At 38.7% G+C, this 144,179-nt stretch overlaps 4 protein-coding genes across 6 annotated transcripts in view; 2 read left to right on the top strand and 2 right to left on the bottom strand.

Annotated features, from left to right (window-relative positions):
• Positions 1 to 969, top strand: part of LOC139713058 (receptor-type tyrosine-protein phosphatase delta-like) — a gene marked incomplete at its 5' end in the record, with an annotated part of 17,746 nt that extends 16,777 nt beyond the window's left edge. The window contains one exon of the mRNA XM_071624819.1: positions 1 to 969. This exon is cut by the window's left edge and continues 1,310 nt beyond it.
• A 15,923-nt stretch (positions 970 to 16,892) lies between these two features.
• On the top strand, positions 16,893 to 46,161 carry LOC139713055 (lysine-specific demethylase 4C-like). 3 transcript variants are annotated; one of them, XM_071624815.1, is made up of 19 exons: positions 16,893 to 16,976; positions 18,762 to 18,914; positions 19,672 to 19,844; positions 20,467 to 20,645; positions 21,535 to 21,664; positions 23,604 to 23,653; positions 24,181 to 24,284; positions 26,195 to 26,332; positions 32,397 to 32,569; positions 32,873 to 33,699; positions 36,571 to 36,693; positions 39,623 to 39,786; positions 40,328 to 40,532; positions 41,340 to 41,416; positions 42,357 to 42,521; positions 43,019 to 43,213; positions 43,881 to 44,054; positions 44,787 to 44,999; positions 45,595 to 46,161. In XM_071624815.1, the coding sequence occupies exons 2-19, from the start codon at positions 18,780 to 18,782 to the stop codon at positions 46,126 to 46,128; spliced, it is 3,759 nt and encodes a 1,252-aa protein (XP_071480916.1). In that variant the 5' UTR covers positions 16,893 to 16,976; positions 18,762 to 18,779; the 3' UTR covers positions 46,129 to 46,161. The 3 variants fall into 3 exon arrangements, with proteins under 3 accessions (XP_071480916.1, XP_071480917.1, XP_071480918.1); XM_071624816.1 differs by lacking the exon at positions 23,604 to 23,653 and adding an exon at positions 22,492 to 22,541; XM_071624817.1 differs by lacking the exon at positions 36,571 to 36,693.
• A 10,245-nt stretch (positions 46,162 to 56,406) lies between these two features.
• On the bottom strand, positions 56,407 to 82,507 carry LOC139713054 (uncharacterized). The gene is made up of 4 exons (XM_071624814.1): positions 82,183 to 82,507; positions 64,630 to 64,965; positions 59,930 to 59,998; positions 56,407 to 59,057 (listed from the first exon to the last, which is right to left on the bottom strand). The coding sequence occupies exons 1-4, from the start codon at positions 82,505 to 82,507 to the stop codon at positions 56,407 to 56,409; spliced, it is 3,381 nt and encodes a 1,126-aa protein (XP_071480915.1).
• A 19,594-nt stretch (positions 82,508 to 102,101) lies between these two features.
• Positions 102,102 to 117,413, bottom strand: LOC139713057 (phospholipase A-2-activating protein-like). The gene is made up of 11 exons (XM_071624818.1): positions 117,191 to 117,413; positions 113,807 to 114,003; positions 112,565 to 112,786; positions 111,365 to 111,668; positions 110,636 to 110,805; positions 108,643 to 108,803; positions 108,188 to 108,413; positions 106,626 to 106,706; positions 105,622 to 105,756; positions 105,044 to 105,208; positions 102,102 to 104,376 (listed from the first exon to the last, which is right to left on the bottom strand). The coding sequence occupies exons 1-11, from the start codon at positions 117,328 to 117,330 to the stop codon at positions 103,808 to 103,810; spliced, it is 2,370 nt and encodes a 789-aa protein (XP_071480919.1). The 5' UTR covers positions 117,331 to 117,413; the 3' UTR covers positions 102,102 to 103,807.
• Positions 117,414 to 144,179: the final 26,766 nt, after the last annotated feature.

Raw genomic sequence — 144,179 nt, 5'->3', positions numbered from 1 at the left:
ACCCGTCTCTGCTCTCTCTCGTCATCGTATTCTATGTTTGTAACAGGCAAGAACAATATTTTGAGACGTGCGCTGCCGATCGCTGATCTTCTACAGACCTATGGGGAAACGGTTCCCCAAGCTGCAGTGAGAATGTTAAGTGTGTATAGTGCTAGAAGCTTGCAACTGTGCATGAAGCTTGACTATAGTACCATCTAAGCCTATGTTAGCCACTAACTGTTTTACATTTTCGTATCACCATTGCTCTAAAATGGACTTCACCATCAATCTTCCCAGGAGCAGTAGAGGGCTGTGTTGCACTTTGTACAAAACGCTCGCCATTTTTTCATTTACTTCGTGTAGAGTTCGGTTATGGAAAGAATTAGGGAATTGGTCGGTTGACGCATTTCGGTTTTGTGTGTGCGTGGTTTGCAATGCATGTTTTGCCGTCTGTTATAGTGGCAGAGACGTGAAAGTAGTATGGACCTCGACAATCAGACAGGGCACTTTTAGTATAGCAGAGTTCACCTAGAGCAAAAATGCTAATACTGATATGTTCTGTGAGGTGGAAAGGGAATAATGCCACCTATACAGAGATTATGTTTATCTTCAAAACTGTCCAGCAAGTTAAAACAAGAAAAGGAAAAAACAACAGTGTATAACTCATGTCTTCTCGCACCCTCTGGGACTAATCGAGTCGTTGATTACTTTGATGTGTTACTCAAGTACTCATACCTGCACATGACAAACAGTACTGCTGACAAAAAGGAGAAGAAATAAAAAGTCTCATCAGTCTCGTATATATGGATGGCTCACGCAGCATTCATGCGAATTCCAGTACTTTTTGAATTTTGTAGGGAGTGGCGCAAATTGTCACAGTACTACAGTCTTAACAGTACATCCTGTGTTTCGAGTACAAGCTACAATGCTCCAGTACCATATTTCTAAATAAAAAAATGTGCACGTTTGCGCACAGATACCAAACCAAATGTACATCACTGACAGTTGAAGTTTGATTTCTTTAGTACACCCAAAGTTCTATCGATTTGTAGTATATGTGTAAATGACTTGAGTTGGTGGCCAAAAACTGCCCCTTATATTTTGTGAATCAAATTTTTTGCTCTTACATCTTGATTTTTATTACACTCTGAAGAGAGTTTCATGTTAATTGTACTGAATTAAGACTGCTAGCAACCCATTTTCAGAGCCTGCTAGTAACTTTGTGAGAAAGGGAGAACGAGAGGGAGAGACGTGAAGAATGTAAATGTTTCGTCTGAGTTTAAGATACTGTGAAGAAGTTGTGCAAGACTTTGCAAAATTGATCTGCAAGAAATATATGTGTTCATTTTAAATGATTGTATTCATGTATAGAATGTGTATTGTATTTGTAATTCGCTATTATGATTTTCGAAATATATATATTATGTTACGTACTCCTGTATTTACCTACACAGTAAGTTGATAGGATGGTATCATGTAGGCATCTTATGCGGAATTCTCTTCCTTTCCTTAATGCTGGAACAACCAAGCGGCAGTATTATGTACGTGCGTGTTGGTGGTTTGTTGTTTTTCTGTGTTCTCCTCCCATAGTTGTTGTTGCCAGATGTGTTTTAATCCCGTCATATGTATTCTGTACTTCAGGTTATTAAGCCAAGCACATTACCTCCCACCATTTTTTTGTTTTGTTTTGTATTTTTACTTACTGCCTGTTCTTTTTTCCGTAAAGATAGAGAGATACCTATGCGTTTGACTTCCAGGACGTTTAGTATTAAACTCCATTTGAGCGTAGAATTCTGTTATGAATTTGCATCATGATAGGTTTCTGCTGGAGTTAACAGTATTTTTAGAACACTCATGTAATTCCTGAAGATTTTTATTTGTTGATTTTACTGATGTTTTCAAGATAAAATTTCAGCTGTCCCACTCACAATCTTTTATCTTCCTCTCTTGGGATGTTCCCATGCTTTCTTCCACCCTGTTCGAGCCGACGATGGCGTCGGCTTTCCTCTGCTTGGTCTTCGCCATCCATTGAAGTTGTTCCATACACGTAGTGTCTGTGTGTGTCTGTCTGTGTGTCTGTCTGTGTGTTTGTGAGTACCGGTATGCATTTTCCCTGAGAAATTTGACTCCATTCAGTTGTCTTGACGTGAGAGGGCAATTTTTAGATCATTACTTCCGCTCGGTCTTTTATCAACTGACGTGCCGTTCACAGATACATCATCAACTTCTTGCGGGGACGTCATAAATGTCTAGCTGCAGCATTCATTAAAAAAAAAATAAATTCTTTGTGTACATACAAATATTTATATATATATGATATTAAAACAAAGTAGGCTTATTGGCGTTAAGTTTTATTAAACTTGTGTGTTGTCTGTATGCCGCATATCTCCCATTTTTCTCTCTCTCTCTTTCTTTCTCTATATTTCTAATCTGTCCATTTTAAATGGAACCTGAGTTTTTGATGTTTGGTGACAAAAGGCAAGGGCTGCAAAATCAGTGTGCTTTCGTAGCACGGCAGTTGCATTTAATGAAAAGAAAAGGAGATAAAGGGTAAGATGGTACCAAAAAAAACAAAAAACACTCAGATGGGTCTGGCATGACTGGAGTCTGATATTCTGAAATCTGCAAAAAATAACCACAAATCTGAAGTTACTGTAGGCTAGCATATAGATTGTGTGTATGTGTGTGTGTTTGTTTGTTTGTTTGTTTGTTTGTTTGTTTGTTTGTTTGTTTGTTTGTCTTTGTGTGTTATTTGTCCTTTGTGTGTGTATTATCCATTGTCCCCATTTCTCATGTATCAAAGCATGCAGTTTCATGCATCAGTGGAGATCGTGTGGCACAAATGCATGTAAGAGCAGTCCGTGTACATCCTCATTGCTCATCACGACGGGTTACATAAAATGTGACGGAAACTGCATGGGACTCTTTATTATGATGCATCCAATAATGGTTCCAGTAATTAAGAAATACATCTAAACAAGTTGCCTTCATTCATATTGAATGGTTGAGGATACAAATTCCAATCTCGCCAAGATCATGCCGATCAACCAAATTCAAAGAAAATGAAAGTGACACACTGTTAGATGTGATGATGTAACTTTTCTTTATTTATTTATTATCCCTAAGAAGAGACTACCAAGAGACCTAAATATTGTAATGACTTGGTAGCAAGTATGACACAGTTGCTCATGATTATGATAACAGTGATATGCCATCAGTTTTGGATGTAATTATCTATGCAAAATGATGTAATGTTCGATCTAAATTTTGCAAAGATTCATAGGTTTAGTTGTGATTTGTTATCAATTGCAGCTTTCATAGTCGGAGAGAGGGAGAGGTTCAAGTGCAGTTGACTTCATTGACAGTGTATTCACAATGAAGCTTGCAGCAGTAGACAAAGTCGGACATGTTCTGTCAAATCGGGCACTGTAACTGGATTGCATTCTCCATGCTACATTCGTGCAAATAAATGACTATGTTGGACACTTCGTCTTGTTGTACACTCAAGCAGTTGACTGCCATTTCACATGTGTCTGAATCTGTTAATAGCTGTCAAGACGGCAGACTTGATTCTTAGCATCCTTCCTTTTTCTTACTGCCAGTTGAGTAGCAGAATAATCACAGTGTGGAATATCATTTCTAAAAAGAAGCTAAAACAAATGATGCTTGTTCTGGTTGGTGGGGTTATTCCCACGTCCTTATGAAATGTCAACAAAAATGGTGCTCTTTTTATTTTTTCGTTTTTAATTTTGAGGAGAGTAATTATGAGCTGCAGCGTGCGATTCACATCCCTTTGTGTGGGTTCTTACTTATAGTGAAAACCAGCGTTATCATTGTATTCACGTTCCTTTTTATCATGTTGATAATGTTCGTTGTGACGACTCGACGCGGTAGTGTACATAGATGTAGAGAGATGTTACAGCGAGATTCCTGTAACTCAATGACAAGAAAATCAGTTTTGCTTTGCGTGTTTTTAATTCTCTCTTTTGAGTCTTGTACAGTTAGCTACCTTGGCTTTGTTTGCTTGCATTGACTGAAGATACAAATCTGTTTTGGGGGTGGGTTGTTTGTTTGTTTTTTCAAATTCTCCCCCCCCCCCCCCCTCCCCCAGGCACTAATGGCTCTTTTAGAGAATGTGTTGTCAGACCCTGATGTAATTTGAAGAGACTTTTAAGAAGAATGAAAGTGTGCCCAGCATGCTGTATTTATACATGTAACATAGTTGTGACGGAGTCGTTGAGACAAACAGAAACGCGATATTGATGCGTTCCTGTAGATTTGAAGGAAACTGCCAAGTTTGTGTAGCTCTCGCAAGGAGCATGTAGACATTGTTACAGTCAATTTTGTTTGATGATTTGATTGAAAGACAAAGAAAGTCGTTCAAAAAAAGGTATGAAGAACTCAAAATCTTGTGCCTGCCACCAAAAAAGAAAAAAGAAAAAAAAAGCCTGCAATCTGCTCTCGCCGTTGTTCCTGACTAAGGAGAATGCGAGAGCGTGTGTTTTGGTTTAAACCGCCCTTGGCTGATAATTTGATTGTTTTAGAGGTCTAGTTTTTCAAGACTAGCACCCTGTGGTGTACAACCTGTGTATGCACTCGTATGTGAATTTGGCTTCATGCATGAAGGCTAGGCGATGCCTTTATAGTCTCGGACTCAGACCTTATCAGGAAAACTCTGTTACATGTAGACACGTACTAGTAAGCTCGAGTCGTGCATTTTGTTGTATGACTGTCAAATACAATGTCAGATGAGAGATGGAGCTACCATTTCTTACCACCAAGACTAACTCAATAGTGTAATTCACATATGAAAAGAATCGCTCTGTAGATACAACAAGAAAAAGAAACATATGTAGTATTCTGTCTACCAACATATAAATTCATATACGTGTAGACAGTAACAAACACTTGTGCAGAAACCATATATTTTGATGATTGTAAATGTGTGTATGTGAAACGCATCCAGCTTGTTCAGACTCAATTTTGAACACGCGTTACTCCACATTGTTTTCATCATTTGGTGTATAGACTTTGCCTGGCACTCCCCTTTTCAAGCAATAATGGTACAATCTTTCCATACGCAATATTTGCATATAATCGGCATAAAATGTAAATTTGTTTTATTTCAGGCTCTCTCTATATATCCCTATCTCTCTCTCTCTCTCTTCATCTCCCTCTCATATCTCTTTTCAACTATCTAAATTTTCATTATTTCTTCATATTTTCTATCTATGATCTATCTTCATTCTTCTATGGATACTTTTCTATTTCTCCCTCTAATACTGTTGCCCCTTTTTTCTTGACGCTTATTTCCTTCTGCGAATACTTAAGACGCCAGCCAAAAAGGATAAAATCTGCCTCATCTAGTAAAAGTTGTGCTTCGGCATTCGTGTTTCACAACTCATTATGCCCTTCTTTTCCTTCCATCCTACTGTGTGAGACCTGCGGAGACTCACGACGTGCGTACGGAGATATATGAAAAAGCTGGAGTGAAGTTACTGTATACGCAGTGTGTATATTGCACTTCAACTGATAATCATGAGTTTGACAACTCGGAAGGACGTTGCCTCCCGTGACACGAAAGCGCGAAATATATGGCGTACGCAGTATTTTATCATTCACAGTATCTGTGATATGGTGGCCAGAGAATGTAGAGTTAACATTTGTTTGTCAACAGTTTATGTTGGAACATACATGTCTTATCCCTGTAATGTAAAGCCCATTCATTCTGGTCTGATTGCTTGTATGAAAGTTGAATGAATGTTTTTAAACAATATGTTTTGAACTCTATTTTCAGTTTCTTTCTGTGTACATTGTCTAAATGACAAGGTGGTGTTGTTTTGTTACCATTCACCTTGTTTCATTAGATGTCTGTATCCCATATGTATCCCAAGAGTTTGAATTCTTTTGACTTTAGCCAACCTCACAATGAACATAAACTGTAATAAGAGATGTAAATTTTGGTACAGTTGTTTTTTGACATGAATCACAACATAACTTGTAAGTTTTTAAGTCTATATCTGAGAAGAAAAAAGTACATATTTTGCTGGTGTTCCTTTTGTCATATTTTTCTGATGACTCGTGCATAGCATATTTTGCTGTCTAGAAGATGAAAACATAATAGTTTATGTTATTTCTCGATATATAAGAGAAGTTACATGTATATATGCTTAAAATTTCATTTGTACACAATACTTATTTGTTCCTCTCTAAAAGCAGTTGTGTCTCTCCTGTTCATGTAAAGTAACCCTTGTTAAGCATTAATAAAATTTCATACTTACATCAATGTTTGAACTTGTCTTCTTTTCTCTGGGTCTCTACCCTGGCTTCATGTGTGTGTCTCTCTCTGGCTTTTGATTGACAAACTTGTTTGTTGTTGATAAATAGATGATTAAATGACTACTACATACCAGATGCTTGTTGTAGGACTTGTATAGGCAGGGGCGGATCCAGGAATTCCGTAAAGAGGGGGCACGTTTCCAAAATTAAAGGGGGGCACACGCACCCCTCCCCCATTTTTTTCTTTTTATTTCTTTTGTTTCAACGAAAAATAAAGGGGTATAATCTGAACAATCTATAATAATCATGGAACACTGTCAGAATGGCACATACTAGATATAACTGATGAATATTCACCAGATTCTGTGATTTTTTTTTTATATTTCATTCCATTATATTCATTATATGAATATATATATATATATATATATATATATATATATATATATATATATATATATATATATATATATATATATATATATTGTCATAGTCCTTTCTTTCTGTTTGTTTCACCTGAAATCATGATATCAAAATTTTCATTCCTTGATAGATCTTGAGATGCCCTCATCTCCTAGAGTAATTCACAAAATTTACAAGCTATACTTCTCTTGTGAATTCCTCCTTTCCATATAGAGTTACAAAATAGAATTGTATTGCTTACTATATATGGTATATATATATATATATATATATATATATATATATATATATGTATGTATATATATATATATTCATTCATTCATTCATTTATCTTTCATTTCCAACAAAAACATAAATATATCACAAAAATTGAATACACCTCTGCAGTGCATAAATTTCATTATACAAAGTAAAGGATAAATTTACAGAAAACTTGTAGATATAGGAAAATGTTGGAAATGGGGAGGAATGCTAAGAAGCTGAGCTTGTAGGCTGCATTCCCCCCACACGTAATACAAGAAATTATATGATCGATTGACTGATAAACATTGAAAATGGATGAAACAAAGAAACTAAGACAAAAAGACTTATAACCTAACTTATCCGAAACAAAAACCCTGAACAAATCCCTACACTAAGTCGCTGTCATGCCGGAAGAGAGAGGAGAGAAACAAAGAAGTATGTGTGTGTGTGTGTGTGTGTGTGTGTGTGTGTATGTATGAAAGAGAGAGAGAGAGGGGGGGGGAAGAAAGCAGCTTATTGCGTGGAGTGAAGATAAAAGATAAAAAAAAATAGAAGGACACGAGAGGTAGTGGATGGATGGAGCCGCTTAGCTGTAATTTCAACAGAATATAAGGTTGGATTATACACTTCTTTGCAACCAATAAAGAGTCAACACAATTTTTCAATTTCATAAAATTAATATACAATTAATTTTCATAATGATATTTAGATAAATTCTTATAACTATTAAAAATATTTTTCTTCAGAATACTCTTAAAAGAACTTAAACTTGGAGATGTCCTTAAACTGTTAGAAAGGTTGTTCCAATATTTAGGTCCAGCAAATGTAAATATAGATTGTGTAAACATAGTTCTAGTTAAAGGCAGATGGAATTCATCTGAGTGACGAGTCGGATATGGATCGAGCGGTTTCTCGCAAACATACTTGTGAAAACTGACGGCAACAAATTATTAGAAAGTTTATACATAAATTGGCCAAGACAATAATAATAAATATCGGTTATCTTTAAAATTTTGTTTTCAGAAAATAAAATGTTGGTGTGGGCTCTCCAAGATACATGACAAATTATTCGAAGAGCTTTTTTCTGGAGACGGGACAGTCTGTCGAGATATGTTGGATGTGTGTTCCCCCAAGCTATGATGCCATAATTCAGATAAGGTAAAATCAAGCTGAATATAACATTAAAAGGGTGGGAATAGGAAAATAATATTTAACTCTATTAATAACATATATGTGAATAACAGCAATAGGTTTCTGCTCGAAGTCCAAGAAAGTATTGCTTCACAACAGTAGTTCAGCAGATATCTGCTTCAAAATAAAATCTGCCATTGACTTGACAAAGCCCTATGGGCGAAAATTCTTCAAAACTACGTCTTTCACGGAGTTTTCATATGAACTACTGTTGTGGAAAAAAAAAATATATATTTATTTGTATTTATATACATTATATATATATATATATATATATATATATATATATATATATATATATATATCATGGCTCGACACTAACTTTTTTGTTTGGTGGCCCGATGGGGCCACCAAATTCCTAAATTTCAAATTTTTGGTGGCCCGAGAGAAAAATTTGGTGTCCCGAAAAAAAAACAATAAAAAACATTAAAAGTCCTTTTATTTAATGAGTCAAATATTTAAGATTTATGATAGTAAGAATTAGAGGTTGGACATATCTTCTCATAAATAAACTTCAACAAACTTGCAACACTCACTCTCAGGCACTCATTCAGTCCTTTTCATCCATCCTTTGAACAAATTTAACTGCTAATTTCCGGCGCAAAAAGTTACGAATGTACTGACATACTTTTCAAAATATTTTGGTGGCCCGAGGCGGGCCACCAAATTTGCCCTTTTTTGAAATTTGGTGGCCCGACTTTCATTTTTGGTGGCCCCGGGCCACCGGGCCACCGTTAGTGTCGAGCCCTGTATATATGTATATATATATATATATTATTGGAAAAGAATTAAAAATAATCACAGTATCTGATCTGATATACACGTGCACACAACAAGAAAGTAACACTCCCATTAATCAAACTGGCATAACTTTTGATCATGTTTTGAGCAAAATAATTTGGCATGTATATTCCTCCACTTACTGACTTGACTTTTGTGAGCAAGTAAGCGCGATCTGTTGAGTCCTGCATGAGTAGGCACACGCTAAATATAAAATCGCACTTTTCATAAGTCATAGAAGTCAGTTTTGGGGGTCTGTGAAGCATTCTACCGTTTGTGGTGAATGTTTAATCCGTTGAGGACAAGTCCCGAGTATACTCGGGAAAGTCATTAAAAAAAAACAATAATAATAATAAATGAAAAGTGTAAGGACAGGTGTGAGGGGGTCAAAGGATATATAATAACAGCACTTATACACCAGAAACAGAATGTTTCAGAGACTCCCCCCCCCCCCCCAAAAAAAAAAAGCCTATGAAAACTTGCTTATTTATGCCTAAACAGATCATTCTCATTTTTGCATGTAAGTTACTCATAATTCATTTGCTAAAAAGTTAACTATTTTGACAGATTAAAAAGAGCAGGTAAAGCTACGTACGTCACTTCCTATCACTACTAGTATTTTGTTTTGCTCCGCTCACTGCAAGATTATCTCCCTCTAATTCATTCACGCACGATTTTCACATACCATACAATACTGCCAAAACGTCGCGACAGAGGTAGCCAGAATGTTTTCCACATCAAGTATAAAGTGCAGCAATCCAGGGTGGAGTGATGCATACACGTAATGATGTTTTGAAAGCGCCCAGAAACACCAAAACACAGTGGACACTCTTGAGGAGTAGATATAAAACAAATAATTATGCTTTTAAAAAATATCATTAAATAAGGAGAAGTATGGAAAAGGAGAAAATGGAGAAGAGAGAACGGAATGACGAAGTGAATTCGACAGGCGTTGATAAGAGGGATAAAACGTGCGTCGGTGTCATTGTTGATAATAATTATACTCTCCCCTTAATCGCCTTCATCTACGGCCACTCGCATAGAAGTTCGATTTGAGCCGATGTATGAGGGCGCCCTATCAATCTGCCTCACGCCAGAGTTGCTCGGGGAGTGTATTTTGCGACACAGACTTTGAGGTGTGAGCTCACACCTCCTTGTACCATCAATGCTCACCATGCATCTGAAGTTGTTCCATACAGTATATAGGTATAATTTCAACATTCTCGTGCCTCACTATCCCGACATTTGACGTGAGCTGGTTAAACTAATATGGAATTTTCAATTTCGTGCGAAGTAGGTCCCGAAGTTATAGTCAAAAGCCAATCAACAGCCAAAGCAAGTACATGTATATTGTAGGATAGAGATTTTACCACCACTTATGGAAAGCTGCTGTTGGAGCCTAAGAAATTCCACCGGTGGTCATACGATGGCTTAATTAAAGGGACTGTACAGTACTGGTTGAGATAGTTATTCATGTTTTGAACATTCCTAAGTGAGATAATGAAAAGCCTCTTATGAAATGTGAAAGAGCATGTAATTTTAAGAAGGATTCAACGTTTATTTGATGAAAATTGGTTTTCAAATGGCTGAGATATCCAAAAAAGTGCTAATAATAAAAGGCGACATGCCCCAACTTTATTAGGATCTCTTTGTTTCACCTTGTTTTTCGATATCTCAGCCATTTTAAAACCGATTTTCATCGAATAAACTTGTGATACCCCTTAGAACTGCATGCTCTTTGACATCTCATATAGTGGTTTCTGAATATCTCGCAAAATGTTAAAAGCTAAATCTACACCTCGACCAGAACTGTACACACCCTTTAAGATGCCCTCACGAATGATCCGATGTACGATCAAAGAAGAATTTGAACATTTATTTTCCTTTGTCATGCATGGGTCCATCTTTGCTCAATTTCGGGACAGTGTGAGGCCCGCACAGTATAAACTTTGAACCGTTAGGACGGCACATTGACATGATTGGTCAATAACACTGATAGGCGTAGAGACCAATGGTCAACAGAAGATTTGGGACCAGTTATTAATATGATCTTAAGAATATAACTATTAGGCCTAGAAGCTAGGTAACTACGATAACGAAGACCACCACGCTGGATTTAAAATGATTAAAAGTTATGTGCTCTCACTGAATCAACTTTCTATGGTTTTTGTTGGTTAATGCCAAAACAGCAGCAATAACAACATCACATATTAGTCCTAGTAACAGCACGAATTTGAGAATGGCAGCCAACAGATCGTCATAGTCAAGGTCACAACTATTGTCATCATCATCATTATCTCACACATGGTTCCGATACCTAAGCGCTTTTTGCTTTGGGTGTCGACTAAATATGCAGTGAAAGCTACCAATTATAGGGTATCTTGGGTGATACCCGGGTGACAAATTAGACCATAACATACTCGTGGACTTTATCAGGTCAAAATAGCTGTATAGAGTCAGCGCAACAACTTACAATTTCAAAAATAGGCTCGATCATTGTGGTTATGGTGGCTATGGGCTGTGGCCATGTTGTCATGCCACGCACACATTGTCTACCGTCTATTCATTTCTGCGATGCAGAGAAGAGGCAAATGGTAACCACGATTGTTCCTGACTGAAAATCTATAAAAGTTACAATCCTCTGTCAATGTCATCAAGGTCGCGAATGGCGAACAAAAAGCAATTTGATAAAACAACAGCGTAAGGGCACTAATGTTTATTACATTAAATAACAAGCAGTATCATCAGCCCCATCATTTATCGTCACCAGTGGAAGGAGCAATATCATTATCTTTCTGTTAGTACTGCAAAGGTATAACTGCTGGGTTTATCTGTATACTTAAAGTTTCCTCATGATGTTTTCCCCTTCCAGTTGTATGTTGTCTTGACAACCATTGGATACACGCCTCCACTCCTCCGCTGTATGTGCACATATTAATGCTTAGATTAATCCATTATATCAAATTAAGGGATGGTATGCTTTGGTTGAGATGGGGTTTCATGTTTCCAACTTTTTTGTGTGTGAGATAAGCCTAATGAGAAATCTATTATAAAATATGAAAGAGCATTCAATTGTAAAAAGAATTCAAAGTAAAATTGATGAAAATTGATTTTGAAACGCCTGAAATATCTAAAAACAGAGACTTTCTAACAAAAGGTGAGACCCACCTTTTATTATGTAGGACCGCTTTGTTTTACTTTGTTTTTGGATCTGTCAGCCATTTCATCAAATAAACATTGAATTCCTCTTAGAATTGTATGCTCTTTCATATTTCAAAAGTGGTTTCTAATTATTTCGTAATATGTTAAAATCTGAATCCCACATCTCAACCAAAACTATACCATCCCTTCAACCCGTCTAGGTAAAATTAGATACAGTGCTGAAAAACGAAAAAGAGAATCAAGAGAAAGTTTAAACAAAGGATTTACCTCAACAAAATTATCTTTGTGGATTCAGTAAATACAGAAATATCATAGTACACATTAAATTAGTGAACTGTGAGGAAAATCGCACAATTTGTTCAAAAGTTATCTTTTTTTTTAAGTTTGGGTTAAATCCATAAGTAATCATCTCTTGATAAGAAGGCTACAATTCGTGATGTCATCACATAGGTACCGGTAGAAAGAAATATTAAAGAGCATGCAATTCTTAAAGGAAATAAAAATTTATTTGATGAAAATCGGTTTTGAAATGGCTGAGTTATACTCAATAACAAAGTAAAACAAAGGTTCTTATAAAAGGTGGGTCCCACCTTTTAAGCGAAGGCGTGTATAATGATTATTATGAAGTTAATTTAAATGATAATAGCTGATGAGAAAATAATGATGAGTTGGAGAGAGTTCAGAAGACGGGTATAGTGATGGTTGCTTGGTAACTAGATTAAAGGGATTATTGTTACACAACACTATAAAGATTGTATGAGAGCAGGATAGTGATAGGGGGTGGGGTTAGGGAAATTTGTTGTGCAATATAACTGACTGATAGTGTGTAATTGTAACCTCTTTGATTATGATACTCAGCTAAAAAAGAAAGTGAGCACTGTTACAATAATATTTCAATGCTTGGCTAAAAATTAATGTATTATATACCACATTGAAGGTAATTCAATTAGTTATCAGATTGGTAGGTCAATTAAAAGGAAACTTTACTCATGAGTGAACACTTTCGTTTTTCTTTTTCAAGGCACAAAAGTGAAAATTGCAAAACAAGTTGAATTGTCATTCATGAGTTAGTGCTCTTCCATGTAACAATGAAACCAAAGACAAATTTAATACAAGAAACATTAATTTGCAAAAATAAAACTAGATATGATCTCTATAATGTCTTTGTAGCCCGAGAGATAAAGAAAGGCTACATATTTATTAATTATGAAGGAAAATTAAGAGTCTTCTGTCAAATCGAAATTAAAATGACATTGTATAGAGAAGAAGCAATATAACAAAAATGGTAGAAATCTATTGTTATTTCAAACTATAGGAAAATTGGAAACAATATTTGGTTCCTGAATTTGTCTCATGAATTCTTCAATTCCTAGATTAAAAGAATAAAAAAAAAGGGAAATTCTGTCCATTCAATCACTTCTGTGGCTTTACTCACTATGTCACTTGAAGTTGGGGTTGCCAGAAAATTCTTATTTTCCCCTTTAGTTTTCCATATTGTTTTTCTTTCAGGCTATAAAGAGACTCCAAAAGTTTTTACTTTATTATTCATGTCTCTCATTGTGTTAAATTTGCCTCTTGTTGTCACTATTATCTTGAAGGGTATATTTATGCAAATGAATGAGAATATGTCAATTTCTGCAACATACTTTTGTGCATTGGAGGACGAAAATAAATGTGTTCACTCAAACGTAAAGTTTCCCTTTGTATTGACCTACCAGGTTAATAGCCAATCAAATTACCCTTTATCATGATACATTGATTTTATCAAAATCATCTATAAAAAAAGAATATAAACCGGAAAAGCGTTCACGCTTTCTTTTTTCTTTCTTTCTTTTTTTTTATGCATGTTTTTCTTGTAATGATATTTACTTATTTATTTTTGTTGGGAATATTTTAGAAATATCAGTCAGCTCATTTTGATTCTTGGCAATATCATGCTTTATTTTCAGGAATCATAATCAATTTTATTTATAAACTATTAATCATTCTGATTATGATTTTTCTGGTAATGTTTGTGAATCTTTTAATTATCAGTAATATTACATGTATCATTTTGAATCTTGTATCTATGTGGAGTTTTTATGGCACGGACTCGCTGAAAAGCAGCCTCTGGCTGATGTATAGTTTCATGAAAGAATAAAAGAATTGATTGATTGATTGATTGATTGATTGATTAATGTAATCTTTGCTTAAGGTAATATCCTAAACCCCTCTTTCTGAAAGAGGTCATTCAAGTGCTCTTTTATTATGCCAAAAATGAAAATTTATTATTCTCTTTATAAGTTATTTTTTATGTCGTTGCCCTATAAACTGTGACATCGCTAATTGTTTTGACCTTCTTATCTAAAGTTGTCGGGACAAAAAACTACACATATATATGCATATATATATATAATATATTATATATATATATATATATATATATATATATATATATATATATATATATATATATATATTATATACATACCTACAAATACAATTTTGATCGGAATATCTTATTTTCCTCAAACTTCATGGATGCATATATAAGCATACTTAGATAGATTTCTCTTATGACTAAAATCACATGAAATTTGGGATTAATTACCTTTATAATGAGGGGGTTTTAACCAGATAGTTTATAGAAATCCAAAGAAGTGTTTAAATAGGAAATGATAATCATCTTAATGTTAGGATTTTGTCATGTAAATTACAATGTACTTGGCACTCCGAATCATAGCCGTAAGCAGGGGGAGGGGGAAAGAAATGTTCAAAGGCCTCTTTTTCTTGGACACGAATATAAGACTTTCAATAAATCACCCAATAATTAAAATGTTAATTATTTTTATTTCTTGTGTTTGTTAGTTATACATTTCTCTCATCTCGTTATCCTATAAAAGTGTGACACATAGCATTATCGTGACAATTTCACACCACTCCACTCACCGCCGTTTTTTCTCTTTTTTTCTTTTTCGTCATCAACTTTATACTTATGGATGAGCGCTACACACCTCCATAAAGACTTGACTCGCAAACAGTATAGACACACACGCGGGACAAGACGTGTATACGTGACAGATAATCAAATCACGACTTATAGCCATTCAAATTTTCCCTCAATATAATGTATATTTCTTACTCTTTTTTTTTTTTTTGCTCGAATATTTTCTTAAGCTTCCACATAGTGTGCATCAGATCGTTCTTCTAATCTAACAGTGCAAATGCTCCCTTGTATGGGAGGGGACCCCCCCCCCCCCTTACCCTCCCCCGCTGCTAACAAACTTTAGTAAACGGTGGCAGACGTACACGCGGATTATACCTCCTTGGATATTACCACGATTTCGCCATTTACATTGTCCTGAATATTTAGATCTCTCATATTTTTGACTGAAAATTTTCTTAAAGGTACTGTTTATCATCGGGAGCAGTGATTTAAATATGTTCGAGCTATTACAATAACTGTGTAGGTCAGTTTTATCACAAAACATCCTACCAAATAAAAATTTCGCAATAAAGCCTAAAATATAAGGAGACATCACTATTAATTTTCTCACTAAACCATAACTGTAGACGGTTTAGTCTAGGAATAATTGTAGATTTAACTATATTAGCATTGATTATGATGATTAAAATTTTTACATTGGTTGTTTCTATACCTAACTCACATTTCAGAACTATTTTGCAGCATTAAGGGTGGGGGGGGGGGGGTGTTTCAGCTGCAAATGGTAGATAATGCCTTTAATAATCCCTTGAAAAAATGTGCAGCATGTCGCTGAATTTCTCATCTAAAAATGCAAAAGCTTCCTTGTGTGGAAGGGGAACCCCCTCCCATGCACACCCCCCCCCCCCCCCCCCGCTTCCCGGCTCGATCCGTCTCCATTATAGACTGAGTGCACAGTAAAGACGCCAATGCACACGGGAAGTAAAGGGACGATCTATATAGATACTACAATTTGTTTATAGCCATGCATTATCCTTGAATATTGATTTTTCCCCCTTTTTTATTGAACATTTTCCAAATATTACACACAAAAAAGTGAGTACCAATTCGAAAAATTCACAATATTCCACCACACCCTCCCCCGTTAAGTTGGCTGCGCTCCCTCGAATGGATGTCCCCCCCCCCCCCCCCCCCCCCCCCCAGTTGAATAAATCTTGCCCTCGATCGCGATAGAAAAATATTCCTGCGTACGTATTTTTTGTAGAAGACTTTTAAACGAAATGAATATCCTGTTGATGACTGATTCATACGGATGGGTGGGTATAGCTACATAGAGGCACAATATGCCCGGCCACTCCCACCCCGGTCCGTTTACGTTTCTCATTCGGGCTAGGCCTACTTGTGTATCATCGAACAAATGTCGAATAAGATATTACTAGCTAACCAGGTAACTTGCAGATAGGCCATCTTCCTATGAACCCAACTTCTGCCTACCGTAGGCCTATATCCTATAGCCTACCCGCTATCACACTGGGAATCCCAATTTTCGATATAACTTCATAACCCCGTAGAGTCGGCACGCTTGCATTGGTACCCGACATCGGTATGACTGGCAGGGCAAAATCATGCAGCGACGTTTTTGTTGTTGTGTTTTATTAAATGGAAATTGATCCCGTCTTGAAAACGCTAAATAAGATAATGAAATAGAAACCCTAGATGAGTCTTCGTGATATCACCACTCCTCAACATGGAGTGACTCCACAAAAGAAGAGTGGAAATCGATTTTGGAAAAAGAAAAAAAGAAAAAAAAGGGAGCTTGATTTGCTTTTGGTATAGACAAATCCGAACTATATTTTATAACGGTGTAGGTATATTATTGCACATGGTTGTAATACGGTTTGTAAATGAGCGAGTCGATTGCTTCCCGACTTCGCGTCCTCTGGCGAAGGCCCTGATGTTTTTGCATTTTTAATGGTAAATCGTCCATTTGATAAAGGTAAGACTTCATTTTATGGTAGATTTTGTGACTGATGACGAGTTTTGATAAAATATTGTTGTTGTTTTATCGATTTCTACTCATTTTGAGCTGGTGAAATGACATGTTTTTCCATTGAGAACACTGAGACTCGATGACAGGGAATTTGCACGTAGACCCGTTGTCGGCTCTCCAACAAGGTCTCGTTCGGTTCATCTGTTTTGTTCGCTAGCAAACAGCTGATTATTGCCAAAATTTGCACTAATGAAATATTATATACGAATCATTCTCAATATAGTGCCCATGAGGACTCGTGATTATCGTATCAAGTGTCCAATGATTGTGATATTAATGTTACAGTGGGAGTTATATGCCCAGTTGTCATTTCGTCTGGTCAGTAGACTTGTTACTGTGAAGCACACGGCTAAATACAAATAGTGACTGGCTGGTCGGCAGTCGTAGGGGGACGCGTCCCCGTGCACACAGCGTAAATCGCGTCCCCTTCTTTTTCGTTGAGACTCGAGTGTGTGTGTGTTTGTGTGTGGGGAACCTTGTGTGTGTGTGTGTATTCCATACGCTGTCATGATGCAATGGGAATGTACGCTCAGCTTCGTTTCGATAGTTCATATTGTCGCCAAGTTATGACATTTTGTGGGTGCTAAATACAGTCGTTTTTGAAAGATATCCGTGAAGGGAGGTTTTATTTTGAATATAGAGCAAGCAATAAATGTTAACGATTCATGTAAGAATAATTAATTTAATCTTAAATGCAGGTTGTGGAATTATCGTCACAGTACCAACGTTAGAAAATTAGCAGTGAAGTGTTGTGGATGTTCAACACCATGCAGGCGCTCTTGGAAGACATGAATGTGTCGCTGCAGAATTCGATTTTACTCATTAAGTGATTTTATAACGTACTCATAGTACTCATCTTGATGACTGCAAGATGTAGAGTGATAATTTGGTCCATTTAAGTGTTAAATTCTATGATGCATGATGTGGCGAACTATTGCTACTGGTACTGCACTGGTACCATTATCTCCCTTCACCTAAAATGAAGAACTATTTGTGCGGATGAATACGTCAGAGAGTGATAAGTCCCAGTCACTACCAGTGAGTTTACAAATTGCTGTATGCAGTGTACAACCTTTTATTCAACATGGGCTGTTATGTACATCATGTTTTTATGTGGAAAACCCCACAATGTCTCTTTTATTTTGATAATAATTAATGTTATTATCATTGAATGTTCCTGAAAGTAGAATTTTAATGTAAATTTAGTATCTTGGCCTTTGATATTTTTTTTTTTCTGAACGAAATTTTAAGGTGTAGAAACCGCAGCAATGCCAATAGTAGAAGTTAGTACTTGGGTTTTAGTAGGCCTACTTTTTGCCACTGGGAGAGATAAATGCAAGTAAAGTGCAATAATTAATTTTTCTTTAAGTATGAAGAAATTAATTCTCTTGAATGGGGATGGGGTAGGGAGCTAATTGGAATTATTATTGAGTATATTGTTGGACTTCATTGAACATGCACACAGCAAAAGATAGTTTATGTGTGTTTGCTTGTTTGTTTGTTTGTGTGTACTACTATTGCTGCAATGTCGTCCAAATAATTCCTGACTTCACATTACTTGTATAGCAATTTCAGCACCCCTCAAAGTGGCATCGTGAAATTCCTGGATTGTATTAATTTCCATCAAATATAGCATGAAATTCAAACTTTCAGTTTATTCCTTATCAATGTCAGCCAACAAATTAAAGTTTGTAGTAACCGGCAACCCCTCTTGTTTGTTTCCGTGCAAAGCCATATGTAGCAGCCAAGATGAGTCTGACGGCTTCGTCCCAGAACATCCCCAAGATTATGGTCTTCCGACCGACCTTGGAGGAGATGAAGGACTTCAGTGGCTACATTGCGTACATGGAATCGCAGGGAGCCCACAAGGCAGGCATAGCCAAGGTAAATTCATTGTTTGTAAATGAGTAAATAGACACTCACTTGTGAGGCCTGGGCTAGTAGTTTTAAAGGGATCGTATAGTTTTGGTCGAGTTAGGGATTCAGATTTCAAGTTTTTGCAAGATAATACGAAACCTCATATGAAATATAAAAGAACCTACAATTTTTAAAGGAATTCAAAGTTTATTTAATGAAAATTATTAGTGAAATGGCTGATATATCTACAAACAAAGTGCTCCTAATAAAAGGTGGGATCCACCTTACATTACGAGCACTTTGTTTTACTTCATTTTTTGATATTTCAGCCATTTCAAGACCAACTTTCATCAAATAAGCTTTTAATCCCTCTTCAAATTGTATGCTCTTTCATATTTCATAATAGGTTTTTAATTATCATGCAAAAAGTTAAAATCTGAATCCCCCAACTCAACCAAAACTATACCATCCCCATAACCATAAGAAAATTGCAATCTTGTAGTATTTGGGACTACCTGCTTGCACAAGTCATGTGACACAGAGTAGGACAAGAGGTTGTGTGTGGAGATTTTCCATATTCCCGAAATATATGTCCCTTTGTATGAATTGTACTTTGAAAGTGGAACATCTAATGTGGATTGGTTGGTATACCACAAGGCAGATGATGGATATGATGGCGCACCATTCTCTTTCATCCAGTAAGTTGATTTAAGAAAAAAAAAAATCTTGAATGAAATAAGAAATATGTAAATGCAGTAAATATTTCTGTGTTTGTTCCTGTCAGGTGATTCCCCCCAAGGAATTTGTGCCGAGGAAGAACTATGATGACTTGAACCTGGTGATTCCAGCCCCGATCCAGCAGGAGGTGATGGGTCATCAGGGACTCTACACCCAGTACAACATTCAGAAGAAGGCCATGACCGTCAAGGAGTATGCCAAGCTTGCCAACAGTGCCAGGTACTCTTTCTTCTTCTTCTTCTTTTCCTTTTTTTTTTTTTGGTTTTTTTTTTGTGTGGATAATCTTCAAAGGGCTGTGTAGCCTGTCACAAAGATGAATTCAACTTGTGTGCTTGTTTTGAGTTTGAATGTGGTCCTACCCAGAGGCTGATCATGGTCTATTATGGAGATCTTGGGATTTCTTTGACCGAGTTTTAATTAATCACAGAGCTTGGTAGATCATTCCACTCGGGTATTGATCATCAAGGAAAGGCAGACTTGTTGATATTTCTCCTTGGACGGTATGTTTGGCAAGTCATGTTGTACCAAAGGTAATTGTTAAATTGTCTTGGTAGTACTTTAGTCACTGCAAACTCAAGACTCTACGGAGCTAAGCAGTTTTAAAGTTTAGCATCTTACTGTGACTGTGAATTGACACATGTCAGTGCATGTATGGATAATTATTAATATTCTTAATATCCCGCAGTTAAAAGTTTGTTACAGGATAGAAATATATTAACTTTTCTCAGGTTGGTAATTTCATAACTAGGGGATTATCAGAACATCTGTGATTCGGCTCATTAGGGTAATCATGTTCTGAGATTGTTTCATCCTCTTATACTTTTAATATGTAATTCTCCAGGTACCAAACACCACCCCACTTTGGCTTCGAAGACCTCGAGAGAAAGTACTGGAAGAACATCACCTACAATTCACCCATCTATGGAGCGGACATCTCGGGATCTGTGTACGACAAAGGGGTGGACATCTGGAACATCAACCGCCTCAACACAGTGCTGGACATCATTGAAGAGGAGCAAGGTATGATAGCAGTGAGAGTTGGTGACTTTCATCGTCAATGACCCGACAATGATATATATACATCAAAAAGATTAAGTTTCAGAAAGCACTTGAAGATTTCACTAAATCTGCTGTCTGTTTGATTTGTTTTTTTAACTGCTAAAAAAACACACAACTTTATGTGACTTATGTATGGATAAAAATTTTGCAGGAATTGAATGACTGGTATATTACTTTGATTTAAAGATGTTGCCTTGAGTTTCATCCTTGTCATTCAGCGTAAGTGATTTTCAGCATGAATTTTATTTTCATGTCGTTAATGTTTATGATCAGAAATATGTGGGCATTTGTGCAATCCATTATTGTTGAACCAGCCACAGTTGTTGTCTTATAAAAAAAAAAGTTTCTAACCAACCTGGACTTCAAACGCACATGCTTGAAATCACATAAGGATGGAAAAGACAGTAGATTACGTGATGTGTTGATGTATTCTGGATTAAAGTGAATGTGCCCAGCTTGGCTGATAGGTGTTGATAGATTCACCATGAGTTGCAGTGACTCTCTGTATACTTTGTAACAATTGTTTGGGATGTGTTTGCTACCAGGTAAAGCTATTCTGTGCATTTGTGCTGATGAGACACTATTCCAGAATGTGCTTGTATAAATCATATTTCTATCAGATCCTGCAGTGTAAACTATTGTTGTAAATACTGCAGGACTACTGTTCTCATACTTTCTATGTTTACCTGTTCAAGATTGTGTACTTATTACTTTGCGAATTAATCCATGGATGAAACATCTATGAGTTTTATGCATCTTGGTAACTTTGTTGAAGTACAATGATCTTAAGCATTCAATTGCGGGTAGTATGTCTGAAATTGCGATTTTCTCTTTGTCACATTTTGCACAGGAGTAAAGATTGAGGGTGTAAACACAGCCTATCTCTACTTTGGGATGTGGAAGACAACGTTTGCATGGCACACAGAGGACCTTGACCTCTACAGCATCAACTACCTCCACTACGGTGCTCCCAAGTCATGGTAGGAAAGGGGTTAAACGGGCATGTCAGTTCATTAGACCAGAAAAGAAAATACTGCCATGACAACCCAAACATGTGTAAAGAAAAACATGAAAGAAAGTGTTCATGTGGAATTAAAAATGTGAGGACAACGAGACAAAAAACTTATGTTTGTGAGTGTATGGTCTGATGGATAAATTTGTTTAATGACAAAATATTAATGTATTGGTTTCAGTGCATGCTAGATATTTTTTGAATGAAGTCAAGGTGTTGTAGATTAGTTTCTTTAAATTGCTCAACTTCTGACATATAAAGGAAGTTGATAATTTGTATTTATCACTAGACTGTTTTCAGTACAATTCTGTTTTCTTTGAAATGTTAAAACTCAGAAGGACTCCAAACAGGCCTACTTCATATCAGGTAGGAATGATACGACAGTAGATTACTGGACATGTTCAGAAACTTGGGAAGTTGTGTAAATCTTTTGAAGATCTGACAACTTTTTATTTGATATGTATCTCATTTCAGTAAGATTGTCATGGTCTGTGTTTGTTGCCCTATTTACACTCAAAGTGACTTTCTCCCTGGGGAAATTCCCCTAAACAAATACACTGTCATTCATTGCAGTTGTAGTTATCGTGAATAAAACCCACAAATTTTGTGGCATCATTCTTATACTGTCCAAGGTCGAAGACGTGTGTATAAAGCTGTGGAAATTCATTGATAACAGGCATCTTTTGTTTGGCAGTAGTGACAACCAATAATCCAGCAGTTACCACCTTCTAGCGTGCCACAGGAATGAATTGATTCTATTGTCTTGTCCTCCCTTTAAATGCCTCTGTGACATAGGTATGCCATTCCTCCAGAGCATGGTAAACGCCTGGAGAGGCTGGCTGCTGGTAAGTGGTCCTGTGTCCCCAAGAGTGACAAGCGTTCCTGCCGAAAGGTCAGTGCAGTGCACAAGTCTATCAGAGCTACCATCCTCAACATGCACATTTGAAGGGAAATCAGAGATTCTTCGGGCAAACTGCTTTCATTTCCTTCCCTTAGGGAAGAGGAGAGGCTCTCACTTGGCCTTTCTGTGAAGCGAGTGAAATGTACATTTCCATTCCTCTGCCTTTAAAGGCCTTTAATGCAGTGTTACCATTCTTTGAGGAATGGGTTTTGCAAGGCTTTAGTCCAGTAGGAAACGTAAGATTGACTCATTATTTACTACTGGGTCAATTAATTTACTCAATTTTGCGCATTGCTTCAAGTAATATAGTGAAGCACTGGTAGAGGGGAAATGAAAGTACATTTCTAGATCAAGAACAGGGGACCAATTCAGTACCTGTCAATGATCTCGAAGTTTCACAACCTTGTGACTTTCCTCAGCATTGGTCTTCACCTATTTACCATCAGTTTGTGGTGCTTTTGGCAAGAAGATAGGCTGATGGCTTATATTGAGCATATTTCCCAGTACCTGTTTAATAACACTTTAACAGTATTTTTCCCCCATGAAAATCAGAGTGACTGAACTAGAAACTCAAATTCTTTAGCTTACAGAGCATTACACTCATACCTGAAAATCGAGGCATCCTGATTTCCCTTTGGACTGTGTAAATGGAAGATGGTGGCGAGGCGAACACGTCTCTTGGTGAAAGACTTGTGCCTGCTCTGACCACCCCGTGTGTTTGAGTGCCCTGCAGTGCTAACCGTTGAGACCAGAATATCCTGACCCAAGCTAACAGAATAATTGTGTCTTAAAATACACAGTCATGATGTTCTTGCCAAATTTCATGCAATACCGTGAGTTGAAAAAACAAAAAACAGAAACAAAATCCCCAAACAATAAGAACTGTAAAAAGCTGTGTCAGGTCACCGGTCTCAGCCACATCACTGGTGCTTTTTGCTCTTCTTCTCTCTCATCTTTCACCCTCTTGTGACCTGAGTTAACCCCTTGTGTCCCTTCGTCTGTCTAGGTATGCTATCCCACCTGAACATGGTAAACGTTTGGAGAGACTTGCAGAGGGTAGGCGCTTCTGTCTCTTGATCATTTTTTTAAATTTCATACTGATTTCACCAGCTAACTTGTATCATTTTCTGTAATTCACCTCTACACCAGTATGCATGCTGTGATCATTTATGTGTTTGTACTTATAAATACATGTATATATATATATTTTTTTCTCTCTATATTTGCTGCTTTGGCTACTCAATTATGAAAGAAAAAATATGCAGATACCCGTTCTAAACAATCGTATGTCTTGGCTTCATAGCTATGTGATAATTGCCATATTTGCATTTTGTAGCAAATGATATATATATATATATATCAACTTTTCAGCTTAATTACATTTCATGTACATGTAATTTGCAGTGTAAGACCTACATGATGATTATTCCTCATTTTCACATGATTGCCCAACTACGGCACGTGCACTAAACTTCAAGGAAGTCTAGAATGATGCTGCATATGATGTATGAAACAAAAACTACCAAATGACAGTGTATGACCTCATGATAATTTGTTGATTGTTTATTTCTTTCAATCTGTAGGATTCTTCCCTGGAAACTTCCAGATATGTTCAAATTTTCTCAGGCACAAAATGACGATCATCGCTCCGCACATCTTGAAGAAGTACTCAATTCCTTTCAACAAGGTAAATTTCAGAGATCCATGAATCCTTTTTTTTTATACAGTGCACTCTCGTCATGACAAACAGGGTTAAAACAGAATTCTCGTTAGAACAAAGTAAACATTCAGATCTTCAAATTATCATCTGTATATCTTTATATACCTTACTGTTAGGCTATAACAAAAAATTTCACTATGACGAAAGGTAACCATCGTTCCCAATGACTCTGTTAAACAGATCAGTTCAAACTTCTTCATGCTCAAAATAACAATAATTGCTCTACAAATCTTGAAGAGATACTCCAGTAAAATTTTTAAATTAGAAAAGAAGTTAGTTCCTGACAGATTTGAGACCTTTTGGGGCAACACCCCTTTTTTTTATTGATTGATTTTTTCATTAAGAATGAGTCTTTAGAAAATGTGCAAATCACAAGTTAAGAAGAAGAAGAAGAAAGAAAGCAATAGATTATTAAGCAGAGGGGTGAAGATATGAGGTACTGTAAAAGTGGTTTCTTTCGCGGTGGTTTTATTTTCGAGCTTTTCACGCTTGAGGTTGAACCGCGAATTTAACATCATGCGAAAATGTTTTGAACTCGCCACTTATTACAATGCTATTGCGCACATGCACACACGAAGATTCTTCGCACTGAGTGTATTGATGGTCAACATAGACACAACGATACCGCGCAATGTAAGTACAAGCATGTTATGAAGTACTCGAGAGATGGAATTTCAGATAAGCCCGCATTTAATTTTGATTTCTATTGAATAAATACAAGAATAATTGGATTATAGTTTGGGTTTTCATGTGCAAAATAAAGCAGTTTTTGCCGACTGTGAATTCACAGATTTTGCTGACCGCGAATTTAAACACACGCGAAAAAGTCGGCACTGATGGAAACCGCGAAAGTATCTGTACGCGAAAGAAACCACATTTACAGCATGAGTTTTCTTCAATTTGTCTGCTTTCTGTACAAATGAAATGAAATACAAATGAAATCGCAACTGCTGATCTACATTTTAGGAAACGACAGAAAAAAGTAACCAGTCAGAATCAAAATCATGGACTGCTTAACTACATAGCAATGTCAGAATTTCGGAGCTTGGGTATTGGTTCCAAGTCTATCTTGTCACTTTCGGCAACCAGGAATAGCCTGGGGGTAGTGTCATTGCCCAGAAAGCAGTAGAAGGCAGGTTCAATTCCCGCTGGTTTCTTAGTTCCAACATATTCATATCAACTGTTCGAGAACTGTCTCATGAAAATTAGCACAACTTCACAATTTCATAACCTACTTTAAATTTTGTCTGATTTTGATCAAACTTTCACTGTTGTGCTTGTAAGATTTTCTTTTTCTTTGTAACTAAGTTGTGTTTGTCTTGGATTTCCCCTTAAAAGGGAAATTCAATCCTGATATTATGTTAATTTGTATGAAAATTGAAAAATGAAAGTAGTAGATCACTGAAAATTTTTGGGAAAAAAATCACACACATACACACAGAAAATATGAACTGTGAAAATTCAGGATGTTGATCAGCTCACCATTCAGTTTGTACTCAAAAACTTGCCAGTTTTCACTTCCCTCTACCAAAAAAAAAAAAGATAAATGAATAAAATAAATGAATATATAATAAAAAAATCTTCAGACCTGTTCTTGGCATGTAATAAGAGTAAAACATTTTTGTATGTGTCCCTCCAGTGGATAAGTTCTGTCTGTGCCCAAACATTTGGAAAAATATGGAAATTAATAGCATAAGCAACAATTAGCAACATAATATCTGGATGGAGTTTCCCTTGAAAATTACAGTGGAAGTTCAGTGCAGCGTGGAGTGATATAACTGTAAGTGATGTTGACAGAGATACATACGTGTGTACGTCTTGGTCCTATAACTTCTGACATTGTTGATAGAACTGTCGATAACAATTGAATCCCTCAGATCACCCAGCTGAAAGGGGAGTTCATGGTGACCTTTCCGTATGGCTACCACGCTGGCTTCAACCATGGCTACAACTGTGCAGAGTCCACCAACTTTGCCTCTCTCAGGTGGATCAACTACGGGAAGAGAGCAAGCTGTGTAAGTTGAAAACCTCTTTACATTCCCTTGGAAGAAAACTTCTGCAAATATTGTGTTTGTTTGTTTTTTGTCTTGCTTGTGTAGCGGAAGTGGGACGTAGATGTCATTTTTGCGTCGGTGGCGACATCATCAACAACATTTGGTGTACTCTCTCAACTTTCCACAGCTTTGAGCTGTGACCACCAAACTCGCACTACAGGGCCCTGTTGCATAAAACCCTTATCGCTGGACTTACCGCTCCTTTCTAGCGGTAAGTCTTCAAATTAGCGGTAAATTTTAGAATCCTTGATGCTGATTGGCTGTGATGCCTAATTTTGACGGTAGTTACCATTGAAATTCAACGGTAAGTTTTATGCAACGGGCCCCAGGTGTACATAACCTAAAAATGCTGGTCAATTAATGTTGGTGGATTCCGACAAGGTCAAAGGTCAAAATGTCAATTAACTTTCCCTGATGAGCACCATATCTTGTGTGCTCTCAATTACTTTCCTCACCTGTGAGCTGTGACCACAAAACATGCACCATGGGTACATCACCTAAAGTTTCTGGTCAAGTGAGAATATTGTTGAATTCAGACAAGGTCAAAGGTCAATGAACTTATATTGAAAAACACTATAATCACACATTGCAATATGATGCATCACACGTTACCCCGGGGTACCACGTTGTGTAGCGCCACCTCACGTCCACTCGAGGACAGCCGGAGAGAAATGCATGCACTCTATGTGCGTGTACAGTCATTCCCATGCCACTGCATGCGATACTGTGCATGCATGGTATACTAAGTACCGTGCTAGCAATATAGATGTGCTGTTTAACATCTCTAAGGTGGGAAATCACTGAGTTTTTTTCTGAAAAGGAATAGTAATTTCTCATTCCATGAATGTGGTTTATACAATAGTCTGCATCTCTATCAATGATGTATGATGATATGTAAGTGCCAGGAGGTGTACACCAGGCAGAGTTTAATTTCCCTCCAGTTTGGATCAAGAGAAAGATATGTCAAGATGTGCATCCAACCCACAGAACAGAGTTGACAAAGATGTATAGTAACACTCAGTCACTATCTTCAAACTTGTGTACAGTGGAACCTGGTTCAATAAAGAAGTTTGATATCAACAAAAAAACCTTCTTATAACAGGGTGATTTTGCAGGGCACACTTTGTTTTGATATCCTGATGTGTAGATCTATATAAGAAGGCCCTTGCCGTGATATTAAGATCCTCTTTATACCACAGATCCCCTGTATTGGGGATGACTTGCTACGTTTTAATGTCTCTGCCCCCAGAGGATACCAGTGGCATTATAAGAAATAAAGTGCTCTTGATGTCACTTGCATCATAAATGCAAGCTAGACAGGAAAGGGTGAAATTATTACATAATATGCATTCAAAGGTTGCCATGGTAACAGATGCTCAAGTAACATTGTTGGTCGGGGTGTTCCAAATGAAGCAGTGTTTGAGAGCAATATCACAGTTAATCCGCCAAACGATTGCAGATAAAGTGAAAAAAGGAAATGAAAGGTTGCTGCTGTGTATCCATACATCAAAGTATTTTGTCACTATGGCTCCACCCATCGAACTTGACTTCTGTGAAGTGCAGCAGTAAAGTTAATTAGACATGAGGTGGCATACCAGCTTGTATTCAATCTGGTGTTCTGTTCTTTAAAGGGAACGCAAACCCAAAGAGCAATGTGGATTGAGTGAAAGCAGTAACATTAGTAGAACACATCAGTGAAAGTTTGAGGAAAATCGGGCAATCGATGCAAAAGTTATGAATTTTTAAAGTTTTGGTGTTGGAACTGCTGGGGAAGGAGACTACTAGAGGTTATGACGTATGAGTGGACTACAATATAAAGAAAATATAAAGGGAATTCAATAAGAATTCATTTTTCATGAAAATTACACATTCCATCAACTTGATATTGACATATGTTAGGGGTAGCACTTATTCCCCCTGCTTTTTGAAAGCGGTTAGTCAAGTACTCTTTCATTTTTGCTACAAAAGTGAATTTTTGTGGAATTCCTTTTTATATTTTCTTTATATTGTTGTCCACTCATACGTCATAACCTCTAGTAGTCTCCTCATCCAGCGGTTCCAACACTAAAACTGTAAAAATTCATAACTTTTGCATCGATTGTCCGATTTTCCTCAAACGTTCCCTTTAATAAACATCCATTGCAAGTAAACTACAGGAAATTGAACTTTTTAAAATTTTGGTAGAAATTGAACTTTTAAAAATTTTGGTAGAAATATTTCTTAATTGTATAAAAATTTGCCATACATTTAGCAATAATACATAAGAAATCCTTCCCATTTACATGTAAATAATTGTAATCTATTTCATGACTTATGATACAAAATGGGATGATGTTGTATTGTATGTCTGTTAATTTTGGGACCTCTAGTCAGGGTCCTATTTAATGATATAAAGTATCAGTAGTAATTGAGTTTTTGTTTTGTTTTACTCAGGTATGTTCCTATTTCCTTACGTCATTCAATATGCATATTGGTGTTTCTGGGAAGTATTGCTTACGAAGTGCTCTAATGTTGCTAAACACCATTTGCATTTCCTTCCTTATTATGCCATTGTATTGTGGAATAGCCAGTGTTATCATGTTTAACAATACTACACATTTCTGGACAAAATGTATTTTGCTGAATTTCAAATTTGATGGCATGTCTGGCAAGGCAAGATTATTAGAAAGAAATGCACACTGTAATATGTCTCTTCAGTTGACCCCAGATGAGTATGGTAAGCAGGGCATTTGCATATTAGTTTTCTTTGTAGAGGAAATTATGACATCTTTGGTTAAAATACATGTGATGTCTTTATGTGATGAAGATCTTTTGGAAATGATGGAATATTGACCTATGTAAAAAGTAATGCTATTTCTGTGTCCATACATGTAAAACACCTATGATTGTGTTAAAAAACACAAAAAACCCTGATCTGTTAGACTATGGAGTTTGTTGTGAAATTGTCCTAAAAATTGTTTGTTGATTTGATTAATCCATTACTACTCATGCTGAAGTACTGTTATATCTGTTCACACAGCAAAGAAAAGTTACATGTGTCTCTTATAAATTAATGTGTGATCATGATCATTCTTGATAATGTATCATATTTTAGGAGAACACATGAATTTCACATATTCCTGCTGTCTTATGGTGACTGAAGTATTTGGACTTGATGCTTAGTTGCTTATTTGTTAAGTCCCTGTCACACTTTGCCAGGTGTAGGCCAACCATACAAGAAACAGGCAATATTTTGCTCATCTGTTGTTCAAACCATCGATCCGATTGACAAAGTGTAATTTCCATTTTAGAGGAGCGTACATTCGCGGTCTAGGGGCCAAACAAACAATGCACCTGGGGCGAATGTGTACAGGACTGGAACCTGCAGTGCACAAACACATGAGAAACGAATATGAACCGCATGCGCATGGGACAAAACGCATGAGGAACAAATGGATGACGTGCGTACGCGTTTGATGTGCTGTACAGTTGAACCTCTCATATCCGGACAAGTCGGGACCGGGGCTCATCCGGATAAGGGATTTGGCCGGATACGGGAGACTCAATGCTTTATACATGTACATATACATACACATGTACTGATGTAGCCCATTGTAGTACCACATGTAGTAATGTGTATACGGCAACCTTTTCATTGTTACACTCAGTAACAGACCCCAAAATAGACTCGAGGTTTGTGTTTGCAAGAATGAAACCATTTTCTTTTATAAATTCTTGGGATGATTTACCTAAATAATTATTAAGAAATGTATCAAGTATATGTAATTCATGTGTGTTTGTGTAGGAGTTCTCAAGGAGTTGGGAATCCCCCTTTCCTCCCGTAATTATTTTTAAAAAAAATCACGGCGAGATTGCGTCCGTATAATAGAGAGATCCGGATAAAGGGAGGCCGGATAAGAGAGGTTCAACTGTATGTACATACATAGGCATTAGCCATTCCATCTCATGCAGCAACGGACTGTACAGGAGGCCTAGCAGATGAAAACACGTGGACAGTGACAAAGTACAGTACAGATACAGGAGAAAACATGCGACTAAGGGACAAGAGTCAGATAGTGCTATCCGTTTTCACCAAGAAAAAACTGCACAAAATATTCTCGCCGCTCTGACAGAAATCACCGAAGATAAACACCCATTTAAAGGATAGGAAGAGACATGAAACAGAATTTAAGGGATATCAACAGATGCCAAAAACTGACATTTATTCCTAATACATTTGCCTATTCTGCAAATTGTGATAGGCATTATGAGCAAAGTGTGCCCATGAGGCCTGAAAACAAATGTCTGTGTATTGAACAAATTATGAATACTTGTTAAAATCATGTTTTACATTTAGAGGATTAGTAACGTGTCCATCATTTCTTTTGTCTCGAATGTTTTCATTTATGAAATAAGTGAATAACTATGTACAATAAGAATGCATTGTTTTCTTTGGAAAAAAGACAAATCAAAAAGACAAATCAAAGTATGTGTACAATGATATTTAGCAAATCTAATTTTGCGCGAATTGGGACTTCCTGACAATTTTGTGAGTGGTTACATTTGCGATCGTTGAGTGCAGTGCTGGACAGAGATGTGCATGCGTGCACGTCATGCTTGCACGTCATGTCGGGGGGGGGGGGGGGGGGGGGGGGGATCAGAGTCAATATTTTTGCGTGTCTTGAAATTCGCGAACAGCACCTGACCTCAAAATTCACGAAAATTAAAACCTCATGAAATATTCGGCATATACAGTAAATACTAATGCTAGAGTCACACACAGCCGGGTCACAAAACGGATTTGATCCGGGTGAAAATGAGCCGGATTAGTCCCGGAATGGAGGGTAATTTATGCTACAGTCACACACGGCCGGATTTCGAACCGGGTCCATAAGGAATTAAAACCGTATCCACCCGGTTCGAGCCGTAGAGACCCGTTTTGACCCGTATCGAACCGTATGAAAATCCGCTTCAAATCCTTAACTGAATCCTTTTCGACCCCTATATTGACCCATGTCAACCCGCTTCGACCCGTACCAACCCGTCACCCGGATGTAAACCTTGTCATCATCCATTGCATGAAGGCAATGCGGATACGGCAAGGGTCCATACGGTTTTACTCTGCGGATTGCAGCGGGTCGATGCGGTCAATGCTGTTTGAACCGGGTCAATTCGGATATCAATACGGAATTGAAATCCATGAGAAAATTTTGAACATGACCAAAGGTTTTTCACCGCCGTATCGTAGCCCCCGGAATCCATCAGGAATTGACACGGGTTATGATGCAGGTCAATGCGAGTCTCTACGGCTCGAACCAGGTTGATACGGTTTTAATTCCTTATGGACACGGTACGAAATCCGGCTGTGTGTGACTCTAGCATTAGGAATAGACTACATATCTGGCCTTTAATTTTCATGCCGTGTTAGAATAAAATGTAATTCAACATTAAATTAAGTATAATGCATAGGGTGAAGTGAAACACAAGGGTTAAGTTACATTTCAGTCAGACAAGAAGTAAGAAAGAAGTGTGACTGTATTTCAATGAAACTGTGATATTGTTCATAACCACATGTGCAAAGTAGTAGAGGTAATGATGTCATCATGATGTCATAATTTTCTCATTGACCTATTCCAAAAATCTTCTTTAGATATCCTGTTGAACTACATGTACATATATATTCCTTACAGACACATCAAAGTGTTTTGTGGGAGTAACATAATAATTTAAGTTGTATGCATGTTGATTTCAAATAGTTTTGAATTAGCATTCTGTTAATGTGATTTCATCTTTTCTGTTACACCCAATTTGAATTTGGATCGAAACAGTACTTTAAGTTATGCTGCAAAACCTACTCCTTTAATTACATTTTCATTACTGGAATATTTTCTTGGATGTATTGCTCAATGATTTTAATACATAAAGAACAAATTAACATAAAAGACTCACATTAAACTTCAAAAGACTCACATCACAAGGCCAGAATTCAATATAACCAATGGAGAAATGATACTATTGTGATGTTTTGAATTTCTTTGATGTACAGTGTACCTGCCAAAAGGACTCTGTCAAGATTAGCATGGAGCCGTTCGTGCGGGTGTTCCAGCCCGACCGCTACGAGGCGTGGAAGCAGGGAAAGGACTCCCTCTACATTGAAGAAGTGGACAACCCAACCGGTGCGGGGAGTAAAGAAAAGCACATGAAGGAGCCGCCCATGCTGTGAGTAGACTCTTTCTCCAGGCTTTCAGACCAATTTGATGTGTTCCTGTATATTGACGCATGCATGTCATCGGGGAAAAATTAAGACTGAGCTCGTTGTGAATGGTACCAACATTCTTTCATTATTTTGTGCTTTATTTTAAGTGAACGCAATGGATCAGATCTACTGTGGATGGTGAGCACAAGTGCAATGGTTGAAATTATAATTATGCCATTATTCTCTCATTACCACCGCAGCAGATTCATTGTCTCTCTCTCTGAATGTTGAAATTATGCCTAGCACGTGTGAAATTCTCCTTGCAGGCCTTTCACCAACAAGAGCGACGAGTTGCCGAGGAGACACCCTGTCCACAAGAAGGACGGGAGGCGGACGAACTCGCCCAACGCTCTGCCAAAGAAGAAGAAACAGAAGAAGAAGGTGAAGACGAGTGAGGCAGATGCAGGAGGGGATGGACAGAGTGAGGAAGCGAAGAAGAAAGCAAAGAAGAAGAAGCCGCCAGTGAGCAGTGGAGATGCCGATCCAACTACGAGCAGCAATGGCGTGGAATCTGTCGATAATGCCTCAAAGAAGAAGAAGAAAAAGCAGAAGGAAAAGTCGGAAGACGCAACCGGTGTTGCCAAAAAGAGGAAGGCACCAAGCGCGGAGGACGGCGCATCGCCGTCCAAAAAGAAGAAGGCCTCAGCGGAACACCCGGCCGCAAATGGACAAAAGAAACCCAAGAAAAAGAAGCTCCCCGAAGGAGTGTTGGTGATCACGCCCAAGGCAGAACTCAAAAAGCGCAAAAAGACCAAGAGGAAAGACACCAAGAGCAAAAGCGGAAAGACTAACGCGGAGGATGCCACGGGAGATGCATCAAATGTCGATCAGACGTCTGCGCTCGAGAGGCCACTGGTGGAAGATGGGGTGTCGGACGGAGAGGGGAGCATCGAGCCGGAGAAGGAGGTCGACTGCGCCGATCAGGAGGAATCGACGGAGACGAGCCGATGGGTGATGTTCGATCACCGCTACTCATCCTCTAAGCCCAAGGCCTCGTCTGCTGGTAACGGCAAGTACAAGCACAAGCACCAACCGAGACCAAGCAGGGAGGAGGAAGGCCGCAGACAGATGGTGCGCATGAGGAAAGGCAAAGGTAAGATGACAATTCTTTCTTCTACCTCATTCATTCCAAAAGGGAATTGTGCACAATCTTTACTTCAGTTCATCAGATGATGCCTGCGGTGAGGCCTATCCTGCCTCCCACACTAACAGATTTCAATTAAGTTTCAGGAAACTTTCTCAAGTACAGTCATCTCTTTGAAAGTTGATAAACTAATTGGTTTTTGAAAACCTTCTAAAATGGGAATAAACTGTACATGTGCTTTATCCCCAAGAACAGGAAACAAAATCACTGTGTGCTGTTGATTAACATACCACTCTCAGTGTATGTGAGCATACTCTGCCTTACTTCTCCACTCTTTGCCAACACCTTTGTGAGCCCACATTCACAGTTGATGTCATATCTAGTGCTCTGACTTGTGTGTTTATTGCTGAGTGATTCGTGTGTTGAGGATTATTAATCCACATCAGAGTGATGTCATACACTGTCCCTTATTTCATTCCCTTGGGCTCAGTAGGACTTTTGATAGTTCTCTTTCCTTGTCTAATCAATTCTATTCACTTCAGTACAGGGTTAATTCAGTCATTTGCAGAATGCACAGTTTCAGGTTGTGCCCTCTTGGTTTGCCGAGAAAGTCTGAGAATAAAGATATTTTTCTTTCAAAGAAGTGTGTTGAATACAAACAATACCCTGGCCATGTATCACACAATGAAAAAACCTTAAAGGACAAGTCCGACGTCATATACATGTGGATTGAGTGAATGCAGCAATATCAGTGAAAGTTTGAGGAAGATCAGACAATCCGTTCAAAAGTTATGAATTTTTAAAGTATCTGCACAGTTACTGCTGGATGAGAAGACTACTACAGTGTATGATGTCACATGCATAGAACAATATAAGGAAAATATAAAGAGAATTTCACAAAATTTTACTTTTTGAAGAAAGTGCACATTTCCTCGATTCGTCATTGTCGTAAGTTAAGGGTAGGATTATTCCCCTTGCCTTCTGAAAGAGGGAAGTCCTTGTGTTCTTTTATTATGCGAGAAAATTGAAAATACAATGTATCTTGAATTTTCTTTATATTTTCTTTATATGTGACCCTGCACCTCAAAACAAACAAAAAGTCGCCAGACATGAATTTTTAGTTGAGACCATATTCTGAAAGAGCAGACTTTAAGCTTTAAAATGATGTATAACTCAAATCAAATGGACTCTCCTAACCTATCTAAATATTGGAAAGAAAGCACAAACTCAGGAAAAGTGGGAACTGAGAAAAGAGGCTCTGAAGTACAGTGTCTATTCAAGCGCTTAATCTTTACCAAACCGTGCTGGCTGTGCGATGAATGGGACAAAAAACAGGAAGTAAACCACCAGAGTAACAACAATGAAGGGATTATCAAATTAAATTGAAATTAAGCATGCCTCTTTAACACATTGTGTCCATAATTAATGCCAATTTTCAAAGCAGTAGCATCATCTTTTCAAAAGTTATTAGAGTTGAAAGTGAAGAGTGTGGACAAGGTTTTTCAGAAATGAAAAAGGGATTCTAAAGACACACCTAATCACACTATTCTACCAAAAATGTTCGAGATAAACTGCTAAAAAAACACACTTTCCTGCCCATTTTATGATACCAAATTTTAGCATAATGTAAAAGAAGACCCGCTCTTTCAGAAAATATGAAAAAGTCAAGTTCGGCTAGGTTGACCCATTTCACTTATTTTCAGTCCTCACGCAAAATCAGTGTGTGCGACTTTATGTTCGTTTTGAGGTGCACGGTCACATATGGTTGTACACATGTGACATCACAAGCTGTAGTAGTCTTCTCATCCAGCAGTGACTAAGCAAAAACTTCAAAAATTCATTAACTTTTAAACGGATTGTCCGATTTTGCTCAAACTCGCACTGTGTGTTCTACTAATATTGCTGCATTCACTCAAACCACATGTCTATGAAGGTGAACTTGTCCTTGAATGTGGCTATGTGTAGCGAAAAAAAAGAAAGAACACACATATCTTATTATCTTATTATTATTATTGTTACTGCTACTTGATTTTTCTGATGTTCGTATCAATTTCTTTTAAATTTCATTTTGTAATTCAGTTCAGCAAGAAATAATACAAATAAAAAATTACGATTCTGTATTTGGTTCATGAATGATCCTATGTTTGGTGAATGGAAGTTTGAAGATTTTAAGGCTTCTAGGCATTGGTATTTTCGGATGGGACCTTTGATAAGATTTTTGTTGTTGTTGAGCTAATACTTGTCCTGAAGTTATCAGTGTCAAAACATTTTTGAAGGGAACTGCATGTTTATTATTTTGTGTTTCTGCACACATGCATCCTTAAATCACATCCTAAGTATTCTTGCCTTGTTACTATTTCACAATAGTGTCTGTAGGATGGGCTGGCTGCACCCATGACCTTCGACCTTTTGTCAGCTAATGCATGTACAAAACTTGTACTTTTCACTCAGAAATTTTGTGCATCCATACTGGCATAAAATGCTATGAATGCACTACTTATTTGTTACTTAATTGCTTTTGGTTTCTTGTTCTTTGTTTGTTTTAACATAAACAATTTGAGTATTTTAAACCTTGACACTGATATCAGTTGATATGTACAGTAGAAAGAGAAACCCCAGCAACGTGTTCCTGCCCTTGTAGGGAGGTAAACAGCAACCATTAACATCAACTTCAAAGTTTCTTAACATTTTCTTCTGGAGTAGGATTCTGCATTAACTTCTCTATGACTTTCATATATGTCCTGGTTTGAGCGGAACTGTCTTGCCTCTGTGTGTCATTCTTTTTCCGCGATCAGTTCACTTTGAAACTTCCCCCATTTGCCAAGTGCCCTCATGCAGTCCCCAAACTACATCCATATGTGCACCCTCTCCCCCACACAGACCGATGTCCATCACCCCCTCGCTCAGCAGTGGCCATGTTGGAATATAGGCGGGCCCTAGCCATGCCCAAGCCGGGTGGTATACCATCAGTGCTTCCGCAGTCTGCTCATCACACTCATTCTGGTAAATGCTCAGTCCGGTTGGGGGCGGGAGACTGACCCGTGGGCCCTGTTGGAGCTACCACAAAGTCTAGGGCTCGTTCTTCCGTTATTGCCTTGAGAAAAACTGTCACTTACAGTGATCGCAACTGTCACCAGAGCAAAAGCCCAGTGAGGTTTGAGCATTTTCTTCAGGCATAGCCATACTGTAAAAGTGGATATTTTTGCGTGAGTAATTTTTCACGCTGTGCCGGTTCAGATGAGTTTTGCGTGTTTTTAATTCCACAGAATCAAGACATGAACTACTGGAACATATAGCAAGCAAGAATGTTCGCGTGCTCTTATTTTCGCACTAGTTTCTGGTTGCGCGAAATGCACGAAAATGTCCACTTTTACAGTAGTAGTAGTTACGGCCATTGTAAGTGACAATTTCTTTCAAGTCTCTATTAGAGTGATGCCCACAATTCCATCATGGCAGTATCTTTCACAAGTATAAGCGTAGCCTGAAATCACAAACTCATGTTGTTAGCATGAGTTCCACACACAGTTTGACCAACACGAGGAGCAGTAACGCCCAAAAAGGAAAACATGCATCACTAGAATTCCACATCACTCACCTCACGTCATACTGCATCCACTGTCACAGGGGAACAAAATGCTAGAGTCACTCAGGGTTAGGAGCGTACATCAGTTTCTGTCATTCAATTTCTCAAGAAGAAGTCCCATGACCAGAAAATGACTGGAGTGTGCCATCATAATTTGATTTCTTGTTGAAGAGGACTTACAGGTATGGATGCACTCCCCTCAGTGAAGAAAAAGAGCACCAGATTCCATCTGCAAACACAAAATCATCATATTTATTTCTATAACATACCACTCACTATAATTAATGGCACAAATACAAATCCAGGGAAAATTTCCTGATGGTGCCGTGTGTTCCTTATGCATTTACTATATCCCATCATCACTCATGTCTGAAAAATCTTCCCTGTCAAAATCCCAGCACTGTTTATATTTGCAGTATCTTTGTCACAAATCATTTACAGTTTGGAAGTTAGATTAAAGCTTGCACCCATTGATGAACTTTATTGTGTATGCAGAGTCATGCATGTTTGATGAATATCACATTCTAGCATACCATCTTTACCAAATTAAAATAAAAAAAGACAGTTGTCAATGATATTAAGTGGATTGGATGCCGGTATTCCCATTGTAAAGGTATAGGGTGTCGGGCATTATACGACCGGCAAGGTCAGATTCCAACTCCTTCCATGGCCACTGCTTAGCATGACACAAACATGACTCAGTTTTTTTCCGCAAATCCCAGCAACCACTGTGTCCTCATATGTAGGCTCTGTCCAACCATCCTTTTCACACATTGTCCTCCTCTTCTCTCTCTGCTTCTCCCTCATGAGTGTCACATGGTGTAGCTTGTACATGGTATAGCAAGACTTTATCAAGAACATAGTGAAATTAAGTGTCTCCACATAGCTTTCATATCATCCCTAGTACATGGTATAGCATGACTTTATCAAGAACATAGTGAGATAAGTGTCTCCACATAGCTTTCATATCGTGCCTAGCTGTAAACCTCAGGTTACTTCAGAAGCTGTGAGATGGATGTGGAAAGAGATATCTACATCAGTAATATGCAAAACTCAATTTTTTAATAGTAGTACCTGCACAAATTTTGTGTTTGATGTGTAAAGGCCCTCTTGTTTATATCAAAACATTTGGCATTGTTTTTGATATTTGATAATTAATGGGGGGGGAGAGTCTGCAAATTTGAAGAATAGAATCGAGAGAGGTTATGCATGCCCTAGTCAATTGCATTGTCAAAGTTTGCTTCCGTATGTGGCTTCCTTCAAACATTATACTTCACATCAAAGTTTACATGATTGGACAGCACATATTCAGTTGTGCCTTTTATTGAATTGTTATTCCTACTTGAAGATTTAGACTTCTTATACTAACGTCTTGCGTTCATTCACATACCCACTTCGCTTTTCATATGCTGAAAGGTTCCTGTCATACAGTGTAAGTTATTGGCATTGCTTGAGTTCAGTTATTGTCAGTAATTGTAATTTTTCCATCTCATTTTAAAACTGGGTACTAATAGTCTTTTCAGAGCCCAAGGGCCAGCTTTGAAAAAGAGCCCAGTTGTATTCAGTCAATACATATTTGCACTCAGTCATCATAACTTTCACAGTAAGCACCACCATCGAAATAGAGATTGGTTGTCTCCTTTGTTATGGGGTCACTGTAATCAGAAGCTGGACTTCCGACATAAATCTGAGTGCTTGCAGTTCATTAAATGTATTCGGATTGTTGATTGGCTGCAACTCTTTGCTTGAGTAAAAGCTAACTCCACTTGATCCTCCCCCCCCCCCCCAATTCAGAAATTGCACTGTTTTCTCATAAGTACCTGTAATGTTATATGTCATCTCTGCCAGTAGAACTTATTGATTTTTTTTTTTAATATGGGCTTTTGAATGTTAACGATGCTATCCAGTACATAATTAATCAGCTTTCCACAAACAACAAATTTGTAGGTGATATATGATATGCTGATGAAAATAATGGTCATGCACGCATCTTTTATGAAAAGAAAAATGGTACCGACGAATAGTGATACGGAGTGTCCAGAATGAAATGGGCAGTTTGTGTGTCCTTCCTTCAAAATTTGAGTGGGCATGTCTGACTAGTAAACCGTAAGCACATTACATGATGGTAGCAGAGTATAATGGGTTTGCTATATGCATGCAGGATGATACAAAGTTAACCTCTATGGAGTATTAAAAGATAACTGAGTTGGGGTTGCAATGTACAACATAGCTGTCACATGAAACAACATAGAGAGCAACAACAGCAACACCAAAGCCCCGAGTTTAAAATGCCAAACACATTTCATCAGCAATTTTTGCCTTGTCTCCACTACTTGTATCTCTGTGTAGCCTTCACCACCAAAGAAATGCGGGCCATGAAGGACTGGGCGAGGTCACTGAATGGCCTCTGGGTGACCCAGCCGACCAACTTCTTGATGGAAAGGGTGTACAATGCCTCCATGGCTGACCAGAAGCCAGGCTGCTGTGTCTGTAGGATATTTTACCACGACAAGGTAAAGTCCTCACTCCTCCGTGTGCCAAAGTGCACAAACTTTGCTGAGACTTGACATGCATTTTCAGGAAATCTGTGGCCTGTTGCATAAAACTCTTTACCCGAGAAAAACTCGGGCTGATTTTTAACAGATTTTTTCCTATGTTAAGTCACTGGCAGAATCATGCTATCCTGAGTTTTCAATTCTTACCGGAGTTTTTCCCAGGCTAAACGCTTATACAACAAGCCACTGGTCTTGATTTTACGTCATTATTGCAAGGAGGGCAGTGCAGTGCACCCTCTTCTAACAAACACGGCTGTCACAAAGTCCTCATTACAACAAAGTTAAGATTGAGGTCCCAAAATTATCATCTATAAATCTTCATAAAATATTATCCATTACTGTTTGGCTATAAAAGGAACAAAAACTGTCGGTTCCGAGGACTTTGTCGGAACAGAAGTCACTTGTATATGCAATACAAATTTGAAGAATACCTGTATAAGATTTAGTGTTTAACATTGAGGAACTCATTTTTCCCTCTCTCCTCATTCCTTCCTTTCAGCTTGGAATCTATGACGAAGACGATGCGGGTAAGACGGTCCTGGTGGGGTCCTCCCAGGACTACCAGAAGTTTGTGCTGACGCCAGAGGACTGCTTCGCGGCAACGAGCGAGAACGCCAATCCCAGCTGCGAGAACCCCCTGATCGATGACGAGGCGTGCAGCCCCATTCTCTCGTGCATGACATGCAACCTTGCTGTTCATGCAAGTGAGTACTCGTCTCTGTCTCACGTAATGCATTTTAAGCCTTTGTGTGCTTTGAGGGTCGAACGGCACAGAAAACCCTGTAGCATTGTACACGCTGTGCAAAGTCCCTGGCACAGAAAGGGTTAATCACAGATCAGCTGGTATCAGTCTCAACAGTGTTATAGTAGAGAATTCAGCACTTCAGAAAAGATGCAATGTACCAATATACGAAAATAATCCTTTAGTAGGGGCATGACCTCAAGAAAAATATGGAAAATGTCATACGTATATGTATATGAATGGAATATGTAAAAAGAAAAAAAAATGTATAAATGTCTCACCTAAATTACACTGCTCCTTAGGGCTGATAGCATGATTTGTGAATATTTCTACTGCATGTGATTATGATACAGAGAATAATTCACAAAGCTTGTCTTAGGTGATTTCTGATTTCGTATGTGGTTATAATACAGAGGATAATTCACAAAGCTTGTCTTAGGTGATTTCTGATTTCGTATGTGATTGGTCATGGTTAAGTTGGCTCAGTGTAGATCTTGGGCAAAATCTGCCTGTTGTAGTTTTGGTTCTGTATATTGATCACAGCAGTGTTGAAAGAGTTTTCATGTAATGTATCATGAATTTCTGTGGGCTTACATACAACTTTTTCAATGATAGAAATTGAAATGACAAAGCACCTTTAGGATGCGCAGTTGAGAAAGCAGAAGAACCAGGTTAATAGAACAATATGCAGACCAAACATGTACTTGTCGGGTTTAGTATGCCTTGTTGTCATCATGTAAACCATTTTGTCAATCTGCTGTGTTTGTAGGTTGCTATGGCGAAGCACCGCCCAGGAATGTGGTCGCCTGGACGTGCCAGCGGTGCACCGAAGAAGACTGGTCAGCTGTGAGTAATTTTCCCAGCATCTCTCAGCCTCTTTAGGCCATTCTCTGTTGTCGGTATCAGTGGATTTGGGCATAGAACTATTATTGATATAGGCAGTGATGAGATACATGATTACTGTAAAACATGATATATTCGCGGCACAAAATTTTCGCGAATTGGAGCCGACGGCCTTTTTCGCGGCAAGAAATTTTCGCGAATTGCCTCTTGCGTTCAATGCATATAATGTAGATAAGAAATTTCGCGTGCATTTTAATTTCGCGAATCTTGGCGCTCGCGAAATTCGCGAAATTAAAATGCACGCGAACATTTCTGGTTTTACAGTATAGCACTTGTATTGCATCATTTAGTTCATTTATTGCACTTAGGAAGAACCAAGCAAACTTGAGGGAATATTTGTGACTGTGTGCATGATTATGTCTTCACTTGCAACATTCAGTTTATTACCTTGTTGTACACATAAAGAGGGATTGTGTTCAAAAAGAAATGCTTTCATCTTTGGGATAAGCCCGTATCCATAGCACTCGCGGAAAGAATGGATGGAATCTCATAGAACATTCGTGACTGCATGCATGCATACTGGTGTATGAATGGCCAGGTTTTTTTTTGCTGTAAAGAGTAGAGAGTAAACTGTCCTTCAATTTAGATTTTCCCACCATGTTGCATACTGTAAAACCAGAAATGTTTGTGCACATTTTAATGACACAAATTTCACGGGAGCCAAGATTCGCAAAATGTAAATGCATGTGAAAGTTCTTGCCTGTGCTCTATGCCTTATATGCCAGTAGCAATTTGCAAAAATTTTATGCCACGAGAAAAGCTGTCAGCTCCAATTTACTTGACAATATGCAGCCAATCTCTTTCTTTATCGTACACATAAGTTCGATCTCTTTTTGTACCCACTCTTAATATCTCTGCCCCATCTTCTTCCTACCACCTGTAGGTATGCTGCCTGTGTAACTTGAGGGGCGGGGCCCTGCGGCACACCACCCATGGCAAGTGGGCCCACATCATGTGTGCCATGGCCATCCCCGAGGTGCGCTTCGTCAACGTACTGGAGAGGCACCCCATCGACTGCTCAAACATATCGGAAGCTAGACTCAAACTGGTATGCCTCCCTGTCCATACTGTCATGTTTTGTATTGATTAGTAGTATAGCATGGAATTCCCTGAGGCCTGATACTTGTGCAATATACAAATACAATGGTCCTCAGATTTTAAGAAACATGTTGGGTTGTTTGAGAGGGGGAGGGGGCTCTTCTTCTATTTTTCTTGTTCTTTTTTGTTGGTGGGAAGGGTTTTTCATTTGTTTGTTCCTTGCAGCTTCTATAAGATCTGAGGGACATTGGGTAATATTCTTATTCTTACAGGTATGGCAAACACCCTATATGATGAATATGATGATTTGCACATGTATAGATAGCATCATGTAAATGAAAGACAGTTTGTAATTGTAAATAAATATTTCCTTCGGTCAATTTTTATTTCACTGAATTTGCTCCCAAATCTTACGGAATGTTAAGTATTCTTGTGCAAAGCCTTTCTTAGTCACACAATTTTCCCATTCTGGCACTTTCTCTCACTCTCAACTTTGTCTGTCCACAGAAATGTTTTTTCTGCCGGTCATTCATCAAGTACAGCCCAAAGTATGGGTCCTGTATTCAGTGTTCGGTGGGCAAATGTGCCATCTCTTTCCACGTGACGTGTGCCAATGCTGCTGGGGTCATCATGGAGCCCGGGGTGTGGCCGTGTGCCGTCTTCGCCACCTGCGTCAGGCATCCGGTCAACGTGAAGGACTGGGTGAGTTTTTTTAACTTTTAATGCGAGGTTTATGTTGCAATGTGAACGCTGTGTTGGGCAGTTTGACAGTGTGAAGGACTGGATCCATGAGTTTATACTCTAATACCTTGTTAACCCTAACTAGGCCAGGCTATTGGCTATTTAGGTAGACGATAGAGCCGCGAGCCAGGGAAGCCCCCCCCATCTCAGTCGTTGACCGCGCGATCGTGACAAAAATCAGCACACACATTGCTTGCGTTGTACTCTACGAAAGTGTAAAGTTGGATTTTCCCCAAAAAAAGTCATTTGTGCTTATTTATGCTAATTAATGCGTAATGTATCCATCAAATTAGACTATTTGCTGTAAGTCACTAAATACAGCTCCTAATAGGCATATTTTTGGTGTAAGTACTCTTTCTAGTGTCCTTAGCAAATGGATGTGAAAACAAAATTATGGGATGAATAAAATCAAAACTTCCAGAATATTTTTTATATTAAAATAATATTTAGTATCATTCCAGAATATTTTTCATTATGCAACAAGTGAGTTATCACTGGAAAGGTCTTACTTTGCTCTACATAGTGATGGACTTACTTTAGAATACATGTGAAAATGACACTTATCCCATTTTGCAATCAAACTATTCATTTGTAAACTGAAACATGTTCACACCTGTAAATTTTTCAGACGAGAATTCGCAAGATGAAGGAAATCCATGCGGGAGATCAGGTGATAGCCAAGCACAAGAACAACCGCTACTACAAGTCGATGGTGAAGGGGGAGAAGGCCCAGATGTTCTGTCATGTAGAATTCAAGGAGGACCAAAGCTTCTGTGACAACCTCTATCCAGAGGACATCGAGGTGAGTTCGCACTGTTAAAAAAAAAGCTTTAGAAAGCTGATTGTAAAGTGATTAGAGTAAGTTTTTTGCTCAGTTTAAAGGGATCGTAAAGTTTTAGTTGAGGTGGGGCTTCAAGTTTCCAATTTCTTTTGATTTTTTTTTTTAGATAATGAGAAACCTCTTATGAAATATGAAAGAGCATATAAATCTAAGAGAAATTCAAAGTTTATTTGATAAAAATTTCTTTTGAAATGGCTCAGGTATCCAAAACAAAGCAATCCTAATAAGAGGTAGGACCCACCTTTTATTAGGATTGTTTGTTTTTGTCTTTGGCTATCTCAGCCATTTCAAAAGAGATTTTCATCAAGTGAACTTTGCATTTCTCTTAGAATTGTATGCTCTTTAACATTTCATAAAGTACCTTGCAAAAAGTTAAAAGCTGAATCCTCACCTCAACCAATACTATACCATCCCTTTAAGTAGTAGTTACATAACTACTGCAATGTTGTTTGTAGATACTAGGGTGCATAACGATGCAGAAAGGAATCTATGAAAAGACAGCAATAAAAGATACTGTACTGTTTAAAAAAAAGATTGTGCTTTGAGTGTTTCATTGCGTTAAGTGATTGTAATCTCTGCCATGGTTGTACATACTGTATATGCCATATATTTGTACATCAGGACTTGTCATACACGTTGTTCAATTGGCGTCCAGCTGTTGTGCATCAAATAATGTACTTGTTCTCTACCCAGAGCCACAACATCGTGAGGGACGGCCCACCCGAGGTTGGGGCCGACGTGGACGTACGCTGGGTGGATGGAATACTGTATGCCGGCACCTTCATCAACTCGTACTCCACCAAGATGTACGAGGTGGAATTTGAGGACGGCTCCGTGGTCACCGTCAAGAAGGAGGACATCTACAAGGAAGGGGAGCCCATGCCGAAGAGGGTGCGGATAAGGCTGGTGAGTCATACCGCCCTCTATAGGGCTGCCATTCATCGGTTTCACCACAGGGGAACCTTGTTCAAATGAGGTCACTGGTATCGCTGATTTTTTACCTCGCTGTAACCAGTACCCGGTTGAAAACAGTGCAGAGAATCATATGAGCAGAGAGGATTATATCAAACAAATACATACAAGGTTGTGACTCATGGTCTTTCAAAAAGCTTTTCTTGTATTGAAATTTATTCTTGCCACAAGCAAAATGGCTGACAGATAAGGATTCATTGCATCGTCTGCTTGATCGTCTACCATAGCTGTTGATTTTATGAATATATTACATGAATTCCTTTATGTGTGAAGATTTGGCACAAAGAATTAAGAATTGCAAAATCCATGCAGATAAGTGGATATTGCTTGAAAGAAGTTCTTAAAATGAAAATAATTTGTTTATGTTAAAAAAAAAGTGTTTGCAAATAAGAATGATTTCCTTTGTATCGCTGTGCGATTGAGGAATTATCTTATGGCATTTCATAAGCAAAAATGTTTTGGTAGGTCCAACTCATTTTCATGTTGTTATCAGTGCCATTGTGAGTGCTCCCTATATATTTCATTCCAGTCTGAGGCCACAGAAAAGCGGTACAAGGGCTTCGAAGACCTAGCAGCTGTGTCGATGAAATCGAGGCAGGGGAAGGAGGGAGAGAGAAACGGGGATGGTCCAAACAGCACCTCCAGCAAGGAAACACTGGTCAAGACTGAGAACACCGAGGAGTCCAGCGCTGGACCGTCCAGTGTCGCACAGGAGGCCAGCCCCAGCAGCTCTCTCTGGTCACCCATTTTCGCGTCGGCGATTAAGGTGGAGAACGGGACGTCGGCTAGTGAAAGCTATGGACTGTCGTCCCAGGGAGGGACGATCACGATAAAGACGGAACCGACGACGAGCGGCTCGCCCGTGGCGGAGAGGCCGGCCCCCCAGGTGACCATTCCTGTCCCGGCTCTCGGATTCAGGGACAAAAACGGGGATTCCCCAGCAATAACAAGTGCCAGTGAGGGAGGCGTGTCATTTCCAAACGACTCCTCGCTTAGGCTGGACACAGTCTTGTTCAGACCGGACAGCAACGTGCAACAGACTGAGAGTTTCTTCTCAAAGTGAGGCCTCTGAAAGGCAGACATTTTGCCAATGCGATTTGTGTTTGTTTGTTTTTTTTTATATATATAAATATAAATATATATATAAAGCAAGACTCGGAAGAAGATGACTTCATTCGTTATTCATGAATTAAAATATGTGCACTAGAACTGCCGGAATGCAACGTATCTGTTGATGCGAGGACGGCGCGAAGATGTGTGGAGTTCTGCAACAGAGTCCCGACAGAGATGGGGGTTTTGCAGAGCCTGCGGGAGCCGGTGCTTTCAACATGGCTTGGTTAGACATGTCGCAGGTTTCTCAAAGCCCCTCCCAACTGCTTGTTCGTGGAACATCTTGTTCTGGTGGCAGAGTTTCATGTACGACGCCAAGAGCGAAGGAATGGCGACTGCTTCCGGGGTCACCAGGAGAGAAAACCACGTGTGTAGCTGGCTATTGTCTAAGTGGTGGCCACGGTCGGATGTGCACACACAAACGCACTGAGATTCTGTGTTGAATTGCCCCAGGTTTGCTTGCTAGAAGGGAAATAAACTGATGGTGCAGAAACCAAGTTAATTCAATATTGATGGACCCAAACATCAGCTTCGACTGAAGCAGTTTGTTGCTCATGAAGTGATGAGTCAGCACAATAAAAATTCAATAAAGTTTTGTAGTTTAGCAAAGTGAAGGAAAAACTAGTGATGAAATATCATGAGGGGCAAATTTAGTCTGATTTCGACAGTGACAATGAATGCATTTGAAAAAGAGATGGAATTTTATTAGTTTAGAGCCGTGGCTAAACATGTCTTCCCTAATTATGATTCATTTTATTCAGTTAGTGCACCATTCCTTTTTAGTGATTATTACTGTTGTACGTATTTGTGTGGGAAAAGCCAAATTCTGACAGCATGATTTGACACAGGATACAAAATAGTCTTGTTTGTTCCCCAAATTACACACAGGAAAGCAAGTTACAGTCTTTTCCGTATGAAATCGCCCTTTACTCTTTTCCTGTGCTACAGAATTGTTTTTGTTGAAGATGTTGTCATCATCATCAGTGAGTCACAATCAGGTAATTTTTTGTTTGTTTTATCGTTTACAATGTATAATGATGAATTAACTTGGAGGCCATCTTGTATGTGATCAAAGCGAAATCTCTGGGTTTTTTTTTTCTTATTTTTGAGATTGTGTAAGTGCATTGATTTTTCTTTAATTACCCAAATTTGTTTTGGCTAACACCAGCCTTTCTTGCCTTTCACATATCACTTTGTATGAATCATTCTTCATCTTTATACTTACCAAGGTACTGCACATTGCATAATGTCCTTTGCTGACTCAATTACCAGTGCCGTTACCTTGTGATAGTCTTTTATTTTATGTGCGTAATTTGTTTTTAACGTGATCACTACTGTGAACGATGGATCCCAGAGACATGTATTTAGCTGATGGGAGCTTGGATGAAGAGCTTGGGTTGCAGCCTCCCTTAGATGCTCTTTTTTTTTAAACTCTGTCATCTCCCCCGACAACCATTAGAAGCACCCAGAGACTGTACCTGCATTCCATCATCTTCTTTCACTTTCACTCTTCAGGGTGCGTTTGAGCACTCTCCCAAAGCAAACGATCCGTACTGTGCCCGCGCCAGAGGAGCACTGGAACGCTCCTAAAAGTGTACCATACCGAACTGAAACAAGCCAAAAGTGGACCACTTCTCGATGTGCTCCAAAAGGGTACCAAAAGGGTACCAAAAGGGTACCAAAAGTTCGCATGTGAAGAATGTGCATAACATGCACACATGCCATAATGCAAAGAGTTCATTCTCTTTGTTCGAGACATCTGTAACTGGTCTAAGCGCGTCAGGTGAATGATCCTTTTGCTACAAAATGCATGACCCCCTCTAAAAATAACTTGTGACGTACGTTCTCTCAGCAGAGTGCTCAAACGCTCCAAATCTGGCACAGTTCAGTATGGTACACTTTGGTTCAGTTTGCTTTAGTTTCACTTTAGAGCGCTCCAAGGCACCCTTACATCTGTCTTTGCTGCAACCAGCTGTTGCGTCTATGTCAGTCCAGTAGGAGCTTGGCCATCTTGATATTTGTTCTTTCTTTTACCTAACATGGTGTCAACATTTTGTTTCTTCTGATACTTGCAGAGCCCAGTATTACCTTTTCAGGATGACATGCCTCATTATTCCAACTCCAAACTTTTTTTTTTGGCAGTGATTTCATGAAAAGGGATTACCGGTACTCTTTGGTATCATGGCCGTTTCAGTGGGGAAATGGATGTGTATGATATACGCAATGGACAATACAGGCCATGGAATTGATGATGCAATATCAGGGATGCCTTTCAGAAAGTCACGAATATATACACCGTTTTACAACTTCCACACTTATGCAATCCCAAGTTGTAGGAGGTTTTTGTCTATTTTTTTTTTTCCCATCGTTTTCATCTCTGTGAGGAGATATGAATTGTGATACAGTGCCATTTGGTTTCAAATACTGTGAAAAAAAGCACTCCTGTCTCAGTATGACAGGAGTTTCAAAGGAGCAAGCTCACATGTTGACCAAAGTTTGGTGATGTGGGGAATTCAATTGGGTTGTGTCCTCCAACAGGGAGAAAACCATGAATTCATTTCTTACACCTGTGACCTCTCTGTACAGACTGTAAAGTATTTTGTACATACATTTTTGGCACATGAGACACTGTTTTTCTTCTTCATTTTTTGTTCCGCTCTTGCTTGCACGTGGCAGGTTGTTCAGTGTTACAAGAAAAAAAAAAAGAGCATTAACGTTATGGCCATGTTTGTATTCGTATGCAAGAAGTTGTCATTGCTGCTTAGCACATAGTTGGATTTAGTTATATGCACATCACTGTGACGTGATGCGTTGGTAGTTCTGCTGCAAATAACATGAAGCTATCGTAATGGCTGTTGAGTTTGTGGTGCTCACAGAGATCACCAATACTGAGCTTTAACATCATGACATTTATGGGCTTGTTGAGATCACAAATCTGTTTTAAAACCTGAATGCTGAACTGATGTGAAGTGGACTCCTCTGTATTCACACAGAGGTTATTTTTAATTTTTGATTCTTCCAAGAGACTGATGCTGTTGGCCAGTGTGCTATTTGAATGTTTATTGACCCTGCTTACAAAACGTTGCCTCCCCAGCCTACTAAATCTACGGACAAATCAAAACCAAAGAGAATTTTTGAGAATATTTATTTTGTGTATGTACCAGATGATTTAACTTAATCAGCTGAAAGACCCCCTGACACAAATATGATGGGCTTATTGAACACCATATGATTAGTACAGGTTCAAAAAGGGCCATGAGTGGATGGCTGTTACGGAGATTATAAAAATTTAGTAGCTTTGTAGGAGAATCATTCTCTGTCTTCTCTCTCCCTCACGTGAATGGAACATGAAGCAGTCATTGGTAGGAAAGATTTACCGGTAAGATATCCAAGATTTTGCAATCCCTTGACCAATGACCGGTTACTTGCCCTGAAATGTTTATAGGACCAAGGTCAGTCCAGATGGGTGTCCCGGTCCCAACTTTCAATCTGCCATCGGTGAGGTGTAAACATATCTGGTATGATCTGATTGTGGCACTGCCTGGGAAGTTGAAATTGTGTCAATGTTGAAGGAGATAGAAGTGATGGTTTGAACCACTCAGATCTCAATTAAGAAGCTGCTGTATATAATATTCATCCATGTATGCAATGTACTCACTATCGGCATATTATATAGATTACACCGAGATTCATGTTCACCCAGTCTCCGTTGTGATCACTACTTTGTTAAAATGCCCAACAGCTGATAGTTCATTTGCCATATGCTCTGTATTTTTTTCTCATTTTTATTTTTTGTTTGTATGTCTATAACACTCCTGCTTACAACACAAGGATTGTGTGTCACCTGAAATAGCATTCTCCAGCTGATAAACGGTTTCTGCCTTACACTAGAAACACCTCCCATCAGCTTTCTGTATCTTAAAGGGGAAGGCTAGTAACTGATCAGTGGGAATCAGTGGAAATGCTGGGAGATGATTGTTCCAATCCTTATGGGATTCATTCAAGAGTTCATTGTATATGTATTGTTGTGTGAAAATGATTTGCTTCAGAACGATCTCATATTCAAGTAATGTGCAGATTAATGCTCCGTCACTGACCAGGGACGCTAACCTGGAAGCATTAAACTGCACATTGAACATGAGACCATTCTGAAGCAAATCATTTTCACACAACAATAGATATACAATGAACTCTTGAATGAATCCCATAAGAATTGGAACAATCATCTCCCAGCATTTCCACTGATTCCCACTGATCAGTTACTAGCCTTCCCCTTTAAGTCACTTCACAGCAACTGCATAGTATCTTCCACTGTATAGATTATGTATTGAGCCATCTCGCAAGCTGCATCTATTATTGTATGAGGTCAGGAATGGGGGTGGGGTAGGGAAAAAAGAGGACAGTAGGACGCAGTTGGTGAACAACACACTGTCTTTGAAAAAGAATTAGAAAAGAGCAAGGCTCTACTGTATGTAGCTTGAAATGAAGTAGACAAAGTGTCCAAATCGTCATTCACAACATTGCTTTCTCTTTTTCGGAAGTACTCGTTACAAAGCTCAAAACTTTTGAAATGTTTATGTCCATCACACTTAGGATGCCTTGTCAATAGATACAATCAGAGACTTGGGTGCTCATTTCCTGCATTCTACCAATGGTTTTCCTGACACCCCATCTTTGTTTCATGCCTGTACCGTGTAAGGGGTGCCGGCAGCAGTGTTTTAGTTCCTCAGCTCTTTGTGCACTGGTTGGCTAGAGGCAAGACTTGATGTTGAGTGTCATTATGTGGGTAAATTAGGATATGGTAAATTAATGAAAGAAGTATTCCATTAAAAATCAGTACTTGCAACTAACTAACAGTGAGAATGGATAAATGCAGACATATTCCTTTTTCTTTTCTTTTTTTTTTCTTTTTTGGTTACATGAAAGTATGAAGTATGTGCTTTGGAGATTTTTATGATCCCCTAAATATATAAAAAAAAAAACCGACACAAATTTATGGCTTACAGAATATGAATTAAATGGTAAGTCAGGGAAGTATCTTTCCTTTCGTCCAAAGCATTTATGCATTCTGTAATTCTCTGTCAGGACATTGTAACTGAAAAGCTTGTCCTCTCAAAATCAAATTCAGTAGGTGATTGCTGCTATAGTGTACTAAAGTGCAATGGCATAGCCATTCATCGCCATGGAAACTGGTTCTATACAACTTCAAATGATAGCCTGGTCTGTGAACATTATTGTTGCTGACCATGCTCACACCCGTTTCCAACCCAAGCTATATAAAAAGACTGTGACATTGTCACTTCGGTACTCTGCAAATGTTCAAGTTCTCCAGTGGTCTGAACAGAACTCTGCATATGCCCATGCTCAGTGTAGACCTATTATGTTGGTTTTTATAAATTGAGAATCTTTTTTTCTCTTACAAAACATGTTCATTAATGCTGCTTTGTCTCCAGCTTTAGAAGTGACAAGATCAGAGTGGTTGTTCCTTTGTAGTTGGCATTTTGTTGCAAAGTTTGTAAAGGAGGAGAGGGTTCACATGATAGAATTTTATTTTTGAATTTTGTAACAACACTCGCTCTTGGAACCAGTTTTTTTTTTTTTCAAGGTTTGTTTTTCCTCTTTTTCATCAGAGGGAAATGGTCCTTTTGTCATGCATTTCTCCAAAATTTGTTTACTGTACTCGAAACCATTTCCAGTTACGTGCAAAGGATGCAAGCATGTAAGATTGGAAGTTTTGGGTAAAATGTTTGTACATGATTAAAGATTATACAGAATTTTTTATACCTATTTGAAATATGGTAAATACAGTGGACCTGTAGACATGTATATATGAATTTGAAGTAGCGAAATGAGTCTTGTATGGTATTCATGAAGATTTTTTTTATTTCTGTAATGTTTTCATCTTTGGGAAGTTTTGTCCAGATCATAATGTTTGATGCTAGTGTCCGCTGCGGTCAGAACGACACCTCTTGTCCAACAACTTAAGATCTCATTCTTTGGGGGGGGGGGGGGAATGTTTTGATATTTTGAGATGCAATTAAATCATTCCATAGACACACAAAGGCATTTCTTCTTTCTTTTTTTTTAATTTGAAATTGATGAAGGCTAAGGTGGCACAGTGTTCTCATAAGGCAAAGCTTAACCTTTTGGGTGCTTTGAGTTCTGATTAGCACAAAAAAAAAAACCCACTGCATTGTATGCACTGTCCAGAGCTCCTGGCGCAGAAAGGGTTAAATCATAGCCATGCCATGTAGTCATGCAATGTTGGGGAAAGAAAACTTCAGCAGAGTTGCATCCTATACATGTATAGATACCAAAGTAGGTTTAACTTTTCAAAGCCTCGCATCCATGCAACACCAATACAAATTTGTATGCAAGTACACCTGTTTAGAATCTCGATTTTTGATTTTTTGTTCCAACATGAAGACTAAATTCACATATAACCTGTAATTATTAGTGACAAATCAACAAAAAATAAAATTCCCTGTTCAGCCTTTTCAAGATTGGGGACAGTTTTCTTCTTCGTGAGGCGAAATTAGATCACCCCAGCATCAACTATATTCAAGCACTCCCCAAATTGCGTGTCTTTTGTTGTATAAATTTGACAGAATGTGTTATGTAAATAATTATTCTCAGCATTTTCTGCATTTTTTTTTTTGATGAAATGACTTTTAAAATATGACTAATTTATAATGTATTATTTTTTGTTCCCACTCTGATTTGTAGGCACTAGCTGTCTTCATGTATTGTGAAACAAAGACATTTCCTTTTGTTGCTGTGATGTTTTCAGTGAAATAAATATTCAGGAAAAGGAATCAAGTGTCATTTGTTTCATTGATGAAATAATTATGAATAATATGTGTAATATACATAATTGTGTACATAATTATGTATGATTATAGGCCAACAACATGCATACATGCATACAAGTTGTACATACATACACACACATACTGTACATACATACATACATACATACATACATACAAATATACATACCCACGTACATACACACCATACCATATATTTGCAGGTGGTGGTCAATTCATACTGCATCATTCTATTAAAATTTTGACTTTTTTTTTTTTTTTTTTTTCACGTAACAGACTGTTTTGTGTGGGGAAACCATGTTCATACCGTCTCATCTCGAAATCATGCAAAAGACAACCCTGGTACAATGACATTCTGATATTCGAAAGGACTAGAAATGGCACTCCCATTTGTCTTCTGAAGTTGACTTGGTCAAGAAGTGGTCCTTGAAAATTAAAAGCAGATAGTACAATACTGTAACATGAAACTGAATTGGGTGCGCAATGCCCAGTGTCTGTTGACAAAACGCCGATAGCAATAAAGCCTTCAAAACAAAGAGAACCTAGACATCTTGATATTGAATAATTAGATGATTTAATATAAGCTTTTTACGCCTTGCAAGAGGTATTTACATGAATATGATTGTCGTAAAGCATTATGCAATTATAGGTCGTAATTGACATGAATACAGAAATTAGGACTTTGGCTATTAAACATCAAGATTTCTGCGCTTCAACTGGAATGATAACAGCAAGCAGCAATGAAATTATGTAAACGGATATGCTTCGTAACCACTACTTAGATCAAATATGGTACAGTGGAAACTTGACATAAAGAGATGCTGTAACAAAATATAAAAACATCTGATGTAACAAAATACATAATATAACAAACTACATGTAATTTCTCCGGTCCCAATGAATTTATTTCCTTTGTTTTGTACTGTTTATTGACAACTGATATAACAAAATATCTGCTATAAAGAACAAATTGTCTTGGTCCAAAGGATCTCGTTATACTGAGTTTACACTGTATTACGAGTCCTGTCAGATTGTAAACGCACATCTTTCTGTTGCTTTGTGAACCAATATGACGTCTTCTCGATGATCAATGTGAAACCAACACAGAATAAGAAAAGGGGAAAAGTTCTCAATAAGCCAGTTCAGAGTAACACTTTGCACATTTGTACCAACAGGCATATTGGTATTTAAATTCAAAAGATAAGCATCTTTGATATAAATCGTTGTTCATGTAATCCTTAAAGATGACGCTTGCCAACACATCCACCAGAATACAAGCCCAATATTTAGCAAACGCCGATATTGAATGATAGAAAAAGATTGTCAGTACAGTACATTCAATGCAAAATAGTGAAACTGATGCCACCCCAAATGTTATGAGACGGACTATTGTGGTCACCTGGGGGCATTTCATGAAGCATTTTGTCAGATATTTTTTCTGACAAATTTGTCCTCAACCAATCAGACGCAAGGAATTCAATAGCTTAAAACAGTTTGTCCATAAAAAAAATATCTGACAAAATGCTTGATGAAATGCCCCCCCCCCCCCCCCCCCCCCCCCCTCCGGGCTACGCAAGTTCATTCTCTGTTTGAATATGATTCACTGTATCGATGGATTCCGTTGTAGTTACGTTCAGCAAGCTTATGCATTATGTCACTGAAAAAGATTGCCTAACCAATTGAAGAAGAAGAAGAAGAGAAAAAAATGGTTATTTGTACCAATGTTCAAGTGAGCAAACTATGAACTGGCTTATGCTGTACAACTCAAGCGCAATAAAATTTCAGCGGTTTTATCAGATATAATCATATTTCTATCAAAAAGACCGCTCGTTTAACACAATGTATCATTCATTCTATATTGTCGTAGATACAAGATTAATACAGATTTCATGACTACTTGCACAGCAACAATTATAATGGAGGGATCGTGTTTTGTTCAAGTATATTTTTCGTATGTTTAAATTTGAATTCTGACATTGAAGAAAAAAAAATCCAACGAAATGATGATAAAAGCGACAAGCAGACAAGGGCGCGCAAAAATGGCATTATAGGCCCCTTGTTCTCCTTTCTGTTTACTCTCCGATATTATGGAGATTTAGGTTTTCGCGACGGGGACGTTCAGAGGGGAAGAAACCTGTTCTGAGCTTGCGCAAAATCGCTTTTCGAACTCGATCTATTTGTAACTTGCGTCGTCTGAGTTTTTACTACGCGTTCTGGGCTATTTTTACGTCCGCTCAATTCAAGACGCAGAGAGCTGCTTTATGCACCGATCATGGGGGCGCCATCTTATCATTATTATTTTTTTTAACAGGTTGCGCCTCCGCGTAAAGCTACTTTTCAGCACGACGCAGGGAGAGAGGAGAACGTCGAACGCACTCGTCTCAAACGTCTGCGCCGCAAAGCTAAAGCTCCCTAGTCCTATTTCTCGGAAACTATTACATCACTATTCACAAGAAGGATGGACTAACACTGAACTCTGCTCCCATTAACATTTATTGCAAAACTAGACATCATGTTAGTAGGAGTGTTGCATAGTCAGTTTATACTTTTCAAAATACACGTACAGTAATTTTGTTCGAAATTCATTTTTAGACGTCGAAACTTATCATAAACGTGAATGTACGAATAACACACGAATCGCAATCATTGCGCACAACTACACAAACATTTCGAGATATTGCACAGTTTTCCTGCGTAGAAAATATATTGCCAGAAGATTTCAGAAAGACAACAGGTATTTGTATTAGGTATAAAAATAAAGACACTCGGTTTGAAATATTTGATCGAATTTGATCTTTGACTTGGCAAGAAGAAAACACAGAATATGAACTAACAAACCAGAAGCAGAATGACTGATTCGATACACGTGATTAATTATCATCTCATCTATACGACTAAACAAAGTCGTAAACAAAGCTTAAATCGTTGCTCACGTTGATAATAGTTTTGTAATATTGTTCATTTTTTGAGAGCATTTACCTATCTTCGTTGTGACACCCGAACAGAATGCAAGTAATCTCATGACCTCCTGAAGTCTACGAATCTGATCCAACGATACTATATGCAACTCTCGGGTTGGGTGAAGACCATTTTCTGCAGTAGTGTGTTTAACATCGGATCTTGATGGTTTAATCTGAAACTTTGTTGAAGTTTGCCTAGATTGTTAGCTGACTCAACTGCGAAATAATTCTAATGTGGGCGAGACAACGAACGCATTGCGAAACGATACCATTTTCGTTGAACCAATGACCCAACAAACTTTCAGTTGATTTTCCATTTATAGACAGAGACCCGTTTCTCCAAGGGGAAATGATAACAAGTAAACAGTAAGCCTCTCAACAAATCAAATGAGAAAAGACCCCACAGCTCCTGTAACCCAGTTCATTTTCATACTTCATCTTCTACAACAGCCTAGGTTCCGTCCTAAGGACGAGCACGTCGGCTCGTTTAACGCCAAAGTACTTGACCGCCCTGTTGACGGTCTTTAGCTCAACGTCGCCGTGCATCAGATGCAGATGTCGTGTCTGGAGTCCCGTCTTCCGAGAGATGATCTCCTTGATCTTGGCTACGTAGTGCCATGGCTGCACGTCGTCGAGCAGGAGCGTGCCGCTCGCGTCGAGTACCAGTATGTTGCGGCGATAGAGTTGGATTGTGCCACCGTGAACGACCTGCTCGACTATGGGCACGTTGTCGTCCAGGAGCCTGCCATGATGCACCAGATTCATCTGCGGCGGATGGAACTCCCGGAACTTGCCGATCATTCGTTTGATCGTTTTGCCATCCGTCTGGAGATTGATGGTGACTGTGAAAGTCTCCTTCATCGGCGGCTCCATGATGACGGGGATGACGTAGGCAACGAAGATCCTGGACCCCTCGGTGATGCGGTAATGTGCCAGTGGACGGTGGTTGTTCATGGTGGTGGCACCATAGGCTATGACCTGATGGTCCACAGGTATGTGAGTCTCTTCGAATATCATGGCCTTAAGGGAACCCACTGTGTCAAGGTCCTCCACGGTCATCTCCAGGAGCCGGTCATGTGAGATGACCACGAAGACGTCGTAGCGTAGTCTCAGGAAGAGTTCCGAACCCACCTGGACGTTGTAGTCGCGCAGATGGAATTTGTCCATCAGCTCCATCTCTCCGTAGAAGAGATTCTGTTGATGGGGCGGGATGCCCTCCGACTTGTAGATCCTTGTCTTGGCGGCTGCAATCGTTTCGGCGTCATCAAACTCGATTTTACGCGAGATGGCGCTGTTCATCCTGACGACGAGGGTGAGGTTACCTTGAGGGACAGCCAACTTGAGGTCTAAAATCCCGTTGGCGAGGGTTTCTGGCGGAGGCACTGCGGATGTGTCCGATAACGCTTTACCGTTGAAGCAATACTGTTGCCAAGCAACTGGTATTCCTTCTTTCTGCATCAAGAGCGACTTCATCTCACTTACAGTGCGAACACTGCCTGCCTTGATGGTGAACGCCTGGTTCCGATGATGCGCGCTAGTAATGCCTCTCTGCAGGATTCTGTACTCGCCAGAATGTCCGTCAGAGAACCCACTCTCTGGTGTTGAGCGTTGGTCAAGAGGGGTGTGAGAAAATGGTTTTCTTGGTTGCCTGAATGAAGGTGTCTGTGTCTCTGAGATGTCTTCTAGAGTTAGAGACATATCCTGTTCCCCGTCTTTTGACCGTTGTTCTTCTCTCATTTTCAGCTGCTGTTCACGTTTCCTTATATTGGTCTCATCATCCTTCAGTCTCCTCTCCCTTGATTTGATATTCCTCTCCTTACTCTGAATTTCGTTGATCCTCTTGATCATTTGCTGTTCCTTGGCGTTGAGCGATGACATCAACTTGTCGTGCTGATCTTTCTCTTCTCTTTCTTTCTCTATCGCACTTTGCCTTTCATTCTGTTCCATCTCTATTCGGTGCTGCTCCATTTCGATGGCTTTGATCGACCGCTCAAGTTTCTCCTGGTCATGAAGGTGCTTGTCTAGAGCAGACTTGACGGATCGCCACTCCTTTTCTCTAATTTGAAACTCTCGCTCCTTGGTTTTCAGCTGAAGCTCTCTTTCCCTCAGGGTCTTCCGTTCGATATCCAACTCATTGCGAATCCTGGCTGCTTCTGCTGACCACTTTTGCTTCTCAAGTGCAAACTCCCGCTTCTCCCTTGCAAAGGCATCGGCATCCCGGACCTTCCTATCCAACTCTATTTCCTTCTCTCGTATATCACTCTGCTTTAAATGCAACTGTTCCTCAAGGAGGTCGAGTCTTTCCTCCTTTTCTAACAAGTCCGCCTCGTCCCTTTTTAGTGCGATCAGCGTGATTTCTAGCTCCTTTTCCTTCGAGTCCAATGCCTTCTTCCTGTCAGCAAGCTTCAGAGCGACCTCTTCGTTCTTTTGCTTCATGTCGTCAAGATTATCACGTCTTTTTTGCAGGTCGCTTTGTGTCTTCTTCTGAGAGACTTCTTTCATCTTGACGTCTTCGATGTTCTTCACCAACACATCCTCCTTGTCGGCGATGACGGATTCACGGACGGTGAGAGCCCGGTCTCGCCGTTTCAGCTCCTCGTCCTTCCGCGACTGTACGTGCAACTGGCCCTCGAAGGCCTTTTCCTTCTCAAGAACCTCTATCAGCTGTTTCTCAACGTCATTCTGCTGCTTCCTCACCTTCATGATACTCTGGTCGACCTCGAGCTCCCTTCGTCGCAGCTCGATCTCCCTGTCGGCCATCAGGGATTCTTTACTCTCTATCTCTTCCTGCAGGTTCTTCAGCTGTCTCTCCTGGGCGCGCTTTGCTTTCAGGTCCATGTCGTGCTTGGCCTGTTTCTCCTTCCGCAGAGTGTCCAGTTCCGTCCTCAAGTTGTAGGATTCCCGGAGTGCCACCTTCATCTTTGACTCCCAGTCGCCCTTCTCTGTCTCCAGTATCTTCACCCGGTCTTCCATCCTCCTGATCGTCGAGTTCGCCTCACCAATGACCTCGACAGCTCGGTCAAGCTGCGAGTGGTAGCCGGCATTATTGCTCTCCGAGTCACGAGGTAGTTTCCCGTTGGACGATAGATCGCCTGCGAATGACACAAATTTGAATTACATAGAAACTGGTGTCATTTTGTGGGTATTATAGCACGGCTCAATACTAACTTTTTGCGCTGGTGGCCTGTTCTGGAGAATAAAATCATTGAATTCAAATGTTGGTGACCCGAAAAATAAGTAGGCCTGTAATGACGCTAAGGAAAAGGAAACATAGCAATTTAGTTTGAATCTTATTTGTTTAAACCCCCTAATCGGGCCACGGCAAAGGATAAGCTTTATGAAAGTTTGTTGTTGGTCCGACATCAATTTTTAGTAGTCCCGGGCCAACGCTCATGTCAAACCCTGATATATAATGATAATAATGATAATAAAGGACATCTACATTGCGCAGCTACTATAATGATATACTCTACTGCGCATTACAGAGTAATAATCACGACATACGTAAATCAAAGACAAAATGCATTGTTCAAAAGATGAGTTTTTAACCTGGTCTTAAACTCATTAATTGTAGCTGCTTGCCTTACAAGCCAAGGGAGAGAGGTAAACTGCAAAGGGTAACTACAAAATGTATATTATATATATTTCCGCCCCGAAGTAACTATGGTCTATTTTGTTTTTGTTTGTTTTGTTTTTTTTGTTTATGAAGACAGCTCGTATTGGTCCCATGCATCCTAGCCTGTTTGTATAGTTGACATAAGTAACTGGATAAATTACTTTGCAAATTTACGTAGCGAGTTTGAAGAACAATAATTGCCGCACAGAAAGATCAAAATCATGTTCAGACTGCCTGGTATTACTCAGTACAACACAGATATTTTGACTTCATGGATTATCACGTTTCTTAATGTGACTTTTCAGTCATAGCTATACATGACAGAGAGATGTAAGTCGCAAAACCCACTTTTCGGATTTGATCGCGGCTTTGCTCCGTTCACGTTTCTCGATCCCTTCGACCCGGTCAGCCTTGAAGCTGAAAGGTAAACGTTGATAGGGAAAACGGAGCGTTAATCATTTTCTGGGAAAATCCACTATTAAAACAGCTATGGACATTATCATCATGCATGTACGCACTGTCGTATCGGTAATTAAGGGTGCGTGAGCGACATTGGCATGATTGTATATCAACGGGTCCGAGTGATGTATTACTCACACCCCAAGCATGAAGGAAGAGAATACATGTACTATGATAATCATACATGTGGTTTAGATTGGTGTACCACCATTAAAGTTTTGTTTGAAGTCGTTTGCATGGTTTGCAACAGCCATACACGTGATGGATGCATTATATAAACGCCGTTGCCTCAGAGCGCGAGGAAAGGGAAAGACACTATCGTTTGAAAACGAATGAACATACAGCTAGACCGACAAAGAATCAGAGGGTATATGTGACACAAAAGAATGGATCAAAAAAATCAAACCAAATCTGCAGATGGCAATCGAAATACACAACAAATTCCAATTCAAGGTTATCTTTTGACTAGCACCAGAATATTCAATCTCCTGAAACCAAGCAATAGCAACAACAATGTAATGAAAGAAACAACAGGAGAGAAGACAACCCCCTAAAAAAATATATGTATATACTATATAATATTATATCATATGTATATATATATATATACTGGGATCACGAAATTAAACGCCACATGAAAGCATCCTCTGTTTGACGCGATGATTGATTGATCTCCACAACTAACGTCAGGACTTGGGGCCGTATACGAATATGACTTCTTTCTTTTCCTGCTGATGTGATATCTCATATACATGCTGATAAGCCATGCCTTCATCCCTTTCACATGAAGGCCACCTGTAGCAAAGCGTCAGCCTGGTGGATCGTATACAATTGTATTACGAAACCCTCTGCGTTTATGTCATCAATGGGAGGTATGCATGCGATATCATGAAATCTTGTGACACCACAACTACTTTATTCATAGAGTGTGGGTGGATGTCACTGGTGTCCTTTGTTATCAACGAGTTATGCTGTATTAAAGTACTTGGCCGGCTTTTCAGCAGCACGTACCCGTTCGTCAATCAACTCCGCATATCGCAATATGAGCGAACCGGAATGTCCCCTTTTTCCCCATTTTATATGTGGCACATTGTTCAAGCGTCAAAAAGATTAATCCATTAGAACTTGGGCAAATCGCGTAAAACCACAATATTGACGACAACGCAATGTGGTATGCGCGATCGCGCTCAGCGAAATTCATTGTGACGTCAGTCTTATTTCTCGTCATGACAGATTTAATCGTTTGTCGTTGCATAGCATAGAAGATGGCGTAAGACTTTTGCCTATTGCCCTGGCTACCTGTAAACACAGAATGTAAAGCAGAAAGTATAACATGCAGTCTGTGAGTTTTCTACACCAGAATAGCAATATAACATATTATACGAATAATTTATGAGTTGTGAGTGCATAGGGCACGAATATCGCACGAGGCGCGAGATAAGCCACTGGTCTATTCAACAAGGCGCGTAGCGCCGCGTTGAATAGACCAGTGGCGAATGAGTAATCTCGCGCCGAGTGCGATATTACGTGCCCCAATGCACGAACAAAATCATAAATTATTCGTTTTATACAACACCTTGTCCACAATCACAGTACTAAATTAGTGACCGCCAACTCAGGAAGGCCCAAAAATAAATGTAACAATTAGGCCGAGAATTGTAAACCACCCAGTGTACTGCTTTCAAACACTCGTCATGATTCGACCACACAGTCACAGGAATCACAAACTCTGCAGGGTCTATACCCATTCTACACTAACGTTAGATCGAGTTAGGCCTGATCGACTGTTAGACCGATCTGAGCTGAGATGTCGGTAGATCTAGTAGTTAGGTCTAACAGTGCTAGACTTTGTCTATTTCCGAAAATGATTTTGTATAAAAACACAGAAAAATAATCAAATTACGGTTTCTCAACTTGAAATGAAGTCTTGATTTTGGGATCACTGTGGTCCACGTAGCAGATCAGAGTCAAAAGTAAAAACACAGCCGTAGGTAAGGCCGCTATACATGCAACTAGCTATAGGTAAAGTAGCTGCGCGTATACACGTTAACGTTAACGTTAACAGTATTGTACTCCGCCGCGCCGCCTGGTCTGTGAGACTTACCGGCAGCGCAGCCGGCCAGCACGTAGTTTGCTGGCGCTTTGCAAGTGTGAGCGGCCGTGCATTAGTAGCCCCCCGCGAAGCCGTGCTATAGTATACTAATGATGCACAGGATAGAGTGTGTTAGTGAAGGTGCGGCGCGCTCGAGAGTATTGACAATGGTGCGACATGCACGAGGCGCACCCGCCACGAAATAATCCTGTGCATCATTTGTTTTATAAAATGGGTCGAAAACTAACAGCATTATTCACGTACCTTTGTGGGTCAATACCAGTCAGCTACATGTAGCACTCGCTCAAAAGTCAAGATGTCCGAAGATGTTCGTCCCAAACATTACGCACGTCGCACTCGGAAATCCCGCACATTTAATAAGTACTGTACGTACGTATAAGAGTATACGTACGCCACGTACTGTTATGCACAAGAAAGGCCGCCGGCTGTTGTGGCAGCCCGCGGCCCGAACTAGAAGTTGTTTACAGGATTGACAGCGCGTATAGTAGCGCGTGACGCACTTGTAACAACTGATTGAGTGCGCACTGCTAGTGTAAAACATTGTGATGTACGTCAGGCCAGGGAGGTGGAAGAGAGACTCTTCTTAGTGCATACCTGAAGAAAATAATGCACGCACACGTGACTCATTTCAGCGCTTCCAATTGGCTACATTCTTGAACCCATTTTATAATATACAAATGATGCACAGGATAGAGTGCGTTAGTGTAGGCGTAGTGCACTCGAGGGTATTTACAATTGTGAAACATGCACGAGGCGAAGCCGAGTGCATGTTGCACTACATTGCAGAGACTCCAACTCTCCAGTTTTCGACGGGAGATCTCCCGCCGAAAACCCATTTTTGCAAAATCTCCCGTTCTCCCGCTTGAGATTTAATTTCTCCCGCCCTGGCTCTGTGTCTCCCGTTGGAAAGGATTTCTTACTTATTGCTATTGTATGTTGAAAAAAATAAGCCTTAGATAGCACCAGAGAGCATCTAGAACCCTAGGAACTTCGCGCTTCGCACACATCAACTTGGAGTCTCCCGTTTGCTAGGGGTTTCAGGCGGGAGAATCTCCAGATCAGAAGGTGCTTTGGGTTGGAGTCTCTGACATTGTAAATACCCGAGAGTGAGCTACGCCTACACTAACGCCACGAAATAATCCTGTGCATCATTTGTTTTATAAAATGGGTCGAAAATTCGAAAACTAACATCATTTTTCAGCGTTTTTCACGTACCTTTGTGGGTCAAGACGTCCGAAGATGTTCGTCCCAAACTTTTACGCACGTCGCACTCGCGGAAGTCCCGCACATACAGTACAGTGTGTATAAGTATAATGGGGGTTGGGTTTCCGGACACCCGCATGAAAACTTACTTATTTTACATAGAATATGCACCCTTTACCTTAAAGACTTGATATAGACTCCTCATATAGGCCTACTAGACAACATACTCTGAAAACGGCGTGAGAATCAACCTGCTAAATCGTTGGATTTGCTCTTCAAAGTGACTCCATGTACGCGTCCGGTCCCATAACGCTTGGTCTACTGTACTGTACAAAGTGTACGTATAGTACAGTATACGTACGTACGCCACATATGTTATGAAGGGAAGACAGGCCGGCCGGCCGGCAGCCCGAACTAGAAGTTGTTTACAGGATTGACAGCGCGTACGCGTATGCATGCAATTCATCAAAGGAGCCGCCGCGCGCACAGACGATCGGCAATCTACCATAGGATTACAGGCAGTGCAGTTGTACTGAAGTAAAGGAAGGAGGTGTGTCTCATTTCAGCGCTTCCTATTGGCTACATTCTTGAACCCATTTTATAATACCTTCGAGCCGTGCAATAGGCCCATGCCACTCTCAATAGGTATTTTCTATTGAATGTCATGTGACATGTTCTTGGCCAATCACAATTCGACATCATTCTAAGGTGTTGTATAAACATTGATATTATAACTTTTGCTGATGTGTATTTATGCTATATTGCTCTCCTATTGCGTACACTGCCGTGCATGTCAATGTATTTCATATATTGCTGCTTTGCGGTGTAGTCAATGTCTATAATTATGTCAATGTTGCTGTTTTCTTTTTCTTTTGGTTTTTCTTTTGTTTTTGCCTTATTCTGTTTAAGTTTTGTTGCAAATTGGTTGCTTTTTGCTATTTTCACGTGCCAAGCCCTGACGAAGACCCTTAAAAAGGTCGAAAGCATCATTAAAGGCAATTTTAGTCAACGACTGCAACATCCGCTAGTTCTTCCTTCCTGTCGTGACTGCTTATACACACATAAATATGACACACGTAAATATATACACACTGTGTAAAATAGTCCTTATGAATTGTTCTTTTGTTATACCCCAGGTGTTATACACAAAAGTCAGATAAAGAAATAATTAAATGCTCCGCGCGCCTGAAAGAGAGATGAGAATGTTCCGCGTAGACACATAACAATTTGAAGACGGCATGAATTCTCGATGCTTTAAGATAATTATTCTCACCCATATTTGCATCCGGTTTAGTGATGACGATTGTGGTCAATGTCTCCCAGTATTCCTCCGCCACATGTGGATACGTTATCTGTAAGGCGTCAAGAAGGGCGAAGAAGGCGATGTGCCCATGCGCACTGATCCGCCGAACCAGCCAATCATGAAACACCTCGGCCCTGCCTTGTCGCGTCTTCTCGTCGGCGACTCTCTGGGCGGTGGATTCGGTCAAGTCGAGCGGCGGCTTGAGGATCGGGATCACGTGCTCCACCCAAACGTCGTTTGTGAACGCTTGAGCGCTGTTTCGGCAAACATCGGCGTACGAGCGAGGAATCGGCAAGTTTGAGGTTGCTGTCGGAGGAAGCAACAACAAAAACACCAACAAAATGAACAACAGTAATAGTATGTAAAGCGCAATGAAATTCTTACCAAGTTAGAAATACGCTACATGAAAAAAAAAAAGATAGCTATTTTAACGTAGTAGCAGGTGCAAATACATTGTTCTAAAAAAAGAAAAAGAAAGAAAACTTATTCCGAATCACTGCTTCATATTGTTTACATGGATATACTATTAATAGCTCACTGTCTATCCGTTACCATGACCGATGATAGTTCCAAAAAAAGTACCAACGGTTGGTACTTTTTTTGGAACTATCATCGGTCATGGTAACGGCGTAATCATTACAATTGTTGAGGTTATTTTTATTTTATCGTCGTAATAATCATCGGACTTATTGTCATGAAAAAGATACATACATTATTATGAAAGGACGGTGTCTTTGAAATGCTCATTCTTCTGGAGCATTTGATACGTATTTTCAAAATTTGTAGGAATTATTAAAGTGTGATAAAGTGTGATACAGAAATCAATACTAGTAACATTGCATAACTTAGCACCAAACATAAAGACTGGTTAGAATACCAAATGCCGACTAGAATTGGGATGCGCAAGACCAGCATCGTAAGCTATTTTTGTCCAGGATGATGACCATTAAAAATTTAACTAATTCTAACAATAGGTAAAATTAAACAAGGGGCTGTTGAAAGGTTTCCCTGCAAAAAAAAATGTAAGTGCTGAGGTGCAAACATTGTATGTCATTCTTGTGCACGGACACAACGTTTAAAGGGATGGTATGGTGTTGGTTGAGATGGCGATTTTAACTTTTTGCGAGTTATTAAAAATCATTTATGAAATATTAAAGAACATACCATTCTAAGAGGAATCAATAAGAGGTCGTAATAAAAGATGGGACCAACCTTTTTATTACGACCACTTTATTTTGCTGTGCTTTTATATATATATATACATATATATATCAGCCATCTGAAAACCTTATTTGTGTCAAATAAACTTTTAATTCTTCTTATAGGTAGCTCCAAGCTGAGACGAGGGATACTAAAAAATGCAACGATTAGTCCTGTTTGTGGTGCTTGATAGGTTGTGGTGTTTAGAGCATGACGGTGGCAATTAGCTAAAACGTTAGTAAGAGTCCATTTCCGTTTCTCTCTTTCTCTCCCTCTATTTACCGCTTTTTACCCATGCCCACTGACCCATGTAGACATCTGTCACTGACCATCTATTTTCTACGTTACCATGACCACCGAAACGAGTAATCAATGAGAAAGCGTGCTTTTTTGGACATGCCATGCCATAATTATTAATTTTCAATCTAGAATACGAAGTAGGACGTAATACAATTTTCCCGGCTGCCAGTGTGAAGGGCATGCCGGTTTTGTATTCTTCATTTTTTATGATATCACTTTTAATCTGCTTTGTTCTGATGCAGCGCTTGAAAATTGGATTAATTCCCGACAAGGTCGCGGATTAAGAGATGAAAAATTGGAGTGAAGTGTACTCTATAACAAACAGGTACAATAAACTGTGCACTTGAATATAGTCTGTTTTAAATGCTCTCGCAAGTAAAAAGAGTCCACAGATCCCCGTTGTATTCATTCAAGTGAATGCACAGTATTGCTGTTCACGAGGTACGGATGAAAAATGAAACTAACCCAGCGAGGTACCGATTGCAAAATATTTTAGAATGGCGAAGTGGTTTCGTAACAGAAAAAAGAAAATCCAATCATACGAAAGAGGTGAACAGCGGAGCAGTATGGGACTTATTACTTAAAGAGGCCATTTGATGACCATGCGTAATTAGAACAAGCCCCAGTTATACCCGGGACCGCGCGTTCATTTTGTCAGTCAAGACAAAAACGAGAGATGGCAAAAATTAATGACTGTATCGGTTGCGCCATTGCGCTTTTCTCTTTCGCGCTCGACTGAATGCAGGGTTGTTTGTGATATCGATTGAAGTTCAACGTAGATCAAAGAAAGGTTATAAATGATGTATTGATTTCCTATTTCAGCGACAGAGGTCGTCCTTGAATAATTGACCAGATATCATACGGACTTCGAAGTGACGTAGGAAAGACGCCATTTAATTCGCATATGAACCGAGCCGACTTTTCGAAGAAGACTATACGACTCGTAAGATATTCCGCAGGGCTGAGTTCATAAATGGTATTGATTCGTTTTCGTAATTAGATTTGTTGCCTTCGTCAACTGATTGATTATCTGCCTCTATCTCATCGAATTAGATATAAGTTACCATTTTTTTTTCCATAATATGAGCTTGTGAAGTTATCAAAATAATACATGGCAAACTTTTAGCAATCTTCTAGCGGCCTTCATGATCACAAAGGCGATTACCATCATTTTTTTTTTGCAAGGCATCTGAAGGAGGCAAAGAAGATGAAAGTTTAAAAAATAAAAACTGTTAACAAAAATGATAAGGCATTTACCAATACACCATTCAGAACTTGGAAAGTTGGTGAATATATTCTGATGCGTCTGTATATTGATGTCCCTCAGGTAAGGCATCATTTCTGATAAAAGGGATCACCAAAAGCCTAAATCGATTGGTCGACATCAAAGAGAATGTAGCCACAAAATTGGCGCCATGCCGGCTCTGTGGTTCTACTGAGTATCCGAAACGATCACACAAGAGCAGACGTTCGCACGCTCAACGTGCTCATTCCCACTGACATACAATTACGTACACACGCAGACCAACCACAGAAAAACAAAGAAAGTGCGGCGCTTCCGTGCAATGCTTATCGCTTCATCACTGCACAAACTCAACTAGATTTAAGCTTACCATCTAGCAGTGTAGATATCGAAATAAATACACAACATTTGCTGCGTCGTCAAAATGATCTTTCTCCCAACTCAAGGCTGGATAGTGCAAGAAAATATTGCGGTCCATGATAATGTCGATGCATGGCAGAACAGCGAAGTGATTAGTCGTTTGTTGCTGTCAAAAATAATGTCAGCCGCAACATAGTGGCGTGTTTTGAATGTCGTTTAAGAACGTTACAAAGCTTCCCATGTTTTATTTTTTCTGTTGCTAATGACGTAATTCAGTTTTGTCATTACTTTCCTGATTAAGAATGCATGCCATGTGTTTCATACATTAGATAGCGTTGACATAAATCAGGGCTCGACACTAACTTTTTTGTTTGGTGGCCCGATGGGGCCACCAAAATCCTCAATTTCAAATTTTTGGTGGCCCGAGAGAAAAATTTGGTGGCCCCGAAAAAAACAATAAAAAACATTAAAAGTCCTGTTTTTTTAATGAGTCAAATATCTAAGTTTTATCCAGTCATAGTAAGAATTGGAAGTTGGACATACATCTACTCATAAATAACCCTCAACAAACTCGCAACACTCACTCTCAGGCACTCATTCAGTCCTTTTCATCCATCCTTTAAACAAATATAACTGCTAATTTCCGGCGCAAAAAGTTACGAATTAATTGACGTACTTTTCAAAAAAAAATGGGTGGCCCGAGGCGGGCCACCAAATTTGCCCTCTTTTGAAATTTGGTGGCCCGACTTTCAATTTTGGTGGCCCCGGGCCACCGGGCCACCGTTAGTGTCGAGCCCTGCATAAATATTATAATGGATCTATCGTGAAGATTGCTTTTCACACATTTAATCACTGTTTCGGTCGAGTGTAGATCAGAAAGGTACGTTTCGAGTAGGAAAATTGCAGCGAGATTTGGACTTTGAAAACAGACGTACAATGTCGGCATCGTCTTCGACGCCGTCGTCGTTGCTATCCTATCCAATTCCTCGTATTGATAGAGCATAGTGCTTCTTTCTTTACAGAAACTAAGCTGCAACGGTGGTAATAATTATCATATCGTTTGATTCCATTCAACTTCTGGTCTAGATAGTAACCTATACAAGCGAAACTCTTTTGTAGGCTTTGTAATCAAATGGCTCATGTTCGACCTCACCTGAGCAATGTTATGCAAAGTCATTGTACTTTACACTTTTATGACTTGGAAGAAATGAATATTTCTTTTTAAGTTTTTTGTTTTCTTTTTTTTTTGTGTACGCGATCAATGTAAATTGATGAGGAGATGACATTACCACCTCTCTTATTTGCATATTCATGTCACCTGTTCGAGATCTGTTTTTCAAAAAAAAAAAAGATAAGTGATACATCACAATTCAAAACTTCCCCGATCTTTATCCGGTTTTGATCAAATTTCTATACCGTTGCGCTTCCGAAATTTCACTCTTTCTTTTCGGTCAAATTTTAGATGGTCCGTTATTGCCCTTTAATGTTTTCTACCTGGACCTCTTGCAAACAGATATCAACGTTAGATCCTAAAATCTCGTTCCCTCTCGCTCAAAGACTGCAAAGTTTTGAATAATGGTATACGGTTGCCATGGGAACAAGTCAAATAGTCTCGACGAGACTCAAACACTGAACGTGAGGAGGAAAAGTTGCATTCGTTTGCTCTCTCTGCTTGCAATTTGCCGTGAAACGTGAGGAACATACCTCATTAAAATATGGCAAAATCGTTGAAAGGTTCCGTAATAAACGTCAGGGTAAGTCGCGACACGTTTGTGTGGACATGAGGCTCGAATAACCTTTGATGACAATGCAGTGCTTACCATTCTCAAATATATCGCTATGTATTGTGTGGCTTTTTTAAAAATTACTTTGAAAGAAACGGTTATACCGGTATCAATAAACTCATCAAATTAAATTCAAAAGCAATGTTCAGTCTGTATGATAGCCTGCAAACGTTGCATGTGGTGTACTCACACACACAAGCCCGCCCACGCACGTATTCACGACACAAACGCACACGCACACACATAATTGCACTGTATGTATGTCTTGCGTATACATGCAGCAAACATTAATTTTTGTCACCTAGTAGAGGCTTTTACATTTTCTTGAAAATAGAAGTTTCAATAAGATATATTGCACAACTCTTTTAAAGGTACTGTTTACCATTGGAAGCAGTGATTAAAAAAAAAAGAAGAAGAATTTTAGTTATCACATTTGGTAGGTCAGTTGTATAACAAAAATCCGACCATTACATTTCGCAATATCTAAAGCCTAAAATATATTAATGTGTATGTCACTGGGTTGTGTTTTGTTTTTTTGTCAATAAACCATAACTGTATTTAGAAACAATCTTATTTTATCTATTGTTCACACTTTATATACTTAAGTATTTAACATCGGTTATACTAATTAACATCTTAACATTGGTTGTTTCTACCCCTAACTCACATTTTGGAACTATTTTGAAGCACTATTAAAGCTGGGTTTTGCTTCATCTGAAAATGGTAAATAATGCCTTTAACTAGGCAACACAAAACAGATATTATAAGCCAGTTCGGAGTTAGCTCACGGGCACATTGGCACGAATTACCTTTCTTTTTTTCTCAGTCGGTTAGGGGCACTTCACTCATTTTCATAGCGACATAATGCATAAGCTTTTACGTAACAACTTGTGGGATTCATCAATCCTGTTCAAACAAAGAATGAACTTGCATAGACCAGATGACCAAGATAAAGCATCCATTTCATTATCATGCATTGAATGTATTAACGATCTCTTTCTATTGTTATTGCCAAATACCACTTTTGCTGTCAGGTGGATATGCTGGCAAGCAACATTTTATAAAGATTACATGAATAATCATTACATCACAGATGCTTATCTCAGTGAATTTAAAAAAAACATGCCTGTTGGTACGAATGACCTTTTTTTCAGCTCATGCGCGAAGTGGAATTGCGAACTGGCTTATCTGTTTAGAAATGAAGAATGCATGATAGTTGTTTTCTTTTCCTATGTATTAGTCCATTGTCACTGCAATCATTATACAGCTAATTGTGGATAGAACTATACCAATGTTACCATGGCAGCTGATAAGCTTTGGGACACACCACAGACCATGTTTGGGAATAAATAGATAAATAATTGAATTGAATCGAATTGAATGAATGTTTTATACTGGAAACACGGGCTACGCTGACTCCTCGGACAATAACCACGAACCATTGCATCCCTCTCATTTTTTTGTTTTTGTTTTTGACGTCCTTGTTCCACTAAAATCACCCGTCCCTTTCTCTTCCCTTCACTCACCTTCTCCCTTACCCCCTCCCCCTTTCTCACCCCCCCCCCTCTCTCTCTCTCTCTCTCTCTCTCTCTCTCTCTCTCTTTCCTTCTCCTTCTCTCAAATGGTCGTATCATTTCACTTTTCTACAGTCCGTCGGTCCTTGTGTTTTTTCCCCCTCTGGCAAAAATTACTAATAAATTAACAGCATCATTTGCTTTTTTTCCTCTGCGATTTTGGGATCATTCTTTGAATATCAATCTAATGTCGAAATGAGGGAATTCGGAGTATCTATTTTTCAAGACCTATACTCAACGGAGAAAAGCCAGCAATTAACAAATGTGTCAGGGTCTGTCGACTATCTGGTTCTGCTGATTATTCTTTTTTTTTTATAATGATATCATGATTCAGTTTTTAATGAGAGGTCTCTTTCCGCGAAAGTCCTGTATTTCCGCGAAACTTTATCAAAATAATGATGGCGGCAATTGTTTGAAGAAAACATTTAATCAGCATAATCAATTATACTTCCACAAAATAAACTTTCGGAAAGTTGGTGTTTATGTCACTTTCCATTAGGTATAACGGGGTTTCATAGACAATCCCTTGTGACTTAAATTCGAAAACTTAAATCTGTATTTCAGTATAAATCGGTTTACTGACAAATATAGATCCCATCCAAATCTAATTGGTGAAAACGGTTGTTTTTTGCTTGTTTGTTTGTCTGTTTGCTTGCTTGTTTGCTTGCTTACTTACTTGTTTCTTTCATTTCCATTTGAGAAGATGCCTGGCTAGACCATATTCAGGTGCACTATAGCTGGTCTTCCATGGGGACCAGTTTTGAATACTTTGGGCAGACCACTTCACCGAATTATGCATCTTAGTTGCTCTTTGCGATGATAGAATGAAGCGGAACCTTTTACGTGCATGACGTTTTAATCTCTCACACACGGGGTCCCCATTTTATGACCCATCTGAGGGACAGAGTGTTTTGCCTCTTACTGCAGAGGTGACGCGGTATGATTGCAAACAACATAATTCAGCTTACACTCGGGAATCGAACCCGGGTCATTTAGACTGGGAGGCAGATGCGCTGCCGTCTGAGCCAAATTACCGCCCTTGTTCATGACAAGCAAGACGCTTGAACAAGACTAGCATGACATGTTCAAAAATGTATGCAAATTGGATGCTAAATTTTGAAATACAGTGGGTAATCCACAGTCGGATGGTATCGCTCGATGATCAGGTCTTCAGAAGAAAAACTCCCAACTCAATTTGAACCTGTGTATTTCCGATTTATAGCGATGGCCATCATTTATCTCGTATGTAAACTCACTTGTTTAAAGCCTCAATTTGACTACTTATTATATGTATTTGATATTTGTGTGTCCTTTATCTCCTTCACTTTCTCTTCCTTCCGCGCCTAGAGCACTCTGCAGAGTGGATTTGGCGCTATATAAATTATATCAATTATTATTATTATTATTATTATTATTATTATTATTATTATTATTATTATTATTATTATCATTATGTTCAAAGGTTAATGTATGAAGCTCCATACTGTAATTACGAATCATAATTGTGGGATGGACCATGGAGGTTTCCCGTGAGAGACTGTCAAGTGTTATGCTATAACAATAAACAAGGTCATCTACACGTACAATATAATGGTATAAATGAATGTTCAGAATCTCATTCTAGCCGCGGCAACGGCTTGTCAAATTCTTGCGTTGCACAACTGACGTGATGTTACGACGTTACATATAACGATTTTGGTCCTGGCTGAATGAGTGCCTGATTGCATGCATACAACATAACTAGTCAGCGACCAATCTTTACGCAGACTATTTGATATAGTCCTAATAATATCTTTTGCTAGAAAACAAATTCTGAGTTGATAAGATAAGTGGAATTTGAAGGTGTACGTAGATCGAAGGTCCACATCATGCGAAACGCGATGAGATAATAGTTTTTTCGTCGTGTAATTACCACCAACAGCACCTGACACTCACGCCTCTCAATATTTGACACAATATTAGGAGGCAAGTGTACTGCATAAAAACTGCCTATGTATGTCATAGATCCTATACGTACTATACTTATGAGATATATATGTATATATATATATATATATATATATATATATATATATATATATATATATATAGGTAGGTAGGTAGATAGAGAGAGAGAGAGAGAGAGAGAGAGAGGGAGGGAGAGAGGGAAGGAGGGAGATTGGGGAGGAGCGTATAGACTTACAATTAAGACTCTATTCGACAGATATTTAATTGATCTCCATCAAGGATTCAATGTCAAACAAGAGAAAATTATTCCGCAGAGCAACTTTCTGCTTAAAACACATACATGGCACTCACACACACAGCACATTCTCTCCACGCTACAATAGAACAATAGGCCTGCACATTTATATAACCGCAGTAATGTTCACATGGAACCATGAAAACCGTGGACGAAGCGCTTTTGTTGGTTTCGCAATGGGTCCCATTATAACCCGAATAAACATTCACGTCTTCAAATGTTGCAGCGATCGACTGGTTGTGTTATGCACGATCAAACTAACGAGTGCGCGATAAGGTACAATATAATTGCACGGTCACGTGACCCAAAAGACCCATTCGCCATAGGTCACAGTCATGTCTCATTATGTATATCTACATCATTCAACACTGTGATTAAGTAGCATAGCCCTGACTGCAGGATCCTCATGAGAAATGAAGGCCAAGGCCTGCTATCGAGGTCGTTTGATCACGTGACCTGTATTATTGCGAATGCACTATTAATGTGAGCGACGCTGTAGATTTTTTATCATCGCCAAGAGAGTGGTGATGCCCCCAAATTCGGATTAGCTATGCCGCCGTTACTTCGCAGAGTTCAATTTACAAAGAGCGAGGGCACGGTAGCAGATTAATACAGGTCATTCAGTTTTAGCAAGAAACGTTGCGTAAAAAGCACACGTTTCTTTATTTCCATTGTGGCAATGTCATAAAACTCTGCTTAGAAATATAATACACGTATGTGATTCCGACCAATCGCGAAATGATAATTGATGAGCGAGATTTTGTATATAAGTCAGATATCATATGAAGCATATCAGTTCATTAACACTGAGGTTAAATGCAAAATTATCATTTTTTATAGCATTTAATTTTTGATAATCATATGATATTTATTGGTCATCTAGGTGTAAAATGTAACAAAGGTATCAAGTTTTCAAGATGGAAAAAAGGAAAGGCAGCATAGAGTTTGTCGTATATTATTCAGTTAGGTCTACGCATTGTTCTACATTGTCGTAGTGCATGTTTCTTTTCTTCTTATACACCTTCATTTACACGAAAAAAAAAATCATTGAATTTACTATGAAGGTTTCTTTACATTTGAAGATCAAAAAAAGTTGATTTCGTCACGTTTGTATCTGGGTGTTTATTTGTTTGTTTGTGCTCTTGTGTGTGTGTGTGTGTGTGTGATAATTTTATCTAATATATCGTTGACTCTGTGATAAAACTCGTGCAATTCTACCAATTTAAGCAAAGATATGATTTTTATGATAACCCAATGAATGAAGCATGAAAATGTTTTCCGATTTGATTACACATTTTATGCATGCTGCTGAAAGCGTGATAACTGAAAATCAACGTGACATTCAAAATATGTCATTCCATAGTGGTTCTGATGTATAGAATTCTTCTGTTCTCTTTTAAGACTCAAATTAAGAAGCATGTATTTTAATGTTGAAATACGACGATTAATGATTGATTAGAATGTCAAGATGACTGTGCATTCTCGTATTTTCTTCTCGCTGAACACTGGCAAAATTACTCGGCTGAGTAAGAATTCCCAGGATTATGCACACTCCACCATTACACTTTATTCGCAGTTTTCAATAATAACTTTAATGATAACGTTTTAATAATAACTTTAATACGCATCCATAACATTATGCAGTTTCCCGCGAAATTGTGCAAAGTGGCAAATCGTTATCACGATTACATTCATTTTTTTTTCAAATCTTCCACACCTATACGTGTGTACTCTCGGGACCACTTTCACTTCAACATTATGGCCTATTACAGTTTGACCTTCAATGTTTTAAGCATGATTATGAAAATCAAGTTATCAAAGAAGGCTTTGTATCGAATAAATATAGCACACTACTGATTAATTGCTTTTTTTTCTATCACATGATTACTCGGTCACTAATTGATATCTCATCATTATTGTTAACTTAAACATATTGAAATAACTGCAGAATGTATCTGAAAATACATCAATATAAAGCCAGAAAATTAAAAACAAAATAACGATTATGCCCATCAGAGTTACAGTGCTGCCAGTAGATCTCATTCGCTTTTGCCACGCATGATAGGTACCTATTCAACAGATGGAATTAGCTTGATGCTATTAAGCTTTCGAAAGGTTCATATAATCTTATTTATTTTACACTCAGACTTTTTTGAAACCGTTACAACCCTGAGCTTGTGCCACTTCGACCGAAACGGCCATGGCGGCATCGGGGGAGCCTTGACAGTGTATGGGTCTGAACTTGATTACTCTTTTTTTTATTACACCATTCCGTAATAACATACACAGGGGCGGAAGGCCAGTGATCAATGTGTTCCGGAGTGGTGATTTTTTTTCTTCCATAATTCACTAAAAGCACTTATAAACAGACTAGGAGAGAGAGAGAGAGAGAGGGGGGGGGGGAGGGAGGGGGCTTAAAAAGAGAATGATATTCATTGTTTCATGATGTTGGCAACAAAATCCTCTACACCTGCATCAAGGACTCTGAAGGACCTAATTAAGACAGTTACCATCCTTTTCTTTTCTTTTTTAAAGCAACAGGCAGTGTCATAAACGCACACAGTCACTTCGGCACTGTTCTTATGATAACTTTAAAAACAGTGCATCAATCCAAATACAATTTCAGGGTATTATACTATAATTCATTACTCACATCTTACAGAGCCCTCCCCCCCCCCCCCCCCCCCCATTTGATTTGCTTCAGCAGTCAAAGAGAAATGAGGATTTTTGTAGAACATGTCAGGAATCCCTTCCCTCCAAGTTCTGTCCATTGTGTTCACACGTTAATATGCAGTTCCAAGAGCATCCAGGTGCTAAGCTTGGAAGAGACGGACCCATGACATGCTTTACAAAGATACACATTTCTCTATGACCACTTGACCAAATTTTATGGAATATTCTGCAAAATATAGCTAAGATGTTACTGTATATTTGAACACCCTGAAATAGCATTCAGACATTTTAATCATATTGGAAGTTACCAAAGCAAAAATCTGATTGTATTTTTTGACATACTGTATATAAACATGTGTACACACACACACACACACACACACACACACACATGTATATATATATATATATATATATATATTTGTGTGGTATTTATAGTATTGCGTTGGTAGCCGTTACGTGTATGTTAAGATTTTTTTTTCTCTTTCTCTATATATAGACAACAGTATACGGGTATGAGTGTGTGTGGGAGGGTGCATGCGTGCATAATCCCTTCCCTAACAACGCTGGCACCTTTCCAAAGCTTAAAAAAAAAGACTTCTATCATCCTCATTGGAAATCCCGTGGGGTCCTCCTACCTTTACTGTCAAGCGAATTACTTTCGCGGCGTAGGTCTACGGTGCGCTAAGTAACAGACTTGGATGACGTGGTTTACAAAGTGGAGATATCATTATGCTTACTTTTGTTCGCGCTGTTGCAGGGAGAGTGTCAGTTTGCAACTTTTTGGATTTCGGATGCAATAAGGTCGAGATTATTATTCCGCGTCGGTAAACGGCTGGATGAGAAGGCATGCAAATAGTTCGGCAGTTAATACGATGACCTTCTTTTTCAACGCGCATTAGCCCTATATCGACGTGCATGGACTCATTCTTAGTTATTCCGCTCAGCTAACTCTATAGAAGCTGATCCCTGAAGGAACTTCACTGCGGGAAATATCAACGTAAGACCGTCGTGTGAAAATTTAATCAACTCGTCACTCACTACAAAGCTATCGGGTTTTGTATATAGCAAAGATTCCATGTGTGCTGAGTAAAACTGAGCGGAAGATAATTCTCTCCGTAAAATTTGATTTGAAAGGTGTGAAAGAGGAATTTATTATTGGAAGCCTATGATTATCGATAATTTTTCTTTGAATCTCATCCCTGACCCAATTTAATTCAGGCTCAGCCGTTGTCAGGGTGGCATCGCTATTGTTGGCACATCAACAAGTTAATGACCACATCAAGTAGGCCTATTCTTGATCGTCCTGCGTTGAAGTTCAAAATCAACAAGAAGAGCAGTAACCAAGAAACTACTCAGAAGACAATTTCATATTTTGGAATGATACCCGCGCGAGGTGTTAATCTAACACCATAAATGAGCACCGGAAATTTAACACCAGCTCGGTGTTTCATATTTAACACCGGACTTTTAGCAGTGCACCCCAAGAAACTCATAATATGTGCGCAAAAACATGATCTCTTATTACGCAGGCATCGCAACACTATACATGAACATTGTCTCTTTTGACATCATTAAAACGCCTATATTACTACTCAACTCTTCTTGTGAATCAATGACGATATCAGAAAAAGAGTATCGTTGCGGCAAATGACTGTCTGGACAACAGTTGCTTACATAATCGTGTTTGATAGATATGAAGCAAAGCAGGTGAATTGTACGTAAACAATTCGATAACGCCCATGATATGCGTGTACGTGTATTATGCAATAATTTTATCATCTTTATACGTTTATATACATATATATATATATATATATATATATATAAATGTATATATATATATATATATATATAAATGTATATATATATATATATATATATATATATATATAAACAGGTATATTTCACTAAATATTGGTTACCTATACGTATCTGTATCCGTGTGTATGATAAGCATCATACTTTTTGCATTCATTTTTTTTCATTGGCATTATTTTTCATTCATTCATTCTTAATTTGTTCATATCCTATAGCGCATATTATCAGATGATTAAAAAAAAGACGACTGCACCGCTACTGATAAAAGTTTGCAAGACCCGAGATTGCCGGCTGTATATAATATGCGATCTGACGCGTTCCACTTAATTAGCGTAAAACATTTGGTCTCTCACATCAACATACAGCAATCATGAAAAAAAAACCAGCAACTGTCGATACCTTGTCATTGCGGCTTTGATTACCATGGCAACGCATGTTTCTATTATTAAATTCTACGCTCGTGTTGCCAATTTGAGGTTGTTTGCGGGAGGAAGAGGAGAAGGTGGAGGAGGAAGAGATGGAGATAAAGAGGATGAGGAGCTGGAGGAAGAAGAGGATGAGGATGAGGAAGAGGAGGATGAGGAAGAGGAAGAGGAGGGTGGGGAGCTGGAAGAGGAAGATGAGGATGAGGAAGAGAATGACAAGGACGAGGGCAAGGATGGAGAGAAGGAGGAGGTTAGGAGGATGGGAGAAGAACGAGAAGGACGAACAGGCGGTGGAAGGCAGAAGAAGACTACGAAGAAGGCAGTATAGTGGAGGAAGGGTAGGAGAGGGATGCGGTTTAGAGACCTTGTACTTTAGTGACTACGAGGATGCTTTCATGAGCTAACATCTTCATTTTAATTATCGGGGGTAAATATATCATTATGGTAATGGAGCCAGCGAAGTGTGTATAGCTTAATGAGCGCCTCCGCAATTACGTTCATAAAACATATCGAGTCTATCACGAATAAAATATTCGGTGATGAAATACTGTATAGCTATCCGTCAATACACAAGGACCCGGATTTTCATTCATAATGTTCTGCACAGTCTGACACCAAAGTGATCATGGTCGTAGGTATACGTATTATTTTAAATTTCCAGCAAAAGACAAACTTATATAACGTTTTCTGCTATTTTGGTGTCCTTTTTCGTTGGATAAAAGTTAGTGATTATACTCCGTGTTGGTTTTTCTAATAATCGAATTTGTTACGAAAAATGACATTACACATGGAAGAAAGAATTTGGCACACTGCCAACCTGTAAAATCAACAAAGCCAGAGTCTCTCCCAGTGACAAACAGGCGCACGTCAAGAGCTCGACACCCACGAGACATAGAGTCTACGAGTCATACTGCCCACGAGTCATACAGCCCACGAGCTATAGGCGCAAGGCCCACGTTAGCTATAATATCCACGAGATAGAAATGAGGCAGATGAAAGGCCCACGAGCTCAACACTAGGTAAAAAACTCCCACGAGCTCCGACTATATGCAACAAAAAAGGCCCACGAGCTCACCATTGCACCACGGGGCTTAATTTACTTTATAGTGTCGAGATTTTTTGCCTATAGTGTCAAGCTCTTGGGCATTATTTGCCTGTTTTACTCGGTGTCTAGCTCGTGGGCTGCGTTACTCGTGGGCCATTTATGGGTCGTGGGTGTCGAGCTAGTGGGATGGCCGCAGCAAAAAAAGACAGAACAAAAAACAAAAAACAAACAAACACCGACTTTGCTTGTATCTATAAATCATATCATCTGCACGGGAGTAAATGTCGGGTGGCTTTCATGAAATGATCGATGCGACACACACCAGGAGCAAATTACTAGATGCCAACAGGCAGACAAATCTAATTTGAACTCATTGAACACGTGTCAAATTAGCTCACATTTCAGACGAAACCTCAGACAGCATAATTAATGTCGGACAATGATAATCCTGTGACGTACGATAGGAACCACGTAAATACGATTTATTACAAGTGAAAATTTCAGATTGATTGATATGCCGTTGATCCGAATTCCCGAATACACAATTCAAGTTTTTAAGATTTTTTTTTTTAAAACAGCCTTGCTTGCGGGGATAAGAGGAATCATTATAGCACATACAACATTACTACTACATACTACTACTACTACTACTACTACTAATAATAATAATAATAATAATAATAGAAGACCTGGACAAGAAGTACTCCTAACAAAATTGACCTTACAAAATTAGAATTATCCTTTTTCCATTCAACTCTTTGTTTAAATATGATTTCATATCTACTTTAGATATGAGCATCTCAATCACGTCTGAAAGTACAGTTCAATTAGCATCATGGGGGAAAAAATTTCGAAACTTGGAAATATATCATACAAGTATCAGATGTAGACATTGCTTTTTTTTTTTTTTCCTTTGGAAGGAACGACGAGTACTGGCAATATTTCCTAAAAGCACGGGACCATGATGATAATCCTATAATCTTTACTCTGTTTCATCTTTGGTGACGATCGAGATGAATTTCGCGCGGATTTACCTTTAATAGTCGGCCGTGACAATATGCTTAAAGAGTGTGCTAAGGCAAATGTTATCTGGACGCACTATCGTTGACGATAACGGTAGTAATGAATACTTGTCAAAAATGGAATGATATCTATCAATTCTGTGAATTCGGCGAATATTAATTGGTGGAAACGTGAACCAATGAAAGAGAGCTTTATTGAATATCAAACAGCGAAATAAACTTTGAGTGCATGAAATTGACAGTTACAGTACAAAATATGTTTGTTTGTTTGTTTGTTTTGCTTTGTTTGTTTCCGGGGACTTCTTGCAGTGCGCTTTCATAGGTGTTGCTTGTTTGATAGAGAGTGGGGCATTACACACGTAATCTATACTGCGCTGAACATTTCTCATCGTATCTTGGTGTTAGCCCTGGACTTTGGATAGATCTTAGATTTCTTAGAGTTCTTAGATCTCGGAGGGAGGTAATTCAGCGTTAAGATATTTGTAAACAGTGAGAGGGATCTCAAACTTTCATGTTTTCCCATAGATAAAGACGACATGATGCAATAGCTCCGTTAGATCAGCATCCATAGATGGTGTGCTGGAATGATTTTGACAATAAAATTCGGATCATGCACTGTGTTATGCTTTTCTAACTTCTTGCGATCAGCGACTGAACATAGAGGATCATACTCGGAAACTTTTTTTTCGTGATATACATTTGTTTCTTTTTCAAACACCAAGCCATATGACTTGAAGAGTAACCCATTCAGAAATATATGATTTATCTCAGGAAATACTTCACTTACTGATTGGCCAATACAATGTAACTTTATCGGCATGCCCCCACAATAAATGAACTGTACATTTAATCATTTTCCAGTAGTGGTTATGAGAGGTTTAATGCAAAAAGAAGGGAGGTAATAAATTCAGTACAAACTCCGGACTTTTATGATACTGAAGGAACTTACTAGAAATGGTATCCTACTTGATTGTTTATCACACGTCTGTAGGTAAAATTGCCCTAAACACTTGGTTTGCTGAAAACCTACTTGGGCTAAATTTTCTTCTTTGTTGGCTTGATATTGTGGTATGCTTTTTTCTAGATCAAAATAGTTTTGGGTTTTGATATTATCTTAATTTTCAGTTCGTCCAGAGTCTTATACATCAAATTCAATATCTATGGTTTGTGTCATAGGAACACAATTATTGGCATTAAATCTGAGAAATTGACGATTATTTGAAATCACGATCTTATCGATCGGCCGGACACAAAGAAAAAAAATCACATTTTCCACCTTGTTTGGGCCAAAAATCTTTTTAAACAAACCTAGTGGTTCATGAAAGATTTGAGTTGTCCATTTTTAGGATTAATATCTTTGATTCAAGTATGGTTGGTTATAGGGTGAGGTATTTTTGCAAAAATCATGTGTTTTTTTTTTCTCTCTCATAGTTGTTCGATGAAACATAAGGAAACTATGTCTAATAAACATCTATAAAGCATGACGTATATTCGAAAGAGATTTTTTTTTTCAGTAATGGTCAGTCCTCGAAGAGCATCTCCTCCTCTTCCTCCCCCCCCCCAAAAAAAAAAGAGTAGGAAAAAAACCCACGAAATTCGATGTCGATACAACTATCGACGTTGTGCTTAAAGCAGTTGAAACAATCATACTTACCCGGGTTAACACATTATCGGCGCAGCTCAACACATATCGGCACAGCTCAACGCATTACTACACAGACTACAACTCAATTTCTCTGGCCTGTCATGTTTTACACTTTGTTACCAAATCATCGATAAAAAGAGATGCATGCATGCATGTTATGGTTCGATAAAGAAATTAATCCTTGGTTACCTTTCCGAAGCTGTCTCAGGACGGCTGGATCTGCCACTCTCGTGTCGTTCTCCGCCTGTCGGATGGTCTGAACTAATTTCTCGTGGCCCTGAGTCGTCAGAGCGCTGCAGAGCGCTTCGAAAGCTTGCGGCCCGCACGACACCACCAGCTCCACCAGGCGGAACGCTTGCTGCCTGGGAGACGGTTGCCTGGCAACGTTCTCCCGGAGAATGGCGGGCAGGACCCCATGGTCATCGGCGAGAGAGGCCGCAACCTTCGCCGGGTCGATCTGTCGCGAGATGCTCTCCAGGTGCTTGAGAAGAACAAAGCGGTGGTGGGTCTCCATGTGCCGTGGACGGTAATTTACTCCTCAAAAACAAAACGTGGCCCCTCCTTGCATCATATACACGTAAAAGCGTAGCCAAGAAGAGTCATCAATTTCGCATTATGTATACCTACGTGAGCGGACATACCATCGCCACTGGTATCCCAACGCACCGCTCGCAATCATAACGGAATTGCATATTGCCTTTCGTTTGCGAGCGCGACCACCTGGTGGGATACGTCTACACAATAGCTCCTTAGTTTATAGCCTGTTGTACAAGACACTGATCAATTCAGCGGGGAAGCATAGCGAGTAGACTGACATCATGTCTTCCTATACACGGACACGTGGCGACACATTCCGACAAAATGTCAGAATGATGACTTACAATGTCTTGCATGCATTCAGCACAGCGATATGCATGGAGCGAGGGTTAACAATGAGGCACGGTAATCGAATATCCGGTAATGGCCAACTGCAACCAATGATCTGTGTTATAGATCGAGTCGCTGCATAGCCAACTTGACTGCGTTTAGCCACATAGCAACGGGACGCATGCATGCAGGACTACTGGTTTGCCATCTCGAATTAATTTGATGCACGTCCCATGATCACCGTTTACAATCATCATAATGAAAAATGGGGGGAAAATAAAGGTAATCAAACGCATCCACCAAGGGCGACTCCGTCGACAATCATTCCCGCTTGAGCAAACCTTAGATAACCGCACATACTTATAGAGTCGAGTATGTTGTCTTTGCCAACACTAACGATGACAGCACACTTGATTATAAAAGATATCAGATATCGACGAAATACACTGCCCTACTTTGGCAAAAGGAAGCAAGTGACAAAAGTGGCATTTCTCGTAGAAGAGCAAAATGTGTCTGTCATTTACACTGAAGTCAATGGACTATCATGATGTCTTATCTACCATATCTTTTAGTAGGATGAGTGTTTCTGCAAGAAATTTGGCCTGGAAGAATAGCTCCTTATGTGAATTATGAAAACATCAATAACTCAAATTCGGATGGTATGTCACTTGCTTCCTTTTGCCAAAGTCGGGCAGTACAGTGATACGTGACCTCGCAAATCTTACATGAAAGATACGACTATGTTTATCTTTCACTGACTATGGAAGATGATATTTTATTTCATTTCCATTTAATTTCTACAAGAAGTATAAAGTAAAATATAACATTTGCATGTACATACGAAATCAATATATTTGATTCTTAGAAAAAGACGAGACGAGATATAATCAAAATTAAATCGTCATTAGAATAAAAGCCATCATTCCAATGAAAGGCAGTATCAAGATATTTGAAAACGGTACAACATCTTGACAAAGTATGAGTGTACCTTTCACGGATATTGTTCTTTCATCCTTCACTGTAAAAACATCGGTGTTAGATTTAACACCATGGGTGTTAAATCTAACGTCGATCAAACTTCAATGGAGGACCACACCCACAGGTGTAGAAAATGCACTGCGATGGTGTTGAAAAGTGTTCACCTGACACTTCGTGGTGTTAATTTGACACTGTACCTGGTGTTATTTTGACACTGTACTGGTGTTAATTCAAAAATGACACCACATGGTGTTGATTTGATATTTGTTGGTGTTAATATCAATGGTTTAACACCCGTCCAGCTTCAATAAAGGACCACACCAGCTGGTGTTACTGTGGTGTAAATTTATTTTCACATTTTTTTCAAAAATCTAGTATTTTAATGTAAAATTCTTGATCGTCTTGTTTAAATTAAAAATCAACAAGAAGTGCAGTTACTAAGAAACTCTTCAAAAAACAGTTTTATATTTGGAAATGACACCCGGAGGTGTTAATTTAACACCAGCTCGGTGTTCACTATTAGTACCGGACTTTTTGCAGTGTTCTGATTAGCCGATGGAGTATCTAACAAATTCTCTAAGATATAAGCCGAAGGAATTTGGAGATAAAAATCATTGATTATTTTTATCATTGAATATATGGTTATCACGTTAATGACTACAGTGATTCACCTTCAGCTTACAGCTACAGATTTAAAACTATACACAGTTATTTATAGATATTTGCTTTCATAATGCGCCAATTTTAATCAATGTAAAAGCTTTAGATCAACAAGACTACTTGTCTCTGACCTCGGATTCTATATGCGTTCTTATGTATGTATGTATGTATATATATATATATATATATATATATATATATATATATATGTGTGTGTGTGTGTGTGTGTGTGTGTGCGTGTGTGTGTGTGTGTCTGTCTGTGCATGTATATAGTAATTCTCAGATCATAGATCACATGTCCAGGAGCTACTACAGGGATAACGAATTAAAATGTCCTCGGCAATACTCAATTGCCACTTACAGCATCTCATTCATCTTCCATCGTCACCCTACTCATCTTCACCCTTCACCTCAACAATTTTTTTTTTTTTGTCGTTGTCAATTAAGAATATGGGAAGAATGACCATACCTGTACTTGATTTAGAAATGAGATGCTACCTTATGAATTAATGTACAGTCAAAGATGTGTATTTGTTTAAGTCATTCCAATATGACAGCATGTCGATTTCTAAAGAGTGTTTCTTTTATTAATCTCTACGCTCATCTACTAATGCACGCTATGTATACTTTTGAACGCTCGCCTTCTAAAGATTCAATTTGACACCCTGTCGTTTATTGAATTGATACAGCCAACGTGGTTATTTGCTCAGGTGTAATGAAAAATTATCTCTACCAAAACCCGATACAGATTACTGCAACGAACTTTTTCTCTAAATCTGAAGGTGCTCTGAATCAGAGTAATCTCATGGTTTATCATCTTTCAGAAATAAACTGAGTACATTCTTAGTCTTGACTTCTTTTTCTTTTGTTGTAAATTTCCATCTCATCTCTCTCATACCAACGGCGTAGCCAGGATTTCATCTTAGGGGGGGAGGGTGTGGGAGGGGGGTTTCCCCCCTCCCACGGTAAGAACTTTTTGCATTTGGATGTTGTAAATGGTGCAATTTGATGCATGTTTTTGCGCGTTTTATCGACGTGAAACAGTCCCACTTGTTTATGGTAGCAGTTTATTTTGATGTAGATTATTATTGAACAATTTGCCTATAAAATGGTATAATTTAGATACATTTCTTGTATTAATTCTTTTCACTGAATATCATGAACGCGACTGAACCCGAGCGAGAGGAGCGAGCGAGGGGGGTATAGGGGAGGGTGTGGGAGGGGGGTGTCCCCGCTCCCACAGTAAGAACTTTTTGCATTTTGATGTTGCAAATGGTGCAATTTGATGCATGTTTTTGCGCGTTTTATCGACGTGAAACAGTCCCACTTGTTTAAGGTAGCAGTTTATTTTGATGTAATTTAGATTTTTATTGAACAATTTGCCTATAAAATGGTATAATTTAGATACACTTCTTGTATTCATTCTTTTCACTGGATATTATGAGCGCGACTGAACCCGAGCGAGCGGAGCTAGCGAGGGGGTAGGGGAGGGTGTGGGAGGGGGGTGTCCCCCCTCCCACAGTAAGAACTTTTTGCATTTTGATGGTGCAAATGGTGCAATTTGATGCATGTTTTTGCGCGTTTTATCGACGTGAAACAGTCCCACTTGTTTATGGTAGCAGTTTATTTTGATGTAGATTATTATTGAACAATTTGCCTATAAAATGGTATAATTTAGATACACTTCTTGTATTAATTCTTTTCACTGAATATTATGAACGCGAATGAACCCGAGCGAGCCCGAGCGAGTGGGTGTCCCCCCTCCCACAGTAAGAACTTTTTGCATTTTGATGTTGCAAATGGTGCAATTTGATGCATGTTTTTGCGCGTTTTATCGACGTGGAACAGTCCCACTTGTTTACGGTAGCAGTATATTTTAGTGTAGATATCATTGAACGATTTGCCTATAAAATGGTATAATATAGATACACTTCTTGTATTAATTCTTTTCACTGAATATCATGAACGCGACTGAACCCGAGCGAGCGGAGCGAGCGAGGGGGTAGGGGAGGGTGTGGAAGGGGGGTGTCCCCCCTCCCACGGTGAGAACTTTTTGCATTTTGATGTTGCAAATGGTGCAATTTGATGCATGTTTTGCGTGTTTTAACGAGTTGAAACAGTCCCACTTGTTTAAGGTTGCAGTATATTTTAGTGTAGATTATTATTGAACAATTTGCCTATAAAATGGTATAATTTAGATACGCTAGTCTTCTTGTATTAATTCTTACACTGAATATCATGAACGCTGTCTGTTCCGCAATCAAACAGAAAAAGCATGCACACGAGGGTGTAGATAGGGGCATATCCCCTCCCACACGAAGGTGATTTTGCGTTTTCAGACCTCAAATTCAGCGATCTGGTGCAAATTTTTGGTGCAATACTTTTTCATCGAAGTGTTAAAATCACGGAATTTAGCTCTTATTCCGAATGTGCACCATCTGTGCGTATAAAGTCTAGTGAGGTAGAGCTTAGGGGAAGGGGAATTCCCCCTCCCGCTCGCGGAGCTTTTGCGTTTTTAGAATTGAAATAAAGCGATCTGGGTATAGCCACAGTCTACTTCTTTGCATGGCGGGGGGGGGGGGGGGGCGAGCAGGAAGAAGGCGTGGGCGAGTGTTATCTCCACCCTTCCCTTCCGATGGAGCTTTTATCTTTTTAAGGTTGAAATTGAGATATCTCGTATACGCATATTTGATGGAATCAACATTTGGGAAATCACCAACAAAAAAAAAAAACAAACCCCAAAACAAAAAAACAAAAACAAAAACAAAAAACTGATGGGGGGGCTGAGGGAGGAAAGGGTCGATTAAAAGGGGAAATTCCCCTTAAGATACATGAGGGAACCTTCAGTTTTCGGAATATAAGTGATAAGTCTTGTGCACTCAGAATTATTCAGAATTTTTTGTAAATCTAAAAAGTGTACTTAGCTAGAGAGGGGGTGGGTTTGGGAGGGGGATACCCCCTCCCAAGCACGAGAGATTTTGCATATTTTGAATTGAAATTCAACGATCTGGTGCACACTTTGAGTGAAATATTAAAAAAAAAATCTTATTTGATGAAAGGTTGCAAAGGAGACCCGCTTCATGTGCATGCATACAGCATACACGCATTTTTTTTCCGCCTCCCAAATCCCCGGTCCAAATCTTAGGGGGGGGGGGGGGGCGACCGCCCCCATCGCCCCCCCCCCCCCCCCCCCCCCCCCTGGCTACGCCATGAATTTTTATAATGAGTATATTTTCATTGAGCTAATCAATCATATATTGAATACTTTTTTTTTGGTACAGTATCTCTTCTCTTTGGAGCTCATGGAAGAACGGAAGAACACCGTGTGTCCTTGTTGGTACATTCCTGAATGGTAATCCCTGCATATTGACGTACATGTATGATTGTTATCTTTATTTCTATGTATGCTCTGTATTTATCTTAAGATTGTTTTGCTCTTTTTTTACGCTGCTCTTTGTAACACTCTGCGTTTTAATACTTGACTACGGAAAAAGATTAATACAAATTCAAAATAATGTTGATATTCGGTATTCGTGCATCGTTGGTTATCTTTATATCATCTTTTTAAATTAAATTTCCAGTTTTTTAAAGTGAAGACATATTATTTCAATGTCCTTGATCAGCCTGCATATAAGAAAGTACTCACTTGACGAATGCAGCAATGAGCCAGAGTGGCTCTTACGAGGATCTAAGTTTGTCAAAAGCATAAACCTGGCACCATTTTTTGTCCGCCACTGTTAAGGCATAATATTCGGTGATTTAATGAGCAATTGTTATTCATCTCCACTCCGCCCTCCCTCCCTTTCAGTTCCCCCCTCCTCCTCCCCGTACAGCGCACCCAGAGACAAGGTAAACGCAGCATGGCAAGCACAGACTAAATCACACACACTCACACATACCTATACACTCACAAACACATGAATAAATGAATATATACATTATTTATCATCGGAGGATTGACTTTCCGATGTCATCAATCATTCAAATTCATTAAAAACGGCAGAATAATGGACAGTATCACTTTAGACCGAGTATAAGGCCTATACCTATTGTGTATTTTGAAAATTTGCGACGATGAGAGCATTCTCTTAGTATTGTTCAAAATAATACACAATGTCCTTCCGTTTCTCTCAATATCGAGTGAATCCTACTACACTTCCCCTGTAAATGATGATTTATAATCTTGCTCATCTTTCATAACTATACTAAAGTCTTTAGATCCTTCTACAATATTTGAGGGTATTTCTTGTTTTCTGACGTACTGTCATAATAAATCTGTGTGTGTTTATGACATCGTTTATGATGTATTCTAAGCTGATAAGCAATAGAGGGAATATTGAAGTGGAATGAAATGAAGAGCAGCTTGGTAAAAGATAAATGTATATCAACAGTAGACCAGCTAACTATAAACTATTGTAACGAAACGGCTCTTCAGTAATGAACGGGAGGTGGGTTTGCTCAGTCAGTGTGACAGCGAGTCTGCCTCACGCTAATCCAAAGGATCGTGAGGCAGACGCCGTGTTCCCGGGTTCCCCAGTCTGATTCCCGGGTCCCACTGAGCAATTTTGTGTGTAATCATACCGTCCTCTCTAGTAAGAGGCAAAACACTCTGTCCCACGTATACTGGATATAAAATGGAGGTCCCATGTGTGAGAGACTCGCAGCTCATGCATACATAAAAGATCCCACTTCATTTATTTTCATCGCAAAGAGCAGGCTGTTTAACCCGGTGACGTGTTCCCACCTTACATCGCAAACTGGACCCCATGGAAGACCAGCTTAGTGTAGCTGAATATGGGCTATCAAGCCATCTTCTTAGATGGAAATAACATTACAAGTAAGCGAACAAACAAACAGAGAGCTTGCCCATTTTGACAATAACACACAAGTGTGCAAACTAAACTCCAGGTATTGAAATAAATTTGATGAATTTGTTTGTTATGAGGTTCACTATATAGGAGAACATATCCTTATAGATATGAATATCACACCAGTCTGTCAACGTGAAGAGAACTCTCAAGCTTAATCACAAATGTTGTGACGCGATAATTTACCGGTTCGTTATGTATGTTGTGACGGGATGATGTGGGGCCAATGTGGTACAAAATAAGTGGATCAGAATGAGTGGCCTTGAAACAGGGGGCCCGAAACATGTGAAACTTTAAACTCCTATAAAATAACAGTATTTTTTTAGGGGGTGGGGGCGAGTGGATGACTAATTGAATAGAAATTATCTGTTTGGTTTGATTGAATTAGCTTAAACATGGAGTGGAATTAAAAACATGAAATTGCTGGCAATCCTTTCGGATTACATACCATATTCGTCTAAAAAAATGTGTTATTCATGTTGTTACAATCCATGCATGTCAGATACAATCATCTTCAAATAGGCATCAACTCGATCTATAGTCATGTACAGTCTTACCAGTTATAGAGAACTATGTAGTGACTGCATAAAATAGGGATATATTATATCAAATAATTGTCATTAGTAATCATGTTATAATTGGAAAGATTCGTCTATTAAAAAAAAAAAAATATATATATATATATATATATATATATATATATATATATGATATTTTGACACCACTTCTGCCAAAATGCAAGACTGGTTTGACCCAGTAACGAAATTGAATTGCAGAAAACTGTTGTTCATTACCATTCATCGCATCCACCCGTCATAATATATCAGTCCGGAAGGTATGGTGTTGATTAGTTGACATGATATAAGAATTGTGAGCGCTTGCTAATCAAATTAATGCAATTCAAACTATACCAGTCCGTATCATGTCTACCGATCGTTCAACTAAGCGACTTATGCAAGCAATTTCGTTTCAAAACACGCAATTTCTTTTTACGCGATCAACGTGTTGATAGGAAAACAATTTCATCTTAGAGTTAGTGTACGCAATTTCGTTCAATATGTTAAAAGGAAAACATATTCGTTTTGTGATGGAATTTGAAATTTATGCAATCGACTAAAGAAGTCACAGCCGATGAATGTGTTCCGAGCATTAAATTTCATTTTTTGAAAGCCGATGTTCTACTTCAATCATTCGAATTAAAATCATTGTATGGGAAGCCTCCGTATTTTGACATAATATACATTTTGATCTAACATGCATTCATACACAAACGCACTATATAGAGCATTATACAATTTTACTTTTATATTTCTTGTTTTGTTTTTCATCTTTTACGTATTTTTCCTGCTGCTTTTATAAGTTGTCGTCAGGCGTCCGTCCTGTGTCATCGTAATCATTCGTAAGGTATATAACTTATGATATGCGTGGTGCGCAGTTTTGTTATACATGTTTTATACAATTTCTTCTTGAAAACCTACAGACAGAGTTTTACCAAACTTTACCAAACATAATCCACGACGAATTGGAAATCTGAATTATCACTATCATTTATTTATTTATTTATTTATTTATTTATCTATTTATTTATTTATTCATTCATTTCGGGAGTTAATGAGATGAGTTGAGAGTTATTGAGTCGGGCGTCATTAAGTTTAAAATTGGTCAGGAAATCCTATATTTGGAGGGAGAGAGATATATATCTATATATAGAAATATTACACTGCCTGAGAATTAATCACTCGTCTTCACATATCTTATGGCTAAAATATCTCTTGTACATAATACAACACAAGTTGATCATCAATCAAATAACATAGAAATATATAGAACGAAAACTTATGACGACGATATAGACTATATTTAATGCAGGTTTCCGTGTGGCGTTTTTTTTTTTTGAATACCCTTCGACTGGATTCTTAAAACTATATGGACAAAATAGAAATGCTCTTAATTTCTTTTCCGTTAACTATCACAGCCGGATTTAATAATAAGTCAATATATAACTTCAATTAGACACAGTGATATTCCAATAAAGTTTCATTGCTCATTCTTCGCCGCGGAAGCGTGAAAATACGCTCGAGTCCACTTACACACTTCCGTAATAGATGGAAGAACTGCTGGGCATGAATGATTAGACCGCAAACAAGCAAATATTTGTCTCTAGCAAACACGAATAACCAGTAAATATTCGAAGTGGATATATATATTATAATACATATTGCCTGGCGGTGGTTGGTGCGAGTGGACATTGATAATTGAAAAACTCGCCCTTGAAAGAAAACCATTTCACTTAAAGTCCTGAAAAAGATTAATTGTCATTTTACAAGTTTAGGTTGTAATCTACATGTTGTGTTAATGATTATGGTTATTATGATAATTATTATGATAATAATTATAGTAATTCACCTTTAGCTGACACTTTGAACCATCATCGCTTTAATACATCATTGCTTTCATAATGCGCCTAATATTAATCAATGTAAAAGCTTTGGATCGACAAGACTGTCAGAGACCTCGGATTTTTAATGTATGTAATGGTTTATCATGTGTGTGTACGCTTGTGTGTATGTGTATATGTCATATAGTAGTTCATAGGAGCCACTACAAGAGTGTTACGAGATTTTATTCCAGACGTTGATCGTCATAATACCTCTAATTCCCATTCCCTTCTTATACATTAATTGTGACCGTGCACCTCAAAACACACATAAAGTCGCACACACTGATTTTGCGTGAGGACTGAAAATAAGTGAAATGGGTCAACCTAGCCGAACTTGACGTTTTCATATATTCTGAAAGAGCGGGTCTTCTTTTACATTATGCTAAAATTTGGTATCATAAAACGGACAGGAAAGTGTGTTTTTTTAGCAGTTTATCTGGAACATTTTTGGTGGAATAGTGTGATTTGGTGTGTCTTTAGAATCCCTTTTTCATTTCTGAAAAACCTTGTCCACACTCTTCACTTTCAACTCTAATAACGTTTGAGAGGATAGTGCTACTGCTTTAAAAGTTGGCATTAATTATGGACAGAATGTGTTAATGAGGCATGCTTAATTTCAGTTTAATCTAATAATCCCTTCATTGTTGTTACCCTGGTGGTTTACTTCCTGTTTTTGTCCCATTCATCGCACAGCCAGTAAAGATTAAGCGCTTGAATAGACATTGTACTTCAGAGCCTCATTTCTCAGTTCACACTTTCCCTGAGTTTGTGCTTTCTTTCCAATATTTAGATAGGTTAGGAGAGTCCATTTGATTTGAGTTATACATCATTTTAAAGCTTAAAGTCTGCTCTTTCAGAATATGGTATTAACTAAAAATTCATGTCTAGCGACTTTTTGTTTGTTTTGAGGTGCAGGGTCAAAATTAGGCGATACAATTTTGCATTTAACATTAATCGTCATTAGAACCCATAATCTCTTCAATTTGATGTAACCTCCAGCAACAGCCCATGCAGATTTAGGCCCGATTGTTTCTGAGGTAATTTCCAGGACTTACTGTAAAAACAGACTTATCAATGATATGTAGGAGTCATTTCATATGGGGAATTATAAGCTTTTATTCACAATCTTTTCACTATATATCTATACATTCTGATCATATTTGATCAGAATGGGCCCTCTGGCAGAGCAGTGGCAACACTGAAGAGGCTATAACCTGGGTAAATAAGATTTTATTATTATCATTATTAATGTTAGTATTATCATTGTTATTGTTAATGATGTTATTATTATCATTATTATTATTATTATTATTATTATTATTATTATTATTATTATCATTATCATTATTATTATTTGAACAGGACCGATTCTAAAATTTGATCAGATTTTATGGAGAAATCTCTTAAATCCCCATTTGAAACGATTCCTATTTAAATTTACAAGTGTTTTTAGAATGCTTGATCGTCAGTTACACCAGAATCCATTCTTCTCTCTTCCAGAACCCCAATTAGATTGATTCAAAAAACAAACAGGATGTATTATTAATCTACTATTTAGTGAGTAAGTGTCTACCCATCCAATGAATTAAACATTTATCATTTACCATTCGGGGTCATGTTCTTCCGACAACCGCTGCAATTATGATTATAAACTAATTATGAATGATTGTATTAGTCAACCCTATCCCTCTTGCTGTTTTTTCTTTAAAATTTACAGTAGATTTAAAAGAAAAATAGTAAGCATTATTCTTCTGTCTTTGTGAGAGATATTCCATTGTGACTATTCTAGGGAATGAATAAAGAGGCCGTATTCAATATTCAATATATCTAAATAATATTCAATATTATTCAATATGATACTGTATGCATGTATTATTCAATAATTACGGATACTATCTTTCCATCGACAACCGAGTGAGTGGCTATAGTTTCACCCATTTCTATCTAGGAAATGCCATATGGCTGTGAAAGCATGTTTACACAGTGTTAATTGTTAAGTCTCGGGCAGGCACGCTGGTTGTAAGGAACTGTTGCTGTGAGGATATTGAGGATTGATAAATAATGTCAGGAAATGGGTTTATCCAGATTAAGACGTACTTTCTTCAAGTCTAACGTATGATTATTGCTTCATCCATTGTCATAATAGACCTTCAGCATGCTGGGGATCTCTTCTTATGTTTTATGTCAGGCAGAAAGACAGACGTTCGCTATCATTTTGAAGATGATGCTTCCAAATATAGAGTTCATATAGAGCTCATCCTCAAATCCATGTTCTTGATCTTATAGAATTAAAAAGAGGTGCCTCGTCATAGAATAAACGAATGATTCAACATGTTTATATCAACATTTAATTCTTCTGCATGAGCATCGGCAACATTAGTTGCTGTTGTTATTCTTTTCAAAAACTATATAGCTGGTCCATGTAACAACGCATGCAGACATGAAACCTGTGGACAGTTTTGCAAAACACAATCCTCCAGAATGCGTGGTCAGTATACAGTAATACCCAGTGCATCCAAAATGCAATATTGCATTCAAATTCCATTGAGAATAAAGGATATAGAGAGAAAAGAATAAGGCCCCAAGCCGTGAAGAAGTCAAGTTAATTAACAGCAATCAATCATTTCTCATGAGACTATACTGCAGTATTCCTGCCGCGGCTGACTTCACTGTATATAGAGAGCTTATGCAAGTGTGTTGTTATGGAACATTCAACATCGTGCATGTGTGTGTGTGTGTGTGTGTGTGTGTGTGTGTGTGTGTGTGTGTTTTGATTTCAATATTTCAATTCATTTAATATTAGCTAAATGAAAAATGAATTTCACTTGAAAAAAACAAACAAACCCAAAACTAAATGGAATTAATTATATACACCTTGGAATTACATTAAAATATCACTAACATATAGTATAATGGTATGTGTGTGTGCATGTTTTCTTCCCCGTACCAAACCATTCGTTTAGTGAAGCCATATAATATGGCTAACTGGTACTGGCTGAGCCGTAATATACTCACTACTCAGAGCCTCAGCTCGAAAACACAGGTTTAGCATGAATGTTTAGCTTTCCGTTTTTATGTGGCATCAAACATTTGTTCTTTACAAATGGAACGTACAAACAGTTACAGAAAATGAAGAAGCCGCTATAACAGCAAAAATTAGCTGCCTTCTTCTCTTCTGTTCATGTATTTTACTTTATATGAGCGGAAAATGTTGTCAAGCTTTGATCACTGAATAATATTTCATCTTTTCTGTTTATCCTAATTTGTATGCGATGACTTTCTCCATTTGAAATATTCGAAATTGGGTGTGTTTCCTGGTGAATTATATGTGGGTTGTGTGGCTCGAAACTCATACTCACCACAGATAAATGACGAGAACAGGAATATTAGCAATGCCTTTACATGATAGTATTATTATTATTATTATTATTAGTAGTAGTAGTAGTAGTAATAATAATGATAATGATAATAATAATAATAATAACAATGATAACAATAATAATAATAAGAAGAAGAATGATAATGATAATGATAATGATAATAATGGCCTCTTATAATGCGCTGAAGTCCATCAAGAATGATGCCGTTGACGCTCTCAAATAACCAGCATAACATGATACAACCATACAATAATCAACTACGATATCTTATCAGAACAAATGAAATATAAACACAAACAAAATGCTTTACTATACATAACGAAATTGATCTCAGAACATAAGAAAACCCCAACATGTACGAAATGTGCAGCAATATGTACAAAACAGCTCAAACTATAACAATCACACTTCATTTACAATTTGGGAATTAAACAGATTATATTTTAAGTCATAATTCCGGAAAAACTGTATTGTGTTATATTTTCATTTTCTCCAATTAATTTTTCATCTCAAGAAAAAAAAACCGGCCGAAAACTATAAATGTATTTTATATATCATAGTGAAATGTCAAATGCATTCAGCTATGAATGTATATAAAAGGAAAAACCTAAGAGAAAGAGAAATCGAGATATACCATTGATATGGACAATGCAGGCTCTGACTGGCGATACAAAAATACACTTCATGAATTGATTATGAAACGCAATTCACTATTTTATGCATATGCGAAGCTTTTCATAATAGAAACGCTGCGATCCAACCAGTCACGGAATCGTGGGCAAATTAAAAAAGGCTGACACGACAGGATAGACACGTGACTATACATTCTAGTTGTTGCCAACGTTCAAATCAATACTGCCTTAAGTTCATATTTCTAAATTCTCCTCTCTCTCTCTCTCTCTCTCTCTCTCTCTCTCTCTCTCTCTCTCTCTCTCTTATTTTCTCAATGGTGGACCAGAAATAAATGCCCCTCACGACAGGTAATTAAAGTTTTAAGATCAACACAGGCCAGGCCCCCACGACCTGACGTTTCAAGGGAGAAAGAATGACAAAAGGATCGGAAATGTCAGAAATGAATTGAACAACGGTGTTCTGTCACGCTCCGAAATAGAGGCTGCACAAAGCAAGCTGGTCAGCGACACGATTCATTCTTTGTATCAACTGTGTACAATTTTGCCTACTTTTATCGGTAATTTCTATCTCTCTTTTTTTTTTATTGCACACGCTTTCCATTATAAGCTCAAAAAAAAGTCTATGAAGTTGAAAGTGCAAAGCGTGTAAAACTATTTGAAAAAAAAAATTGACAAAGGGAGATTGAAGTATAGTTCTGTGAACCACTGCTAGAAATGGATTACCTATGTTAATGTTAGCATTTAAGTGCCCTTATGGTTTGGAGAGGTTTGATTAAAATCAATGTTTAATTCAATGTCAATTCAATTATAGCTTATTTCCATCCAACAAAAGAGTAAAACGTAATACACAGCATACATGTCCCAACTCATATTGTTTCAGCAATTTTGCAGAAATATGCTCAGCATAAGGTGACTCAGAAAGAATGTGACAAGATATAATATGTACAAAATGACTTGAATTGAAAGAAAATAAATACATACGTGCAAGTATGACAGTAAATATGGTGATCCTCTGAAAAGTAGAGCTTATAGGCCTGAAAGGTGCAAGGTAAAAATTTCAGAAGCAAAAATGTCAGAGGTAAAATAATTATTGTCAGAGGTAAGAGCGCGCGCTCTGCAGCGGTTCGCGCCTTCCAAGTTAACAACATTTTTTATGCATAGCGTCGATCGTTGATCACTACTTCCATAACCAAAAGCCAGCAGAGGCGGATCCAGGAATTCTGTAGGGGGGGGGGGGGGGGGGGGCAACAAATATTTCTGGAGCTTGTAAACGGAACTATTTTGAAGTAATGAGAAGATACAATAATCTACTCAAGGACAAGATATCAATTATGTTGTACGGCCAAAACAGTATCTATCGTCCCTATAAAGTGTATGCCAGGAAAATATGAAGATCAAGACAATTGCATACACACAAACACAAACGTGCCCGCACACACACACACACACACACACACACCACACACACACACATACACACACACACACACACACACACACACACACACACACACACATACACACACACACACACACACACACACACACACACACACACACACACACACACACACACAAACACAAACTGCCCGATTCCGATGACTGAAGATCCCCTCTAGAGCGAAAACAGAGAACAAACAAACAGACAAACAAAATCGAACTTTATTTTTATTTCTGCAGCATATTTTTCAGATAAATATCTTTAAAGTTAATAAACCGTGAAGGACCTATCTGCATGCATTTTCTGTCCATATTCAGAACTCTCTAATGAATTCCAGGTCATTGGTCCATTTTTGTGACAAACTATAAAAATTAAATTAGGGCTTATGTCAGTCTTACACAAGGCGGCTGTTGGTCCGTTGGGATACGTGAACTACAAAATTTATCATCATTTATTGTCACAATTTGGTTGCTATTTTTACCCTGGTCCATGTCTTTCCTAAGCAAAATTTACAAGCATTCCATTTTTTATTGTCGTCTGTCTACCAATAAAAAACTGTGAATATACACTCCGTCGAAACTAATCTTCCTATCCATCTCAAATGAGCTCAACAACCTTGACTGGTTTCACAAAGGATTACCATAGAGAATAGATTTGATGAAGTGATGCCATTAGCGGATAGGTAACCCGGGGATACTAAGCCCGTTTGTGATTGCTTTGGTTTCATCCCCGTTTCATAGCCGTCGCCATAGCAACGTGAGAAGTAGTGGACAAGGTGTTTTGATAGAGGTATAATACAGACGCCAGTACCGAACTTTCACAAATCATACATAAATCATGCACATTTCAGGGCCTCAATTTCATGCCATCGTGTTTTATTCACCGACTTCCAGAATATCACGTCATCTTTTGATGTGTGTTGGGGGGGGGGGGGGGGGGGCTATACAACTAGTAAATCAGGGCATCCGTTGTCATTTCAGTGTTTTGAGTCGGAGTATCTGTATCGTCTGCACTCTTTGCAGCAGAATTGCAAAGCGTTTGCCAACTGCTTCCCCTCTTTATCCATATCATTTGTTTCTGTCGAATAAAAGCGAGCCCGTGAGTAAAGACCGACGTCGCATGCAGACTGTTTCTGACGTAGATATAAAACAGACTTTGTACACAATATAGGGATTTCTTGCTGCTGTGAGATTGGGTGTATTTTGTTTAGTTTTGGTTTTCTTTGTGTGTCTAGAAAGTAAAGATGACTGAACGAACGAAAAGTGCAATGACATCCTAAAACAGCGTACGAGCAGTGAAGTTATGAAATATGCAAGAGAGTAGAAAAGTTACATGATGAATAAATGCATAATGAAATTACATTGACGTGAAGAATGCTTATTTGTACAATGCATGTGTAAGCCCGTCATGTTCCCGCGTCAGTAGCTTCAGAATGATAATCTCATTCATTGTTTACATGAATCGCGTAATGCTTTGTTTACAGGACGTTTCAGGAAGTAAATGCATGAGTTAAGTATTGCTAATATACCTCAACTCCCGTGTGGTGTTGGTTGGTTGGTTGTTGTTGTTTTTTTTTTTGTTCTTTGAAGCAATGTTTAAGTCTGTTACGATGTTAAATTGTTGTCGATGACCTGTCTGTTCAATCACACGCCACAAAGGCTACACCATAACAAAACCTGATGTTCATTTCAAATGGAATCACCACGACTTAGAAGTCATCTTAATTATCTTGCTCAGACTCCTGCAGCTGCAAAAAAAAAAAAAAAAATAAAAAATAAATCATGCACATCCAAAATCTTAATATATTGCTAAACCATTTTTTCTTTCTTTTACAATATCAGACAAGTGTATAGAGGTCAAGTTCCTCCTGTTCATCAACGCGAGAATTTAAATCAAAGGTTTTTTAGAAGACATAGTGAATCTATGTCAAAACATCTGGATTGAACCATGTAATAAGAAAAATAAAAACATCTGTAGTACTTTTTCATCCTATTTAATCCTTCACTCATCACATCTCATTCAACTGACATCTGAAAAGATGCACACACACACACACACACACACACACACACACACACACACACAGACAAACCCATACTCAAGGTGTTATACATGAATGAAAACAAGAGAAAGGATTCAATTGAAATCAAATTTCATTGTAATTTCAACATTCAACATTAAAGTCCATTAGTTTTTGTAAAACCCGTAGGAGCCATGAATTGGTCTTAAACAAAAACCTGCGGGCTGCTTCCTAGATTAAAGACCTTGCACAAACAAAGCTCTAGAGTCCCACCAACATATATGCAGTAAAAAAAAAAAAAGGATAATAATAATACTATAAAATAATTCATTTGAGTGTACAGCATACCCATCAGTCTTAATTGACAGCAAGGTCTGCCTGTATGAAAAAAAAGATAAGAGGAATAAAAGCAAAAAATAAAAAATGAAATAAAAATGGTATATTGGTAACACAGCTAAAAGCTATAGGCTCCTAATGTTGTCACTCTTTGTTTGTCTATCCCAGTGGAAGTCTTTTGATAATAATAATACATTAAATGCTCAACAAGCTATTGCATGGTCCAGCGTACGACATGCAACTAGATTTGGCGACAAAGTCATTGTAAAGTCTTCGCTGGAATAGCATTCACAAAATCGTTACATTTCTTTTTGTTGTCAATGTCTTATTACTTACGTAAATGTTTGTGTAAACTTTGTGAATAAAAATGTTATATAAATGTGTCATCTATTCACGATGCTTTCCGTACATATATATTAGACACTACTTGAAGAAATATTGTTCCTTAGTTATTTAGATTATCTTTGAAATTGAGAATATTTCCATTTTCATTAGCTTCTTGTCATTGTGAAGAAAAGTCACATCTATCTGTAGTCTGTAATCTGTATCACACCCCATTTCATGTGTAAATAGTTCTTATGATGGACTAACTTCTTATCTTTTAGAAAGATTACTTTCTCATTTTATATATTTCCATATAAATTGTCACTTGGTACTACACACTGCGAACTCACCACGGTACATTTTTCTCTTGGTATATCATTTTTTTTCTGGCCGTTTGAGATCCATGTCAGCTAGAGTTAATGAGGGTACAAACTATTTCACATTCTGTCAGATGCAAATTCATTTGGATTACATTTCATCATTATAAACAAATCCTATTGCACTTGCAGGCACAGAACATTTTAAAGACCACTCCTGATGTTCCCATGCATCAAATCCTATCTTTGCAAGAAATTATAGGGAACTCCAAACCCACCTAGACGTTTTCACACAGTGCGACACTGGAAAAGCATCTTATCTCCACTGTTTTCATTCATATGAAATTGACACACAATTGAGAAACTGTGAGTACAGGTAGTTTTACTGCAAACTACACAAATCAGTATGCAGATGGTACTGCTATGTTTAAAAATAAAAAGACTTGGTGCACCATGTGAAATTGATGAAAATGACTCAACAGACGTAATATCCCTAAACAAATAGCGAAGGCATATGCTCTTACTTTTTAAATACATGGAAAGTGCTAAATTGGAAATGTCTATTCTCTAAAAGCTGCTTATAAGATATCAAATGATATACTTCGGAATCTCTTCTAACCCACAAAGCTAAAATACAACCTGCATGGATCTCAAGCTGCCGTGTGCATTCAGACTGAGAATATTCAAGCTCTTTGGAATAATCAAAGGAGACTGGAAGTCACCGATACTAATAATGTAATGCCCTGTGGGAGACACTGACATTTCAACACATTGTCAGCGTGAGCACACCTACGGAAATCTATTTAATAGTTACTGCATAGCATATTGAGACTTGCTGAATCTATCCCTAGCCCCACTGTAGGCTCTTCATGATTTTCTCGCTTAACAGGACACTATCCATCAATGGATGGCACAAAAATGAGAGATCCCTTTCTCATGACATAAAGACCAGCTCTGGGAAAAGAATACAAAACTACTTGTATACACAGATGACCCCCATTTGTGACCACCCACAGTGGGTTATTACTGTATGACCAGCATTTGCACCTATTTAGCATAGCAATGGTACTACATACTGTATATATCTTCATTATTGATAACTAAAAGTGGTTGACAAATTATAGCTAGTCCAGATTAACATGTACAAAAAAAAAAGAAAAAAAGAATGAGCCTGACAATGACTTCCATTCTGAAAAGTTTTAATGTTTTGTTTTCTTTCTTTTTTACTGAACCTTTAATATACAGGGTCCATTATTTCATTTCAAGTTCTTCACAATATTTGCTTTTCAATTTGTGCATCCCAAGAAGCATGCACATGTAGGCTTCCAAACAGACAAACTTCCAGTCCATTCTAGGTTCTTCATCGGCAAAATGTACTCTCTGAGCACATAAAAAGGCTAACCAATGCAAAAAAAGAAGGCTAACATATATTTCATCGCTGGTGCGCTGGTTTCTCACGTTCCCTCCGATGGAGAGTTCAATCCCTTTGAAACTGTTAGACTAATTGGAAATAAATTGGGACATTCTGCGGCTCGCCCTACAAAAAATAAAGAAAGGAATTATGCGGTAACAATGTAATCTGCTAAAAGCCTTCCATTAAGTCTGCAAACACTGATGACATATCAAAAGCTGACAAGGTTTCTCCTTGCAACAGTGCATATCTCAAGGACATCACGATACCATGTGGTAACATGCAAAATTCGCACAGCGAGGCCGCTACAGCTCAGCTCACTGCAAAATCAAATGTTTCATTGGGAAGTCTGTTTATGTGAAAGCCCACAATGTTTTTATAGAACTGGCTGATATCAAGTTTGGTGCTAGTGCAGGTATTAGTGCTGTCTTCCAAACAATTGCCTATGTATAATCGAGCTCCAACACCGACGGTCAGGTTAATGCAAGCGGTACCAATCACAATCATCAATTCCAACACCTAGTGTTATCTTCACATCGGTGCAGAGTCTGTGGGATTGCGCTGAAATTGCGCAACAAAAAAGTGATGCCAACTTTGTTTAAGTCAAATATTAAAAGATGTAGTCATGACTGCTTAGTTCAGACACATAATGATGAGATTTCATCCCTTCTCCAAAATACAACAATCTTAAGTTGCTCCCAGGCTCAGATTTATGTGGCCATGTCTATAGTGTTTGAGTACCTTCCGTGGGACACCACTGCATCAGAATAGGCTATGCAGAATAACCTATGCACTGTGTGCATCCATAAATATGAATGTGGGTTTCGCACACAGCAAGGCTAAGACTAACACCAAACTTGAAATGACAAATACATGTATGATAATCCCTGGATGCCAGTGCTAGCCAATGGGGAAAAAGTTTCTGAATTGCTAATAGTTAAGGACACAAACAGTGGAGCTCGGTTCAGCAGACATTAAACATCAGCCCCAACACCAGCTACCAGAAATACATCATAATTTTGAGGTAAACCTGCTTACACCAACTGATTTCAAGTTCAGTTTTATCGCTGGTGCAAGTGTTGGGATAGCACTAGCACCAGCACTAGCACCTAACTAGAAATTACTCATCATCATGAAAGGTCCATTTGAGATGATCTGCACATGGAATTATCCCGGAGAAACTTTCACTCATGCACCACTCTGACTGAATAATTCAGACCCTGAATAATTCAATTATTCAATTCAGGCGATGGAATTGCTCAATTCACCCATCTGCGGCCGTAGCCGCAAACTCTGATACGCATGAATGACTCCTTGGAACAGAGCCACGCTGATTGGTGGTTAGTCTCACTACTCCAAGCTGGTAGTAAAATTATGTAGTTCATAGACGTAGGTATGAAATTTGCATGAGTCTCCATGGTCTCTCTCCCTGGGCTTTGCCCCTAACTGGTGGCTTGAGTCCGACTCCCTTGGCAACCATCAGCTTGTTTCTCGTGCAATTCCTACAGCATACGGGTCTTTGGCAGCGGTTAATGGTTCTGATACAGATGAAACATATTCTTTGGATTTTGGTTTCCTCGTATGTACCACGGTGTGTTTTGCTGCTGGTATGTAGCCAAGTTTGCAATTGTGCCATATGAAGTCATATCAATCACATTTATAATAGAGAGTGCAATAACAATCCTGTATCTACAGTAGATAAGCAATGGCCTGATCAGTGAAATACGTTTAGGTTTTTGTCGAGATAATTCAATGTATCTTGACGTTAAAGACATTACTGAGCTACAGATTCAAATCTTTAACAGTGTTCAGAAGCCTGGTCACTGGACCTAACATGGCTGCTCTTTATTTTGTTGATTTTGTGAAAATATCTAATAAGGGAAAGATAAGGGAAATTTGTCACACTGACCAACTCTCTGATTTAATGATATATGTTCTCAATACTAAGTGGCCTCTGTTGCTTAGATTATAACATGACACTACACTTTATATCAGAAACAGAAGTCAGGTTCCTGCAAATAATGCAGAGGTAATGATGCAGAGGTATTCAGTTTCTATCCCTGCTAGCATAAAGTCACTTAGATGTCTATCAGTCATATAAAGTTTCATGCTCGGCACGCCGTGGAGCACCAATGCGTCGTCAGTGTAGAAGTTTGCCGAGCAGCCTGGCGCACTGTCCAATTTTTGCCGGTTCTGCGACGCCCGCGAGACCCTTCACAATGCGGGCAGCGTCCAATGAATTTGCTATCACCTGGGAGTTCTCGTCCCCGAGGACCAGTGTCCCCAGACAGACCAAGAGGCGGAACTGGGCCTCTGGCTCTTTCTCATCCACGAGTTGCGTGGTTGCCATGGCTACAAACTGCGATTTCGCTTCAATGTCCGTTCCAGTGTGCAGGAGGACGGCGAAGTTTAAGATGACGGTCGCCACGGCGACGTGAACATTTTTGTTCGTGATCTTGAGGCTGTGCATGGCGGCCTCCCCGACCTTGTCGCGGTGACTGGCCACCAGCATCCGTCCCTCCGACTGGGAGAAGCAGTTACACAGTGTTCTGAGGACAAGCATGTGGTTGGGCACGGGGCCCGTATCGGGCGCCAGGCTCAGGAGCTGGTTTAGGAAGGCCTCTCCGTCGCGGGCATTGCAGAAGCTCTGGTTAACGGCCGGGTGGCGAATGGCCAATCGTAGAACATCCAAGCCAGGGAAGACATGTTCTGGTGGAGAAAGACTTTTGGTTACTGGAGTCATAATCAGCAATAAATAGCAAAGTGTACCTTCAAAAAAAATCTCTGAAGTATCCCAAATATAATCTGACATATGACATTTCCTCAATATTGCATATTGAAAGTGTAGTAAATATAGACCAGCAGCCGGATTAAAGGGAACGCAAACCCAAAGAGCAATGTGGATTGAGTGAAAGCAGCAACATCAGTAGAACACATCAGTGAAAGTTTGAGGAAAATCGGACAATCAATACAAAAGTTATGAATTTTTAAAGTTTTGGTGTTGGAACCGCTGGATGAGGAGACTACTAGAGGTTATAACACCAAAATGTTAAAAATTCATAACTTTTGCATCGATTGTCCGATTTTCCTCAAACTTTCACTACTGTGTTCTACTAATGTTGCTGCTTTCACTCAATCCATATTGCTCTTTGGGTTTGCGTTCCCTTTAAGAATCAAATACAGATGTCACAAAAATGACAGAAATCACAGAAGCAAATGTGGCCCAGTATTTGAAATATCCAAAGATAGGGTCACTGTGTCAAAAGCATGATTTGGGGCAGGAACCATCTGAAACTGATCATACATTTTCTTTTTCAAAGAAGTAGTAAGCTGACTGAGGGGAAACCTGATAAGAAGTGGACAGGACTGGACTCACCTTGAGGCCACTTGAGAAGTCTGACCAACGTCTCCATTTGTTGACCGGTGGGAGTGTCTCCCTGACAATTGGACACACTGGCCAGTAGGCTTTCTAAATGGCCAAGACTGGCTTCATCAAGTTGTAGGGCGCCCTCTATTGATGAGTTTAGCTCCCTGATTTTACCTGCATGGCATAGGGTTGTAATGTTGAAGATAGCTCATATGTAGTGAACTTGAAATATAAAGCTGTCAATGTTGGTCACTGATACACAAGGGCACATCTGACATGTCATAATTTGTTTCGCATTACGCAAAAAGGTAGTGTTCCTAGTTTGAATTATCAATTAATGATTGTGACTAATTTCAATTATTGCTTTTTTCTTTTCTTTTCTTTTCTTTTTTTTTTGCATCTGCAGATCACTGGGATAAGAACAGTATGGAATACTTAAAATACAACTGCCCTTACATTTTGTGACAGTTAATTTAAGGAGTCCCTTGACCTTTATATTTGTCCAAAATGTAAAACTTGACAGCTTTGCAGAGAACAAGTAACATCTAGTCTGAGTAGCAAGAATAATTTGAAACCTCCTTCCTTACCTAGAATAGCCGCTGGCTTGGCAGAATCGAACGTGACGAATTCCTTCTTGGGGAAGAACTCGTTTGGTGAGGCAGTCTGGCCGGCAGTGGCTGCTCCGGCCCCAGTTCCCTGGGAGGGAATGTAGCTGGAGGCCCCTGGAAGTGGGTGGAGACAAGATGACATGCTTAACCTAGTGTGTGCCCAGACAATTAGCTTAATCCGTTGAGAACGAGTCCCGATGAAAACGAGTCCCGAATATACTTGGGCAAGTGTCAATGGGAAATGCGTGCTGTAGCAAAATCAGCCCGTCCTCAACGGGTTAAATTGCCAAACTTTTTCGTTGGAATACAGTGATCCCTCCAAAACTTGGCCTAGCTGTAAAGTTATCAAGCCCACCCAGGTGTAGCAACGTGCCTCAGTCCAACATGAAGGCCATGGGGACACGATAGGGATTAGGGGGATTAGCTAATCTCTACGCACTGCTTACTACAGAAGTGGAAATTTTTAAGGGAGGGATTTTTCGATTTTTTCTTTTTTTGTGTGCAAACCAATCAGTGAACAGAGCACAGTAAAGGTTAAAGGCTTTCAGTAGTAAAGCATATTAAATACCTTCTTCCTTCTTCTTTTTGAGTTGTTGCTAACTATTACTGTTGCTCACAAATATTGTTGAACAATGTTTCCAGTGTGTGTCATGTAAGAGCTCTGTGGTCCTACACGCTTACCAATGTCTTTCACACAATGCAGAAAAAAAAAGATACGGGGAAAATCTTGGTTAAAAATAATGAAAAAATTAGTTGAAGGATGAAATCTACTTTGAGAGAAATTGGCTTGTTTCTTGTAGGTAGAGTTGAACAGCAGCCACTGGGCTGCCTTGGCCCTCCAACATATTGTGGAGTTGAAGAAAAACAGAGTGCATGGTCATTTACAAAAGAGTACTTTACTACACTACACAACAATGATGAAATAATTCTTGAGAATAGGCACCATAGACAATTAAAGCGTTCTGTGACAAAGATCGGCATACCAGTAAAGGGGTCGCGAGCTCCTTGACCAACAGTCGGCACAGAGGGGTCACCACGGCTACCAGGAACGTAACGTGATCCACCTGGTGGGAAATACAGTAAAGAAGAAAATATGCGCTTACTTGAACAGTGGGACCCAAAATTGAAGTTTATATACGTCGGCCCACTATGAACATATAGTAGGGCAGATATGTAGCAAAAATTGGTCGAGATGCTCACATCCGGCGGAAAGTATGAAATTTTACATACAGGGGTATTTTGGGGCGCTGATTTCAAAAATTGCCGGATCCAAGAGTTCTGACCATGGGATTGGCTGCCATTTTGAATTCCAATATGGCCGCCACCACGAAACAAATTTAAAGATACCTATCTTCGGTTCTGAATGACCTGTAGCATCAAAATTTGGTACACAAGAGCGTTTTGACATATTGAATTTGATGACAGATTAATTTGAAGTGTTTGACAAACATCAAATGGTCGCCATTTTGAATTCCAATATGGCCGCCATTTTGAATTTTAATATGGCCGCCTCGACAAAATGTTCAAAATCCCTATCTCGAGTTCTCAGTGGTGAGTGATGCTGAAATTAGGTGCAAACAAGTATTTTAACATACTGAGTTAAAAAAAGGATTGATGTGATGTGTCTGACAAACGCAATGCCCGCTATTTTTAATTCCAATATGGCTGCGAAGACAAACATCACCACTTAGATTCACGGGCATGCCAAAAAGTGTTGCAAAAATGAAGCATAATGCACCTGTCACTGATGTCACAATGTAAATACAGCAGCGCGCACTCAATGAGTTCCAAACGCGCGCTCAATCAGGTAGCCTGATTTACAAACCCCAGATAGAGACAACACTCGAAAATGGCAACTATGTAGGAAAATTCAAATTGGCTGCTGTGCAGCTTGTCAGACATAATCAAATAAGTCTGTTATTGAAGTCATCATACCACCATGCTTTTATGTATCAAATTTCAATGGCTTATGTCATTCAGAACTGAAGATAGAGATTTTTGGCAGCGGCCATATTGAAATTCAAAATGGCGGCCAGCCCCGTGGCCAGATCTCTTGGATCCGGCAATTTTTTAAATCAGCGCCCCATAATACCCCTATATGCCAAATTTCATACTTTCCGCCGGATGTGAGCATCTTTTTCACATATCTGCCTCACTAATATATTTTTTAATTTGACGATAAATGGTTAAAGTGTTTGATTTACTCAGGTGAAAACATGACAATGAAAAATGTACTAGAAACAAATATGAGTGTTTGTGACAAGAAACATACAAAAGGTAAGTTCAGCTAGATACTTCAAGTACAAATGGTAACATGCAACACAGACAAAGAATTAAACTCGAAGAATGAGACTATATAACAGATCAAACATGGTAATGAATTTGCCATCATTAACACAGAGTAAAAATCATATAGCTCAGTAATCCATGGTATCAACCATGACTCCTAGTCTATCAACGAGTCGCGTATTAAGGGTTAAAATGAACAACACAATGCCTTACATGAGGGCACTGTTTTCAAGCGAGACACAAACTGAATTCTTGCCTGTGAATGGATCTGCATAGTTTTGTGACGGAGGGGCTGACCCCAGCGTCACACCCTTAGTGTTCTCGATGATGAAGTTGGCGATCTGCTCTAGGTAGTACTGGCTGAGGTCGTTGGCATGGATGAAGCGTTGCGCGGCATGCCACGGGTCATCCGAGACATTGTAGGGCAGCTTGAGATTTGGACGGCCTTCTTCCAAGTCCACGTCGAAGACGTAGTCATACTCCTGTAGCAAAATATCAGCAAAGTAGTCTTTGGCTTTGACAGGAAATTGTGACAAAACTAGAAATTATCAGGAATCAGAAGTTGTGGAAGGGTTTGACGTGCCCCTGTGGTCAAAGGTGTGCCCTTTTTCTTTTGGCCGTTGTTTCTCTTTCACCAACTTCCCTGTCATCAAAGCTCCGTGTCGCGGAAAATAAGAGACTGTTTTGGTCTCCACACTTGATAATTCTCACCTTGCCTTCGTACATGACCTTCCCTGAGCTGGGGGTGACGTCATCTCCCTCCGTCCCCACCACGTCCCCTATCTTGGTCCAGCGCTTCTCCGCCACGCTCCACTGGTACGCCTCCACTGACTTCCCCACCCGGATCAGTTTTGTCTGGCCCTCTTTGGTTCCTGGCAACATCAGACAAGACATATTAAATAAAAGTGAGGCATGATTAAGGAGGGTAGAATGACATTTGCAAATCCCAACATTTATAGTTTAAATCTCTACCTCATCTTAGAATCAATGTAGCACTTTACTGACTCTTAATACATCACAATGAAAAACCATTTGGGCCTAGCTTGACTGTACTCTGAATGCTTTGAAAGTTTTCATCATATGCATAGTAAAAGAAGACAGTTCATACTTCCAGCACATGCATTACAGTGACCACATATATAAAGTTCTCATTTCCATGAATAGGGTTATAAACCAGGGCTTGACATTGACTTTTTACTCTGGCAGCCAATCCAAGCCACTAAAATCTTTGAATCTGAGATTTTGGTGGCCAAAAAAAGAAATGAAGTGAACCAAAATAAAAAGAAATATAAAAATTAATTCAGAATTTCAGCTGGGCAGCTCAAAATATAACCTTTTTGGAATTTTTGTGACCTGACATCAATTTTAGTAGCCTAGGGCCACTGGGCTATTGTTAATGTTGGGCCTTGTACAAAGTATAGTACTTGCGACAACAACCACTGAAATAATACAAGGGGTCTTCACTGTTGGCTTGTCTTGACTCTAAGTAAGCTTATGCTGACTGCAGGAAGCCATAGAATAATGACACACAAAAAAGTAAATTAATTGCATTTACAACCAATGACAAGAACACAAGGAAATCTAAGCAATCAAATGCTTCCGCAAAATAGTATGGAAATACTCTCAGCACTAACCAACTAAGCTGGCATTGCAGGAGAGGTGAAGAAAAAGTTCACAACAAAAAGAAAGTAACCTACACTTCACATTACTTGGAAATCAATGTTTTAAAGCCTTAAGGAAAATCCGCCTACACATGCCAAGAGTTGGTGAAGTAATGGAATTACAGTTAGTTTCCTGCCAGCACAGGAAAAGGACTTTGAACCTTGCCATAAAGATCCTTACTTTGGTTTATGTAGTATATCCATATACTTCATGAAACTGAGAATCAGAAAGAGAAATCATACTGGATGAAGCTGCAAAGGCCCTCCTGTGTGACTTCTTGTTAAGAAATGCTAGATTGTGTCATGTTTTTTTCTACATCCTCCCCAAAACTACCACATCATTCATCCATACCTAGCAAATGGCATGACAATGGGGAGGAATTAAACTTTCCATACAAATACCTTCCAAACTGGTCTTTTTCTCTGTACTTATGCATACTTCCCTACATTTACGTTGAGATAAATTTGTCCTTTCTTTCCAGTTGAACAGGGATGTACACTTTTTAAAGGTGGGCTTACACATGGAACCCTGCCATCGCCACCTTATCTATTTGTTTTTGGTATCAATGTGTTCATTTATTATCATTCCACCTCTCCACGTGGGTACCGATCTAACAGTGTATGGCTGTTTGTCATCTGTCTGCCATTTACAATGGCATCCCTGGTAAAAGCTGTTATTTGTAGTATATTGGCTTCACTGTTTTTTTTCCATTGTGAAGATGAAAAGTAGTGCTTTCAAGAGGCAATATCTTCTTATCGTATGTCACTCTGTTAATCGTACTAAATACTACAAATTAGTATTGGTTGGCATCTCTGGATAGTAGCAGTGTTCTCCAATAGTGGATCTACAAGAGTTAAGCAATGAAGAATAACCAAAGCACATCCCTGAAAGCTAATCACCTCCTCTTATGCAAAATAGATAATGTGGTTGGATCTACGTTTTGGCAATTAAAATTGTTTACACCAACGGCCACTTCAAAACTAAATTTTAGTGGGGGTTTGTTTGAGAGTTGCTATCAGGGAAATAGGAAAAGGAAGCCAACCTGGTTTTTCCAAGTCCGTTTTGTCTGGCAGATCTTCCATCTTGATCCCGCCAAATGTCTGCGTCTTGGCCGGCATGGAGAAGGCGGCGACCTGTTTCTCAAAGGCGGTCTGGGCCTCCGGGTCAGCGACTCGTGACTCAGCGCGGGTGAAGACCCTTGCCACGCCATCACTGCAAGCCAAAGACAAAAGTGAAGAGAGAAAAGGCTGAATGCAAACACTAGGTTGGCGGTGGTTTTAGTTTGGTTATCTTTCAATTATACACAGTTTGAAGAAATCCCCTGCAAATGTTTGAAGGAAAGTCTTTCTTGAGAACAGTAAATCCAAACAGTCACCTATCCTTGTAATAATGGATTCCCCTGACCCCCCCCCCCCCCCCCCCATAAAAAAGGAGAGAAACATTGAACAGAAACAAAGCTACCAATATGAGAACAGGCATATATATTTTGCCAAAAGCTGTACTCCATTTTTAAAATCAACCTTCAGCGCCTTATTTGATGCAGATCCAATTTCAGGTGAATGACACTCATAGTCATGTGCACAGGCACAGCATTAATTTTTGTCTAAGTAGTGATCAAGAAAATATCTCTACACTTCTCAAAAACTGACATGATTTTCCTTTACCCGTTGAGGATGTGTCCCAAGTATACTCGGGCAAGTGTCTATGGGAAATGCATATTGTAGCAAAAGTAGCCCGTCCTCAACGGGTTAACAGGACGAAAACTCCTTACCTTGATCCCACAATAATGTCTCCATTTTGCATCGCGGCCACACTCCAATTGGACTGGGCTGGCATTGTGATGGTCTGCTGACACTGACCGTCCGCCCACACCCTGACCATCCGGTCCTCACTGGACGTGACAAAGTCCGTCCCGTTGGCCAGGAGGGCCATGCTGTAGATGAAGCCAGTGTGGCCCTGGTACTGGTGGACGCAGTCCCCTGTGGTCAGCCACCGCCGGATGGTGCCGTCATTGCTGGCCGACAGGAATTCCATCTCGGAGACGATGGCCAGAGCACGGACGCAGTCGGAGTGACCTGTCATGATAGAAAACACTTCTATCATCTCTTCAAATACATTACACATGTAATATGAATACTTGTAGTGTCTCTGAAGGTCAACTGCTATATCACTTCTTAAGAAAATACAACGGCAGGGAATAATTTTCCTGGTATGGCACCGCAATTTGCTTTGCATTTTTACACCACTGCTACACAAACTAACTTTTGTATAGTTTTCTGCCATAGAAGTGTACAGGATACCATGTGAAATATTGTTCATCAGCTGAAATTGCTAATCAAATTTGAGTTCGAAAATTATTCCTTCAATGGAAACCTTCACACGCACCACCACTTAGTGTAAAACATGATATATTTGTAGCATGAAAATTTCGCAAATTGGAGCTGATGGCGTTTCTCGCAGCATGAAATTTTTGCGACTTGCCACTAGCATCCAATACATACATAGGCAAGAACTTTTATGTGCAATTTAATTTTGCGAATGTTGCTGCTTGCAAAATTCTGGAAATTAAAATGCACACGAACATTCCTCATTTTACAGTATCCCAGAAGGAGATTGAGTGCAAGTGGTTCGATGCAACCCTGCCTCATCTCATGATATGGTACGGGAAGGCATCAGTTTCTATTGCTCACATTAGTATCTGCAGCACTGCCTTATGTTACAACATTAATACAATTGATATAGAAGTGATACACATAATGTCTACGATTGACTGGCTCATTTCATACTTCTCACAAAGAATGCGGGACAATAATATTCAAGGCATGCTTGTACAGCTACACCGATTACACAGACACATAGCACAAAATCTATGCAAGGAATTAACTTTATATATAAATGTTATAGAGGTAAATACATTTAGAATTAAAGATGGTGTCTTGCAATGAACTAGTGCAGCAAATCGCCTACATACCAGTAAAAGTTTGCTCACAACGACCAGCTCGCCACATTTTGATAGTCTTGTCTGCAGACCCCGTCAGCATCAAACCCTGGGTGGGGAGCAGGGCGACTGCCCAGACCGTTGCCTCGTGGCCCTGCAGGGTCATGACGTTGCGTTCGTTGAGCCACACCTTCGCCGTGGTGTCCCACGACCCACTCAAGAGAGTTCCAAACTTCCCTGCAGCCAAGGCACAGACTAGTAGAGAAGACAAAATGTTATATGACAATGAGAACCCAACATACCCATCAGCTATAAAAATAAAGAATAAAAAAAATAAGAAGTTGAATAATTGTGTGTATTGATTGATGGCCTTCCTCTTAACTGAATTTGACTCAAGGAAACTTCTCCCTCTTTTCTTATGACTTTCAACGGCCTCATAAATGCCTCATTACTCTTCACAAATCTGATGTCATAAAATTCCTAGATGACATTTGACTCAAACATATTACACTTAGTGTGTGTGTGTCTTTTTGTTTTTCTTTTGGAAAATACATTTTGTAATAGGGGTATTGTAAAAATTGCACTGACAAATTATGATGCCGGTTTTCAAGGCACAGACATGTAAGTGATCAAACAATACATTAATATCATCCAAAGGGGCTGTGCCGACCAACTTTTTGCACTATCACTGCATAATTTAGCTCATTCATGTTTGCTGCCAGCATGTGACTACTGTAAAACACGGAGCCGACGCTAACATTCCTCGTTTTACAGTACATCACATACAGTGTATCTACAGACTGCATTATTGGAAGTACCACAGGCATCTCCGTATAGTTGGAGAATACACAAAAAGACGATGGAATGTTAGTCTAAAATAATATGCTCTCTGGCCATTTCTCACAAATTTCAACATATTACATCCATATCCTGGGTCACTGGATATCCTGCAAGCCTTTAAATGTCATTTCCTCATAATGGATAGTCCCTCACCTGCTTTTTTTTTTTGTGCTGGGTCAAAACCACTGTGCAAATGGCTGTGAAGTCACAGTGTACCGCACACACACACACACACACACACACACACACACACACACACACACACACATTTTAATAAGCATACAAAGCACACATCATCCATGTTAATGTCACTGTACTTTCCTTTCTGGATAGAAACATTCTGGAGAAAGCTGAGAGTATGAATCAGCTGGTATCAAACAGTAACATATTAAGAAAACTGGCTGAAAATGAGAAGCAGAACTTGGCTTATTGTACCTGTGTTTTTGTGACCTTCCAGCTTGTAGACAGGCGTGGGTCTCTCCAGTGTGTAGGCATGGATCTTTGCATCATTGCTCCCAGTCATGATGAGGCCCTGGGTATATTTCTCACTTGGAGGGAGCACGCAGACACAGGAAACAAAGTTCTGGTGTCCGCTCATGCAGTGGGCTTCCTGGAAGCCAACTCCTTTGTCACTGGCAGAAGGGATATTATGAAGAATGTGTTGATTTAACCTCAAATAGCAAAGTGAATGGCTTACTAAATATGAATCAAACTCGATGGCTTTGATGATACATGTATCTTGGTTTTGCACTATTTCGGGGGGGGGGGGGGGGGGGGGGGAGGGGTGCTCACGTTCTGGGACTAACACTGTTAGGGCTGAGACATGTAAATGCACTATCTGTTTCCACCCAAACACAGTACCACTAAAAATTTACTTTCTATTACTGATAGCTGTAATTTTAAAGCAGCCTATATTCACATAAAAATATGTGTGGGGTGCCTGCATGTATAAATCCTGGACATGCAGGGCTCCTGTGCTAGTACCATGGTAACTTCCATGCATCTAATACATGTACATGCCATGGCTGCCATACATTTGAATACCACTTTTCCTGCTATCATACAGCATTACCAGTAATTTGTATGTCTACATATCATATCAATAAAATGTGAATCTTGTTGCATACACACAACATAAACTGTATTTGTGTATTTTGCAAAACATCTGACATTTTGTTTTGATGTAAAAACATGCCAAAATATTGGAATTTCTCCAAAGTGGAAAAGTGCCAACTTTGCTTCTTGAAAAAGATATATTTACTCATTTTGTTGGTTTGTTTCCAAATTGCAAATTCAACTACTGGGTACTGTATTTATCAAATTCTCTTAAAAAGTCTTGATATGAAAAAATATTTTGCTAACAAACCATTTAGAGTACGGTATCGGTAATGTGCTTCATAGTGACAGACAGTGATTGCAAACTATCTACAAGTAGACAATGCACAATAAACATGCTTTCAAATGTGATACTTTGGTAGAAGTACTGTATACAGCAAAATATTTGTTCACAACTTATTTAACAACTCAAAATGTACACAACATTCAGTAAAGTTTAATACATCATGTGGTAATAGGTTCAAGATTGCACTTGATGAATGTACATCTACATGTATGTAAACTGTGTTCTAAACCATCATTCAAGAATAATTTGCAAGAAATATTTGCACTGAATCAAACAGAGGTTGATCAGTCTCTATTTGATGGTGAACTCCTGAAGTATAAATTGTTTAAGGTACCCGTACTAGGAGGGTAGAACAAAAGTAGACATGTTGATAGAATTTAATACTACACATATTTACACTATAGTCAATGCTCAGATATGATTCAAGTGTTCAAAATTTTGCATGGTACGGAAGACTTTGATCCAGCTGTTCTCTTTGTCATCAATGATCATGTTACGCGTGGTCACAAGTTGAAGTTGTATAAAGGAAGGTGTCGAACAAGTAAACGGTTGAAGTCTTTCAGTCAGAGAGTACAAGTAGTAAATACTTGGAATAGCCTTTGTGCAGATGCTGTTGAGGCAACATCAGTGAATAGCTTCAAGTCCAAGCTCAATGATCACTGGAAGCAGTCAAGCATAACAAATTTAGTCCAGATTGTATCAACTGATAATTCCGTGGATACAGTGCATCACATGGATCTCCTCAGGCTCAGGATTGAATCCTTTGAATGGCCCTCTACAAGTTTTCAGCTTACTGGGCATCATCGTAGGTAATTCAGGTAATAAAAAAATAGTCACATTCACAAATCTCTCCATTTTGTAATTGGCCAAGTTATGAATCATTTCCAACAATTACGCGAAGAGCGGACCTTCTATTCAACAGTACATATAGTTTCGGGGTTGAAACAGCGCATGATTTTGCATGCCGTCTAGTTCAGTTGAAGAAAAAAATTGTTTTTATATCCACACAAATTTGTTTTTGTTTTTCTTTGTTTTTTGGCTCGAAAATAATCTTGTAATAACACAAAATTTGAATTCCCATGGTAAACAGTTAAATACACAAAGATAGTTGGGACCGGACAATTTTTCGCGTTATAACATACACTGTAAGCTGATTCTCACTGTATCCGATCTCGTTATAACAGGATTCCCCTGTATTGCAGAATATTGCACCTGCCATGAACGGGTTCACAACCACATACTGCCACAAATACTCTACATGAAGGTGAACTTGTCCTTTAATTGTGCATCCACTGTGATATCATGGCTTTTTTTAAGTCAATGTAGCCAGGTGGGTGGATGGTTATGTTCTAAACTCATTGACAGTCACTATTTGCATTAGGCCCTTCTCTGCTGTTTTCACTGTAAGTGTAAGTTTCATACGTTCTGATATCATGAGAGCAGTGGTATCTTATTCTTACTTTGAAGTACTGTAAAACATGATATATTCGCGGCATGAAATTTTCACGAATTGGAGCCGACAGCCTTTTTCGTGGCATGAAATTTTCGCGAATTGCTACTGGCATTCAATGCATGTAGTGTAGACAAAAGCTTTCGCGTGCATTTTAATTTCGCGAATTTTGGCGCTCGCGTTTGCGAAATTAAAGTGCACGCGAAACTTCGTTTTACAGTATATCCCAGGCATTAGTAGATCGTTAAATCTGCCTCTGTTTGGTGACCTCACAAAGAGCAACTTTAGGTGTTTCACAAAGAATTTAAGTCAAACTTAAAAGCTTAAAATCTGGTGCTAGTTTCTCTTTTCAATTTTACCTGGACTCTAACACAGACTTCTTTCAGATTGGCAACTTCAAGATTCCAGAATACACTTGAAATTGTTATCGAAATTTGCACACCCCCCCCCCAAAAAAAAAAAAATCCTTTGTCCCAAATTTTTTCAACCATGCCTGTATCACTGTAACATTACAAGTGTAGACTCTATGAAAAAGTCCCCAAAACTGTTGTTCTTATATTGAAGTTAGAATATTATTTTGAAGTCACACACAGCCTACCATAACTTTATGTTGATTTTAAAATTTAAGATCGACTTTGTCTTTGAAATTCTGGACTATTGTCTTTGTGGGACCTTGAGTTTGACTTTGTTGTCTTTGTGAAACACTCCAAGGCCGGCCGGCCAGGCTGTGTAATTTAACATTGTTATCACTGGTTCGTTACTTCATTGGTAGAGACCGTATAGACTAGCCGAGCCGAGTCATTCACTGGCTCACTTTTTGTGTAACTGCTAGAAAGTACGTCCAGATAGATAGGCCCAACCCTAAAATCTAGCCAGACATCTCACGCTTCATCTCCAACTTCCAAAAAAACATGCAATGCAAAAATAATTCATCCGCTCAGACAATAAAAACATGCATGTCAATCACCTTGACGGTATCCACAGACGCGTTGTTCGATCTCTTGAACCTGTAATGATGGCTCCTTCGGGATACAATCCTGCTGCAACAGCACGAATATCAGATTCGTGCCCAACGAGAGTGCAAGATATCCTAAATGGAGCTGCCATCTTTAAATCTTTCGTCAATGTGGATTCCACACACTACACATACATAAACGATGACTGACTAATGACTGTTACTGTACAGGTACCGAAAGCCATTGACTGCATGCTACGTGAATGGAGTCGCACCACTGGCTGGTCTTACACCACAGGAAGAGTTCTGTGTGGTCTACACATGCGAGGTGCGGCGTTTCAGAGGCAGGTCGTCGTCTGGTTGCGTAGCTCCCTCTATCTTTCACGGTTCAGGTACTAGTAATTCCACACCACGTTTCGGATTGATAATCATGGATCTAAATCAAGTAAGATTGGTATTGTGTAATTTCACTTCTTTCTTCTTCTTCTTTTTTTTTTGCGAAACGGTAATATTTGTTGCAACCACAAAGCAAGATTAGATGAGATTATGATATAATGACCTCTGACCTATACATAGATATTAATTATAACGAAAATGTGCATGCAATTATTGTTTAGAAAAGGAAATGAAAGAGAGAAATTTGAATTAATTAGATCTAATTGTAGTTGTGTTACAAAAACCAAACGGTTTGTGCTACCAAATTGTCGACCCAAAGCAGAGGAAACTAATGGTTTTTGTGGGTTTTTTAAAAAATGAAATACATTTTTCTATCTGAATAATCATATTTGCAGACCTTTAATCCAAACATTCGTTTTCCATAGATCCGTCACTAATAGGAAGCTCATTATTCTCAAAGTTCTTTTTTTTTTCTTATATAAGGGCCTGTGACGCTGCAGCTGTCCGTGATTACAATGGATCGATAGACTGATAAAAGGAAAGAGGGTCCTCATTTAACAAGATTTCTTCATAAAAGAACCCTATTTCATTTTTAAATTGACTAACCTTACTTCACTTTAAGATCAAAGAAACTTCAGAATGATTAACAAGCATTTTCCAGTCAATCTCGCACTTATTTGCTGTTCATTTGTATAGTTTGGGTATCATCAACAATTGAGAAAATCATACAACAATAAAAGAATAAATAATTCTAAGAACTCTGTTATGTCTGGTCTCCTTATCCAAACTAGATAGGTCTGAGCAATAGTTTGTAATCTGCATTTATATATGTTTGATATACCTAATATATATATATATATATATATATTTATATAAGTAACAAAGCTGCAACAAAGTTCATGCTGTATTCACCAACGGTTTATTTCTTCACACAAATTTTCGAGCGTCTCGCCGCCGCTCGAAAATTTGTGTGAAGAAATAAACCGTTGGTGAATACAGCACGAACTTTGTTGCAGCTTTGTTACTTATCTTTTTATCTTGCCAACACGTGGACTACCTTATCAACATACCATATGAAGAGTTTGTTCGCAAAAAACGATAAGTCCATTTTTGAAGATTTTGAAGTACGGTCTTTGTCATAAAGTACAAAATAATACATTTTAAATGATATACTGGTCACTACAAAGGTACATTTTTGAAGTTATGGTCAAAAGAAGCAAAAATTTTCTTATTATTCTTTCTATTTTTTTAACCTTTAATCGCAAATATCTCGATTTGGCAAATATGGACTTATCAGTTTTTGCTAACAAACTCTTCATATATATCTCATCGTGTGTTTGTGTGTGTGTGTGTGTGTGTGTGTGTGTGTGGATATTTCATATCTACCTATACTTTAGCATACTAGGCAAGAGATCCTACAGCCCCCTTCAAGCAAGTCACTTCCAGACATAATATTATTTCCCCTTTTCAAGAATCTAATGTATTCAATAAGAAATCACATGTAATGCTGGTATCATACTGTCCTTTGAGATCTACTTATTCCATTACCATGCAATCAAAACACAGATCAATTTATATTGATGGAAAAAATGTGGGAGAATTTTCAATCTTGAAAACAGAAAAATAGGATAAATTCATTTTGGGAATCTACATACCAGATAGGCCTAGGGGAACCAAACCAGATTTACCAGATTTACCAGATTTTTTTTTTTTTTTTTTTTTTTGGGGGGGGGGGGGGCTCCCACTTTTTTTTTCAGAATTTTTATTTATTTATTTATTTTTTCTTTTGCCTGTCAGTATGCAAGTGGTTGGTATGCAAGTGGTAGCAAAATGTTCCCCTCCCTATTCTGGAAACAAATCAACTTTCCTGTTCCCATAAAGTAGGCCCCCTCACTTTGAAAAACGTAACGCTGCCCTTTTATAACTTTCCCAAAAGTAAATTGACAACTTAATATATATATATATTACAACATATACTCCTAATCTCAAAATTCTGTGAGTAAGAGATTTAGAAAACAATAAAAAACAGGATTTTTCAATCATAACTGATTTCAAGTGCAAAGAAATAACAGACCCAATATGTAGGAATGCTTTTTTATACAGAAAGCTCGATGTAATGATAGAAATATTAAGTTTTTTACATTTCTTGCATAAAAGTTCACTTGCTCAGTGACTGCAGGTAAGGTCAATGATTTGAGCAGGGAGGTTCTACAGCTGGAGTTCCAACTGGCCATAATCTATTCAAACAGTAAGTTGTCAGATCTTTTATGGATGTACGAAAGAATTCCACAGGTGCATTTGTTATACCTTTGACCTTCGATGTTTGAAGCCGCCATCATTCTGGGCAATCAGAAGAAGGATTTTGACCTCTAACATTATATCGGTTATATTTTACTAGTTTATTCATTAAAGAACATGAAAGTTTCACTTCATGACAAAACATTCAAAACAAAGGTCAAACTCGTCCAGAAATACCTGCAAAAGTGTATGTTGTGAAAGTATTTGAAAGTACACCCTCTTTGAATGCTGATTTTAACACATTTCTGCTAAAATCCAACAAATGAAACTGATATGGAATAATCTTCGATACCGGTAATAGTTCTTTATAAATCAATATGTCAGATTTGTGCCCGGACATGCCCATGTCCAGTAAACTTGATTTTCATTTCATCAATTTCTTTGTGATTGCTATACCTTTTTGTATTGCTCATGTTCCATAAGTAGGGATGGCGAAAAATTATTACCATCATAAAGACATATCTTTCCTAGAAGGTAGCTGGTCGTTATGCAATGACACATGAGTCTTCCTGTCTGTGGGGCAGCTCCAGTTGGTACACATTAAGTACTAATACTGCAAATATTTCCTTGTGGCGGCTTCGAACATGGGATCAAAGGGAATAACACTGTTCTCACTCCTTTGAGCAATGATGATACGAGTACACCCACAGAAGTGTAAGAGTTCTGTGAGTACACACCGCACAAAGCAGAATGTCGCCCTCATAAGTTAAAGGGGGAGTAGTTGTTATGGATAACCCAAGCGTGAAATTCTGCCAACGACGATTCACCTGTGAAGTTACCTCCGAATCTCATTCTGGAATTGGGTACTCTTTTCTCGTCTTTATGACCAACTTGCCGGCTGTTATCAAATGAAGAACATGTGTCCGTTGATCTGAAATGCAACAATGTCTTAAATCATGGTATGTATGCAATCCTTAGCTTTCTGTCTCTTTCTTCATTGTCGCGTATCTTATCGAAGTTGTAACGTTACAGTACATGCTGCACTTCTCTGCTTCATACGCCACGGACCGTACCACCGTGGCTGTGGCCGTGGTGCACCGCCCGCCCGACCTTCCCTTCTGCTTTTTTAGATAATGGGGGACTCGCCTGCCCTATTTCAACAAGTGTGTGGATCGTTATAACGGCGATGATGGTGGTGGCAGTGCAGTGCCGTGGTGTTGCAAATCGCAGAGGGGAATGTAGATTTCTAACGTGACAGCCACTTAAAAACCAACATGAAAACAAGTTTTACTAGCGTTTTGTATGGTCACATGAATTATTGCAATTGGTGTTGCCTGTTTATATTGGTTGGTCATGTTACAAAGAAGGAGATTGAAATTCATCTTGTGACCGTCGACGTTGTGAGAATGTGTGAATGTGACTTTTGTGAGATTGATTAGGCCAAGGGTGTTTAGTTGCCACTACAGACGAAATGGTTAACAAGCAGTTAAACCCATTGTCAAATGGTTAGTATTCGAGGCCACTTCATTAATGCCCCTCTCATTCCTCCTGTGCATGCACAAGCTCACTCAGAAAATCCCATGGCTTGCATGCATGGCTTGTGCTTGCGGGCTGTCTTCACTGAATGCAGCAGGACACTTGCAATTGCATGAAAGGCGCCCAAAGGCTAGTGCCAGTAGTGGTAGTGGATGGCGGAATTCATGAAGAAAGCGAACCTGTCGCTGTATTAAATACCTACGTACAAAGTGATCAGTTCACTGACAAATTTGAATACCAACCTGCTCTGACAGTGTGGAAAACAAGTGTAGTAATTTGGAGTACATGCACAAGATCAGGTTAGTTCTGATTTTACTTTTCTCTTTATATGGGAACTATACAATCCAGTACATACACCTCACCTGACCTGTGAGATTGTATGTAGTACATGTATGTGCGCGTCAATGCACCACTTTTGGGTAAGTGACTGAGACCATCATCTGATCAGCATGTCGAGGTAATCATGATGACAGTGCAGGCTGTCTGCTACTGGCCCGAAATGGTGACCAGGCACTGGCTGAAGCGTCTCGGCTATCAAGCCAGCCTTGCCTAAAGAGTTTCATTGAAAAGTCTCTTCTTGATTCAAGAAAATGCTTCTTTTTCAACAGCTGAGTGGTGTGTGATTGGAACAGCCTCCCTCAAAGAGTAATGCACTTGTCAATGTAATGACTCACCCTACTACCCCCGGACATGGGTGCGTCATTTCCTCGTTTGGTCCGTCAAATTTGTGACCCAGGTGTTCGTCATTTTACCAGCTTTGTCCGTCAAATTTTTGACCGAGGGGTGCGTCAAAATCCCATCATTGTCGGTCAAAATTTGACCGAGGGGTGCGTCATGGTACGTCACTTGGCTATGGAAAATAACACGCATTATTTTGAACCGAGGGGTGCGTCATGGTACGTTACTTGGCTATGGAAAACTGCACGCATTTTTGCACGCTACCGGTCCCGGATACACGTACCGCGAGTGAAATTACAGTGCGCGCTTTCCCGCGGCAAGTGAAAATCAAAGTCGGGAAGCGTTTTGGAATAAGAGGAAAAAATGCTTGCCAGAATCTGGCAAGCAAAGAATTTAAAAGCCACCCTTTCTCCTTACATTTTCCCTCCAACAAACCCATGAAATCATGCATACTCAATCTCAAACCAGGGACTGTTCAGCGATGATGTAACAACTTAGTTCAATCTTTCCTGTAGAAACGGCAGCAGAAGAACTGCCTGCCGCATGCTATTTTCTGCTCGCGGGATAGCCCGACCAGCTGGCCAGACGCGCGCGCGACGCTGTTAGCTGTGCGAATCTCTACGTACCGCGACTAGGCTGTAGTTACGCAGTACTCGAGCGGGAATATGAATGCCGTGGCGTGGTGTGTACCTACCTGCGCTGCAGCAGTATGCATCCACCGCACTAGCAATGGCCGCGCACACACAGCGCATTCTGCACGCATGTGATTGTCATGTATGGATTGCATGCACAGAATACATACTACTGTTCGGAATATCGTAGCAGCAGCGTGATGTACGGTGAATGACAATACGGTGCTTACATGGTAAGGGAAACTTGCCGAAACTTTTACAAATTATGTTTACGAACCAAAAGAAAATGAAATTGCTTGAATAAAACGTATGCAAAAATTGTTTCAGTATTTACGGGGGTGCGTCAAATGTACCGAGGATGTCCGTCATAAAAGTGACCGAGGTGTGCGTCACTTTCAACGTGTTGTCCGTCAAAAAAGTGACTGTGGTGTTCGTCACTTGCAGCGTTATGTCCGTCAAAAAAGTGACTGTGATGTCCGTCAAAAACCCCGTGTGGTCAGTCAAAAAATGACCATGACGCACCCATGTCCGGGGGTAGTGGGGTGCGTCATTACATTGACAAGTGCATAATTGATTCTACCGTCATTGATATGTTTGAAATATAAAGACTGGATGATCACTGGTGGCCCGACCACTTTTGCATTCTTTGATCAAAATGTCTTAAACGTCCCAACCCCCTCCACACATGCCGTGCGGTACTGAGTAACTGGTAACCAAGGATTACAGGATCTACGTGTATCTCTCCTCCTCCTGAGTCCTACCATAATGATGATGATGATGATGATGATGCTGATGATGATGATAGTGATGATGATGATGATGATGAGGGGAAGGAGATGCTCTTTAAAACAAAATAATTTCTGTGTTGGTTAAGGTAAAAACCCATCCTAAAAACAAACAAATACATTTAAAAAGACTATGAAATGGCTGTGTACTGAATGCCTTCTAGCACATAAAGCAGAAGAGAAGACTTGTGTAGTTTACTTGTACTTTAATAATGCCAGGTACTGCTACCTTCAGTACATGTGTAGCAGGGAGGTGCCCTGGTTCATGGCTGTACTTGATCAGTCATGGTTTCTGACTACACAAACTTTTCAGGTGTTTGAAATTGCATAGAAATGTTTATTTAAGTCTACCCCAGGTCTAGTATCGCTAAACCGTACTAATGCAGTAGACAAATTTGTATCACGTAGATAAGAACTGTAAATGGCACAAAGGTACTAAGACATGAACCAAAAGAAAGCAATCCAAATAATTTTATTCTTAACTGCAGCGTAAGTTTTTTTTTTTTTTTATAGATTTATATTGTATTCTAGTCAAGCAGATATTGTTTACTACATGAATGTATAATGTTTATGCATTCCACATTGATTACTTGTTGACACTGATGTATAAAGCAGATGTTATTGCTGTGCATAAATATGAAAGGAACTGACAGATTAATATACATGTATGTATGAATCATTGTATCAGTGGACATGAATATTGTTTATTATAGGGGATGCAATAAAACTTTTGATAAGAAATATTGTAGAATTTATGAACCTCATTATAGTGGAATTCTGCACTAAACACACATGATTTTCTGCGTGGGAGACTCTTAAAAGGAACTGCTACAGCCTTATGTATGAAAGGTAAAATTTTCTCTCAAGTTGTTGGTATGAAGACAGTGTACATTGTTTATGAAGTACTGTTGATGTAAAATTTATATGCCACATACTCTGTGCATAATATAATTGAAGGTTTGTGAGTATGATACCAGGAAGATAATTATACGAGTGGTTGAATTTGTGATCAAGAACCACATTGACAGAATTAGAAAGGAGTAATATCACTTTTCACTACAAGAAAAGTTGATAATTTCCCACTTTCAGAGAGACTGTATACCAGTACCAATATGTATTTACAACTCACTTTTGTGACATAGGAGGCAGTATTTTCACATGTTGTAACTTTTACGAATATCAGTCAACTCATTTAATTTGTTAGGAAAAAAAAAACACTGCAAAAAATATGGCATCATTTCTTTTGATATATATATACTGTAATATTTTACAAGACTTGGAATAGCCGAGGATACAACAGATCTTCAGTTATGAGAATCACAGGCTGCAGTGATGCTGTCTGATATAATGCATAATCATGTACATGTAATTAGTGGTTTGTGTATTCTTTTATTGAGGCCCCTTAACATACATTTAGTAAACCCCTTTCCAGCCAACCTACTCAATGACAAACAAAGCATTCAAGATCTTTATGGTTATATTGCATTAATCAATTGATGGTTCTCTGAGTACATGTAATCAGTCCAGATAACCACAAATTACATCCATGCTGTATTCCAGCAGTTTCAGTAAGATGTCCATATTCAAAGAATACGATCTATTGCCCGATTAGCCTGTCAATAGAGTTTGTTAATTAAATTTATGAATTAGTATGTACTGCTGGTAATGTACATGTATGAATGGGGTGGCCAGGGTGAACAATAATGGGCCTTTAATTGAATGCATCGAATTGTGCGCGATTCTGAAAAGAAATAAACACAGTTTAACCCGTCAGCTAAATTTATGCATATACTGCTCCACCTTTTAACTTCATAAATGTACTGTCAGAGAAAAAGACTAGGTTTCTGTTTGGAAACTATCTTGTCTCCTACCCAAGCCCTCCCTTTCTCTCTCTTCTAGTACTATATTTTGCTCCCTCTTTTCCTCATAAATTCAGACTTGAAGAGCTACATACAAGTCCACTGACCCACATAAATTTTCCCCATTTCCAGGTCTGCTCTCTCTTGGAGGAGAGGCACTCTGATTGATATCTGAGTGAGCTGGCAATAAAATGCTGTAGATGTGTTTGTGTCAGCCATGCTGTAGGCGATGGCCATTGAAATGCTAAAGTGAGGAAATATCGTCCATTGTGTGCTGTGGTTCCTGCACTCTGTACTGGCTGCATTGTCCGCCATTTGGGGGGAGGACTTTGAACAAAATGGACAATCATTCATTTTCTTTTCACAACGGCAAATATTTTATTAAAGTGAAATTCCTATTGATGAAATTGTTCAATGTTGCGAGTACTTGACATCGCACTATTGGCAGACAACCCAGGTTTTCAATATAACTATCTCCGTGGAATATATTTTCCTGTTCAAAGCATTTAATTTGCCATTCAGATAGACATCATAAAGGAATATCCTTAATGTAATGGTGTATATCTGAAATCATTTCTACTACAGGATGGGACTCTTCTATAATATTCAACCTTTTTTCTTTTTCTTTTTCTTTTTTACCATTCATACAATTTGTTGTAATGCTAGTTGTGTCCATTTGATATTTTGATGATTTGATTGCAACAGCTTTGCACCACTCTGTCAGTGATGATCCTGACAATGATTTTAAAAGAAAAGCAACAACATAACAGAATATAATTGACAGTAATCCAAATAAGGGCATATTCAGATGACATTAACATATACAGTTGTATCTGTAAGATACAGTACAATGTAAGTGTAATAGCATAGTTGTTGAGGTTATGGTCTTCACAGTCTTTTATGTGGATTGACCTTTGAGTAAAATTTCCCACATTCATCACTAGGAATGGCTAGTTTGTTCACAACATGGAAGGATTTGAATAAAAATGAGGACATTAATTTTCTAAACTTTTTAATTATGGAACCTGAATGAAGCAGCATTCAGTACAGGATACTGCGAGGCATTTAGAGTCTTCTGGAGTTTAATTAACAGCGAACATGGTACGACATGTAAAATTGTATGAATCGTAAACCAAAGATTCTAATCAAAACAATGGTTTATAGAATCATTCAATGCAGTACTTAGTGTAAATTAAAGGGCAGGGTTGTTTTTTTTTTTGACAAATACCTGATGCATCACATGATAATATACAGAGAGTCTATCCTTCCTGTGCAGTGTGCAGATTGAATTTGATTAAAATTTCAGCGTTGCCGCAGCACCTACAGTATAATGTCGAGAATAAGTCATTGTTTGGAGTGAAGGGAAATATCAAAGAGTGCTGTGGAGACCAGAGCAGTCAATGCTAAAAAAATTCATGGCAAATTAAGCACATAAGTTATGCTTGACTATTTCTTTGCAAGTTCTGCTGTATGGAGCTGTACAGTATTCTGCTGTACCGTGATCTTAGAACTAGTCTTTGTCCCAGACAGTTTCAATGCTCAACTTGTGCAGTGTCCTCCAGGAACAGAGGTTGCTGAGCTGTACACTTTCTGAAACAGACTCTACAAAGCAGTGAGAAAGAACTTTCTTGCAATGCAAGCTTAATACTTTGTTAGTATCTCTCCTGGTACAAAAAAGAATGCTTACAGGTCGTAGGGGGGGGGGGGCTGTCCAACTGTCAGTGTATACATGCACAGATGTACAGTACTGTATATGCCATATATTTCGCGAGTCTAAATTTTTGTGAATCGGGAATTTCCGACAATTTCGCAAGTGTTTAAATTCGCGATCGTGGAGTCCTGTACTGAACAGAGAAGTGTACACGCGATTGTCACATTCACATCGGGATCAGAGTCAATATTTTTATGTGTCTTTAATTTCTCGAATAGCACCTGACTCGCGAAATTCGCAAAAATAAAAACCTATATGAAATATTTGGTGCATACAGTATCCTACCAAAGTAGTCACTACGTACATGTACTACTTCTACACTTTTGTGTTGTAGATACTGTAGGTTAGTGACTTCAGGACAGATACTTGTTCCTTGTCTATGATTTGCCAGAATTTCTGTCCTCAACCAAATTTTACTTTTATTGCCATTTGTATAAAAAGTCACAATTTACTGTGCGCTTCATGATCATACTGTAGATATGAAAAGGAAGAAGAATTATGTGTACTGCTAGTATACATACATTGTATGTACACTTATTTGTGCACAACATTCAAACATGTTTTCTTCAGCATGATACAGTCCTCGTGATGTCCAAACCTACAACACTATACTTTCAAGCAGAAAATAGGCGTCAAAGTTGACACAGTCATGTCAACACCGTTCGTACAATATGTATGTAGGCAAACATGGAATAGGCTGGGGCGAAAACCACAGCCATTCACTGTGACTGAATACTAAAGGAATTTTGAGTGAAGAGCAGATCTTTCCATGTACATATTTACATAGAATTCTCCGTACACATGCTCAGTAGAGCAAGCAGCAGGAAAACCATCCAAATGAGTCTTGATCAAGGTTATCAAAACCTCTCTCTTCACAAAGCCAGCACAATTTACCTGTATCTTTCTTTTTTCCCCCATGTTCATTGTAAAGTGTGTGTAGTGTGTAAAAACAGGCTTTCCAGTGCTTGGTAGACCATTAAAGCTTTAAGATCTGGAATTGTGATTCTTCAAAGCTGTCTGTCTGTCTGTGTTTATGTGTATGTGTGACATTTGGAGTTTCTTTTGAAACTGTACAGTACAAAGCTAAAAGGTCATGCTAGAAGAAAAGATTGAGTACCATGATATAATTTAAGATTGAGTAAAGGCAGAAAATTACTGCAGTGCAGTTAAAAATGATACTTATTTGTATGAAAGAAGTTAGGCTATAAAGGAAATGCTGATGGTCTTATACACATGAAAAAAGTGGGACTCATTTCCAGTGGGCATTTTGTTCCTTCAGGTCACAGCAAAGATTTGAGTCTTTGTGTTAACCCTTTGACTACTGGTAGTCCAGAGTACCATACTCGGGCAGGTGTCTATGAGAAATGCTTGTGAGAGCAAAATCCATCCTCAATGGTTTAAAGGGGACTTCCGAATGATTTTCAGACTTTTACATTTGAACAACTATAAATTAGTTAAACTGAGTACAAAGTTGAAGAATTTTTAGTATGAATTGGGATGAGGAATGAGAATGTTTTCAAAATCTATAACAAATTGCAATGAACAAGGATGATGACATAGCAGCCTCACCACAGGAATACAGTGTACATGAGTTGGGGCTCATGGAAGCAGAACAAAAGAAGAAGGCATGCATAGATTTTTCACAGGTGAACTTGTTGAGCAAGCAGTATTGTAATGGAATTACACTGCTACATTTCTGAAATATATGATGCTCTGATGTCATCAACACTCTTCAGTGTAATTTGTTTAAGATTTTCAATTTATTGGTTTCTCTGCTCAAGGACAACAATAAATTCCACAAATCTATACATGGAGCTGTCGATTAATGTACTACATGGTGTGAAATTATGAAAATCGTCCGGAATGCCCCTTTAAGTGCTCATATTCCACTGTGACAACCTGTCATCCATAATCTGAGTGCGATACTGGGTCTGAATTATTAAGACTACCACCAGCTGCCAATATTAATTTTGCTCAGAATTTCATCAATATCAGACAGTCTTCAGTGAAGACACGTTATGAAATTGATTTGAAATTCTTGGTATAGTGGCTTTGTGATGTCCTGAACATCCAGTTGCACATAACAAGCTTTTATCAGTTAGTTTTTTTTTTTTTTTTTTTGATGCACTTCATAGATCACAACCCCAGCAACCTTTGAATTGTAGCAGAGCAATAACTGAAAATTGCTGTCAAGCTACAGTACCAGACCATGATAATCAATGGAAATTTAAGAAGTCTTGGAGCTTCTTTCTGTGATCAAGTGGTACTTGCTGCAATTCTAATTACCAAGTAGGCCTACTGAGAAAATGTATGTAAAACTTTGTTGAAATTTGTAAGAACTTTGCTCCAGGGGACTTGCGACATGGAGGTGAGTATTTCATATCTGTGTACAGTACGTAGCACATTAGGACAGATTGCAGATCTGAGGAATTGTGATAAGCAGATTGATTCTGTATTTTTTTAAAAATACAGTGCATATAATGGTATGAATTATTCAACTTGCTGCTGAAATCACAGGGATTCAGCTCACAAGCACTACTTGCTGTCAGATGTTGAGTGCCGAAAAAAAACAAACCAATTACCTTACCCTTTCTCTAGCTGTGATCTCATCTCTTTGCTGTACAATCGTACACACAGATTCTGATATCAGTAGTACTATAGTCTCTTAAATCAAATGCACTGTGCACATCTTTTAACTGTATGAGTACAGTTGATATTAGGACATCTGCCAAAAATGACATTTTATTCCATTGAATCACATGATTTCAAAGACTCAAAGAATTTTGAGATCAGTATCCATGCTACACATGTACATGTACAGTATAGGGCCTACATATTGTACAAGTACAGTGTTGTATGTATCAGACAGACAACTACATTGTATAATAAACTCTTGCTTGGGCGTTGTACTCATGGAAATAATTATGAGGATGAGTATTAATAATGTGAGTTTATTCTATAGCATGAGTACATTGTATGTTGATTGTGTCATTGGATTTCCATTCATGTACAGTATGAGATTACAAGTGTCAATCACCTTTTACAGTTCCAGTCTCCTTGTACTTTGCCTTGACTGAGTGATATTCTAATGATATTTACTATAATAGTGCATTGTAGTTTGTTTCTACACTTCAAAATAAAGAATTGGCTTGATTGATAGTGCATACAAGTGTACATCAAGGGTGTGCAGCTGTTTGTACTTGTTAGAAACATTGATTTATGAAGTAAATCAATGGTGCCTCAGAATAATCACCAACAAAGAAAAAAATGGTTTCATTTTCCCTATCAAAACAAAATGTTCTGTTTTGTTCTTATATAATTTTGTTTTGTTTTTCTTGTCAAAATGGGAGAAATCTTTGAAATATGAGAGAGATCAAAGCTGTCACAATAAAGAAGTAGCAGAGGGGTTGATGAGGGGTACGTACTGTAGCTGGGACATGACTGAATATAGCAGGGGCAGTGGCATAGGGCCCAGTCACAATGCTAAGTAGGGCTCGTTGACCTTGTATTGATTTTTACAGCTTTACCCCCAGCCTAATTGTTTACTTTTGGGGGAGAGAAGTGCCCCTACAAGAGGCACTGCTAATTTTGTCCACTCCACTCTAGCGAGCTGCACGGGGACGAGTTCTCAACGCTCTGCGTCTCCGTGATTCCAAATTGATTGTGAATTGATTGCAAAATGCCTTTTGCTGGAGCGTGTGGGATACAATGTCTGTGAGGAGACTGTTCATGCTCCACATCAGAAAGACAATGTTCCCTTCCCTTATTATTTTCTGCCTCTTGCTGTCGAGCTGCCAAAACAAATGTAAAGTCGGTGAGACTTTACAGTGACAATGTCAAATGAAAGAAAGCACTGTGCTAGGAAATAATTGTACGTTTGTGCTGAAGTTCATCTTACTGTAAAACTCACAGTGTTTTGTCTTACAGTGTAAAGAAAGTAAAGATTAATATTCTGATGTGTTTATGCAAAGTACAATGTAGGTAATTCTCGTTGTCACTGAAATCCATTATAATATATACTTGATGTATTGATTCATATGGCAGTACAAATGTACAGTAGGAAAGCATGCTTTTTACTCTGTAAATTTGTAGGAAATGCTGCACCAAAACAGTGGATTTTTAGTTAGTGGTTAAGGTTTAAAAAATTTATAATTGTTTGTGATCCTTCTTTAAATCAACTCTTTGTAGATTTTTTTGAAATCTAATTGCGTTCCTGCTCTTTTGTGTTCAAGTACAAAAAATACATCTCACTTTACACAGTGGTAGCCCTGAGCAATGAACTTTTCACTTGTAATGCATGTGTGGAGAAACAAGAAACTTTATAGACCTAGACTCTGCCAGCTTAATGTGTCCCTGTGTGGTGTACTAAAGCAGTAACATGAGATATGATTAATACATTGTATGTGCACTATGCCTGTCCAAGTCCATTGAAATCAACATTCCCACAGGAGGGATGTCTTAAAGGACTGGTGTAAACTTACTCATTTGTTGTTGGTTTTTTTTTTCTCTCCATGTAAAGGTATCTTTTGTTGGCACATCATTCCAAGACTTTGTTGATTTTTCAATAACATTGTTTCTTGTAATTCCACATGTTTGAACAATTATATTTCCTCCAGTAATTTTCAGATGTTGGGAGTATTTTGACTGCTCTGTGATACAGTTGTACTTGGTACTGCAAAGAGGCAACTAAATATATCAGTTTGTCAGCATAGATAGCAGGGCCTTTGTTGAAATCAGGACTAGTTGTCAGCATAATATTGAAGCATGTCCAGCTTGGAAATACTGCGTACTGATCACAGTAACATACATTTCCACTCAAATGGGTTAGTGAGATTTTTGGTCATCGTGTGAACCACTGCCAAAAAGACATTGATGCTTGGATCGCAATTATTCAAGAGAATTTTTGCCTCATATGAACAGCGATCTGAAAAGTGAGATTTTGATCGCGATTCGTATTGCGATCTGAATCTCACTCCTTTTACCTTCGGAATGCGCCCCATTAAAATCACAAGGCATTGTTAGAACTATGTACAACCCACTTTTCTGTATAATGCTTTTGCAACTGAAAATCACTGTGGGGTAAGCGAAATGAATGGATGCTTGCGTGGTTCATGCTCAAGACACTTGCCTGAATGGATATAACAACTTTTTTCCATCATGCCCTGCAAGGTCTAAACTCAATGAGCAGATTGCACTTGTATTATAATAAATTTGCTATTGTTTTGATATATAAAAAAAAAAAAAAATCTTGTGCGCAAATAACAGTACTCAAATACAACAGAAGATAAAGGAATCTATGTCATATTCTCGTCATTGAAACTACTCCTTTAATGTCACCAATTTCAGAATCTCTGATGAGACAGTATTGAACATGTAGGAGTTGCGGGGAGAAATGAAATATAATGCCGTTAGCCATCTACGTGATCTCATTTCTGCCCAGTGCGGGTCTCGAGTCGTCGATTCTAATAAAGCTGTATGGGTTTCAGACTGAGTGGTACAGTGCAAGTTCTGTGATTATGAATTTTGTTCGAGCTGACACAGCAATTTCTTCAATCTATTCTTTGCATTCCTGGAATACATATTTTTCCATTTAAATACCCATAGTCTTTCTCTGTCCATGCAATATGTTCATATCATACATTCATCTTTGAATAACTGAGATGGACATTTACTAGGTGCCAAATTGTCAGGGTAACTCCTCTGACGTTTTATACTGTACATGCATCAATGCACATAATAATAGCGGATTCAGCTGATTTCTACTCCTTAATTTCTGTTTGTTGTTTTTGTTTTGTCGATTAAAAACTTAAGGGACAAAAAGACTGAAATATTCATAGAAATTGTAGTTGAACTTCACCACAGTATGTCTACCTGTACTTCATGGTAAATTAGTATGTAATGGAATAACAAATAACCACCATTCTACAGCTGTACATGTATTCACAGTATCAACTGAACCTCAGTTTCTTTTCACATTTTCTCCTGGACCAATCTTGACAAATTCACAGCAGATGGCATGAAGCCCTGCAGTTTTCCTCAGCTTGCTTCACATTGAATCCCCTTTTCATGTGAAAAAGGTTTTGAATTTGTGGGATTTGTATGAACTTACACAATAAGTCTGTGTTTGTATCGGTTTACATTGTCAAAACAGTGCTATGAATTCTTGTGCTGATGGCTGCTATTCAAAGAGTTAAAAAAACTTGAGCTATTGTAGCTCACATGTTCATACATTGTGGGGCAAACTGTCCTTAGCATTATCAAATGGACTGTGTCGAAATTGTAAAGAATGTCCTTCTTCATCATACAGTTGATATGTAGGGCCTACAATGCAGTCATCCTTTGCAAACAGTGATAATGTGGATGAACATGCAATGGGGAAAAATGATTTAAAAGAAGCCACTTCATATTACATTTTGTGTACAATAGTGTACCTCATGTGCACATGGGTACAAATGACCTTTCTTTTTTCTCAGTTGGTTTAGGGGCTTCACCCGTTTTCAAAGTGAAATGATGCATAAGTTTGCCTGACATACATGCTACAGTGTATGTATGTATGAAATCATCAATTTCTAATTTACAAAAAGAATGAACTTGCACAGAGCAGGTGACAAGAATGGTGTGTCAATTAATACTTTGGAAAGCATCTTTCTTATACATCATTTTGCATTGAATGTATGAAAAGAAACTTTCTTTTTTTGATATTGTGAAATACCAGGCTTGCTGTCAGGTAGATATGCTGGCAAGCACCATGTATCATAGGGATTACATGAATAATCATTATGCCACTGATGCTTAAAAATGCAGTTTCAAACCTACATGGCTATTGGTACAAATGACCTTTTTCAGCTCATGTGCAAAGTGGAGAATACAAAAAAAATGGTCTCTTGATCTGCAATGTACTTACACTGTATATGTATAATATGTGCTAGTGGTACATGTATTTCAATTGATATTTTTAATGCATTGTTGCCCATACTGTATGTTGTGGTTCATTTGAAGCTCAGCTGTAAAGTGCATTCAGATTCAGAAAAAAAAAATGGCTGTCTCCACAGAACCACAGTGTATCAGCCTACAATGTACATGTACATGCTGTGATACGTGATGTATGCAGGGTAACAGATTATTAAAGTGGGGCCTGTAAACTCATTCACACACAAAAATCAGTGTTTTTTGGTCAATGTTGCAAAAATTGAATTTATTTGCTACTGTTACCACGTGGCAAAAAGAAGAAGAAGAAGAAGAAAAAACCACATTTGGCGACAAGTGAAGCACTTTAAATCTCCGCAATGCACTTACATGTATACATGCCTAATAATGATGAACAGTGATCCCAAGAACACCAGTGTGTGGATTACATACAGTATAACATTGTAAGTTGTATCATGGGATTAAAAAAGCTTCACGGCTTGTTGTTTCTTTTTTTCACATGCTGTTTGCACACACTGCATAGGGCAAATAGTCAATCAATAAAAAATGAATAAAAAATAATAACTGAAAAAAATAATCAATTTATTTTAAAAAGTAATAAAAAAATAATAATATATAAAAAAATCAAGATGAACTGGTTTTTGCATTGCGATGGGGATTGTGAATTTTTTTTATGTCTGCACACAAGAGTTGATGGTTCGGGCAATTAAATGCAATGCAAAAATTGATTTATGAAACCGCTGATTTTGGATGTGTGTAAACAAGACTTTTATATGCGACATTTGGGAAAACATGAAAACAGGACACATCTGCAGAGCTGCTGTGTGACCATAAATCAACGCAGGGTAGGCACATGCCATGTCTACATCAATTTGTAGTACATATAATTTTTAGGTAGACAGTCCCCGCAAGGATCATAAGTTCTTTTCAGTTAAAAGAAAATCAGTAGTAGGGTTGGGGGGAGTGGGGTGAGAAACACAAACCAGACAGATCCCAATCAACCTTGGCAGTGTAAAGTTGGACCCCCCACCTTGTAATTCAGCAGTGGCTTTTAATACCAGTAGTGCAGCTCAGCGGCAAGTCATCTGATACCGCCCGTGCGTGCAGCTGTGAGCTCTTTCAGCAAATTGGACCTTTTGTTTACTTAGCAGTGAAAAACCACAGTTTACAGTTCTTTTCTTCTCATTCCACACTTTTTTTTTTAATACCTCATGTCTCAGCAGATGCATACACTTGTATATTGTTCGCCCAAATCACCAAAGAAGTGAGCCTTTGCTGGAGGGTCTTATGGAACGGAACAGCACTAGTTAAAATTGATAGATTCATAATTGTATAAGCTGACAACTGGCAATGTTAGACTAACTTATACTTCTTTTTTATTTTTTTGCACTTCGAATTTGTAATCATATTTTATGTCTCCTCAAAAGTTGGGAGTTCTGTCATGTAAAGTACAGAGTAAGCTCTGATCAGTAGTCTACTGTGAAAGCTGTTATTTTCGCGCACAGCTATTTTTGTGAACGAGGAGGTCACAGACATTTTTTGTGAGTTGACACTAGGCTATTATAAGTGCACTAATACCTGTCCATTCACAATATTTTTGCGTGTTAAATTTGAGGCTTAACAGTGGTAATACGCAAAAATCACAAAAATTAAACCCTCGCGAAAATAACAGCTCTTACAGTATCCATAGAAGCTGGAAGGTATGGAGTTTGATTTGGAGTTTTATTGTTTTGGAGTTTGAAGTTGAATTGAATCACACAGTAAGCCAGGGAGAGAATGAACTACACTGTACTGCATGGAGGAGTAACCAATGGAAATTTCCTTTTTTTTGACTGTTTGTTTTATGACAAAGAGCAATAATGCCTTTGGAAATTCTGCAGCATAAAATGACAACTTAACAATTACAGATGTGTGGTGAGAACAGGAAGGAGTGGGCGCGTGCACAGTGATGAAAGATGCTACAGCCCACAATTAGCCTGCTTGTGTTGCAAACTATTTCGGTTCACATACTTTTCATTCAGCAGTATACCAGTTTCATACAAAATTGAATAGTTTCTGCCATTATTGTCCCATTTGAAAAGGGGGCTATTTTTGTTCCTAAGTCAGTTACTTGACACTGTTGACCCTATTGAGAGACTAAGGTACAGCCACTCTTTAGCCTCAATGAAAATGCCTCAGTGTAGTTCTTTAATGGATGCAGGTTGATGTATTGCATTCGGAAGAGAACTCATTCACACTTACAACTTCTGTTATTTGTCTGTGTGTACGTGAATAAGATTTGTCACCTTTGAACAGAGTCTATTGTTGGGGGTACAATTTTGTCATTAGATACACCAAAATTCTCTAAAATGTATTCTCCATTCACTACTACCGCATGTGTGGCTTGTGTCCAAAAGGTAGTAACAATTTTCTTGCAGCCCCAGTCAATATTCTAAAGATTTCTTTTTAATGTAGATGGCATTTTACATGTATCTCACAAGTGTGAACAGACTTGTTCAGTGAACATACATATGTAGGCCTACATGTAGGTGTAAAAATTCTTTGGATTGAAACTCTGCAATACTCACACAAATGAGTACCGGTAGGCCTATAAAAAGGCAGAGTGCAAATTTTAGACATATTTGTTCATATAGGCCTACAGTGATTTATCAAGTCTGAATGAAAAAGTATGATGCTTTGGCCTCATTCTGTTATATTCACTTGTTCCTGGCATGTAGACGCTATCAATTTTATGACTGCAGAGATGGATTTGACAGCTCTGACAATAGATAATGGTGAAATGTATGAAGCAAGGAGTGTACAATACACTATACACATGTACATGTAGCTGGTAGATAATCACAGTAGAGCCAAATCATAAGACCTGCAGTTACACTGTAGGTGATTCCCAAATACAATAGGGGATGACCAGTGCTACAACAGTGCAGGTGTCATTATTTGGTTTTACTTCGAGAGAAAAATCCTTTTGAGCAAACCAGTGCCCAGTTACAAAGTTTCTATGTGTTCTGTGGTCCCACAATGGCGCTGCCACAAGATCCCCGTGACTGAGGATTAGGAGTGTGTGCGCCTTCTCCCGATCTCGGAGATGTCATTTGACGCCAGTTTGCCAGTTCCTTTGTTTGTGTCAGCCATTGTGGCAGTGGGGAATTGTTGGTAAACACGTGGAGTGGTCCGATGGAGAAGGGATTTGTGGGCTGCGCTTCGAGATTTATTCGTACTCCTACATGTACTTGTAGCATTGTATGCCAGCAGCAAGTCAGATTTCACAAACAGTTTATGTTAGTCTACTCTCTAAAAAAAATCGAGTGAAAATTTTCACTCTAAAAAGAGTGAATACAAAAAAGAGTGAATTTCGAGTGAAATTGGAGTGACACTCGAAATTCACTCTTTTTTGTATTCACTCTTTTTAGAGTGAAAATTTTCACTCGATTTTTTTTAGAGAGTACTCATGGCTTTTAGAGGTGATATCAGCATTGTATACTTGAGTTGAAAGAAACTTTCTTGGCCGTCTAGCTATGGCCAAAGATGTTATGCTAACAACTCTCTGCATTTTGGCTGTTGTTTTGAAGTTCAGACAGACATACATATACCCAAATTGCAAGCAGTGATTTGATATCATAGGGATTTGTAGACTTTCATTAGAATCTGCTATGTAGAGAGAAAGATGCAGAATATCAAAATTACATGTGATTAGTTCACAAGATACAATATCATTCGCAACCAGCAATGAACAAGAATATAGACTTTCATGTCATCACCTCCTCACTCCATGGAATGTATATATTTTTAAAACCCCCGCCAAACGAAGTTTGAAGGGGGTATATTGACCGATTCTGTGACGCGCTATGTGTATTTTAGCATAGGCGCAGCCATACTGGGTGTATCAGCCGACCCCCCCCTCCGCACTCCCCCACCCCTCTCCCTACATTAGCACGCGCGCAGAATGAAAAACTGCTTTAGCCAATGGGCGTCTCGTACTGAGTGCGCGAATGCTTGCTTAGTGCGCGAACCTTTGTTACAAGTGCGTGATAAACATGTTGCCCCGGGGTGGGGGAGAGCAGGGGGGGTCGGCTGATACACACCATGGCTGCGCCCTGTGCCGTAAAATGTCTGCTGCCCTCAACGAACCCGAATCGGTCAATAGGAATCAGCGGACGGGCGGTCGGTCCGTTGCAAATCTTGCGTCGCGAACTACTTCCTCAGTTTTCAACCGATTCCCATAAAACTTGGCACAGATGTGTGCCTTGGGTTGTAGATGTGCAAGACATATTTTTTGACAGTACCCAAAAGTACGTTGCCATGGTAACGGCATATTATGGGCAAAAATGGGTACAAATCTTGCATCGCGAACTCCTCCCACAGTTTTTGATCAATTTTTATGAAATTAGGTACAGGTGGTGGGAAGATGTGCAAGACATATTTTTTGGACGTGTCGGAAGCTGCGTTGCCATGGTAACGGCATATTAATGGCGGAAGATCAAGGAAAGATCTTGTGGATTGAACTAACTGTACTTCCTCAGTTTTTGACAAAAGCTTATGAAATGTGGCACACACAATAGTCTTGGTGGGAAGATGTGCAAGACATATTTTTCGGACGTGTCGGAAGCTGCGTTGCCATGGTAACGGCATTTAAATGGCAGAAGATCAAGGAAAGATCATTCCTTGGGTAAGACTGTCGTCACGGGGCGGGGGTATTAATCACCTTCAGTGATATTTCTAGTTAAAAATCATGTTTTGTTGGAAAATACGATTTCAACCCACTTTCACCCTTGAATATCATCCTTGCTGCAATTAATTCATCATATTTCTATGTTGACTTGAAGTGAAGGATATGAATTAATTCTTGTTTTGATTTCATATCAATAGGGAAGTTTGTGAAGATATGTATGCAGGTGAACAGCAAAATTGTGAGGTGATGACAAATATAAATGTATAGGACTTTGTAGAGGTAGAGAAAGAGAAGGATCGATGGGTGTGTGTGTGTGTGTGTGTGTGTGCGATCGTATCTTATGTTTAGCATTGAAGTCAGTCATCACTTGAAAATGTATTCTGAATCAAAAATGACATATTGAAGACAGATTGCCAAATGTTTGCAGGCAGTATTTTATGAATAAACTTTGCTGGAGTGCATGGATTTTGTAAAACTTTTTTTTTAAAAACCTGTAGTTGATTGTTGAGTTTCTTCATTGTTCAATGTATTTCTCTTCCTCTCTCTGCCCCCCTTCCTTTCTTTTCTTACCCTCTTTTCAAGTCAGCTGTGAAATGTTTGTTTTGTTGAAGGCACATTGTGTATTTAAATTGGGACTCCAAGGGAGAGGATGCCACATGTGCTGACAAGCTACGGACTGTACACTTGTACAGTATTTTGGAGGTTTGGGTTGTAATGATATTGGAAAGGCTATTCCACATCACGTTTTTGTTGGATGAACAGTGTAGAAGCTGGAGTGAAATCAAACAGAATGACAGAGCTTTCAGATCTGAAATAAAAAAGAATACATATGAAAGTGTTGTCACTAAAAAGTGATAGTAACACCAACCCACTATACTTGTACTTGTACCACCATTTTAGTGCAAACTGGAAGTGGTGATGTAAAAGTGTACATGTATTGTCACCTCATTCACAAGGCCTCTGTTGACCCAGGATCTGCAGAAAATGTCCCTTTTCAATGTGGAACCCAAAAGAATATGATCACTGATGATACATCCATCACATAAAATTGTTGTAGTCGTGTAATTACGTAGCAACAATCACTTTTAGGAGGAAAAAGTGTTGTAGAATTTTCCTGAATTATTGATCTAAAATGGGATTTTTGTAATATTTTTATGTGTATACACCAATGGGAGAGTTCTATTATCAGATAATGACATCAGCTCTGACAGAATAAGTTACAGTGTGCATCCTTCATTTAAAATCACTGCAGTCTTGTAAGTACCTACATTTGTACATGAAGCAATGATGTTTGGGGGTGGAGGTTGTAGAATTGTGCTAACTTATTGACCCAAAACAGTGTAAAACTAGAGTGCAGGAAACTATAATGAATTTTGTGAGGAGCTGCAATTCAGGAAAGTAAAATGCAGGTGAAAGGTTTTGTCAGCACAATCCAGTACATGCAGTCTGCTCATGATTTTTTTTTCATGGTCGGCAATTCGTGAAAATTTCATGCTGCAAAAAAGGTTGTCAGCTCCATTTCGCAAAAGTCTCTTGCTGCAAATGTCTGTGATTTTTCAGTATGATTTTTGTAAGATCTTGTGTGTGAACCATTGGGAGAATTGTGAGTTGATGACCTCATGACCTCAGCTGCTACTTTGCATGTGGTTGTGACCATTATCAAAATTTGGTAACAACATGTGAAAATATATAATCTTACAACGTTCCTGTTCCATAAGGTCCCATTTTGATGAAGTTCTATCATTATGTCAATCTGATCGTACTCAAAATCTAGTATAAAGTCAAACTGAACATAGCCAGGAATGGGCCATTTCAGTCATGTACAGTCTGTATTGAAAATTCATGACTGGTGTTCTTTTTGTACAGTCTAAAACATTTAATTCACCAGCTCCTTCCAAGTGAGTTTCTCAGGCTGGAATTCACTTACCGTTCATCAGTTGCTGCTAGGTAGGGCAAGCCTCCAGCAGGCTTTGCAGTAGATCAGCCAGTCTACAGTATTGTGAGAACAGAACATGAATAGAATTTGAATACATTTTTACACAAAAGGTCTACTGCACTATGAGCATGGTATGATTCCTACATAAATGTACCTGTGTATGAAGAGTTTTCACCACAGCGTTGTAGACTTCTGCCAGTTTTGGCCTGAGCCACAACAATACATTTATGTATACATGCGTTATTACATTCGTTTTGTTCGTGTCCTCTGTACATCGTTACCAATACAAGTATTGTACCTGTCTGTGGACAAATATGACTACTGGTCATGCCGCTTTTATTTAACGAATAGTGATCTGCAAGAGTGATTGTGCACAGTCTGTGACTGAGAAATTCCGGCGAGCTTCGGTGATTTTACTGGCAGACTGGAAAACTTTCATTCAGTTGTGCTATCTTTTAGTGAAAACATCAGTGATGGCTTTCATGATGTCAGGAAGAGGACAGTGAAAGTTTAAACAAATTTTAATCAAAACTTAAGAAAGTTGTAATTCTTTGAAGTTGCAATCTATAGGACACAAATTTGCAATCTTATAATTTCACATGCAAGCTCAACCCTTTATACACATGTGCACTGTACTGTAGAGTATGAAATTGTCATGCACCCTTAAAGATAAAATGGAGTTCCTGTTAAGGTGCATTTCACCGAGTGAAACCATGATTCAAAGTATCAGGATATAACTGCTAGTCAGTATGATGCTTAGGGAGCATTATAACTCATGTTTGATTACTAGAACGTCAATTTAGATATGAGAACTGCAGTAGTGACTCTCGCAAAATAACGGCTCGTTTAAACGGAAGGATTTGGTCTCGAGCGCATGATTCACAACGCCCCCTTGCGGTCCCGAGAAGAAAGTCGGTTTTCGGATACTACTGATACTATACTACTTACAGAAGTCTTGAGAGAGCTCTGTGATATACTACTGAAGTGTACTGTACACAAGCGCGACCGCATCCCAGAGGCTACGATCCGCGATCCGTGTATAGCAGAGCAAGCTGTCGACAACTGCGTACATTGTGTGTATAGCCACTGTGTGCGTTTTATGTCCGACGTCCAGTAGTGTACGATCGAACGATACCCCTGTGCGGTGTATGTTGTGTGTACGTATCATGGGGGCATGGATATGGATGGGCCAACCGTATACTGTGGCCATGAGCATGCTATCTAGTACCCATATTGTACACATGCCCCACGCGCTTTCCCCACTCTTTGCCTTCCACCAGGGAGGTGAGACCTCCCTGCTTCCACCAAAAAGTCGATACTCTTTGCTAGTCATGCTTCCACCAAAGAGTGGATTCAGTCCACTGAACAATGTAGTCCGTGGCGATATCGTACTGGCTTCCGTTCGCTATGACAATGCCAATCACTGTACTAGTGGATGGTACATGCGTGGCCATGGCAAGCGAGCTGGCTTCGTTCGTTCGCCCCGTTGCAAGCTACTACCGTATTACACGTATTATGTACTTGGGTACTGTTAGTATTCATACGACCAGCTGCGAGCTGCGTGTTAGTGGACTGTTCTGCAGATCTATATAGAGGCGGTCCGAAATGCATGTTCATTTGCCATGTTTTCATGCTATAATAAACAATAAGATTCTCTCGCCATATTATGTGTTGACAAGAACAGGTAAAATAACAAACAAACAATCAAAGGTAGCCCTCCCATTTTTCTTGTGTTTGTTATTCTGTCGATAAATGAGCTTCCAAGTAAAAAAAAAGAAAAAGAGTAAACAATAGTGGGCCTGTACGTTTTGTGAAGGACATGTTTGTTGTTCGTCGGGTGATTTGTTGACAGGCCATGGACCTAATATAGGCCTACTAGTACAAGGACATTCATCGTACACATTTTTGCACACGCATAATACCTTCCCTACAGGATATACCTGTCCTCTACGATTACCGATCCTTTTTTTTTTTTCCTTCTTTTTTTTTTGTGCTCTGGAATATGCTACGGAAAAGTGAAATATTGAGATCACAAGTGACAATCATTCTTCCATCATTTCTTTTAAAAACTGCCTGCTTTTCCCTAGCGAAAGTGTTTGCTTTGAGGTATGATTTCCTAACATACACCTCAAGACTGCACATTCACTTCATTTGATTTTTCTGCGTTATTTTCTTCTGCGCATATAGTTTTAGATTTATCGAATCTCCATCTTGTTCTTCTCCCGGCTTGCTTGCGGTGACAATCATGGGATCAAAGCAGTACCCTAAAGCATGCTAAAACTGTCTTTGAGACGCTTTTGAGATAGGCCTACAGGTGGCCGTGCATGATTGACACAAAATTTCTCATGATCTCAGGTATTGCTGCTCCTCATCATCTGTATCTATTCAAAGACATCTCTGTTGAAAAAGGCACATCTGCAAAACAAGACTGAAATGAGGGAAACGATCCTTTTGTTAGTGACGATACATGATCACACAATCAAGTAAAGAAAAAAATGCCAAGTAAACCTAAGAAAGAACAACAGCTCTCATGTATTTATTACTGATGATCATCTACACAGCCAAAGTTGCCATGCAGTCGGTAGATGTTGACGCTTCCGCACGTACCACATGCTGTTCATTTCTAATCTTAATTTTTTTATTTATTTTTTTAGTTGCATAGGCCTGATTGTCAGAGAAAGACATAATCCGAAATCGAAAGGATTTTTGTTTTGCTTTTTTTTTTGTTTTGTTTTTTTTACTGATTGTTTGTAATTTTCAAATTAGTGGGGCCTATTGAGATACGTTTTGCGATTGTTGGATAGGACATGTTTGTTGTTGGTCAGGTGATTTGTCGAGAGAACTGACAACCAAATTTGCTAATCCTGTTTGTGTTGTTGTCGTTTTAGGGTTTTTTTTTTTTTTTTTTTTTTTTTGATTTCTTTGTCCAGCATGGTAGGGCCTACCTGTGTTCTGTGCGTAGTTACTGCGGCCGGCGTGTAATGGCGACAGGGTCTTGTTCAATTTGCCATGGTTTTTACACTATATCATTTATGATGAAAGAAAAGCAATTCTCTCGCCGTAAGTGCTGACAAGCCAAATCAAAAAATCAATAACAATCTTTGCATCGTTTTTGCCAACTCTGTCCATAGCCTAAATGAGCTGTCCAATAAAAAAAAAAATGCACTAAATATCGTCAACTAAACCTACAGAAGTAAAAACAGCTTGATGATCTACACACGGTCAACGTTGCCATAGTTGACGCTTCAGCCTGTATATGCTGAGCATTTCTTTCTTAATTTCATTCCTTTTCTTCTTCTTTTTTTCTCAGCGTACTTTTACTGATTGTTTTTCAAATTAGTTGGGCCTATATGCGTTTTATGGAAGACGTGTTTAATTGTGTTTTTGTTTTGTTTTGTTTTGTTTTGTCAGGCGATCTGTTGACAGAATAATATTGATGACCACTAATCCTGTTTTGATTACTATTAATATTATTTTGGGTTTTGTTGTTTGAAATCAAAAATTGTCTGCACTTTTTTTCCTTTTTTTGGCCGATTATGTCGATAAATCAGCTGTCAAGTAAAAAAAGAAAACAATCGCCGACTAAACCTAACTAAAACATTAACAACAAACCAACAACAACAAAAACAAACCC

This window comes from Diadema antillarum, unplaced genomic scaffold (assembly GCF_040938485.1).
Source record: "Diadema antillarum isolate AM-2024a unplaced genomic scaffold, OU_Dant_1.0 seq00001899_RagTag, whole genome shotgun sequence".
Classification (NCBI taxonomy): Eukaryota; Metazoa; Echinodermata; class Echinoidea; order Diadematoida; family Diadematidae; genus Diadema; species Diadema antillarum.
Note: the sequence above shows the minus strand (reverse complement) of the source record. Positions and strands in the feature narration are given on the sequence as shown.

What these genes read in the sequence shown, in the direction of transcription:
- LOC139713057 (XM_071624818.1), bottom strand. Translation starts at nt 117,330, where the DNA reads ATGGCAGCTCCATTTAGGATATCTTGCACTCTCGTTGGGCACGAATCT. An exon ending in GGAAGGTCACAAAAACACAG is followed by an intron (nt 112,787 to 113,806) that starts GTACAATAAGCC and finishes CTTCTCTACTAG; the next exon opens with TCTGTGCCTTGGCTGCAGGG. An exon ending in AGCTCGCGACCCCTTTACTG is followed by an intron (nt 105,757 to 106,625) that starts GTATGCCGATCT and finishes ACCCACTTCCAG; the next exon opens with GGGCCTCCAGCTACATTCCC.
- LOC139713054 (XM_071624814.1), bottom strand. Translation starts at nt 82,507, where the DNA reads ATGGAGACCCACCACCGCTTTGTTCTTCTCAAGCACCTGGAGAGCATC. An exon ending in CCTGAGACAGCTTCGGAAAG is followed by an intron (nt 64,966 to 82,182) that starts GTAACCAAGGAT and finishes TTCCTCCGACAG; the next exon opens with CAACCTCAAACTTGCCGATT. An exon ending in GCCGCGATCAAATCCGAAAA is followed by an intron (nt 59,058 to 59,929) that starts GTGGGTTTTGCG and finishes TGTCATTCGCAG; the next exon opens with GCGATCTATCGTCCAACGGG.
- LOC139713055 (XM_071624815.1), top strand. Translation starts at nt 18,780, where the DNA reads ATGAGTCTGACGGCTTCGTCCCAGAACATCCCCAAGATTATGGTCTTC. An exon ending in AAGCTTGCCAACAGTGCCAG is followed by an intron (nt 19,845 to 20,466) that starts GTACTCTTTCTT and finishes GTAATTCTCCAG; the next exon opens with GTACCAAACACCACCCCACT. An exon ending in ACGGGAAGAGAGCAAGCTGT is followed by an intron (nt 26,333 to 32,396) that starts GTAAGTTGAAAA and finishes TTTGATGTACAG; the next exon opens with TGTACCTGCCAAAAGGACTC.